The sequence below is a fragment of the Coloeus monedula genome (assembly GCF_965178545.1).
Source record: "Coloeus monedula genome assembly, chromosome: 22".
NCBI classification, from domain to species: Eukaryota; Metazoa; Chordata; class Aves; order Passeriformes; family Corvidae; genus Coloeus; species Coloeus monedula.
The window spans coordinates 3,352,027-3,464,594 of NC_138802.1; the positions used below are offsets into that span (position 1 = coordinate 3,352,027).

Sequence of the window (112,568 nt, forward strand, 5' to 3'; positions counted from 1 at the left end):
AAGCATCCAGGGATGTTCTGCTTGGTGTCCCATCTCCAGGCCTGCCTGCCAGCTGCTCCCATCCCAACGGGATGTGTAGGTGTTGCTCCTCCTGACCGTAACTCACCCAGCCACCGCTCACATCCAGGGGTTTGGCTGGAGCTCCCTTTTACTCCAGGAAGCTCAGCCATCTCCCACCCATCCTTCCACCACCTTTAGGAGCTGCTGAACCTTCCCTACCCATAATTAAAGTGTTGGCCTCTTCACCAGGCAAGCTCCCTGTGGAGACTGATCCCAGCTCCTCCTCTTCACCCCTTCAGCCTCAGCTTCTCCTCAGCTCCCCGAGCAGCCATCACACATCCGTCTCACTCCACTTTGGCCAGGATTCTTCTGCTTTGGGCCCAAAAACTTTCTGTCCTCCCTATCCTGGGGTTGTGTCCCTGCCTGCCCACCCACCCCTCGCTGGCCTGTCCCTCCGAGCCCCCAGGATGCTGTAGGAGCCGTCAGACCTCTCTGCTTCCCAAGACTTTGGTTTGGGTTTGCACAGTGAGTTCTACCTCAGGCATCTGACCATGGTATTTGGTTTCAGTGTTATCCCAGGAAAAACGGATGTCTCAGGTGTATTCTGAGATTAGTTTTGATCTGAAGTGCTGAAAGCGAGCACAGGCACGCTGCAGAAAGTGAACAAGTGCTAGTTTCTGGGACCTAAATGCCTAGCTTTGCCAGCTGTGCCTTTCCTGCTTTCTGCAGGACCAATACACTACTCCTGCCTTTCCTGGCTGGATTCAGTGGCTCCATTTCCCACTGTGCCTCCAAATTCCAAGAGAGCAGACACCAGCAGGAGCCTTTGCCCAACCAAAACTGGTGTTCCTGCATCAGATCCTGCCCTTCCCGGGAATTTTACCGACGGGAGCTCTCTCCTTGTCCTTGCAGATGTCGGCCATCGAGACGATGACGGAGAAACTGGAGAGCTTTGCAGCCATGAAGGCCGACTCTGGCTCGTCCCTGCAGCCCCTTCCCCACCACCCCTTCAACTTCCGATCGCCGCCGCCCACGCTCTCCGACCCCATCCTGCGCAAGGGCAAGGAGCGCTACACCTGCAGGTGAGCCGGGCATCCCACGGCATCCACAGCGGTGTGGAAACACCCCAGGATGTGGAAACACCCTGGGATGTGCCACCCCAGCTGGGCAGCTGTGCTGGGCACCAGCACGGAGCGGGGCAGCTCCACGCCGACGTCTCTGCCAGGAGGGAAAACAAGAGGCGGCAGAATGAGAGCAGAGCTGGGATGACTAATTCCCTCAGAAACAGTTTGTTTTGTCTGGTAGGAAATCAGCATCTTCTGTTTGCTTTGTAATTTTTAATAACCTTGGGAGCGGATCTGGAGATTCTCAAGCAAACCCAACTCCCCAGGCCAAGTCTCTGGTGTTCCCAATGGCAGTCCCGGCTGTATCCAACCTCAGCTATGGAAAAATGATTGAATTTTAAAAAACAGCATGCAGGAAACAACTTTTTCAAACCCAGTTCTATCCACAGAAGTCCTCACGTACCCATCACTGCTCCAAATTGGAGCAGATCACGGGTATTTAATAATAAACCTCTGTCTGCTGTCGCAATTTTACCTCGAGGTTCTCATGCTGGCTCCTGCTGAGGAGATTTTTTTGGGTGCAGAAAGTGGGTACAAACCTTGGTTGACGTGTCTTCTATGTTCAACTTTGCCACAAAAGCTGCAGGCTCAGATTTCAGTTGAGTATTTAGAAATTTGAGGTTTCTACTTACAACAGGGACTAAACTTAAATTTTAGATGCACACTCACAAGTTACCATTTGGATTTCCACTGCTGGGGAACACTCACATTAACTGTTCATCCTCAGGACAGCTGAAGGTCCCTGAAATTAAGGAAGTCTGTCATAGCTTCCTCCTACAATAGGTTTCATAGTCACAGAGCGCAGCCCCTCATCCCTGGTAATTTTTTTCCCAATTAGTGTTTTTATTTATACCTTTTTGATTTTACTGTGAACCAGATTTATTGTGGAACAGAGTTCCTTCCTTTATTAATTTCCTGTGGCTGTGTTTGCCTGCTCTAAGCAGCCTGCCAGCCTCCTAACCCCCACCACGGTGCTGCAGCCTTTATCCAGAGGAAAATTCTGTGAATTCCAAGGATGAAAGAGCAGATTCCGTATGATGACCACATCAACAGGGCTATAAAGGAGATGCAGAAACATCTCAAGTGCCCATCTGACCAGGCAGTGATTAAACCCTCTGTACCCTGATGCAGGAATGCTGTAGCTAAACCATGTCCTCAAGTGCCGTGTCCACACTTGCCTTGAACACTTCCAGGGATAGTGGCTGCACTGCCTCCCTGGGCATCCCATTCCAACATCTGACAAGCCTTTCTATGAAAAAAAATTCCAAATATCCAATCTAAACCTCCTCCAGTGCAACTTGAGGCCGTTTCCTCTTGTCCTGTCCCTCATTCCCTGGGAGCAGAGCCCGACCCCACCTGGCTGCACGCTCCTGTCAGGGAGTTGTAGGAGTGAGAAGGTCCTCTCTGAGTTTCCTTTTCCCCAGGCTGAGCCCTCCCAGCTCCCTCAGCTGCTCCTGGAGCTCTGATGCCAGCACAGTGACCCCTGTAACCCTGGGGTGGCAGATTCGTCCTCCCCGTTGTCCCCCTCGGCTGCGAGCGCACGAAGGGGTTTTGGGAGCAGTGTCAGGAGGTGCTGTGGCATCCCTGGGCTCTCCTGATGGTTTCCTCTGGCTTTCCCTGTCCAGGTACTGTGGCAAGATCTTCCCACGCTCAGCCAACCTGACGAGGCATCTGCGGACACACACTGGAGAGCAGCCTTACAGGTGATGTTGTCCCCCATAAAAAACCCTTTCCCAAACACTCCTCACTCACCACTCCGGTATTTTTCCTCCCCCCACCTCCATAAGCTGTGCCAGCAGAATTCCACAGGCCTGGAGCATTACACAGAGTGATTCATAGGGTTGTATATTATGTGTACCAGCCAAAAATAATCAGGCTTGGCAGCTCGAAGATAGACACTTAACTTATATTTAGATGTATGCTGGCAAATGAGGGCTCTGATTTGCAGTGTTGTTTCACACTCACGTTCACCATTCATCTCAAGGACAGCTGAAGGTGCTGAATGGCTCTGAAATTCGGGCTGGTTTGAAGGGCTTGCCAGGACCTTCACTGCTGGGGCTAGCTGGGTTTTTTTTCCTTTTCTTAATGAGCATCAGAGGTGCCTGGAGTAAGGGATCAAAACCACAAAGGCAAGAAAAACCCTGTCAATTTACCTGCCTTCAAACTGAATTTTGGTAGTTCCTGAGCTTAAATCAGGGAGTTTAAAAGGAGGTCTGGGAGTGGGGGGATTCACAGAGTCTCACACGTTTGTGAGTGTTTAAGGTAGGAGGCTGAGCTGTTTTCTGTCACTTGGGGACAAGGTGATGTGATTTTGATGCTTCAGTGTGCACAGGGACAATGTCCCAGCCCAGTGGGTTCTGTGGCTCCTGTCCAAGTCAGGGTTTAAACCTGAATAAAACTCACAACAAAATGCACATATTATCTGGGCCTAGGTGTATAAATAACTATTTCTCATGGAAATCCTTCCCCTTAGAATTTTCTCCCAGTGCTTTACAAACAGTTTAAAAAACTTGGGCAAAAAATGCCCTTTTTTTTTGTTAGAATGAGGTCCAGAAATGAGCAAACCTGAAGGAATGGTGAATCGAGAGCTCGCTGCAAGTCCAGCATTGTGTTTGCCATGACGTGAGCGAGTGTTTTGCAGGTTGTCAAACAATGGCAACAATTCCGTTTCTCTTTGGGTAGCTGACATTGCAGCGTTTCATCCACAGCCATAAGTTCACAACAAAGCAAATGGAGCAGTTATGAAATAAAGAGGAACACAAATTTATGAGCAGCAAAAGGCCGTGTGGTCAAATACATCGCATTTTTATGCTCAGTTTAACCTAAGAATTGACTCTCCCACATTGTAATCCCTGCTACACTGAGAATCACGGTTATTTTCCTACCAGAATTTTAAGTGTAGACATTAGGTAAATTCAAAATACACCACCCCACCACCCCTCAAAAAAAGCAGACATATATTTTGGATCCATTCCCTGCTGTGATGTTTGGGGTTGAGTTATTTGAGATGCCTGAACGGGCCCTGCGTGTTCCCTGTCCACGGAAACGCTCGCTCCCGATTATTCTGAGATTGTTCCTTCGGTTTTTCTTCCAAAAAAGGAGACTTGCAACTTAACAAAGGTTAGGAAAATAAAGATTTATTTGATCTGGTCTTCTCCCAGCAAATAGCCTGTGTGGGTTTTTTAGAGGTCTGACTCCTGGACAATGTTGCATTCTAACAGCACCCCGGAGAGCCGGGGCTGCGTTTACAGACGAGCTTTAATTATCATTGATTTGCTTTTCCTCTCAGAGAACTGAGATTTGCAGCTTTGGCAGCCAGGCTTGTTTTGAAAGCTTGGTTTTTAAGTGCTGACTTTAAGAGTCAGACTTTACCTGACTACTTGCAGGTAAAAGGAGGTTGATGACTTCTCCGTGTTTTATTGTTGTCTCCTTTGCATCTTTGCTTTTGATTGTTCAATTTTTTTTTTTTTTTACCCTGTCACTATATAAAAATATTTCTATATATAATAATTCAAATATTAATCCAAATATTAATTTAAATGTTCTTAAAGACAACAGGCCAGAAAATAAGGTGTTTTGGGTTTGATTCCTGATTGCCTTTGATCAAGTGACGGGTTTTTTGGAGTTTTTTGGGGGCAGTTAGGAAGTCACTCAAACTTCTTACATGTCTAATTACGTATAAAGTAGGAATTAATAGCACATGAGCAATAAAGGAGGCAGATTCTTTTTATAAAGGGAAATTGCAACGTGTTTTCTGAGGAGTGAGCAATACCGGTAATGCACTTCCTAAAAATCAAGTGAAACACTCCGAGACCCTGTGCCCTACAGCGAAATTCAACAAGTTTCTTCTCCCTCTTTTATTTTTTCTGCACCAAACCTGAAATTCAGCGCTATGTATTTCAGAACTCAGTGATAAAAAGGCCCTTGGAGGCCTCGTGTCCTGTTGCCTGCATTAAGCTGGAACTCACAACCACACCTGACATCTCCTAAGATTGCACACAGTTCGATAAATATTGAAGATATTTCTCATTTTCTGGTTTTCAAAACGCAGCCTGAGCCCCTCCCTGCTATAAATGCACTCGAGGCTGAGGAGTCGCTCGGAGGGGGAGTTGCTCTCCACGTGCTCTGTGGGTTTTTTCCTGCAATTCTTCCTCTCCAGCTCACACTGATCGGTGCAAAACTTTGGGAGAGGGACTCAGGAACTCCTCCCCACACTCCCGGGGTCTGCTCCCTGCTTTCTCCCGTGTTGTCCCAGGTACCGGAGCTCCTCCAGCTCCCAGGATTTCCTGTCATTCCCCAGCGCTCCCCAGCTGCAGCCCTGACTCCTTCCTTGCTGTCACTCCCTCCCACGTTGGATGTTTGCAGCCCTTTAAGCTGATAAGGGAGAAGCTTTGTGGGGCTGTTTGCAAAGCAAACACCGCTGCCTTTGAGTTTTATTCTTCTCCTCCCTCCGCGTTCACCCCTCTCCCTGAATTTAAGCTGGTTCCGCTGCCATTTATTTAGATTAAAACCAGCAGAGCTCCCAGCACCGACCCCTCTGGGACCACAAATAACGCCGGACATCTCCCTCATCCCTTTGCTCCCAGGCATTCGCTGCTCCTTCCCAGTGCCCCTCTGGTTCCTATTTTTTTAACAAGCTCTTGATCCCTCCCCATTCCCGACCCTGCATCCACATAGCTCATGGTTAAGGCGAGGACTTGTCACGGGGAGCTTTTCAAAGGATTCCTGAACATCTAAATAAATGGACACGGAGGAGGCCGGCTCGCTCCTGCCTTGGGCTGCCTTTAAATGGCTGGAGCTGCTCCTGGGGGTGATGGCAGGGACAGCCAGGCTGGGGAGCTGGGTTAGCCCGGTGCCCACTGTGCCAGGTATCCCCTGTGCCAGGTATCCCCTGTGCCAGGCACTGGGACACATGAAAAAAGCATTATTTTAGGAGCTGGTGAGGACAGGCAGGGAGAGAAAAGCCCTGGCATCAGCAGGGATGAGGAGGGGGCTCCTCATTTAAACTGGACAAAACCCCTCATGAAAATCCCATGGAATAGCAGGAATTTGGGGATATTGGCAGGTTTGGACATTGCAGTTTGCTGGAGTGCTGAACAGGAATCTGAGAGAGGATTCCTTGGTGCTGGAAATCCGTGTTGAACTCTCCTTATAGAAACTGTGCTTGTCCTTGCTGATGTTCAAATAACATCTTGTTTTCTGGATTTATTTGGGGTTTTTTGAAAAAAAAAAAAAAAAAGAAAAGGAAAGACTTCAGAAGTCTGGAAAAGCTGTGGTTTGAAAAGAGGTTTTGCTTTGTCCCTTGCTTAATCCTAATAAAGGTGCATTATTTGAAATATCTTTATTCTTGTTGGAGATTAAGCAGTAGGAGATTTGGAGGTGGACATGGAATCCATAAACGTTCAGGGAGGGAGAGTGTTTCATAAATGTATCCCCGCTTTTTCCAAAAATAATATCCATTTATTTTTAGAGACCGAATAAAAATCACAGCTGGAGCACATCTGGAAATGGGGTCTGTGTGTTTCACAGGGGGGATCTTTCACACTGCAGTTGAACCTGTTGTGTCTGTAGGGAAGAATCCCCTGTCCTCTGTGTCCAGGGAAATCCAGTTCCATCCTTGAGTGAGGCAGGCACGGGGTGAGTCTGTGCACACCAGCAGCTGCCTCCAGGTACTCCCAAAACCTGCGTGGATGCCCCTCCATGTCTCGGAGTGCTGGAGAGGCCCTGGAAGTCTCCAAGGCCAGCCTGGACAGGGCTTGGAGCAGCCTGGGAGGGTGGAAGGTGTCCCTGCCCACGGCAGGGTGTGGCACTGGCCGGGCTTCAAGGTCCCAAAACCATTCTGGAATTCCAGGATTCCCATGGAGGAGCAGCTCAGCTCCGCGGGGCAGATGTCGCTGGGGGTTAGAGGAGCTCAGAGCAGCCCTGCTGGAGCGGATTTGTTCTGGAATTACAAGGGCTTGGGAAGAGTTTGTATCTTGTGAGTGCCCAGGGTTTGTGGAGCTCTGCAGCGGAGACAGATTCTGCTGCTCGTGGGTTTTGGAAGCGGAGCCGTGGGGGAGCAGCTTTGCTGAGGTACGAGTGACGTGCTTGAAGGGAGATGTAAGGAGGGATCCGGCGGGTTCGGGCAGGAATGAGGTTTTCAGGAGTTTTAGACCCAAACTCTCCACCGCAGCTCGGAGCTGCCACCTTCAGTCCACCGGCAGCTCCCGCTCTGCGCTGGGCTGAGCCCGCCCGGCACCACCCTCAGCAATCCCAATTTATTTGGGGGCAATCTAAACCCAAAATGGGGGTGATGGCTTTGAACAACCCCCCCCAGCCCATCTGCCGTGGGTCCTGAGGAGATTTAGCTGAGACAGGGAATATTTCTTCACTCAGCAGCTCCCCTGAACATCCTGGCTTGGCTCCTTGCGTTCCAGCTTTTCATCATAAACCAGATATTCGCTCCTAGGAGTAAATCCTATCCTGCTTGGAAAGGATGGTGGATTTCTTGGGAGCTGTTTTGCTACAAGAATAGCCATAATTACCTTTAAAGCCACGCTGCACTCCCTGCATCTCCAGTACCACAAGGAATTTCGCAAATAAAGCTGGAATTTTCTGTGTGTCCAGCTAACTGTCATGCAGGGATTTGCCAGTTAATAACTACTTTATACACTTCACCTCCCTTCTTTCTTCTTCTCCCTTCCCTGTCCTCCCTTCACAGCCATATTTCACCTGATTCCCCACAAAAAAAAAGTGGAAGGAATAAATCCACCTTTCTCATTCCTACATCCATGCGTGGAAAAGTAATTATTTCGTTTCAAACTCTTATTTGTTTGGACGACTCGCTTCCTAATTAATCTCAATCCTTTCTTTGTGCTCCTTGAGTAACAACAATATCAGATTTGTCTGGGATGATTAATGCTTTGTGCTTCCCTCAGCTGAGTCAAGATTTATAGACCAACATTTCCTGGGGTATCGATAGTTAAATTTTTCTCTCCTTTTTTGCAGTTTGGGTTGGTTTTTTTCCCCCTGACATTTTACTCTTTGGCATTTTCAGGTGTAAATACTGTGACAGGTCATTCAGCATTTCCTCCAACCTGCAGCGGCACGTCCGGAACATCCACAACAAGGAGAAGCCATTCAAGTGCCACCTGTGCAACAGGTGCTTCGGGCAGCAGACCAACCTCGACAGGCACCTGAAGAAGCACGAGCACGAGAACGTTCCAGGTGGGGAAAGGCTCTGTGGCTCTGCTGGGGATCACTGGAGAGAGGAGACTCCGTGGTCTGCGCTCTCTGGCCCTTGGGAAGCCTCGCTGTGATGCCATGAAGATTTTTTGCCTTTTCTTTTATACCCCTGTTATACCTTTTTACAACTTCTGTATTCCTAGTTGTTTTTCCCTACATTCTTGGACTTGTTTGTCAAGCTGAGAGACTCAGCATTTTAGAGGCTTCGTAGCCAGGGATCAGTGTGCCCCAGAGCCCAAGGTCCTCTCCAGAACACATCCTGTAAACCAAGATAGAACCATCCAGGGGAAGGCTCCTTGGGGAGGGGGGCTCACTCGAGCCTCTCACTGGGGAATCTTTGATAGATCTGCTAATTAGTAACACCTATAATGTTATACCCGATCTTTGGGGATACTCAGGCTGGGTGCATCTCGATGCATATGACCTGGACGTGTGCACCTAAGGATCCTTAAAATAAATACCAAGGTAAAATCCCTTTTCCCCTTCTAACCGTGTGTGCCTCTTGATTTTAAGACCAGGAAAAGGCATCAGCTGGAATGCACTGTCCCCTAAGGATGAGTTTGTAGGGTTGTTTGTAGGGTTTTTTTGGAAGTTCCAGAAGATAAATAAGTTTTGTTTTAACATAAAAAATGGAAGGAAGGAATTCCTGTGATGAAGCCAAGTAAGTGATTTTCCAGCATGGGGAAAAATTATTATGGAAAAGGTACAGGCAAACAGCCCTGCAATGGTTCTTAGGTTGCGTGTGTTGTCCATAAGTGCTGAACATCACCTGGATTTCAGTCTGGAGAACACAATCTTCCCTTGGGAGCTTTGCTCCACGACTTTCCTCTTGAGTATTCAGTCATTAATATAAAGTGAGAGGGCTGTTGAGAACCTTCTTCCTTTATGTCCCCTCTTAATCCTGGCCTTGCCAACACCTGATGGAGTCTCCTGTTCTCTGTCCTGTTGTCTCTCCGTGTTCCTGCCCTGCAGTGAGCCAGCACTCCGGAGTCATCACCAACCACCTCGGGACCAGTGCCTCCTCCCCCAACTCGGAATCAGACAACCATGCACTTTTAGACGAAAAAGAGGATTCCTATTTCTCGGAAATCAGAAATTTTATTGCAAATAGCGAGATGAATCAAGCGTCAGCTTTAGCAGATAAAAGGTAGGCAAGAAAATGAAATTATCTGCTGGTAAGACAGGCATGAACAGCAGAATAATAGGAGAGGGAATTCAGGCTGGCTGGTAGAAGCTTCTTCCTTCTGGCTGCTTGAAGGGAAATAGTTAGAGGACAGAGCCTGGAGAAGGAGGAAGGCTGCTTGTCCCACAGATGTTAAATTTAAAGAGAAGAAAAAGCAGCATTTAAATCCAGACTGCACAAATCCGTAGTTCAAAAAGCCTTGGGGCTGGTGTATTCTCAACAGGCTTATTGGCCCTTAGGAACAGTGATTTTTAAATGCTTGCAGCACGCTGGTTTTCTTCTTGTTAGATTTTAAATAACATATATGTGTACATAAATGTGTTTTGTGTTCATGTCTACGTAGGACATTACCAAAGTCTGGCATTCCAGTGGGAATACATCACTTAAACATTTGCCATCTTTTTTTCTTTCCTTTTCTTTCTTCTTCTTCTTCTCCTCCCTCCCCTTCAACCAAATATTTCAGGCCAGAAATCCAGGATATTGACGGCAATTCCCAGTGCCACGGACTGGCAAACGAGAAAACAGAAGATGTGGATGATGAGGACGAAGAACTGGAAGAGGAAGATGACGACAGCCTGACGGGGAAGTCCCAGGACGAGACGGCGTCGCCCACGGCAGAGCCCCGAGGAGCATTCGAGGATGAGGAGGATGAGGAGCCCACGTCTCTCACCATGAGCTTTGACCACACCCGAAGGTGAGGGGGCCGTTCCCCTCGGGGGGCTCAGCCCCCTGCCCGTGTCCGTGGTGCATCATGAGTGCTGTGGGTTTGTTCTCCAAGCCATGCCATGCGTTTGATTCAAACCTTCACTCCAGATTCCATTTCACCACGGTGGGGGACACGAGACAAGTGGACTGCAAGGAGAGTCTGGGGTGATGTCCAAGGCTTGAGGAGTCTGGATCAGGAGAAGAGACACAAAACTCAGAGTTTTCAGGGTACCACAGCTCAGCAGATGTTGTTTTTCTCTCCAAAACTCTGGTCAGGGCAAGGAAGAGGCGTCTGTGCAATGCCTTTGGTGCTGCTCTGGCCCTTGGAGTTGTTGCAAAATATTCTTGGCTTCAAGAATTCTCAGAGCTCTGGTAAAAAGGGGATTCTGCCCCTCGGTCCTGCCCAGGTGAGACCCCACCTGCAGAGCTGCCTCCAGCTCTGGGGTCCCAGCACAGGATGGACCTGGAGCTGCTGGAGAGAGTTCAGAGGAGGCAGCAGGATGATCAGAGGGATGGAGCAGCTCTGCTGGGAGGAAAGGCTGGGAGAGCTGGGATTGTTCAGCCTGGAGAGAGAAGGCTCCAGTGCCTGAAGGGAGCTATAGGAAATACGGAGAGAAAATCTTTCCAAGGGCCTGGAGTGACAGGGCAAGGGGGAGTGGATTTAAACTGAAAGAGGAGAGATTTAGGTTTGATCTTCAGGGGAAATCCTTCCCTGTGAGGGAGGTGAGGCCCTGGCACAGAGAAGCTGTGGCTGCCCCATCCCTGGAAGTGTCCAAGGCCAGGTTGGACAGGACAACCTGGGATAGTGGAAGGTGTCCCTGCCTGTGGCAGGAGGTGGAACAGGACCACTTTAAGGTCCCTTCCAACCCAAACCAGATTCCATGCTTCTATTAGAAGTGAAGGATTTTTCCCCCAAGGTCAAGCCATGTCCAAACACCTTTAAAATGAAAGATTGCTGCACAGAGCCCAGGCTCAGCTCTGGTTTTGCTGCAGTTTGCCCTGGTTTCTGGGAGTATTCACAGCACGAGTCACACAAAACTGAGCAATTCCTTACCCAGAACCTCAGAGAGGATCTCAGACACCTGCTGCTTGTTGCTCTCCACTTCCTTCTCGCTCCTCCCATCCCGTGTTGTCTCCGTGTCCGTCTGTCCGTCCCTTCACGCATGTGGCTCGTGAGCCCCCGTGGGTGGTGCATGCAGGCTCTGGGCCAGACGAGCTAACACAGGTCACCCCTTCCCCTGGTCATTGGTACAGGTGTATTGAGGAGGACGAAGCCGGCCTGTTAGATTTGGAGCAGATGCCGAATTTTGGGAAGGGGCTGGATCTCCGCAAAGCAGCCGAGGAAGCATTTGAAGTTAAAGATGTGTTTAATTCCACCTTAGACTCTGAGACAATAAAACAGACTCTGTACAGGCAGGCTAAAAACCAGGTGGGTATATCCAGAACGTTTTCCTAGCTTGCCGCCAGCGTGTACAGCAGGATCAGGGAGCAGCTGGCCTCCACTAGCCAAGGGTTATTTTCCTCTTCCAGCGGGTTCTTTTCCCCTTCCAGAGGGTTATTCCCCCTTTCCAGCAGGAATTCTAACACACACATGAACGTGTCTTGTTGCAACTAAACTGAAATAGAGGAGGAAGGGAGCGGGCATCACCTTTAGATGGATTTACCTCAGCCTGTGCAGTGAGAACAGGGTTATACAGGAAGAGAGAGGCATCTGTCTGTTTTTATCTGTCCGTATAAATGTTTTTATAACTCCTTATTTATTTATACTTTGGGGTGGCTCTTCTGTCGGTCACCACTGAGGTTTGGTTTGCAGAAACAGCCACAAAGTGCCCTTGGGTTTGGTTAAAACAGGTGTCAAAGATAATAATACTGCCGGGACTTGCAACCCAGCATGTCTGGAGGGCTTCCCTGTTTATCTCCTTGATTCCTAAAAGTAAACCAGAAAATGGAAAAAGAAATCTGTGAGCCAGACCAGTTTAGACCCACCAAAAAAAATCATCCAAATGGCATCTCAGAATTACTGGAGTTCTGAGCAAAATCTGGAGGTTTGGGGCAGGTCTGTGTGTGCTTTCTGCTTTTTCATTCACCAAAATACTCACTCTGGGTTTATGGAGTTGATCTCTTGATCCCCCCATGAGGATTCTCACAAAAGAACTGCTCCATGAAGGTGCCTCAGCAGGCTGGGCTGGAGACAGGACACTCAGCCCCTGGTGGGGATGAGCACAACTCTCACCTCAGAGTCCCCTTCTGACCCTCAAGCAACAGAATTTATCCCCAAATCTATTTCAAATGCCCAGCAGAGCAGTAGCATAGTGCAGCCACCATGCAGAACATGATTTTTGATTTAGCATCACCCAAAACTCAGGAAATTTTTTGTCCTCCTTCAGAGTGGGTGCCAGTAGTGAGGCTGGGGGGGTGCTGCTGGGAGAGAGAGCCCAGCGGGTTTTTGGGGTGACACCCATTTAAGCACAAGCCACTTGCCTGACTCTTCCCTGTGTCCTGTCACTAACACCCAAATGCACTCACTCTTTGGGAGCAGCTCTTTCCCAATGTCTACCACCCTGCTGGGAGGGTATTTTTGGGTTTTCACTCCGTTTTACACTTGAATCACAATAAGAAACTTAAATAATTTAACCTATCAATAGGAAACATTTGTGTGAACAGCACAGCACTCCTTTGGCTTAGTTTTAAGCAATTTTAGAAGCATGTGTGTCCACAAAATGACAAAACTGTACCTTTTCCCTGGGCCAGGGAGGGTGGGGACAGTGTCCTCCTCCTTTTCAGGCCATGGGTGACAATGACATTGGCTTTCACCTCTGCTCTATGAGGTTATCATCTGTCCAAGTCCTCACACCCCTCATGTGAAAGGACGCAGAGGTGTGTGAGACAAGTCCTGTGTCCTGGTGGAGGGAGAGCAGCCAGGTTCCAAGGAGCCAGCAGTTTGTTAGAGGACAAACAAGTCTCTCAGCAGACTCCTTTAAGGGTTTCACTGCAGCGATAAACCCACCCTGACCACAACGAAAATTCCATATTCCTAAACACCCACACTGGCATCACCAGTGGGCCCATGCCAGGCATCGAGTGAGGACGAGCAGCTTCCCACTGGGCATTGCTGCCCCATTCCCAAGGCACTGCTGCCCCAGCCCAGCCTCCCCGAGCCTCTGGCTTGTCTGGGGATGTGCTTTTTTTAAGAACAAGCCCCAGTAGCAGCTGCTTTGCCCTGGGAGCAGAGCCTGGAATCATGTGGGGGTTGGTGACCGAGCGCAGGGCAGTGCAGGATGGGTTCAGTCCTGTGACAGCCGGTGGCAATGATGCTGTCTCCTGCCTGTCCCTATAAACCATGACAAATCTGCTGTCTGGAGTGGCAGGTGCCATCCTGGGGCGTGGCTGTGGGCTTAGCCCAGCGCAGAGGGTGCTGCTGGCCCAGGTGTGCGGCGTTAGAGGGTGCTGTGTCTTACCCGGAGTGTTTCCATCCTGTTCTCACTCGTGTCCTCTGCGTCCCTCTCTCCCCCAGGCTTATGCAATGATGCTGTCCCTGTCTGAGAACGCTCCCCTCCACACGTCCTCCCAGAACTCTCTGGGGGCTTGGTTGGACATGGCAGGAGCAGCTTCAGAGTCGGGGACCTTTAACCCCATCAACCACCTCTGAGAGGTCCACAAGGCACTGGCCGGAGCCCAGGCGAGGCGGCAGTGGTGCTGCAGCCATCCCAGCAAAATCCCAGCGAGCAGAAGATGGATGAGAGGGCCTCAGGGAGTCGTCTGGACTTTGGGCTGAGAAGGAAACCTGTCGCATCCGACCTACACGTCCTGCATTTTTATCTCTCCAGAGTTTTCCTTTCTAATTTATCGGAATGAACCTCTCCCAAACTGGATAACGCTGAAGCAGCCCCAGGATTTCATGAGCAAGACACGAATTGCAACAGTGCAATCCAAGATTGGCCCCTCCAACCTTCCAAACCGGTGCCACTGAGCCAGCACAGCCTGAGCAGGAGCGACAGCTTGGAACCCCATGGCAGCATTTCCTTCCCATCCAGCTGAATGGTGAAGCACCACGGGAAGAGAGCCAGGTGTGGCCTGTCCCTGGTGCAATTCTGGCACAGCCACTGGAGTTATACCAGGGAAGGGCGAATTCAACCCATTTAACTGAACCCCCCCCAAAAAGAATTCAGAATTCTGCGCTCCCACAGAAACATCATCCTGTCTTTTATCCCCAGCCAAACATTGGCAAAGCTCCTCCAAGGTGAGGCCACGTTGCCTGAGGTCGTCACGAGCCACATGCAGCTCCCAGCTGAGACATCTCCAGCCTGGAACCCTGCTGAGGCTGGGGTGACACATGTGCCACGTGGATCGTCGGCTGTGCCCTGAGCAAGGCTGGGACAGCTCCCTGCCCCTCCTGGTACCTGTGAGCCCAGCATGGGCTGGGAGTGCTGGGACAGAGCCATGCTCAGCCAGGGTGGTGGAGCTCCTGGAAATGCTTGGATTTCCCCAAGCAGAGAGGCCACGGGGTAAAGCCTTCCCCAGCTTTAAGGAAACGTGTGCTGGGCGAGCCTCGCCTCACCCGGGGCAGCTGGGACACGTCTGCTCTGCCGGGGGTTTCGGGGTGCCCTCACCCCGTGCCGATGGTATCTGTGGCACAGGTCTCTGATTCACACTGTTGGTTTGGCCTGGTTTTCCCTCTGCGCCGCCCGCTGCTGCTTGGCCTGTAATTTAAGTAGAAAGAGGAACTTTTCCGTGCTCCAGCAGCCTGAGGGGTGCAGAGCTCTGCCTGAGCACAGAGATAAGAATCTGGTTGTGGCTCTGATTCTAAAATTGCTCACAGAGATTTTATGAATGATTTCGAATCACTGCATCTTCTCTGCTGATACACAGCAGCCTCCAGAAATCCTGTGGGCTTCATGCTGTTCTGCATTGCAACTCCCATCTGCTGCTGGAGCAGGGAATTTGGAGACAACATTCCTTTATGGAATGGTTAGGAAAGCCATGGAAAAGGGCAGATGGAGGGTTCTAAGCCAGTGCAGTGTGGGAAGCCTCATTCCAGCAGGCCAAAACAACGGAACCAGCTCCCTGAGCAAAGCAGAGTTGGAGTTGGGTGCGACACCTTTGCGAGTCAGCTTGGCACCCAAGAGCACAGGTGAGGCTGATTTTGGGGAGCCTCAGAGGGCCCCCACAGGAAAGTGTCCGGGGTGGCTTTGGTACAGAGGGAACAAAAGGTAAATTAGCAGCATCAGTGTGTTTCCCAGGAAAATTTACCCTCCCCTTTTTGGTTTTCCACAACATCCTGTGAAAGTGCCCAAGGCTCTGAGAGCACCAGGCAGTGTGACCGAACTGCTTCTCGTATTTGCACAAAGCTCCTGGGCAGGTAGAGCCTGAGAGCCGACCCTGCCGGAGGAATCCCGGCTCTGCAGAGGAGAGGGACAGCCCTGTCCCCTCCTGTCCCCTCCTGTCCCCTCCCATCCCATCCCACCCCATCCCATCCCATCCCATCCCATCCCATCCCATCCCATCCCATCCCATCCCATCCCATCCCATCCCATCCCATCCCATCCCATCCCATCCCCACTCCAGTGGCTGCAGCACAGCCCTGCCCAGGCGCTTGGCCTTTAAATTATTCCCACAGGGGCCAACTGAAAATAATAAAAGGATTGTTTCTTTTCCTGATGGAATTTATTTTAATCTGTATATAACTTGTAATTTTTGGGCTAATTCCTTTCTTATTTTATTTCTTCCTTAACAGTATTTTTTTTGCATTAGATACCATTCTTGTGAAGAAATCATGTTAATAGAAGTATGTAGTGAAGGACCAAAATCGTGTTGTCAGGGTTGGATGGTGGATAAGCAGGGAGCAGGAAGATTTTGTCCATGTGCCAAATGACCCCAGTCAGTGCTGCTGCCGATTCTCCAGACAATCATCCCTCGGCTTCCCTGTGCCTTGAACTTCCTGGGGCCCTGGAGGAAGGTTCCAGTGACTGGGAGCAGCACAGGAGGAGGAGGAGGCCAGTGGAGATGCTCTGCCTCGATGGCCCTGCTCCAGGAGAACATGGAAACGGCCTTAACCATGGGGATAGATCCATCCTGTCCCATTCCAGCTGCAGCTCCGTGACTCCTGGCAGCTGCTTGGAGCAAACCACGTGTCTGAGCATCTCTCTGGTAGGGCTGTGGCACTGCCTCCCGTGCTGGAACAGGATCTGCGGGCAGCAGGGAATGTTTGTGTGCCCTGAGCCATGGTTTGCTCATCCTTGAAGAAACCTTAGGGCAGGTCAGCACTGCACTCCTCAGCACAGGGAGGTGACAGAGCAGCCAAGGGAGCGGCACTGAGCTGGACACCAAAATGTGGGCCAGTATTAAGGAATGCAAGTGTTACTGTGGGGATTTTTTGGGGGTATTTATGGTCTCCCCACCCCTCTCTCAGCCCTGCTGCCAGTTGTGTCATTTCTCCAGAAGCAGATGGTCAGGTCCTTGCTCTGACTGAGCTCACGCTGTCGCTGTTCCCCTCCCCGGGTTCATCCTGGCTCCCCATGGATCTCCTGAGGGCCCCTGGCCAGGGATAGGGAGGTATTATCCAGCCAGGGATTGAGGACATTAAAAATATAGGGCTTAAAATCATGAAATGATTTTTTTTTCCCTTTCCATATTTCCTATTTCGGTTTCCTCCCCATTTTCTCTAGGTTATGTTGTAGAATCTCCTGACTCCTCTAATTTAGCACTGATTACAAGTTTTGTAATTTGATTTTTCCAGTTAAGATAAAGAAACAGGAAGCCTCACTGAACCTCTGTTAATCTCTACCTTTCACTGGATTGCACTTGAAACGTGCTGCAGCTCAGAGCAGGTGTGGAGGTTTTGTTTTGCTGCTTTAGCAGAGAATCTCGTCTTTTCAAGGCTGTTTCCCGAGAGGTTTGTGTCCAGGACATTCTGCCATCCGAGCACTGCTGGCTTCCCAGTGCCGGGGAAGCTCTGGGAGCTTTGGTGAGACGTGGAGCTGTGGTGTCCAACCCCATGGACACGCTGTGCTCGGGATCCAGGGCAGGTGAGGGTGGCAGGGATGGGAAGTGGATGCGGTGTGTCCAGTAGCCAGGGCACCGCTCCAGGTGTGGTTTAAACCCAGAGCTTTGTGTATGATCTATTTATTTAAAGTATTTTCACAGCCACAACAGCACAGAGGAGAGAAAGGAGAAGCCCTGGGGATTTTTGGAGTGGTCAGGTGGGGCTGAGAGCTGCGCAGGGCTGAAGTGTCGGTGCTCTGTGAAGGGCCCTCGCTTTGGCCAGAGCTGGATCTTCCTGCCTGAGTCAGTCAGGGAGGAGGACGTGGGTCTGGTGTCTGTGCATTCCCTGCTTCCCAGCAGCTCAGAGCTCGTGGCTGGTCCTGGTGTGATCGCTGTGGCTGGAGCAGGCAGCTGGGAGCTCTCCAGTGGGATACGCTGAGGTTCTCCCGCAGGATGTGCTGAGGTGCCAGGTCCTACAGCACACGTTGAGGTACCCAGTTCTCCTGCTGGGGTGCTGGGTTCTTCCCTGGGACGTGCCCTTTGGTACTCAGGCTGCTCTGGGTAGGTGCCTTTCCAAGGTGCCCCACACCGCCAGGTCCTGCCTGGCCGGGCGCCACGGGGACGTCGATGGGGACCCCAAACCCAAACGGGGCCCAACAGCGAACAGCAGCCGGGTGTGCTCAGCTGTCCAGGGACAAACACCCTGCTGGGGTCCTGTCCTCCTTCAGACAGTGCAGAGGAAGCTTTGCCCCCTCCCCAATCAGCACTTAGCCGCTCGTGGGAGCAGCCCCTCGCCGCCGTGGCGCGGACGGAGCCTTTCGAAAGCACTTGCACAAAGAGGTGAACGAGTTCGACTCTAAGCATCAAAGCACTGGATCGTGAGCCCCCCGTGCCCCCACCCAGGTCAATCTGCTGACTCTACACTCGGTTTTTACGTGCTGTACTCTGTTTGTGTGTGTGTGTGTGGCGGGGGCCGGGGGGCAGCGCTGTGGACCCTGCCCGTGGTCAGTGCTGAGGACCCTGCCCGTGGTCAGTGCTGGGGACCCTGCCCGTGGTGACAGGGCCACCCCCGAGGGCAGGAGTGGCGTGGCTCGGGTCAGTGCTGGAAACACGAGGGCAAAACCCTCTGCTCCTCGCCGGTGGTCAGTAGTGTTCTCACAAAGCCATGAAACTTCTCCGTAGTGTTGAGTGAAACTGTGACTAAAACATTCTTGAATGATTCCGAGGTTCCTTTTTTTCTCTTTCTTCTGTCGTTAATTCTTATTACCACTTTGGAAGAAGAAATTTAAAGAAAAGGAAAAAAAAAAAAAAAAAAAAAAAAAAAAGAACGAAGAAAAAAAAAAAAGGCAGCTTTGATTTTCCAAATGTGCAATTCACATGTGAACAAAGTAATTCTGAAAGTAATTCTCAGTGTATTTTACATTCTCGTTGCTCTCTTCAAAGCAAGAGATGTTTTGCCCTGATGTCATTTCCAGCCTGCAGAAGATGTAATTTAAAACATATATATATTGTGCTTGCAAGAATCATAAATCTGTGCATCCTATGTCATTCCTTTTCCCATTGTTACAATACAGATATGATTTAGGTTGGATTTTTTTTTTCCTTTAGACCTGTATAGTGTTTTTTTAAATCAATTGTAAATGTCTGGTTTTCATATAATGTTTAAAAAACATTGAGAAAGAGGATGGTGCTTGTTCCATATCATTCTTGATTGTATATTGCTTCTGTTATGTTTATAAGTAAACTGTGCATGACTTGTGTTTAGCAGTCATTATTGTGTCCGTTTGTGAAATTTTTATTAAGAAGAAAAAAATTCCGTAGATGCACTTATTGTATATGTGATTAGATTTTGCGTCCGAGGCTCGAAGCCTCGAACTGCCAAGGAAGAAAGAAAAAAGTGTTGGCAGTTATTAATTAATATGGAATCGCTTTGTTGGGAGCATAATGAAATAAGAGATATGAAGTGTAGAAAATAATTAAAAAAAAAACAAAAAGGCAATTTTACAAATTTCATTTTGATGCTTGTGATAAAAGACAAATGTACTTGTGTAGAGAAATTCCTTTAAAATAATGAATAGAAAAAGCTGATTTTGAGGTTAATGCTGTAGAATAGGAATGTATACCAAATGTAATCTTTCCAATGCTACAATGAATTTATACATGAGATTGATATGCAATAAACCTGTGTGCTTTTATAAGCAGTGGTCCCGTGAGCTTCTTTTCATGGAATAACCATGGAGAACACCCCCGGGAATGGGACACTGGCTGTGTCACTGTCTGGCTTTGCTGCTCTGCGGGACCTCTGGGGTCTGCTCTTGTGTGTGCACGGTTTGTAATATTCAAAAGAGCTCCAAAAAGTTAAATTATGGCCTCCCCACTTGCTGCTGAGGTCAGAATCATAGAAACCCAGAATGATTAAGGCTGGAAAAGCCCTCCCAGACCATCCAGTCCAAGCTGTGACCCATCCCCACCTTGTCACCCAGAACAGAGCACTGAGTGCCACCTCCAGCCCTTCCTTGGACACCTCCAGGGATGGGCACTCCAAATCTCCCTGGGCAGCCCCTGCCAAGGCCTGAGCACCCTTTCCATTAAAAAATTCTTCCTCATGTCCAACCTGAACCTCCCCTGGCACAGCTTGAGGCCGTTTCTTCTCATCCTGTTTCTTGTTGTCCTCCTGTCAGGGAGTTGTGCAGAGCCACAAGGTCCCCCCTGAGCCTCCTTTTCTCCAGACTGAGCCCCCCCAGCTCCCTCAGCAGCTCCTCACGGGACTTCTCCAGCTCCTTCCCCAGCTCTGTGCCCTTCTCTGGAAATGTTTCAGCCCCTCAGCGTCTCTTTTGTTGTGAGGAGCCCAGAGCTGGAAGCAGCACTCGAGGCCTCCCCAGTGCAAAGCAGGTGCAGGCAGTGCTGCTGTGCCACATCCCACTGAAAGGGGTGGGATGCTTGCACAGGGAAGAGTGAGAGTATTCCAGGGTGGGAGAATGTGTTGGGATGGAGTTCATCAGTGAGCTGATGGAAAATGTCGAGCATATTTCCTTTCAGAAGCAGAGCACAAAGTGAGTGAACTACCCAGTGATAGCGGTCAGATGGTTCAGCCCCAGGGGACCCTGGGAGCAGAAATTACTTGAAAGCCGGGTCTTTGAGCTAAAAACCCCATTACACAACTGATGAATGGCCTCGCTTCAAAAAGTCATTCATGGTGATCAAATGATGGTGTCCCACGTACGGGATAATGGCCCTTCCCCGGAGATCGGGAGGGTTTCAGTCAGAGCTGAACCCTTGAGTAGGAGCCCTCCTCTCGCTGGAGCCTTTCTCCTTATTAGCCCCGGAGGGAAAGCATAAAAAAATCTATGGGATAAGAAAGCTGTGATAATGGGGCGATTGTCAGGCAGGCCCCGGAGTGGAGAGAACAGAGGCATTTAAAAGAATATTGCTGACAAGTGGACTTTGTCATGCACAAAGTGCTTGAGATTCACCACAAACAAGTGAGAAAATGGCCCCATTTGGGGGATGAGGAGGAGCAGAACAGGGGGGCAAAATAGAAGGTCAAGGAAAAGTCTGTTCCCAGTAAAGACACAGAGCACTGTTGAGCCTTACTGGGCAGCTGGGTTACGGGGCAGCTGTCAGCAGCCTGACCCCCCAGATCCTCTTTCCCAGTAGCTGCAGCACCCAAAAGCAGGCGAAACTGATGTTTTGTGCATCCAGAGGGACCGCCTGAGGTTACCTTTGAGTACTGAAGAGCCCCTGGAGTAAGGGGCAGTCCCTGGGCTGCTGAAATACCGCGTGTGCGCCGGCCAGACCCCGAGGACAGCCGGGGCACACCCGTTTGTCACCCGTTAACGTGACAGCAGAACGACACCGAATAATCCCCTCGCCTTCAGTGACCTCGGAGAGGCGGCTCGAGGGGACGGGGAATGCCGAGAGCCCAGCGGCCGGCAGCGCCGCTCCGCGCAAACACCTGCTTAAGACTCATCGAGAAGCAGCAAAACACTGTTCCTAGTGACGATTAATTAATTTTTCACTCCTGGGAAGCCGGGGCGCGGCAGGGAGCAGAGCGCTTCTCGGACCCGGGACCGGCGGGACACCGCCGCGGCTCCGGGCTCCGAGCTCCGAGCGGCACCTCCACCCCGGCACGGCCTCCGAGGCCTGCCCGGCACCTCCCCCGGTGCCGCCCCGGTCCCTCCCAGCCCATGCCGGTCCCTCCCAGCCCATGCCGGTCCCTCCCATCCCGTCCCCGGCCCGCCCCGCCGCCGCCGCCGCTCTGGCTCCGAGGGGCGCGGGTAGGTGCGGGCGCGGCGGGGTCGGGGCTGGGGCGCTGCGGAGGGACCGGGGACCCCGGGGAGGGACCGGCACCGGCACCGGCACCGGGGCTCCCGGGCAGCCGTGCGGGCGGCGGCCCCGAGCGAGAGGCTGCCGAGCGCCTTCCGGGGAGGGCACGGCGGGGACCGGCTGTCCCGTCCCTCCCGACCCGCAGCCGGGGCTCGTCCTCCCGCGGCTCTGTCCCCGCTGTCCCCGAAGGTCTCGGTAGCCAGCGATGCGGAGAGGGGTTGGGTCCATCCTGGGGGGGGTTGGGTATCCTACCGTGCCCGTTTAGAGCCCAGCCCTGGGCACGCAGGGATGGAAGCACCGAGTTACGGTGCCTGTGCCCGTGTGCCACCGTGGGCAGTGATACGGGGGGTCGATGGCCTGTGCTGCCACCGAGCCTCCCTCCAGCCCGGCACCGATGCTGCAGCCCCCAGAGCCTCTGCATTGAGGCCTGTTGATTGCTACAAGGGCTTAGGATAAGCTTCATCCTCAGCCAGGATGGGGTTAAGAGCAGAATGTGGCGCTTTCCTCGTCCGCAGGACACTTGGCAGCCCTCTGGACACAGAGCATGTGTCCCGCATCCAAGGGCAGTGGAATGAGCAGCATCTCTGTCAAATGGGCTGTTGTTGATGGGTCTGTGTTGTGCCCCTGCCAGTCATTCATGCAGGGAAAAGCACGGTCCAGCCTTGGTTTGCTTCCTGGTCTTTGAAAAGGAACAGCTTGGAGATGGCACTGGTGCACAATGGAATCTTAGTTGAGGACAGCTAAACCATAATTTCTCCCAAAGTTATGTAATAAGCAGAGGGCGTAAAACGCTCTGTGTGTTCTGTGGGGGCAGAGTTCCGTAGGTGCACGGTACTGTGGGTGGCACAGGAGGGGATGAGTGACCTTAACCCCGGCTGAGGAGCCCCAGGGACTGGGGCAGGTGTTTTTGTGGGCAGTGTGGAGCCGCCCCTCGGCCTGATTTGGGGCAGGTACGAGCTTGGAGGAGCACAGGCTTCACAGCCAGGCGCCGCCGCCGGGGATTCCACAGCCCGGGGGAGGTGGCATTCAGGAGGGTGCAGACTGGCTGTGGTGGCTGGCAGCACCCCAAAGGGGAATAAGAGGACACGGAGGTGTGGCAGGAGCGGGGCTCGGTGAGGCTCCAGGCCTGCCCGGCTCAGGCCTGAGCCTGTCCAGTGCCTGCGGCACGGCCTGGCCGCTCCCGGTGCCCGGCCGCTCCCGGTGCCCTCCCGGTGCCCGGCCGCTTCCTGTGCCCTGCTGCTCCCTGTGCCCGGCCGCTCCCTGTGCCCTGCTGCTTCCTGTGCCCGGCCGCTCCCGGTGCCCAGCTGCTCCCTGTGCCCTGCTGCTCCCGGTGCCCGGCCGCTCCCTGTGCCCTGCTGCTTCCTGTGCCCGGCCGCTCCCGGTGCCCGGCCGCTCCCGGTGCCTGGCCGCTCCCTGTGCCCTGCTGCTCCCTGTGCCCTGCTGCTCCCTGTGCTCTGCTGCTCCCTGTGCCCAGCCGTTCCCGGTGCCCGGCTGCTCCCGGTGCCTGGCCGCTCCCTGTGCCCGGCCTCTCCCTGTGCTCTGCTGCTCCCTGTGCCCTGCTGCTCCCGGTGCCTGGCCGCTCCCGGTGCCCGGCCGTTCCCGGTGCCCGGCCGCTCCCTGTGCCCTGCTGCTTCCTGTGCCCTGCTGCTCCCTGTGCCCGGCCGCTCCCTGTGCCCTGCTGCTCCCTGTGCCCGGCCGCTCCCGGTGCCCGGCCGCTCCCGGTGCCCAGCTGCTCCCGGCGCCTGGCCGCTCCCTGTGCCCTGCTGCTCCCGGTGCCCGGCTGCTCCCGGTGCCCGGCCACGTCCTGGAGCCCCCAGGCTGGCCCTGGCACACGGGTGGCCCCGCGAGGCGCGCGGGCGGTGACAGCATCCCGAGTGTGTCCATACAGGCCCTGCCTGTGGAGCACCTTGGGAAGGTGGAGGCCGAGTTCTGCACTGTCCCAAGGTTCCCGTGGCTCCATGTAAATTCCTGGAGCCTCACTGGGACGTGTCTGTCTGTCTGTCTGTCTGTCCTCCTCAGCTTGCTGCTTCTCTGAGCCTCCACCATGTCTCGGAGCCCCTCTGGTACCTCTGTGGATGACAAGACCTTGCTCCTGGAATACCGATGCCATCCGGTGCGGCCAGAGCCCCCCAGCCCGACCTGTCCCCCTGAGAAGCGCAGCTCCACCACGGCTCCCGGTGCCACCCCAGTGTCACCCCTGGCCTCCCCCACCTTGGCCGAGCCCCGGCGCATCGTCCTCAGCACGGACAGCCCGGCCGCGCTGAAGGTGGGCACCCAGCAGCTCATCCCCAAGAACTTGGCCGTCTCCTCCAAGCCCAAGAACAGCCCCTCCCGGCACCAGAGCTTCGGGGCGAGCCGGGAACCCCTGAGCCCCGACCCGAAGAGGGCGTCCGTCCCCATCCTGGCGCTGGAGGCGGAGGATGAGGATGATGGCGGAGGGACCCTCAAGCGCAACCTGAGGAACATGTCCTACCGCGCGGCCATGAAGGGCCTGGGCGCCGAGCTGGAGCCACCAAAGGCCACTCCCTCACTGAAGCCCGTGTCCGAGGATGGCAGCGTCCTGCCCGACCGCAGCCCCGGCAGGAGCAAGGTGGGTTTAGCACCCGCTGTCACCCCTGTCAGGCAGGGATGGGGTCCTGCTTTCCTGGTGGTGACAGAGGAGCTGCAGGGCCCACAGCTCTGGCCAGTTTTGGAGCTGGTTTGCTGAGCCTGGTGTCGTGACTGGTGCCTGGGAAGCTCCGTGTCACCAGCAGATGCTGCAGGTCCCTGGAGAGCCTGGGAATAGCTGACATGGTTTTTGTGGGGAGTGGAGCTGACTGCTCCAGGGCCGCTTGGCAGGCGGCTGCGGGATGTTTGCAGGGTGGGGCTGGCCGGGAGAGCGGCTCCAGGCGTACACAAACATGGGTGAAGCACGTCTGGGGAAAGGGAGACTCCAGAGCAGGCAAAGTCCAGGTGCAAGGGAGATTTGACAGCAGCAGTGTAGGTACGGAATGGTTGGGATCGTGACCCTGATTGTGGGAGGTGAAGGCTGAGTCACCTGGGTAAGGCAAACAGAGCTCAGACAAGAGCCAGGCTGAAAGAACAGGGCGGTGTGGGCTGACTGGCACAGGTAACTCCCGCTTTTCCTGAAGGAGTTTTCCCAGGGCCTCAGAAGTGTGGTAAGCACAGCAGGCTCTCCTCTTGCCCTCACAGAGAGCCCTCGGGCGGAAGCGGGTGCAGAAGCGCGGCGGCTCGTTCAAGGACCGTGAGTGCTCCCGTCCCTGTCCCTTCTGCCTCAGCCAAGCAAATCCCTACAAGGCTTCCCTTCCCACCGTGCTGCTCCCTGTCCACGGCCTGGGGCCATGGCTTTTGTGTCTGTTTCCCCGAAGCAAGAGGAGCAATGCTGCCCTGCTTTCCCATTCCTGGGGCAGATAACTCTCCAATTGCTGCCTTGCTGGCATCTGGATGGCTCCCAGGGAAAATGGGAGAGCTGTGGGAGGCTGTTGGGAGCAGGAGCCACGGGGTAATCACTGCAGTGCAAAGTCCAACCTCATCAGGGAGTTTCTGGCCCGGGCTCACTGGCGCTGGTGGCTCGTGGCCAACAGGGCAAGGCAGCCGTGGTGGGAAGGGAAGCCGTGGGCCTGGGCTGGGAGGGGCTGTGCTGACCTTGTGTCTTATCCTCCACAGAGCCCCGGCTGTATCAGGAGATCTGTGAGAGAGGTCTGAACTCTGTCAGCCATGAGTCAGACGAGGACTTGCTGGAGGAACCCGTGCCAGAGGAGCCGTCCCCTCTGGGCGCCGCTATCGTAGTGCAGAGCTACCGCCCGGCGCAGGTGACCTGGAGCCAGCTCCCAGAGGTAGGGGCAGTCCAGAGAGTCTGAGAGCTCTGAGAGGATCATTCCACAGCGTTAGTCCTTGCACTGGGATGTTCTGGGCTGTCCAGCCCTGGCTGTGACACACAGGGTCTGCCCAGGGCCGTTGGTGCAGGTGGTGCTGCTGTGGTTGGGCTTCACCCACAGCTGAGGGGAAGGCGGATGCTCCTTCCTGGGCTTTCCCTGCGGACTGTGGAGATGGTCATCTTCATCCAGGGAGTGGCAGCAGCCAGCTACGGGGGGCTGGGGGGCCGCGTGATGCCACGGTGGGTGATGCAGGAGTGAGTGATGATGGGCAGCGGTGGTGGTGGGTGGTGATGGGTGATGGTGGGTGGTGGTGTGGGATGGTGTGGGATGGGCGATGGGGCAGCTGACACAGCCCCAGGCCGCACTAGAGGGCGTGCAAGGACCATCGTTCCTGCTCATCCCGGCCTCTCTCCACAGGTTCTGGAGTCAGGCATCCTGCAGAGGATCTCCCCCGAGGAGCGCAAGCGGCAGGAGGTGAGAGCAGCCTGGGACATGCCCGGGAGCGCAGCAGAGGCACCAAAGGCTGTGGGACACACGTGGCTCTGTCAGGGTCGGCTCCAGGTGGAGCTGGGCTCAGCTCAGTTCGTGGTGCTGCTGCTTCCAGCTGCTCCATGACTGGGCAGTGCTGGGAGCGCTCACCTGCATGAATTGATGGGGAAACAGGCAGCTCCATTGGATGCTGTTGGGAAGGGAAAACATCTTCATGCTGTGGCATTTTAGCAACTGGGTGTCCTAAAACACACTGGGGTTATTGGTGTTGGCCAGGGCATGCATGAGGTGACAGAGGGAACCAACATGGAGCCAAGTCATTTCCAGTGGCTTCATGCCAAAAGAGTATAAACAAGATTTAGCAATTAATTCCTGGCTTTGTGCAGTCGGTTTGTGCTGTTGCATCTTCCCTGCCCTACTTTCCCCAGGCAATGTTTGAGATCATCACTTCCGAGTACTCCTACATGCACAGCCTGAGCATCCTGGTGGACCACTTCATGAGGTCAGAGGAGCTGAAGGAGACCATGACTCAGACAGAGCACCACCACCTCTTCTCCAACATCGGTGACATCCTGACAGTCAGCACGAGGCGAGTGGGGCTGGGGGCTGGCACCAGGCAGGCCTGGGAGGGGACTCTGGGTTTGTAGTGCAAAACCAACCATCCCTTGGATTGTTGAAGGTACTGCCTGGGAGGTGGGGAGCAAACGCCTTGAGAGATGGTGCTGGGCAAGCTGTGTCCGTGTGGGAAAGCAGCAGGAGGAGGATGCAGCAGCCCTGGGAATGGCTGCGGGGGCGTTCAGGGCTTGTGGCTTCCCCATGGGACAGAAACTCAACCTCATGGAGGGCTGAGGTGGAGGAGGGATCCCGTGCAGGAATGGTGGAAGCCTGTGCCTCTGGGGAAGGTGTGGGTGTCCCTGCTGCTGGAGCTGCCCTGCCAGAAGGGATCCAGGCCCCATCTCCTCTGGGAAAACTGGGGAGAAGCTGCAGTGGGAACATTCAGTTTGTCCAACTCTGGTGAGTCATGTGGTGAGGTCATTTAAATTCTCTCCTCAGCTTCTTTGAAGAGCTGGAGAAGCGACACCAGGAGCACCTCCTGATCCCTGACATCAGTGACATCGTGGAAGAACACGCCTCAAAACACTTCAACCCCTACATCAGCTACTGCTCCAATGAAGTCTATCAGCAGAGAACACTGGATAAGCTGCTGTGAGTACAGGGCTTGGGCTGGCCAGGAATTGCCTCTGAGGGGCTCTGGGCTCCAGGGTTTGCAGGGATCAATAACACGTAGGGACACGGATGGGCCCTGTTCATCTCCAGGCCAAGTTTGAGTCTGTTGTTGGTACATCTGTGGCTTTACCCACCTTTTGGTGGGCTCACCATCTGTCTCTGGGTGCTTTTCCACCACCTGCTGTGGGATCAGTCCCATTTCTGCCCAGCTGGGGACTCTGAGCCCGGCAGAGTGACAATGAGCACCCGAGGCAGTGCTATCACTGCCCTGCATTTCCCGTGTGTGGAGAGCTGCTGGAAAATCCTGACAACTGAAGAGCAGAGTTAATGGAGATTTCTTGTCCTGTTCCAGAACCACAAACCCCTTATTTAAAGAGACCCTGAAACAAATTGAAAGGAAACCAGAGTGTGGAGGCCTGCCAATGATCTCATTTCTCATTCTGCCCATGCAGAGGGTAACACGGCTTCCCCTGCTCTTAGATGTAAGTAGTCACACGGTGGCATTGCTTGGCACCTCTGGAGAGGTGACTCTGCTATTCCCTTTGGTTTGCTGAGCCCGGGACAGCCTCTGCTTGGACTTCCAGCCCTCTGGGAGCTGGGGCCTGAATGCTGAGCACTTATTTAGGAGAAGCATTTGGATAACTTTCAGGCACGTGGTGGGATTCTTGGGGTGTCCTGTGCAGGGCCAGCAGCTGGACTTGATGATCCTAATGGGTCCCTTCCAACTCAGCATATTTTGTGGTTCTGTGATTTGTATCCAGAGCAGTCTGCTTCTCTGCAGGGTGTCAGGTGTGCAGCTTAAAGCTCTGTGAAGAACACTTCATGCCTTGGTGACACCCATTTGGGAGACCTGAGGTTCTTCTGTGCCATATCTGGGTCCCCTGGTGGGGTGGCACAGGTGTCCTGAGTGATGAGTGGTCAGGCAGCCCAGCAATGGAAAGCAGGTCTTGCATTCTTCGTGGAAATCTGCTCTACATGGCAAAGCTGCTGGATGTGGGATTTCCAGTAACTGCTCCCAGTCCATGGTGGTTTGCAGGGGTGAGGGCCAGGGGGTGGCCAGGCACGTATCAGACATGAAGCACCCAGATTCACAGCTGCCAGCACTGTTAAACCTTCCTTTGACCCCCGGGAAGGGCTCAATCAACGTGTGGCATCCTGAAATCCCCGGGAAGCAGCTGCTGCTCCCTCCCCTGTGGTACAGGATCACTAAAGCTTCTTATCTTGGAATTCCAGACTGTCCAGCAAAAAACAAACGCACACTCTGCAGCGTACGGAGCTGCTACCCGCGCTGTGAAGGCCATCAGCAAGGTGAGGCCCAGCTGCCAGCCCTCCACCTCTCCTCCTGCCAGCTCAGCCTTCTGCAGTGCTGATCCAACACTGCCATTCCGGCCTCTCATTTCCCTCCCAGCGTCGGCTCACTTGAGGCTCCTCTGCTCCAAACAGCTGCTGGATGAACACTTCTTTTCCCTTCTCACCTTTGTCACCTGATCTTGGTTTGTTCCTTTTTCTTGTCCTCTTTTCTTCTTTCCTCTTTGGCCCATCTTTGTCCTTCCTGGGACAACTCTCGCCGTGTTTTTTGGGGATTTGGGCAAAGGGCAGTGAATGAAGCAGAGAGGGAAGTGTGGAGCGCAGGAGTTGTGAGCTGTGCATTGTCCATGCTCCTGGCTGTCCTCTCGCTGTGTTTTCCCATCCACTGGTCAGTCACAGGGGCCAAAGTGCCACAGAGACTGCGGCCACCACCGTGCCAGTGATGACTCTTCCTTTCATCCCCCTGCAGAGCTGCTCTTGGCAGCACATTCCTGGTGCTCCCAGTCAGTCCCACTCTCACATCCAAGCAGAGTCCTCCCCTCTGTGTGATTGTCCATCCTCCTGCCTGGAGCTCTTCTCAGATGATTAATTCTTCCTCTTCCTGCTGCTCCTTGGTTTTGGTGCAGGTTCACTTGAGTGTCCAGGCAGAGCCCATGTGCCATCTCTCTCCAGGAGAGCATCCCACTGCCTTTTCCCAAACCTGGCCTGAAGCCTGTGCCAGGATTTGCCTCTCTCCTGCTCAGGGAAGCAGGACAGTCCCTAATGCTGGGGGTGGTGTGGGAGGTGGATGGGGCTCAGTGTCCAACCCTTCTCCATTTCCCTTGGGACCTTTTTCTCTTCCCAGCTGGTCAAGAGCTGCAATGAGGGAGCTCGGGCTATGGAGAGGACGGAGCAGATGTACACCTTGCAGAAACAGCTGGAATTTGGGAAGAAAAAGGTGAGCTCTTGTGGAAGTGGTGGTGGGAAGTCTTCTGGGGCCTGTCCAGACAGGGAATCCTTCTGGGAAGCCTGGACTGGGCTGTTGGTTGCACACGGTTTCTAAAGGGTGTGGTAAAGCCCCATGACATTGTCACCCACTATTGGGGTCCAGGGGCTGTTGGGGTCCAGGGGCTGCATCTCTGGGTGTGCAGGAGTGGGGTGCACGGCTGCTCCGCCCTCCGCCTGCCTCCTGGAAAATCCTTTGGAATAGACACTTAAACCCATGTGGTATGTCCATCCCAGCTGACCCCAGGGCCGCTGCAGGTTCAGTTCTTGCCTTGGTTCAGTGCTGCTGGTGAGGAGGGCAGTAACTCAGCCTGTTCCTGGCGCTGTTCCAGCCTTTCCCGCTGATCTCCGTGTCCCGGTGGCTGCTGAAGCGGGGGGAGCTGCACCTGCTGCTCTCGGAGGAGGCCGGGATCTTCCGCCGCGGCGCCGGCCGCCTCTGCCACCTCTTCCTGTTCAACGACGTCCTCATCATCACCAAGAAGAAGAGGTGAGGCTGTGGGGAGGGCCCTGCCTTTCCCTGGAGAACAGCCAGGGGGTTAAACCCAATTTCCCAAGCGGCACATACCTGAGAAATCCGTGAGATTTCCCTGGTTTGACCTTCTTGAGGTGTTCCTTGTCAGCCGGAAGAGAAGCGCCCAGTCCCACCAGTGCCTTTGCCTTGGTGTGTGGATGGGTGGCCAGCAAGTCCCCAGAGCCATGTCCCACCCTGACAATCAGCTCCAGGCTGCTCTGGCAGTGCCTGCTGAGCCTCCTGTGCCGGGCTGGGAGCCGGGAAGTGGCCCAGACCCCAGAGCTGAGGCGCTGATCCCGTCTGTGCCGCAGCGAGGAGAGTTACACAGTCATGAACTACGCCACGCTGGACCAGGTCACTGTGGAGAAGGTGGAGAGCATGGACCCACCCTCCCCTCCTCCTGGCAAGGCCGGCGGGCACCTGCTGCGGGTGGTGCTGGAGAAGGACAGCGAGGGCCGGCGGGAAGAGGTGGTGCTGTCGGCAGAGACGCTGTGAGTGGCACGCTGGGATTTTGCTCTGGCTCCTGGCATGAATTGGTGTCCTGGGAATCCTCTGAGGCTTCTGCAAAGCTCCCTTTACCCCCATGCTCCTCCTCCCAGAAACGGGGATGTGCACAGGCTTCTCCCAGGCTCTGTTCCTTCCTGTCTCTTAGATTTCCCATATAATTCCCGTATCAGCTTCTCCTGGCCAAATGAAGCAGAGCAGCTGGGCTGTGTGTGCCACTTGGGAAAAGCGTCCTTACACTGAATACTCTGATCAAATGACTCCCCTGGAAAGCATTCATCCTGCTGGGAATGTCCAGCTACTGCTGGCCACAGGGATGCTGTCCCTAAGGCTTTCTTTGTGTTTCCCTCTGGTAGGAGTGACCGGGCCCGGTGGATCGCGGCGCTGATGCACAGGGAAAAGGAGAAGCCTGACACCACTCCCAAAGGAGGTACCGTGTGCCAGAGGGCAGCCTGGCTCCGCTGGCATTCCCTGTTACACCGGAGCCTTTGCAGGCCCACGTTTCTACCTGGTTCTCCTCCACTCTTGCCAATGGAGAGGAAAGCCCCACGCCTTGCTCCTTAGGAGTTGCCTCCTGTTATCAGTCACAATTAACCTTAAATACATTTCCTGGGAGGCACAGTGGAATTCCAGGAATGCCTTCAGCTGTTGTTAGAGGAGGTTTGGCAAGCTTGGAGGGATAAGGGGCAGGGACAGGAGGGAATGGAGCACGCTGTGCTGTGGAGTGGTGGGTGGGCAGCCAGGGGTCATGGCTGAGCAGGGGGCTGTGTCTGCTCACTGTCCCTGCTGTCCCCTGTCCTGCAGACCTGAGCCAGGTGGAGATCATCCGCGCCTACCTGGCCAAGGAGGCTGACGAGCTGTCCCTGCAGCAGGCAGACGTTGTCCTGGTGCTGGGGGGAGAGGACGGTGAGTGCCAGCGAGGGCAGGGGCAGGCTCTGACCTTAGCAGAGCCAGGGTGGGAGAATCTTCAGTGATCACCAGGAAGTACGATTTCAGCAATTGCAGAAGCTTCCAGGAAGCCCTGGCTGCTGGTGCTGTGTCCCCTCAGAGACTGAGGGAGGTGGCACTGCCATGGGCAGCTGTTGTGTTCCTTAGGGGTGACTCCTGTGTGCAGGCTGTGGCTGGCACCAGCAGTAGAGGCCTCAGGAGGGGGAGAAACGCACCCCAGAACAGGCAGTAAATCAGAAACCTCCTCCCCTGCCATCCCTGGACGCCTCTAGCCAGCACCTCCAAGGGCGGGGAATGGTGCATCCCCAGGATCCATGGCCCTTCCTGGCCCTGTCACCCGCTCTGTTCTCTCCTAGGCTGGTGCTGGGGGGAGCGGCTGCGGGACGGGGAGCGGGGCTGGTTCCCCCAGGCCTGTGCCCGGCCCATCACAAGCCGTGTGGCCGCGGAGGGCAACGTGCGGCGCATGGAGCGGCTGCGCATCGAGACCGACGTGTAGGGACAGCCCAGAGGCACCCCTCGGCCTCAGGGACCTGCCTCAGGGACCTCCAGACCTCTGCAGACTGAGCCCACGGGGAGGAGGCAGCAGCAGAGCCGTTCTTGAACTGTGCTTGCTGCAGATCTCACCGGCCAGGACGGGTCTGTGTGACAGCTGTGACGCAGCAGCTCCTGCACGTGGGAGCTGGCACCGGGCACTCCTGGCAGTGCTGGCACTGGTGACCTGGAACAGGCTCCAGGAGCAGCTCAGGCCTTGGCTCAGTTGGAAAGGCCGAGGCTGTTCCGGGCTCTGAGGTGCCCACGCCGCCGTCTCCGTCCCCGCTGGCACCAGGGCCAGCATCTACTGCACGCCTGGTGTGGGGAGAGCACCCCCCAATCAGGGATTGTTAGGAACTGAAATCCATGTGCTTGGCTTAGGCCTCGACCCAGTTTTACCATTTGTTTCTCTTTTTTCTGTCTCTTCCCCCCACAATAATCCTTGGGCCCTTTGTCCCAGGACCTGCCCAGGTGAGGTGATGCCAGACACATTTCTGTCACTGGATGAAATACTTGATGTCAGAGTTGTTCCCATGGAGTCAGCTCTGGGGCCGGGCATGGATGCTCCAGGCAGAGGGGGAAGCAGGGGCAAGATGAGGAGCAGCGTTGCAGCTCCCACCTGCCTTTCCCTCCTCCCAAGGTGGGGAGGGGGCTCTGCCTGGGGCTCAGCCCATCACACCCCGTGCAGGGGACATGGCAGCTACAATTTTGGGGTGAGCCAACCCCACACACTGCCAGCTTCACATTCACAGGGGCAGCGTTGGTGGAAGGTCTGTTCTGATCAAACTGTTAAACTGTAAATTAAAGTAGCAATAAATTCTTGGATACCAATGAACCACGTGTTCTCTCTTAGCCGTGACAGTGTCCCTGAGTATGACAGCTCCAAGGAGCCAGGTTGGCCCAGCTATGAGCCTTAAAAAGAAGTTCCATCCTGCTGGTGGTATTGCTGTGGCCTCTGTGTGTTCTCACACAAAATGTGTATCTCGTGAAACACCCTGAGTGCCAGCCTGCTGTCACCTGGAGCAGCTGTCAGCTGTATTTGACTGAGAGAGACAAGGTAAGTAGAAACTCAGCCAGGCTTTCTGTTTCTTTCTCTTTAACTGTGGAGAAAGTAACATTTTTCATCAGTGCTAAATTAAAGAAGATCCAAAAAGAGATCAAGAAAAGAGGAAGCAAACAAACTGTATTAAGAAATATGAACAGGAAAAGAACATTATATAAAAATACAGGTACAGGGTTGCTGCAGTCCCATGCTCAGACACGTGGTTTGCTCCAAGCAGCTGCCAGGAGTCACGGAGCTGCAGCTGGAATGGGACAGGATGGATCTATCCCCATGGTTAAGGCCGTTTCCATGTTCTCCTGGAGCAGGGCCATCGAGGCAGAGCATCTCCACTGGCCTCCTCCTCCTCCTGTGCTGCTCCCAGTCACTGGAACCTTCCTCCAGGGCCCCAGGAAGTTCAAGGCACAGGGAAGCCGAGGGATGATTGTCTGGAGAATCGGCAGCAGCACTGACTGGGGTCATTTGGCACATGGACAAAATCTTCCTGCTCCCTGCTTATCCACCATCCAACCCTGACAACACGATTTTGGTCCTTCACTACATACTTCTATTAACATGATTTCTTCACAAGAATGGTATCTAATGCAAAAAAAATACTGTTAAGGAAGAAATAAAATAAGAAAGGAATTAGCCCAAAAATTACAAGTTATATACAGATTAAAATAAATTCCATCAGGAAAAGAAACAATCCTTTTATTATTTTCAGTTGGCCCCTGTGGGAATAATTTAAAGGCCAAGCACCTGGGCAGGGCTGTGCTGCAGCCACTGGAGTGGGGATGGGATGGGATGAGGTGGGATGGGATGGGATGGGATGGGACGGGATGGGACGGGACGGGATGGGACGGGACGGGACGGGATGGGATGGAATGGGATGGGATGGGATGGGATGGGATGGGATGGGATGGGATGGGATGGGATGGGATGGGATGGGACGGGATGGGACGGGATGGGACGGGATGAGGTGGGATGGGATGGGATGGGATGGGATGGGATGGGATGGGATGGGATGGGATGGGATGGGATGGGATGGGAGGGGACAGGGCTGTCCCTCTCCTCTGCAGAGCTGGGATTCCTCTGGCGGTGTCGGCTCTCAGGCTTCACCTGCCCAAGAGCTTTGTGCAAACAAAGGGGGCCCTGGGCCCTGGCCAGGCCGATGTGGTGACATTGGAGTGGTGACATTCCCCGCTGCTGCAGGTGGCCAGCTCCTGGCTATGACTGGAATGGCAAACTCAGGGCTCAGGGCTGGGCGAGGACATTCCAACTGGGATTTGCATTGACCAGATGGGCGAGAGCTTTGTCCACATCCACGCAGTGTCTCTGATTGCCACACTTGATTTAGGCTTCCTTTTTCTTGGAATGAGTGGCATGGGCAATGCCATGGGCTGACAAACTCCTGGTCCATGGGCTCACAAACTCCCGGCATGAAGAACAGACTCCAGGCCACCATCAAGCTCATCCAGCACAGCGTGTGCTGTCAGCAAGGAGGCACCAGCTCTGCAGCTGAGTGCTGGAGCCCAGCATGTTTTCCCCTGGCAAACAGTCATTTACAGTAAAACACCACGGAAAATTCAAATTTAAAAAAATAATTCAAGTGATGTGGCGCATCCACAGGAGGCCCAGTCTCAGGAGAGCCGGGCACTGTTGGCCATCAGTCCTGACAGCACCGTGGTGCAGCTTCCCATAAATATTTATGCATGAATACCTGATTTGGACCACGATTGCAGCGCCCTCCCCAAGCCCAGCACCCAAAAGATGAAGGCCAGCAATGTGTCACGAGCTGTCAAAGTCCACTGTCCCCTGGCCAGAACTGATCCCTTCTGAGCTGGTCCTCTGGTCTCTGGCCAAAGGCACGCACCGGTGTAGGCACACGTGTCCTCACGGCCAGCCCGCGCTGGCACAGTGAACTGGTTATACTGGGCGCTTCGGCCTCCATCAGACCACCCCAAAAGCAGCAGCTGGGGTTGCCAGGAGACAGGAGCTGATCATGTGGCTCATAAATGAGTTCATTACAGGTCATTGGCTTCTTCAGGTGGCTGCTTGGTTAAATCCAGGGAGTGCTCCCCGGAGCAGGACCTACTTCTCTGCTGGCCGGAGCCCCTCCAGGGGTGGTGGTGGCCTGGTGGGTGGCAGGGACTGAGCGGCTGGAAGGGAAGACAGGACAGGTCAGTCCTTGCTGCGGACAGCCCTGCTGCAGGACTGACCCTTCACACCCTGCCCTGCTGGGGGGGCACAGCCTCCTCCCCATTCCCCTCCCCACTGGGAGCACTGGTTGCTCTGGGTTTAGGTCAGACCCTCCTGCCCCCCACCCCCCTGTCCAGCACCCACGGGGGTCACTCTGAGCCAACAGGTTCAGTCATGGTTTGGGCAGAAATGAGGAGTGTGGGGGTTCCGCTGCAGTTCCATGGGATCATTGTTCCAGCGTGCTCCTAAGAGGGTGGGATTTGTGCCCTGGCTTTACCAGGGGCACATTTGTGGCCAGGCTGCTAAACAGCTTTATTTCTGAGGCTTCATAAACCTCCCTCATGGCTGCAGCGACAGCAAATGGGTCAGACCAACCGAAGGGCTTGGCAAGAGGCAGGTGCTACCCTAAGTGACTGGACTGAGTTGATTTACTGCTCCCAAACCCAACCCCCGGAGCAGCACCCACAGCCCGAGCAGGGTACAGCATTCCTGCGGGTTCTGCTGTGGCATTCCCCAGCCGCTGCAGCCGGTGGCATTGGCTGCACTTGCCCCTGCCCTGCCCTCACCTTCCCGGCATGTGGGTCCCGTGTGGCCGTTCAGGCAGAGGCACTGGCCGTTCCTGGCATTGCAGTAGGAGCTGCTGGGGGCACACTGGCAGGGCAGGCGGCAGTCGGGGCCGAACTGGGTGGGCCGGCAGTCTGCAGAGGGTACAGAGCTGCTCAGGCTGTTGCCCGTGGCAGCAGCCAAGCAGGAATGCTCAGAGCTTTCCCGGGATGCTGCAGAGCTTGCGGTGGAGGCTGGGTGTGGGATAGGGCAGAGAGAGCTTTTTGCCGTGGTGACACGGGACGTCAGAACATCCCCAGGATGTTCCTTCAGCCTTTGATCCTCAACCTTTTGGCCGTGTCAAATCTGAACACGCGGGCTCTGGCGGCTGGGGGAGAATTTGCATTCAGATCTCACTGCAAACAGGGGCCAGAGAGGAGAGTGCCACTGCCCCTCTCGCTCTATGAGGTGACACACACCAGAAAAAAAAGCCCTTTCCAGCTTCCTGGCAGCAAAATTCCCCTCACACAGCCCCCTTCCTCCGCTGGCCAGCTGTGGCTCAGCTCACCTGCAGCACACGTGGGGCCGGTTTTGCCCGGGGGGCACAGGCAGCGCCCCGTGGCCGGGTCGCAGGGGACATCGCTGGGGCAGTCACAGAGCCGCTGGCAGCCCTCGCCGTAGGTGCCTTCCTCGCAGCCTGTGTGAGACATGGAACACATCACCCGCACTCGTGCCCGCCCCTCGGGATCCGCCGGGAAGGGGACGAGGCTGGGCGGTACCTGTGTGACAGCGCTCGCCCCGCAGCCCAGGGGGACACCGGCAGCGCCCGGTGGCGGGGTCACAGCCGGCGCCGTGCTCGCAGTCGCAGCGCTCCCGGCAGCCCGCTCCGTGGAAACCCGGGGGACAGCCTGGGACGGGAACAGCTTGTTAGAGCGTGCGTGGGTGCAAGTCCGCAGCAGCGCCTCGGTCAGCCCAGCAGGGAGAAGCAGCGAGCCTTTCTGCCCGAGAAGTGCCCAGGCAAGCGCCGTCGCGGTGGCAGAGCCCCGCGTTCAGCTGCCGAGCACCATGCGCGGCTGCACGGCATTTGCTCGGTAGCCAGCACCTCCGGGCAGTGTGTGCCTTGGCAGGGCACCGCGGTGGCCGTGGGGTCACGCAGAGATCAGGAATCACCTCTCTGCCGCTGCTGCCTGGGAAGGGCTCGCTGTGAACCACTGGGAAAGGGAGAGCCCCGCGGTGTGTGGCACTGGTGTCACACCCGTGTCCTGCGGTCCTGCTCTCCGGACGAGCTTTAGAAACCGCGCCCCGCCCCAAGCCGAGGGTGTCCCCGCCGCCAGCACTCACTGTGCTCGCACAGGGGCCCGTAGTGGCCGGCGGGACAGCGGCAGGTCCCCGTGGCCGGGTCGCAGCTGGCGTTGTGCAGGCAGGAGCAGCGCAGCTGGCAGGCGGCACCGAACCTTCCCGGAGGGCATTCTGCGGGCGAGAGGGAGCGGCAGAGCTGCTCAGCAGCCCCACACCTGCGCTTCAGAGGGCTGCGGTGAGGCACGGGTGGCACAACAGAAACTGGACCCAGTATGTGAGCTCCACAGTTACTGGGTCGGTGCAGGACAATCCATCCGGACCAGGGTTACCTAATTCGCAGGATTTCCCCGTCCAGCCCGGCGCACACGAGCAGGAGCCATCGGCGGCGTCACAGAGCCCCCCGTTGTGGCAGGAGCAGGGCTGCTGGCAGCCCACCCCGTACCGGTGCTTCTCACAACCTGCGGGGGCAGAGGCAGCGGTGGTGGGCACAGGGACCGCGAGCAGAGATCTCAGGGCAGGGAAATGAGTTCCTGCTCAGGACCTTTCCCAACCCACTGCCTGACAGTCCTGATGCACAACCCCACGGTCCGTACTTGCCTTGCTCACATGTGCGGCCAGCTCTGCCTGGAGGGCACACACAGTCTCCGGTGACGGGGTCACAGGGAACACCGGCCCCGCAGGAGCACAGCCCTGCACAGTCCTGGCCGTAGCGGCCAGCGGGGCATCCTGGTGGGAGGAAAACCTCGGTCACGCCAAAGCAGGGCTGGGGAGGTGGGAGGTGGGAGAGGGAAAGCTTTGCAGAGCACTGGAGCTGAGCGATGGGAGGCAGAAGGAACCTCCAGCCCTGCACTGCTGTTTGGAATGGTTTGGATTAGAACAGACCTTAAAGATCATCTGTTTCCAACTCCCTGCCATGGGCAGGGACACCTTCCACTAAGCCAGGTTGCTCCAAGCCCTGCCCAGCCATGCCCATGTACAGCGAGGGCACGGTGTGTCAGGAGAAATCACTTAATCATAAAGTAAACGGAGCAGGGAAATGTTTCCGTGGCTAAGGCAGAGAGCAAAACCCATCAGCTGCGGGCTCATTCCCTGGGACACAGCAGGAGGGCCCTGCAGCCAGCACAGGTGCTGAAGGGACGCAAGGAGCTTTTCTCAGGAGTCAGTCCCTGGTCCGCTGCTCATCCCCCACAAGGTCAGCAGCCCTTCTGTGGGCAGGATCTGCATCTCCCACCCCTCACCTCCCCCTGAGGAGGCTCCCCTGCTTTCCCACCCCCTCTGGCTGAGCCAGGGCTCACCGATGCCGCAGTCAGCGCCGATGAAGCCTGCCGGGCAGTGGCACATCCCCGTGGCAGTGTCACACTGGCCCCCGTTCTTGCACTGGCACGGCCTCTTGCAGTCACGGCCGTACCACCCCGGGGAGCACTCTGAGGGGACAACAGACAGCAGCCTCAGTGCCCAAAAATATGAGCACAAGGTCCAGACACCCCGGGAAAATCCACCAGGTGGGTTTGCGTGGGTGTTTCACCAGGGAGGAGGCAGAGAGCTCTGCTGGGAGCGGGTCTGTGCCAGGCTGGTACCATCCGAGGGGTTCTGATCCACTCTGTCACACAGAGCAGCCCCAAAGCATCCAGAACTCAACCCACACACCTCCCTCACAGCACCGGGATTTCAGCATGCCACAGCCTGCAAAGGGGATGCAGCGGGCCCAGAGCGGGACTCACCCAGCTGGCAGGTGGGACCGTGGAAGCCGGGGGGGCAGACACAGGCCCCGGTGACAGGGTGACACTCCTGGGTGGCTCCAGCACACTGGCAGATCTGAGCACAGCCCTCCCCGAAGGTCCCTGGCAGGCAGGCTGTGAGGAGACACGGCACCAAGGTGGCTCAGGAGCCATCCCACCCCTCTTTGCAAGGCTTTTTTTTTCCCCTTTTTATTTTTAGCCAGGATTTAGAGAGCCTTTTAAGGCAGTAAAAGTTCTCCGTCACCCAAAAAGCAAAGCGACCCACATGCAAAAGGTTCCTTCACTCCAGGAAATACTTGGATTGAAAGGAAAAGCAAGTACTTAAAGGCATTAGGTGCCTTTTGCTATGCCAGCCCCACCTGCCCTCACATTTCTGCAAGAGATGGCAAATCCAGCACTGTCCTCTGCATGAGGAATGTGCTCACGCACCTCTGTCTCTTCCAGGCTTGCTCATACCCACAGGAGCTCATTTTAATAGTGATTTATTGCTAATCCTCTGGATAAATACCCAGCTCTGATTTCCCACTTGGCTCCCTCTGCCCCGCTAACATTCCGCAGGCATGTGCCCAGCTGCCAGACTGGGAGTCACTCCTTGGCACAGCTCTGCTCTTGGGCTGGTTTCCCTTGTTTATCTTTCCCCCCCCCCCCCCGCCTCCTATTTTCTGTAGGAATTGCTTGACCCCTCACATTCCCAGAGCCTGGCAGCAGAGCTGTAAGAGGTTCATTCCCATCTCCGTACATTTTTCACATCCAGAGCCGGTCAGTCCCGGCGGGCAGCCACACTGGCCGCTGACATGGTGGCAGGGCACTCCCAGGGGACAGGCGCAGCGGCTGGCACAGTTCTTCCCAAAGAAGCCTGGCAGGCAGGCTGTGGGAAAACAAACAACGGGATGTGAGTCTCCTGCCTGGATTTTAAGTTAATGTTAATGCCTGGAAGGCATCAGAACCCGAGGGCCCCCTGCCCCGGTACCAAGCCAGCCCAACAGCCTCAAAATATATTGCCACAACTTGTAATTCTCATTAAAAATGAAGCTCCCCTCCTTCCCAGGCTCTGGAGCATCTGCTGTTTCCCTGGATTTCCCTTACCCAGGGGTGTTCCTCACCCTTCTCGCAGCGCCGGCCCCTCCAGCCACGGGGGCAATCGCAAGTGCCAGTGACGTGGTGGCACGAGACGTTGTCCCCACAGCCACAGAGCTCCTCACAGCGTGCCCCAAACAGCCCCTCCGGACAAGCTTCAGGGATGAAAACACAGGAGAGAGGACAAGTTGCACAAAAAAAGTGACTTTTTGGGGCTTTTTCCAAGTAGTTCCACAGCTGACTGGGCCTGTCCCTTGTGCACACACAGGCAGCCTGAAATACAGCTCTGGGGAGCTGATAGGACCCTAGCTTGTTCTTTTTAAAAAAAAAACCAACATAATTTCTACCTTTTGGGTGGGTTTCTTCATTAATTTGTATTGAAAGAATTTATAGAAGTGCTTAGCACTGCCTGGTGCTGCTGAGGCTGCGTGTGGGGCTCTGGGAGCCTGTGATGATGCTGGGAGGGGACACTGTGCCTCGCGATGCAGCAGGACCCAGCGAGGTGATTCGTGTGGCCAAGCCTCAGCTGCCAGCTGATTTACAGCCTCCTGAAGGGAAGAACATTCCCAGCAGGAAACCTGACAGCGACTGGTGGCAGCTGAGGCTCCAGTGGCAGCTCCCTTGTGCCAGACTTCAGCTGGCAAGTGCTGCCACTGGACTTTATGCCCTGATTTAAGGATGTGCCAGGCTGGGGTGTCATGACCCCAGAAGGGAAGAAGCTTGTGGATCTCTGCCTGGTGTGCTGATGCATGAGGAAGTCCCTGTCACTGCTCTGAAGGCCAAGAGCCTTTCCAACCTTTCCTCGTGGGAAGGAGATTGCCAGGGTGTGTCACAGCTAAGGGCACAGCAGACACAGAGCCACCAGGGGACAGATGGCGTGGTTTGCTGGGGCTTGGGAGCAAAGCCAGGCCCTGAGGGTCAGTGTGATACAAGGACACACAGGAGGAAGAATGGGAAGGGGATGATTCTTCTGTTACCCACTGTGGCAGAGGAAGATCCTCCTCTGGCACTTTGGTTTCACCCTGCAGGGTTGCTGTCCTGCCTCCATCCCTGCCTGGGGCCTGTGGCTCTGCACTGATGCCTGGGGATCTGTGCCTTTGGGAATCCATCCCCCTCCCACCAGCACTGCCACAGGCTGCTCTGGGTGTGCACCAGCACTTTCAGGACAGCCCTCAGAGGACAGGAACCAGATGGGGTTGGAACTGGATGATCCTTAAGGTCCCTTCCCACCCAAATCCCTCTTGGGATTCAATGGAAGGAGAAAGCGCAGCAATGGGCAAAACCGGGGCACAGCCAAACCCACGGACCTGCCAGCTCCCTGCTGGGCCAAAATCTGAATTTTATATCTTTGCTTAAAACCCCAGAGCCTCCCTGTGCAGCACCAGGTGCTGCCAGAGCTATCGATGCCCAGCCCAGACCGCCCGCGCCCCACTTACGTCTCTCGCACTTGTCGCCGGTCCAGCCGGGCTGGCAGAAGCAGTGCCCCGTCCGGCGGTCACAGAGCCCCCCGTGCTGGCACTCGCAGCGCTGCTGGCAGTCCAGGCCATGCTGCCCCTGGGCACAGGCTGGCAGGGGCACAGGGTGAGACACTGCCCCAGCTCCCACCGCCCCACCCGCACAGGAAGGACCGTGCACCCCAACCCCTCGCACGTCACCTCCAACCTTCAGAGGGACACCACTCCAAACCCGGACCTGTTTGCCCCAGAGCCATTTCCCCAGCTGTTTCCTCACCCAGCTCGCAAGCCAGCCCGGTCCAGCCCGCAGGGCAAGCACAGGCCCCCGTGGCCGGGTCACAGGTGCCGCCGTGCTGGCAGAGGCAGCGCTGCTGGCAGTTCTTCCCGTAAAAACCCGCCGGGCAGGCTGAGGGAGAAGCAGGACAAACATCCCAGTCAGGACACAGCTCTGGAGGCTTGTGCCACGCTGCCAGAGCCGTGGGTGGATGGTCTGGTACAGAGCAACACTGATTTTGATGCAAGAGAAGCCAGTGACCCCCCCAAGGCTGCTCAGCTGCCCACAAAATGACTTTTGGTATTTCACCCGCTTGGGTAAGAGGCAGCAGCATTCCGCCCACCCCGAGGAATGCATTCCTTCCCGAGCTGCCAGGGGAGGTAGGCTGGGCTGGGAAGGGTTACCTTGCTGGCAGGTGGGTCCCGTCCACCCCTCTGAGCAGAGGCAGCGGCCGCTGATGTGGCTGCAAGAGGCGTTGTTGAAGCAGTGGCAGGTCTGGCTGCAGTCCTGGCCGTACCTGTTCTCCTGGCACGCTGCAGGGGAGCAGAGCAGGCAAGAATGGTGGGCGGGGGGTGGGAATTAGAGCAGCCAGGCTCCTACCAACCATCCCAGGGGTTGGGAGAGGACCTGATGCTGGTGCTTGGCTGCTGTGTGAGGTGGTTTTGTGGTGTTACAGGGAAGTAATGTGTCCTACAGGCCAGACATCTGAACACAGACACTGCCATCACTACCTATTTGGAAGGAGTTTTTTCCTCATTGCATCCAACCACAACATGCTCAGGCAGAGCCCCCCACTCTGAATTCAAATTAAATTCCACACAGGGAAAATCACAAGTGGGGAACAGCCAACTCAAACCTCCTTATGCTATGACCTGGCAGCAGAGACAGCCCTGGCTCCAGAGTGCCCGTGGAGGGCAGGGTGGGCACCTGGGCACAGACACCTACCCTGGGCACAGCGGGGGCCGGTCCAGCCAGGGGGACACTGGCACTGTCCCGTCACAGGGTCACAGTGGGCACCATTCAGGCAGTCACAGGCCTGCCGACACTCCAGTCCATAAAATCCATCAGGGCAGGCTGTGGAAAGCAAAGGAGAAATCCACACAAAATGCAGAGCTGGAGCTCTCCCAGTGGGAAAAGGTGTCCCTTGGTAGCCTTTGTGGCCGACGTGAGGCTGCACTGGTGTGACAGCCACTGCTAAGGGCAGCACATATTAGATGTGAGTCCACTGTGGACATTTCAGGTACAGGAGAGGGCAGTGGTGGATCAGGAGAGTGATGGCATGAGGTTCCTGACCATGGAGAGGCTGCTGGGGGAGCCAGATCCCTGCATCCAGGGACCCCTCCAAGGGGCTGCTCCAAGACCCTGTGTGCAACATGTACACCCTCGGGTGACCACACCAGCTGTACAACCACTGGGTCACCTATTATTTACATTTCCATAGTCTTTTTTTGTTTCCCTAGGCCTTTTCCCTCCGTAAATAAAACCAGAGACAGCAGCTTGTAGACTTGTTCTCCCCATGACCATCCTGAGGGATTCTCTTTGCTGTAACGGGAGAGCAAAGTCAGACAGGGAGCACAAACCATCTGGGATGGAGCCCTGGTCCCCAGGCTGAGGTACTCACCGTGCTCACAGAAGGTTCCCCGCCAGCCTGGGCCGCAGGTACAGGCCCCGCTGACGTGGTCACAGGTTGCTCCGTTGTCACACTGACACTGGTGCTGACAGCTCAGCCCAAACCACCCTTCCGGGCACTCTGAAAGAAATGAGACTGAGGAGCCTGACCTTTCCCAGGTCCCAGGGAAGATATCAAGGCAGGGGCTCGGACTCTGAATGGAATAAAAACACCTGGCAGCTGCTTTTTTGATAACAGCCAGCGGGTTCCAATCTGCCCCTAACAGGTGTGTACCCACATCACCCAGCCACCCTGGGGACAGGACCAGCACCCCAGCCAGGGAAGGGGACTGGGCTGGCCCAGTGCCTGGAACACCTGCAGCCCCTGCTGGGTGTAAGGGCGGGCAGGGCAGGGGCAGCACTCACTCTGCTCGCAGTGGCTGCCCGTGTACCCGGCCTCGCACAGGCACTGCCCGCTCTCGGCGCTGCAGCTGCCGTCGCTGTTGCTGCAGTTGCAGGTGTGGGCACAGTCGGGGCCCCAGTGGCCCAGGTCACAGGCTGGAAAAACACAGCAGGAGCCCGTCACTGGTGTGTACCCGAGAGCACGGCGTGGGCACAGTCTTTGCCAGCAGTCACAACGTCCCTCGGGCACAGGGACAAGCACGGCTGCAGAAAGACCAGCGGCACTGCCAGCACCGGGCAGACAGCAGAGAAACCAAAAGGATTTCAGAGAGATTCCCTGGCAGAGGCACGGCATGCAGATGAGAATGGAGCGATAGCAGCATAGCTTGGCACGGGTCAGAGCGGCCCAGGAGGGAAGGTGACAGAGCACAGGTGCCGTACCTCGCTGGCAGTGGTGCCCCGTCCAGCCGGGCGGGCAGCTGCACGTCCCGGTCACTGGATGGCAATGTCCCTCGTTCCCACAGCTGCAGCTCAGCTGGCAGCTGGGGCCGAACCAGCCGGGTGGACACACTGCCAAGGGAAACAGGGAGGGACTGCAGGTGGCTGCTGGAACCTCGGCCCTCGGCGGAGCCGCTGGATCCCGCGGTGCTTCGGCTGAACCACGAGCACTGCCACAGCTCTGACACCCCGAGTGCAGGTGCTGAGCAGGACGAGGGGCTCAGCATTTTGCCTCCCTTTCTGCTGCTGCAGAAGTTACCACTGTGGAGAGGGGACTAGAGGGACTTTGAAGTCCCCACCCTGCACCCCAATGAATGAGGGAACAGAGATGTGCACAGTGCTCAGCCTGCCCTGCTGAGCGTGGCAGTGCCTGTCGGTCACTGGATGCTCCAGGTCAGCAGAAATGCCCCCCATTCCAGCTGGAAATGGACATTCCAGCTGAGGGACCCACCCCAGCCCACACTCACCATCCTGGCAGCGCTGGCCGGTGTAGCCGGGTGGGCACAGACAGGCTCCGGTGGCAGGGTCACAGCTGGCGTTGTTGGCACAGTCGGGGCAGATCTCCTGGCAGCCCGGTCCCCAGAGACCCTCAGGGCAAGCTGGAGCGTGAGCAGACAGAGAACACACAGCACCGGGATCAGAGCCCAGGTTGCAGAGGGAAATGTCTGCCCTTTTGGGCTCCCTCTCGCCGTCATTGCTGTGCTCATGCAAGACGTGGACTTTTGTTCGCAGCACGTGGCCACCAGCGAGCACAGCACGGCCGTGCCTGTTCCACAAGCAGCGTGCGAGCCCTCTGTCAGCGCTATTCTGAGCTCGCTCCAGGGGTTTCATGCCAATTTTGGATTTGCATCCACTTGCAGGGAGCTCCAAGGGCTCCTCAGTGGGAAATGGTGCTGCTGGCACAGGGACTCCGCAGCTGCTGTCACACCACGGACAGCACATCAGTCACTGCTCCAGGACCCACTGTGAGTCGCAAAGGAGGAGCAAAAGGCTAAGAACTGCTAAAACTAGGGCAAGAATCCTTCTCCAACTGGTCCAACTGCTCCAGGGCCTGGAAAAAAGGCAGCTTGAAATGTACGGTAAGCACTGTGCACACGTAGTTTCGTTGCTCAGCCAAACTCTTAGGAGAGGGACATCTCTATGTGACTAACACCTTCCAGCTGCTGCAATTCTGCAGAATCATGCAAAAGCTTTTCATTTCGGACTCTCTAGTTTTCCAGCAGGTAAAGAGTAATCTGGTGAAGGCAATTAAAAACATGCATGGATAAAGAAAGTTTCCTCTCCTACGTTAAGGACTGCAACAACCGAAAACATCTCTTCATCTTTTCCATCGTGTGTGTTTGCTTGTGCTTCCCTCAGCCTCAACAGCAGAGCAGGGCTGTTGTTTAGGACTCACCATCAAAAGCTGCAATTTTTTCTAATTTTCCACTAAGATGATTCCCATTGCACTGGGTATTTTTAAACTGAATTTCAGCAAAAGAAAAGTTAACGGCTCTACACCTGACTCCCTCCCTCTGTACCTAAATCCCTCTCTCAATGCGTTTGCTCTGCTGCCCGTGCTCACCTTGGGCGCAGTCGTGTCCCATCCGGCCGGGTGGGCAGTGGCACTGCCCCGTGCTCCGGTCACAGGATGCTCCTCCACAGGCACAGGGATGCCGACAGCCTGCCCCAAATGTCCCCTCAGGGCACTCTGTGGGAGAACAGCAGAGTCAGAACTTCCCCCTCAAGGTGCCCATGGGCATTTTACCAGCCCAGCCCTGCAGCCCGAAGGAGCCTCTGGGTCTGTGGGGAGCAGTCAGCTGTGAGAGGTTCCCACCTGTGCTCCTGGCTTAGTGGGCATGGTGGTGTTTGCTCAACGGTTGGGCTTGATGGTCTTGAAGGTCTTTTCCAACCTTAATGGTTCTGTGAGCCTGGGCGTGACCACTCCGTGGGCCACGCTGGTCACCTCCAGCATTGCCACCACCACTGTGGTCAGTCTGTCCGTCACTTCTCTCTTGTTGTGAGTCCTTCCAACAAGAATTTCTTCATGCAAGAGTGACCACTCACATCCCCAAAAGCTGAGGCCAAACTGGTCTCCAGTGTTTGGATAAAGATTGTCCCCAAGCCACCCTGCTCTCTGTGGGCTGGGGTGCAGAGCCCTGGGGTCACAGCCCCACACTAAACCACCCTTGGCTTTCCCAAGATGCTGTGAAGGTTTTTATCTCCCTGGCTGAATGCCTCCAGGATCTGAGCACCAGGATTTTAAGAATCAGCCAGGTTTGCAAAGATGGACACAGATGGAAAGCAGGAAAGAAAGAGCATCTTCATCCAGAGGAGGAATGATTGCTTTTCCTTCCCTCTGCTCTGGATGCCAGCGTGGTTCTGCCCATAGCAGCTCGGTTTGATCTTTGTACCCCATGCCACAATTTAGCTGGTGCCATGCAGACTGAGGCCCCCAGACCCAAAGATCCTTAAATCCTCTCTGAGTCCCCCACAAGAGCTCCACACTCACCAGAGCCAAAGCTCTGTGAAGCTTCAGCAGAGGCGAACACGCCGGCACTGACAAACCACGGGGGAAACGCAGCGCCTCCATTTCCAGTGACACAGTGGAGTTTTTGTTATTCCTCCTCTTTGCTAATTGATGGCAGATGTTTGTCTTCACCCTTTAATAATTTCCAGACCCGAACAACAGCCAAGAGCCTACTATTTCTATACAAATATTTGTGTTATTTCCTGTGACTCCCCCCTACAGCCTTCAGCTCCTTTCTTACCCTTTTTAAAAATATCCCGAGCGGGAGCACCCAGCCTGATGAGGCTCCAGGGGCTCCAGGGGCCACAGCATCCCACCACGGGGGGCTCGGGGCTGTCAGACCCTGCCAGGGGGCACAGCCCTGCAGGAGCTGCTCCCATCTCTCCTGCCAGCACTATGGTAGCACTTGCATTGGGATTTTTTGCTGCTGTCTGCAGCTCCTGTTGCGACCAAGTCCTGTCAGAGATGGGGCTCTGCACCACGACCCTGTGCTGGCAGATTAATGAGGCTGATGGTTCTAACTTCTGGGCTGGGGTGAAGCAGTGCATGGCTGAACATCAGTTAGTGCAGAAACTCCCGGGATGATCCAATCCAAATCCAGACATGGCCACTTCCAACCTCTCCATGCAGTGTCTTCTACTGCTGCAGTCTGTCTTCCAGTGTGGACTCAAGTGTCCAGCTTTTTGCATTTTCTGTAGGATCCAACCAGCTGAAGGCGGTTCAGGAGGCTCCAGCCTCACAAGAGCAGGAGTAGGTTGATTTTCAGTCTCCACTCAGCTCTGCAGTTGGCAGAACTTATTCTTTTCCAAGCGCTGTGTTCATATTTTGTAATCCTCACCTGGTGCCAGTGACTCACTGCCTTTAGGTTCTCTCAAAGCACCTTTGTCTGACCAAAGTGAAGCTCTCTGACACACCAACTGCCCCCAGGATCTTGAAAACTGCACTCTCAGAGCCTGAGAGTTGGACACAGTTAGACATACACAGAGCTGGGCAGTTCAGTCACCGCCCCACCAACTCCCAATGTCATGGGAAGAGCACAGAACTGCTCTAGGAGGTTCACACAGAGGCAGAAGTTTGAATTCTAATGTAAATTAAATGTAAAATACTCTTTTGCCCTTGCAGATGAAGTAGAATTTCAATATGGAATAGAGAATGGAGCAGAAAATGCCATATTGTTGAGCTGGGCAGGGATTGCCTGGAAGGGAAAAGACATCAAGGCCAGGGAAAGATAATTAGATCCCAATCACCTCCATCTAGCAACACAGACATGTCCAGTGGCAGGGTGAAGTGAGACCTTGTTCTCCTCTTCTGAATCAGGCTCATTTTATATGAGCAATTCACTCTCCCACTTTAAGGAGGCAGCAGCGTCTCACAGAGACCTGTGGGTGGCAGCTCCTGTGTCCCCCAAAGCCTCTACTGGCCACCCATCAGATCACCTGCAGTGGCCTGGGGCTCTCAGGGGATTCGGGAAGTGCTTTTGTGTCGCTTTGTGAAGCAGAAGTGTGAGGATTGCTGAGTTTCCAGCGCACACAGAGCTGCCCTGCACGGCCCTGCGTTACCTTGGTCGCAGTGCTCCCCGTGGTAGCCTGGGGGACACTCCTTGTGACACTCCCCGGTGACAGGGTCACAGGGCACTCCTGGCGAGCAGCTACACTTCTTCTTGCAGCCATCCCCGTGGTATCCAGGGTCACAGCCTGTGAACAACCATAATTAGAGAGAAAGAAGCTCTGAAATTACTCCTCGCCCCTCGCAGAGCCCGGCCCCAGGTGCTGAGCACCCTCCTGAGCTCCACCACCCACCACACAGCTCCTGCTGAGCACTGAACGTGGCTGAGGGTGAGCAGGGCGTGCGCCTGAGTGAACAAGAGGTGAGGCAACCTGGGAGGGTGGAAAGCGAGCAGAGCTTTCCCCCCCTCCCCCAGAAAATTAATGTGGGGAAAAGAGGCCACGGGACAAGAAAGGGGGATGCTCCGGGGGTGCTTCGTGGGAACAGAATGACACCAGATGACACCAAGGTGGGAGCGAGTGCGGATCTGCTGGAGGGTGGGAGGGCTCTGCAGAGGGACCTGGACAGGCTGTATGGATGGGACAAATCCAGGGATTTGAGGTTTAACAAGACCAAATGCTGGGTCCTGCATTTTGGCCACAACAACCCCTGCAGCACTACAGGCTGGGGGCAGAGCGGCTGGACAGCGGCCAGGCAGAAAGGGACCTGGGGGCACTGATGGACAGCAGCTGGACATGAGCTGGCTGTGCCCACATGGCCAAGAAGGCCAATGGCACATGTATCAGGAATAGTGTGGCCAGCAGGACCAGGGAAGTCATTCTCCCCCTGTAATGGGCACTGCTGAGGCCGCACCTCGAGTGCTGTGTCCAGTTCTGCACCCCCAGTTCATGGCAGATGTTGAGGGGCTGGAGTGTGTCCAGAGAAGGGCAACAAGGCTGGTGAGGGGTCTGGAACACAAGTGCTGTGAGGAGCAGCTGAGGGAGCTGGGGCTGTTGAGCCTGGAAGAAGGGAGGCTCAGGGGAGCCCTCATCACTCTGTACAACTCCCTGACAGGAGGGGACAGCCAGCTGGGGGTCGGGCTCTGCTCCCAGGACACAGCGACAGGACAAGACACAGCCTTAAGCTGTACCAGGGGAGGTTTAGGTTGGACATTAGGAAGAAATTCTTCACAAAGGGTGACTGGGCATTGGAATGGGCTGCCCAGGGAGGTGGTGGAGTCCCTGTCCCTGGAGGTGTTTAAGGAGAGCCTGGATGTGACTCTCAGTGCCATGGTCCGGTTGACAAGGTGGTGTTGGGTCACAGGCTGGGCTCGATGGCCTCAAAGGTCCTTTCCAACCCAGCTGACTGTGTGGCTGTGTGACTCGGTGCCTCACTCACTGTGCTCGCAGCGCTGGCCGCGGTAGCCGGGTTTGCAGCGGCAGGAGCCGTCCCTGGCGTCGCAGCCCCGCGAGTTGCGCTGCACGCACTGGCACTCCTCCGAGCAGCCGGCCCCGAACGCCCACTTGGGGCACGCTGCAGGCAGAGGGGAAAAGCTGGTCAGCGACCCCGGGTGAGGGGCAGAAACCTCCTTCCCAGAAAGGCTGGGATCCAAGGGGAACAGCAGGCATGAGGACCAGCTCACCCAGGTGGCAGAACCGGCCGTACAAGCCGGGGTCGCACAGGCAGGCACCGTAAATCCGATGGCAGTGACCCCGGTTGGCACAGTTGCACTTTTTCCTGCAGTGCTTCCCGAAAAATCCCTTAGGGCACCCTAGTGACAGAGAGAGGTTTCCTGGGAAGATGAGCCAGTTTCAGCAGGTCATTTTAACAGCAGCAGAGAAGCACAGCGGAACCAGAGCTGTGTGAGGCCGGGGATGCACCGAGGGAAGGGATGCAGCCAGGGTGACAGCGATCAGATTCCCTGCACCAGCTCCAAATCAGCTGTGCAGTGTCACAAGGAATGTCACTTGCTGCCACTCGCCGTGGTGCTCCAGGACACCCATCAGCTCTGCACTCACTGTGACCAGCAGCTGCACTGGTTGGGACAGAAATAACCCACCCACAGGGCTCTCAAGGCTGTCCTCTGTGAGAAAGCAACCCACAAGGCTGCTCCTGTTGAAAAGCCACAGGGGTATTTGCACTATTAAGTGAATAAAATTATTGCTTTTTCTCTATTATGCTAAAGATCATCATGGAAGCACATGGCAGACAGGCTGTGCCAGCAGAGTGCTCTGGCCAGCAGCTGCCCAGCAGCACAGGCCTTGTCCCTACGACCAGAGGAGCAGAGGAAATGCCACCCTGGGACAACAGAGCAATTCTGCATTGTTTATTTTAATTTTACCTTCCTGTTTTCTCTCTGTCCCCCTCAATCACCTCCTTCCTACAGAAAGAAGAGGTCGGGGTATCTCATGTTCATTTGCATTTTGCTTCGCTCTCCTCCTTCAGTAATAGCTCCCATATGCTCCCAACATGTGACTGAAGTCCTTTTGTCTGAATCTCTGATTGTCTCCCTCTTTCTGGTTTTCAGATTATGTCCCCCAAATTTTAACCCTTTGGGAGCAAGAAGTGAGCACCACCAGCAGTGAACACCTCCTTTGGGTACTTTAGGTAACTACTGCTGTCACAGCTTTCCAATGCTTTGGGTGAAAATACCTCCATGGTTTCCATGGAAATTTACCATGGAAATTGTGGGTTTGACATTCTTTCCTGTGTCTGTCACTGAATGTCTCATGAAATAGAGATCTCTGCCACCAGTCATGGCTGAGCACTGGACAGGGACTGCAAAGGTCTCTGAGTGCAAAGACAAGGCAGAACCCCTGGAGCATTGTTTTGTGGGGGAAGAGTCCTTTTTACCACACCTTTTTCTTTTTAAAATGGCTTTTTTCCGCACAAGACTCAGTGGTCAGAGGAATCAGATGGTGGATGGTTCAACAAGAGGCTTTAAAGATGCTGTCAGTGAAGAGCTACAAAGGGATGAGTTTAGGGAATCCCACGGGAAACACTTCCAGGCTTCAGAGAAGCACATGTGGGACATCTGAGAGCGGCGTTGGCGATGGCCAGAGCAGCCACTTACCCCGTGATGGCAAACCTCTGCTAAGACATTGACACCAGGAAGGGGGAGGATGGGGATGGCCCCCAGCACCACGGAGCAGGTGAGGGGACACTGGACTCACCGTCCTGGCAGAGCTCTCCGGCCACGCCGGGCGGGCAGCGGCAGGCGCCGCTGGCAGGGTCACAGGTGCCACCGTTCTGGCACCGGCAGCTCTGGCTGCAGTTGCTGCCGAAGGTGCCGGCCGGGCAAGCTGGGGAGGGAGAGGGAGATGAGGCTCAGCCCAGCCACGGCCTCGCAGGGCTGCATCCCCTGTGCACCCCAGAGCAGGGGACAGAGCTGCCACTCACTCTGGTTGCAGAGCACGCCAGTCCAGCCGGCCGGGCAGTGGCAGCCGCTGCCCTCAGCGTTGCAGGTGGCTCCGTTCTGGCAGTCGTCACAGGTCAGGCTGCAGTCGGGGCCAAACGTGTGCTCCAGGCAGACTGCAATGAGAGGCACTGTGGGTGAGAACCTCACTGAGACTGCTGCAGCATCCTGGGCACTTTGGGCAGAGAAACGCCCCTGCTGAGGCTGCAGCAGAGCTAGACACAGGAAAGAGCTCGACAGGTCCTGTGCGTTCACCAAACAAATGAACCCAGCAGGAATCATTATTCCTGAAGGGTTCCAAGCAAAGTATGGCACTGAGCGCTGCTGCAAAATGCCCACCGAATTTCTCCGACAGCGTGTGCTCCCCTCGTGCTTCCATCTCTTCCTCCTCTTCCTCGTAGTCTTCGTTGAAGAGCTGGGTGAATTCATCTCGCAGGATGGCGACGTGAGGGATGGGGCGGATGACGGGGCGCCGACCATCCAGAGCCTCCACCGTGTCCTCTATGGCTGGGGGGAGGGACAGAAAGGGAAAGGAGACAAGGTCTCTGAGAGGTGAACAGGGGGGCAGGACCTCTGCAACAGCAAAGGGAAACCAGCACTCTCTGTGGGTCTCAAGTTTGCCCACCTTCATTTTTTATTTTGTTGTTCCCAGTGTTGATAACAAAATAAATAAAGATACAGAAATCTCTTTGATTCTGCAGAGAGAGGTTGGTCACTCTGTGGCTGGAAATCCTCCAGACCCCTTTGTGTTCTGTTCTCTCACTGATCTCACCCTGTTTTGTCACCTCTAAAGCTTTTCCAAGTTGTTCATTCAGGGATTTTTTGGCTAGAGTGGGCCCAGGTCAGCTACATGACCTCCAGATCTCTGTACTGCTGCAAATGACTAATTTGTTATTTCTTACAAGGAAAAGCTGTAGAGGCTGGCGACTGTGGCAGGGGCTCTGGATCTTTAACGTGGAGCCCTCACTGCTGGCTGTGTAGCTGCTGGAGGTGCAGCTGTGCCAGAACTCCCTGCACTTCTTTGGACAGTGCTGTGAATGAGGCTGAAACAGGGCTGGTCCTGTCTGGGAAAGCTTTCCAGGGCTGGGGTGAGGCACTGCCACGGCTCAGGTGCTGTGAAGGAGCTGCAAAATGAGAGGTGCAGGGCTAAGGAGCTCCAGTCTGTGTGGTCCTGGCTCGGACAGGAGGCAGAGGATGGACCCACTGCCCAGCCTGAGGCAGCTCGGACGAGGCACTTACAGATGCAGCTCCTTCTGTCTTCGTCCAGCTTGTGCCCAATGTCACAGCCACACTGGAACGACCCTGGCTGGTTCTGGCACGTGTGTTCACATCCCCCGTTGTTTGCAGAGCACTCATCCACATCTACAAAACATGGGACACTCCAGTGGGACAGGAGCAGGGACAGGGGCCCAGCCGTGCCTGGCCATGCAGCAGTAATGGGCTGGTGGCATCCTCTCTGCTAAATATGTGGAGCCATCATCTCTAAAAATGGAGTTAAACCACCTTAGGGATTAGGGATGCCTGGGTTTCAACATGAAATGTGCTGGGCTTCAGTTCCCATCCATCATCAATTGTGTAAGAACAGGTGGGTGTGTTTGGCTCCTTCCCCTGGGAAATGCTGTTGAGAGCTATGGAAGTGAGAACAATTATTAGGGGGATTTTTCCCCACATTCTTTCTGTTGGGAAGGTGACTCATCAGAAGGCTGGCAGGAAAACTGGTAGGAGCTGGGAGAAAATGGAAGAAATGCTTGGCTGTTCGCAACCAGGTAGGACAATTTCTTGTTCTCCTAATTAAAAGCTTCACTAAGTCACCATCTTGGCTGTTTTCTACAGACACTGTTATTTGTCTTTATCCCTTGGGTGAAAGTGATGGGCAGTGTTGGCCTCTGGGGTTGAACATCAAATGGTTTTTGTGAATTAATGGGGTCAGGCCTGGGCCAGCTCACTCTGAGTCATCCTGATCTGAACTTGATGTGTTCAAAACTCCCATTGTCCCTCTCCAGTTGTGCTGGGCTTGGTGTAGGGGTTAGAACTGAGCTGCCCCACACTGAACAAACTGAGGAGAGTGAACACAGGCAGATTAGAAGCAGAGGGACCCTGTGTGTCCCTGGCTCTGCCTGCAGCCCAGCGTGATGGTGTTTGCACTGACCGTCACAGCCGCAGCCGTCCGTGCCGAGCCTGTAGCCGGCATGGCAGGAGCACTCGTAGCCCCCAGGGTAATTGTAACAGTCTTGCTGACAACAGTGAGAACCAGCGTCACACTCGTTGATATCTAAATGAGAAACAAAGGGTGTTAATGCACTGCAGAGTGGTGACAGGAACTGTTGAACTGCTCCCTGACTAGCTCTGGTGAGCTTCTACTGATCTGCTGCCAAATGCTGAGCCAGGATTCTTGAGTTCCTCCTGAAGTCAGGGAGCTTTGTGTTAGCAGATCATCCTCCCCATGGAGGGAGGAATCCTGAGTCCTTGAGGGAAGCTCATTGTGATTCCCGGTTGGAGGCTGTGGTTACCGGTTTCGTGTCCTTACAAGCAGGGTGATTCCAGCTGACTGACTCCTGCTTAGGGCAGTTTCAGCAGGGAAAAGCTAATTAGTTTGGAAGTAATAATTGCTGTTCGAGTCATAATTGCTGTCCAAATATATCTTGAGGGGAGGTTTGGGGATGTCTTTGAGCAGAACAATACTTCATCTGCTCTCACTTTCCATTGGCCTCTATCCTCCTTAGCCTGTTTGTAGTGCACATACACAGCAGCCAAGAGGGATCCTGACCTAAGATCCCAAGAGGGATCCTCACCAATACCTGGGACGTGCTTGGAAATCAAGGTCTGGCCTTTTCCTGTTCCTTACCAGTGCACGACTTCTGATCCTCTTCCAGCCGAAAGCCAAAGTTACAGGTGCAGACTGGGCCAGAGCTGGTGTGGTGGCACATGTGGGAGCAGCCCCCGTTGTTGGCTTCACAGCTGTTCACAATCTCCATCTCTATCCCTGGAAAAGGCAGCCTGGTTAGGATCCCGTGGGACACATCTGCACACACCGCTGGCCCCTGCCTGCCCTTGGTGCCGCGTCCCTGCCAGCTCCTGGCACTGCATCCCTGCTGAGGAGGGGGATCTGCAGTGGGAAAGGATGGAAATAGCTCAGCACAGAGGCTGCTGCTGGGTGGGGAAGCGGGGTATAAAAAGAAACCTCTGGATCTCACACAACCTCTTAGGGATGGAGTCGTGGAGCAGGCTCTGGACAATCTCTGGGATGAACAGGCTGCGGATGAAACCGCTCCCACTCCTGCCAAGCAGCAGCGTGTGCTGCCAACCAAAAGTTGGCTCAGCCTCAGAGCAGAGCTGTTCTGGTGCCAGGGAGAAATGGGAGCAGCAGAACACAGCTAAGTAGGGAAACATCCAGATGCCTACAGCGAGAATCGTTAGTTCCTGACATGTCAAAAGTGGTCGGCGCAAACATCAATTGCAGCCATAGATCATCCGAGCTTGGCAAGGTTTCTGTAAACTTGTCTAGTTAATTAAGCTTTCTTAAACTAAAAAGAACTTGTTTCATGGAGCTTTGACTCAGTTCTGAACCTCAGAAAAACAATTTCTGCCTTCAAGAACACTGAGTTTTTCATGCATTCAGACCCAAGGAGGATGAAAGAAAGGGAGCTTGATGCTTCCCAGTGGATCTGTGCTTGTCAAAAACAAAAGCTGTGCCGCAGTGGAAGACTTTATTCCACATTTCACAACATGATTGTCATCCCTCTCTTCCCTTTTCTTATAAAAGCAGCACAAACAGGGTTTTGCTTAAAAGAAACATGCTAGGAAGGGCAGGGAGAAACACCTTTCATGTGGAAAGGCTGCTCTGGTGACGCCAGGGCAACGTCAATGGTTACGGTGTGAGATTGGCTGTGTCCCTAAGAAGGAAGTTGTGTACATGCTTTGGCTCTTAAACCTCACATCATCAGCCTGATGCCCTGCATTGCTCTGTTTGATGCCTTTCAAGACCCATTTATGGCCTGTAAAGCTTTGCCCTCATACCCTTGGCAAGCTCCAGCAGCTGCACGGGGGGACCCTCGCAGCTCCCAGCAACACCAGCTGCCACCACTGGGATTGCCACGGTGGCTGGCATCTGTGAGGGGCTGGTGGCTCTGATTCAGCCTGGCCCTGCTGGGGGGCACCAGCTGCACAAAGCTGGGAGCACAGTCCGGCTCACTCTTGCATCACAGAGTTTATTTCTTTCCTTGACGGGAGCAGATGTGATCCCTTCACTGGCTCAATTCCTCCTTCAGTGACACATCTGCAGCTGACTGAGCTTGTCCAAGCGAGTCCCCAAGAGCAGAACTTGGCTTGTTTGGGGCCAAATGGCTCCAAATTAATTGCCTAAACCAGCTAAAGTAGCTTCGTGGTGACTTTAAAGACCAGACCAAGATTTTTATCTTGGTGGGGGACTAAACAGCCCCAAAACTGCTTGTGAAATCCTTCAGCAGAGATTGCCGTGGCTTGGCCCTGGCAATTCCCAAAGGACAGTGACAAACACGTGCCTGCAGCAGCCCAGGTGTGCCCTGTCCTGCTGGGCAGGGCTGAGACCTCAGTACTCACGGTAGCAGCGCTTGCCATCCGCCCCCAGCTCGTAGCCTGGGTTACAGGTGCACTTGAAGGAGCCCCTGGTGTTGAGGCACTGGTGGGCACACATGGCCAGCCCCGTCAGGCACTCGTTCACATCTGGGAGAGGGAGAAAGCTGTAAGATAAGCAGGCTGAGCCTTAAACATCCTTCCAAAGGGACTGTTGTTATGATATTTGAGTTTTGCACTGGTTTCTTGGACCCTGAACTCTTCATTCAGGTCCAGACCAACAAAGACACAGAGTTAGAAGTTTGGCATTGCTGTAAATCTTCCCAGGAGATTGGATCACATGAAAGTGGGGTGTTCACAGGATCACAGAATCGATTAGGCTGGAAAAGACCTTTGAGATCATCAAGTCCAATCTATGACCTAAAACTACCTTGTCACCAGACCATGGCACTGAGTGCTACCTCCAGGCACAGGGACTCCACCACCTCCCTGGGCAGCCCATTCCAATGCCTGACCACCCTTTCTGGAAGAACTTCTCCCCAGTGTGCAGCCTAAACCTCCCCCAGAGCAGCTGTCTGTTGTTACAGACTGCTCGAGCAGGGCTCTTGCACAGACACCAGCTGAGCCATCCATGGGAAGGCGTGTGCACCCCTCCGTCCTGCTCACACTGAGCACTCCCTCATCCATGAGACACAGGGATTTCCCTCCAGGGGAGCTCTGCAGGGCACTCACCTTCGCAGGCCTTGCCATCAGAGGCCAGCTGGTAGCCGGGGTGGCAGTCGCAGCGGGCGCGGCCGCGGTGGCTGTGGCAGCGGTGCATGCAGCCCCCGTTCCTGTCAGCGCACGGGTTCCTCACTGCAGGCAGAGCAGAGAGCCCGGGTCATCCCACACAGATCCTGCCTCCTGTGGCACTGTGGGAGACAGAGCACGGAGCAGCAGGAAAGCCTGCAGTCTGTGAGAGCCTGCTCTGCACCAGGCAGAAAATCCCCGCTGCTGCTCCGTTCACTGCTCCGTCCGTTCAGGAGGATTTGCACGGTGTCAGATCCTGCAAAGGGCCAGAACTAAGCTGGGTAAAACCCCTCCAGCAGAAGTTTGGCACGGGCACATCCCTCTGCAGAGGAATTACTGAGCAAGTGCTGGCAATTTTCCCCGAGTGCTCCTACCCAGAGCTTTGCCAGTCTCTGGCCTGCTCCAGGACCGGGACAGACGCTCCAAACCCCACTGACTGCTGCATTTGTAATATCCCAGTTGTTCCTTTTGCCTTAGCAACTTCACAGCTCAGGACTTTCCTCCTTCCTGCCTCTTGAATGCCAACTGCTATGAATGAGAAAACCCTTGTGTTCTGTCCCCTTCAGCTTCTCCCCCTCCTGAGCCAGGAGCAGTTCAGCCAGAGAGGGAGAGGATCCCACCCCACTGCCACACTCTGCTGTCCCTCCACTCTCACAGCAGCCTGTGCCTTCATACCATTTCATTTTTGTTGGCTACGCTCCTCCAGCTCTTCCCATCCCTTGGAATAAGCCACAGGATATGTCCATGACAACAAAACACACAGAGTTTTTACTGGAAATCCCCCAGTCTGATCTGTCGGATGTCTGAGCATCCCCATCCCGCAGCTCCCAGCTGGAAGCTGTGGCTCCCCAGCCCCCCGGGACTCACGGACACAGCGTTTGCCATCCTCGTGCAGCTGGTGGTTGTGCCGGCACTGGCAGCGGTGCTGGGCCAGCGTCACCTGCACGCAGTCGTGCTCACAGCCACCGTTGTTCAGGGCACACGAGTTCAGAGCTGCGAGGCAAAGGGACACGAGATTTGTCACAAAAGGATGGCACCTGGATGAGCTTCTTGCGCAGGACCAGGGCAGAGTGCACACACTTAAAGCTCGTGAGAATTTAAGACTGGAGCACATCCAGTGACAAGTTCATGGCCAACTTCATGAGCAAGGAGGGTGTTCAGTGGAAGATATTACCGCAAAAGCCTGTGGGCAGTGCAGGAGAGGCCACCCACCACTGTGCCAGGTGGGCACCCTGCTCTTTCAAGGCAGGATCAGCTCAAGAGTATTGAGTAGGAACTTAAAACTCTTCCTTTCCACCATAAGAGGTTCCAGCACTCTCCCTGAAGGTGATTCCAGGACATGGGGAGCTGGGTTCGGTCCTGTCCAGCACTACATGGGAGGGAAGCATGTTTCCTGCCAGGCATCCACCCTCTCCGAAGGGCGCCGTGTCAGCAGCCAGCCTTCTGTGCTGCTGCCGAAATTCCCATCCTTTTGTTCCAGGACAGTCCCTGCAGGTGCAGTGCCACAGCTGGTTCAAGGCATTCCCACTCAGAGAGTTGTGCTCAGGCACACTCAGGTTTTCCTGTAACAAAGTGATGTGGAAAACTGAATTCCTGGCTCTGTGATGTGCCAAAGTCACTGATCACATAGGGTGAGGCCCAGCAGGTACTGCCAGCTCTGGGAACACTCAGAGAAAAACGGTCTAAGATGCATCCTGTGTGTCCATACCTGGACCAGGTGTAACAACCCCCAGCTCAGGGCTCTGAGCAGATTTCTGTGTGGAACCTGAGCACGTGGGGTGCCTGATGCCGTGACCAGCAGTGTCACCCAGACAGAGCACACGAAGATACAGCAGCAGGAGCTCTGATTTCATCCTCAGCACAGGCACAACTGGGAATGGAGCTTCCAAACTGGAGTTGCTGGCCGTGCCGCAGAGTTTCTGTGTGGCCTTGCGCAAGGAGCCCAGCGGATTCCAAAGAGGCAGAAAACAGAAGGTTTTGCCTGGGCTACGGCACAAAACAGACCCTGTGGCCCAGCACATGGACTCCTCACAAGCCTGCTATCATTAATCAGCCTGGCAACAGCCTCCTCCTCCTCCTCCTGTAATCTGGGATGTCTCTGCAGGACCAGCAGAGGGGCGGGATGTTTAACTGGGATGCGAGCACCTTGTGAGCAGCCAGGGGAATGCGTCTGACGCCGTGTTTTTACTGCAGCTCTCCAGGACCGTTGACCTTGGATCCAGGAGGAACATGAGCTAGGAAACAAAGCATGGAAGGACTTTGTGGAGCTGGATTCATGGTCTCCACCAGAGAAGCCGTTGTGGGATAGTGACATGCCTCCAAAGTGATCAAAGTCCCCTCCTGGAGCACTGGATGTCTCCTGAGTTAACCCACCCACTCCTTATGCACCGAGCTTCTCCAAAGAGAGGTGTCCCATATGAGAAGTGGGCAAATGGCCTTTAAACCCTGTTCTGGCTCTTAGGAGCCACCAAAGTGTCACAACCCACTGGGTTGGTGGAACGTGGCTCAAGCCAGCCCCAGTCCAGGATGGAACCCCAGCCCTGGCTCCCATAAGCGGAGCAGAATGATGAGCTGTGGTCTCACACGTTTCTGGCCTATTTTTCAAACTCTGGAATAAACTAACGTGCTGGCTCTGAGGAATCTTATAGGAAAGCTAAAAATATCTCTAATGAAAACCATCTCTCCCCAGGCTGATCCCTCAGGTGGTCACAGTGCCCTCCACAACCTCCGGGGCTTTGGAAGCAGGAGAGCCTGGAAAGCAGCTGCCAGTAGAAGTCTCTGCTTGTAACACTCCTCTGAATCCCAAGTTGGGTCCTTGCTCTTGTACATTGGTGAAAACAAATGTTTGGCTCAGGATGAAAATAAAGGGAAAATATATATATTTTTTAATTTTTTCTGCACACCATTCCCCTGCAAAAAAATGTGCTTTAACTCAGAGCTGTGGATCATCCTCATTCCAAATGTTAAAATAACTCAACTTCTCGTTTTATGCCTCTAATTAACTAAACAACATTTGGGGGAATAAAAGCAGCTTGACAGGGTCGAGATTTTGCCATACAAAACATAGGGCTGGAGCAAGAACTCAAGGTTTATGTTAGTTGTGCTGGCATTGTTTCCTTTAATCCATTTGGAAGGAAACAACAGAAATACTCAACGTTCCTGAAAAGCTCTGGGTCAGAGTTCCCCTACTCAAGCTCTAGCAGAGATGGGTGGTCATTTGAAAATATTCCAATATATTAAAATGTTTTTGAACATAAATTCAAAAATAGCCATTAATAACATGCTTGCTGGAGAGCTTTTTTTTAAAAAAAAAAAAAAGAAAAAATGAAAAAAAGTAAAACAATGCCAATGCCTGCCAAAACATTCCTTCATCTGGGAAAAGCACTGGGCCAACATGGAACAGGCCAATGCATCTTATGTCTAAAATAACCTCCCAGGATGCAGCTATTCAGATGAATTCAAAGTCTAAACAATGGCCTCCTTGCAAACTCCTACAAGACAACTGAAAAAACCGAAAGTCTGGGTTCTTCCACGCAAGATTTCAGGAGAGAGGACCCGTGTGAGGCTGGGTCTCCTTAGCTGCCTCCTCGCAGAGTCACAGCCAGCAGACCTCGCTGCTGGCCTTAATTACTGCTCGGGGTTCTATTCTGTTTACAGAACCACTCTAAAAATATTTCCATTCCCAGATGCTCTGCCGAGCTCAACATTTCTGTGACAAGGCTGCCAAGCCCAGTGTCATCCTGTACATCACACAGATTTTTGTAATTACAGCTCAGACAGATTTTCCACAGATGATATTTCAGTGTCTGTGAGAGGGACGTTCCTTCCAGCCCTGCAGTCTGAGGGGAGTGCAGTGCTGCTGCAAGATGCTGGTCGCAGATTCTGACCCTCTCAGGCCTGGGAAAAGGATAGGGAGGGACGGAAAGGAGGTTTTTGCTGCTGACTGCACACAGGAAGTGGATCTGTGCAGCAGCAGCCTAACACAGGAGTTGATTTAGTACCTGATCTCTGCACCCTGCAGCTGTCCTTCCAACTTCTCCTCTCTCCTCTCTCTCACCTTTCCTCCAGATCCAAGAGATTTGCCACCAGAAGCAGCGAGTTGACACCCCCAGAGTGACTGTGAGCAGCTGTAACCAGAACTGAGCAGGATGTTCCTTCTGCAGCATCACGCAAACCCCATCGATTCTAAGAAAAGGCTGAAAAATGTGTGACTGGGCAAAGAAAAGGTCAAATTCCCTAAAACGTGCGAGTTGTCTGCAAAACGAAAAGCCCCAGCAAGCACACGTGGTCGCTGACTCCCTGCACACACAGTTCAAGCCCACACAAACCTCCTGGCACGGCCCTTCCGTTCATTATATCACCCCTATAGCTGAGATTTCTTCATTCAAAGTTCTCCTAGTATAAACAGGGATCCATCATGTAATCCCAAACTGATTTATCCTAACCTCAGACAACTTCCAGAAACATGTTGTGTGTTAATCCAGACCATCTCTCTGCTCCGCGGGCCAACAAAAGCAATTGGCTCCCATTAAACCCCTTCGCCTCGGCCTGGCCTGCATCCCTCGGTTGAAACAGTGGAGAAGGACCTGGAGATGTCAACTTCCTGCCTCCTGCCCATGTGGTTCTGATAAAGGAAGAGGTGATTTCAGGACGCCCAAGGTCTCTCTTTGTTCTGTTTCACTTGCAATGGAAGCAGCTGCTCCTTCTCTCCCTCTCTTCAGCAGCGATTTGAACAAAGACACAACAAAAGGATCCTGCACAACGGAGCTGCAGAGCACCAGCAGGGCTGGGAGCTGGACACAGGAAGGTGGTTCCAGGCTGGTTTTGTGCTCTCCTGAGTCACACCCCAGGTACCAGCTCACTCTGGAAAAGCTGCCTCAGCCACACCGGTGCATTGCAGGGGAATTCTGCAGCTCCAGCTCAGCGCTGCCGGTCCATCATCGGAGCCTTTGTGGGTTTTGTGGGGAGCAGAAAGCATTTAAAGAATTAGATCCGTGATTTGACAGCCCTTAACTAGAGACTTCACTGCAAAGGGCTCTTTCTGTCTCCAGAATACTCTTGCTGGGGCTGCCAGGAGCTTCCTACAGCTCAAATTTGTGCTTGTCCCAGTGTGGAGCAGAGACCTCCCTGAGCAGAAGGACAAGGATGGATGCATGCAGGGATGGATGGCTGCTCTCTGTCTCCAGTTCCCTTCATTCCTGGCCTATTCCCTAAATTTAGTGGCAATGCTTTGTGTGTTAACAGCACAGAATCTCTCCAGAAAATGAGAGGACATCCCAACTTGAAGAGAGAAACAGCTTTGATTGATTGCCCCTAATCCCTGGGAATGGACCACAAGGCAGCCTGGTGTCCGTGGGTTACAACAGGGCAGCCACAAACACCAGCAGAGGAATCACCTCTGAGCCTGTGCTCTGTTCTGAGCTTTTACAAGGAAAAGATGTTCCACCCCTCCACAAATTTAAAGGATTAGTACAGAGCTCTGTGAAGGTGTGACATATACTCATGGACAGGCACAAATGTGTAAAGAGCAAAAGCCACCAGTCCTGAAGTGAGAAAGCCCCATTTTAGGTCCTGAACTGTTGATATTTTAGAAATATTATTAGATAATTATGCAGTGAGAGGTTTTTATTTGCCCTGATTTGCTTTGCTTTGCTTTCCTGGGGGCTCTGGGTCCCTCTGGAACTCACTGCCGATCCTGCAGGCTCCTCTCCCCAGAGCTTCAGAAACTGCCCCACTCACTCCTGTGGATCAGATTTCATGAACAGAGCCCCCTCACTTTTGGCAGATGAATTCCAGCACTGCACATTACAGCAAATACTTGCTCACAGGTTTAATGCAAAGCAGGTTTGCAGCGCTGGGCAGCCCTGCCTGCCTGGATCCTGCAGGAATGCTCAGCTACACCAGCAGGGAAGCCTGGAGAGCGAAAGAAAACTATGGAAATTCCCCTTAAAGAAGAGATTCCTCCCTGTAGCAATCCATTTTATGCTTTCCCTGAAAACTGTTCCACCTTCTGGGGCTGGCGCTGCCGACAGCTCCTGCTCTCCGTCTGTCCCGTGTTCTATTCCGGAGGCGGCAGCAGGATCGCTGCACGCCACAAGAAAGGAGCAACATATTCCAGAGACAATTAGGAGATGACAGACCACAGCACACTTACATGTGAGCAGCAGCAGCACGTCACCCCGACACGAGTGCTGGAGTTCAGAGCTGGAGCAGCGGGCTCTGAGGGTTGGCTTTGTCCCTTATTTGCCATCCTTCTCCTTCTGGATTTTTCCAGCGAAATATGGGGATCCTGCACCTCACTGCTCTTGTTTGGGTGTCATTATGTACTGGAGGCAGCTGTGGCCAGATGTGCGTCAGTGCAGAGCTGGGCACGGTGGGCACAGCTTCCCTGGATGGATTTTTCCTGCTCCCATCACCATTCCCAACTGGAACACGCAGGCTCGCACCGCAGACTCTAGAGCATGACTGTGTTCCGAGAAAACCCAGCGAATGCTCTCTGCAAACACCATGGCCCAGGAATTCTTTCCACTTGCATGAAAATATCTCTCAAATAATGGAAAAATGTGTCAAACGAAGCTGTGAGGGAGAAGTGGTTTAATTAAAACAGCCACAGATGCTGGAGGCAAACTCCGAGTTCCACTCCGAGCCTCCAGTTTGGGGCAGGCAGACAACAACATTTCAAGGAATTGGTCCCAAAATCAGCTGCAAGGCAAAGCTGGTGCCTGGATGGTGATGTCTGGACCAGCACCATCCAAGAGGATGCATGACCAGCATCCCAGAGAAGTTTTTGGGGTTATCATGGCCACAGTTCCACACACAGCCACATTTATTGTCACTTGTCTGTCACACCTGCTGCCCACAGCATGGGCTGGGGAAATACTGAGCTCAAAATGAAGCCTGACTTGAAATTTCTCTTCCTTTTATTGATGTTGAAATTTCTCATCATTTTATTTATGTTGAAATTTCTCGTCATTTTATTTGTGTATCTGTTCTGAGACTGCCCTATCTGATACATCCTGAATCAAAAGCAGAGGCACCAAAGCACTTGGGAGTTACTTCTCCTGAACCAGAATAAACTCAGGGACAGCAAAGCAGCCCCAGTCGTACGTGACCACGTGGAAGAACAGCAAATGTTTTGAACCCAGGGACAAAAACCATGAGGGGAGACACAGGGACACAAAGGAACACACAACCCATCAGCACCATTTCATGCTCCAGCCACACAGGATGGGTGGGAGTGAGGAAGTCCAGGTTTTCTGTACGCTGCCATGGATTTTCTGGTAGGAAAAGGGCTGTGAAGAAGGAGAGATTCCCAAGGAATTTCCAAGGGAGCCTTACCGAGGCAGGTCCTGCCGTCCGTGTGCAGGCGGAAGCCGGGCCGGCACTCGCAGTAGTAGGAGCCCAGGGTGTTCACACAGCGGTGCTGGCAGCCCCCGTTGTGGACCTGGCACTCGTCAACATCTGCAAGAAAACAAGGGAAGAGTGGAATAAACCTCAGGGGAGTGGGCAGGAGGGTGTCTGAGCTCAGGAATATTTATCCTCTGATGCCCGAGTCCGGATGTGAGGAATGAATGCAAAGGGAGCAAGATTGGCCATTTTGGTATGTTTGGTCAGCCAAGCTATTTATGAAATGCCAGGGGGACACCTGCAATCAGTGAACAAGAACTGAAAGGAAAAAAAGGCATCTTATTGTCACTCAGTGCAACCCATCCATCTGGTCACCTCGCCAGGGTCACTTTTCCCATTGACCCCAAGATAATGGAGTCATTCATATTTTACACTTTCTTGCTCGTCAGAGGAAATCCCAAGTTTCTGGGGCAGATTTTTTCCTGTGCCATAATCAGAAATATGGGTAGAGTTGCACATTTCCTTAATTCCTGCCGTCTGTGGGTGTGCATAGGTGTGCCCAGGTGTGCACCTACACAACCTTTCAGACTGGAAAGGATCAGAGCACCCACACAAAGAGCAAAGCGCCCAACCAGCCATTCCCTTCCCCACGGAGAGAAAAACTTCAGCAGCTTTGGGTCCCTTCGTGTTTCTCTTTGCACTTTCTGCACCTCCAGCTCACCCAAGCCCCTCCCAGCCAGGACGGCCCTGAGCCGAGCTGAGTTCCCATCTCGGTCCCATCCACGAGTGTTACTGAGAAGATAAAGAAACATTTCCTGAGTGAATCACGGCAGGGCGGGGACCCGGCCGTGTCCTCGCACGCCAGAGGTGCAGGAACCTGCCCAGCCCCAACCGAGCTCTGCTTCACCCACCGGGCGCGCAAAGGGCACAAAAAAGGAGCAACACCACCCTGGCTGAGCCAAATTTTACGTTAATTGGATTAATTGCCAAGAAAATCAGCCAGCAGCAGGGAACGGTCCGGGTCAGGCATGGAACGGGAAGCGAAGCGGGAAAGGTGACGCCTGTCTGAGTCGGTGTTTCTGAGCTGCACAGTGATAACAACACAAAGTTACTGTGTTCTCAAAGCACTTTCCTTAGCAAGGCTTAAAGCATTAAAACCTAAAGCTTAGAGATCACAAAACCCCTTCCTGTCCCAGTGATTCCCAGGGAAGCCCCAACCTTGTTTTGGGGGGGTCCTGCTGCACTGGCCATGCTGGGCTCCTCCTGCAGAGCTCCCCACTGGAGCTGTGGTTTCCATCAAGCCAGAAAAATGCTCATTTCTGTAATGCCAGCCCTTTGCTTTATTCAGTGGGCTGAGCCTTTTAGGAGGTTTTTGTATTTTCTCCCTGTTTTTTCCAAGACACTTAATACTGAAAGAAAGGAAAATGAGTAGATTTTTGAGGTGAAACATAAGCTTTGAATGATGCTCTCTGAAGGGTGAGCCAAAGCCAAAGTGGCTTTTCGAGGGGAAAAATGCCACGGCATGAGTCTGAGATGCTGGTCAAAGCAACCTAATTCTGATTAAATCATTTTCCTCTGCACACACTTGGGATGCTGCAGAGCCCTGGAGCCCCTGAGGCACTCCCTACTCATCTCTGTGGGCAGGATTAGCTATTAATACACAGAACTGGCTCTATTCAGCTCAAGAACAGGAAAACTGGGGTTTGGGAAGGTTTTATGTAGCATAATAAAGTTTTTCGGTCTGAATTTAAATGACTATTCCACTGCTTCCCTTCAACTCTAATCTGAAACCATAGAGAATTTACTGTCCAAGAAAGTTAGTGATGTGTTGAGTAAACTTCTTACTTTCACCCCATTACTCATACTCAGTAATTTTACATCTCCTCTCTCCGTGTCTCCTCTTCCCCCTTTGTACTTTTCACCCTCTAAATCTCCGTGCTTCCAGAGGGCTGTCCCCATCCCAACTCCCTCCCGGCCTGGGACAGCAGCCAGTCCTTCCTCGCGCCGTGGCCGCAGAATCACCCATCACCTTCCCTGCCACCACTCCCACGTAACCACCACATCCCAGTGTCCCTCCTGGAGCTTCACTGATCTCCTCTGCAGTACCAGGGAGATTTTGGGACATACCCTGCACGATGGTGTGACCAAAACAAAACCTTCCCCAGGGGCAGCGAGGGGGCAGATCCACCAGCCAAGCCCGGCGGCCGCGGCATCTCCAGGCGTGCCCAAGGCTCACGAGCGAGCGAGTCAGCCAGGAATACGGACTGGGAAGCAGCTGGAGCTGCTCCCAGGGCCAGGAGGAGCAGCTCTGTGAAGGGTCACATTGCCCCTGGTGCAGGTCCTGGCAGCAGGAGCCGGAGCCCTACGTGACACCGCGCGAGCTGCGGTTCGTGGCACGGCGGGGTTATTTTCCTCCTGGAGAGCTGACAAAATCTGGTTGAAATTAATATACCAAAGGAGAGAAAATGAGAAGCATGAAGGCTTCTCTTCAGCTGACTCTGAGCAAGCCAGAGCCGTGCCAGGACAGAGTTTGCCAAGCCCACGGGCTGCCTGCTCCATGGGCAGTGGGTACCAGGCAAAGCCCACTGAGGCAGGAGCCCAACTCAGCAAGGGCTGGGGAGTGGGGCTTGGATCACTGCAGAGGGAAACAGCCCTGCTGTGGAGGGAAACTGGAGTTCATGCCTTCTGCAAGGAGGGCCCACCCCAGCCTCTTCCCCGAGCAGGAACAATCCCTGGAACCTCAGACACCTACTTGGACTAACACAGGTAATGCTGCAATCAAACACAGGGAAGGTGAACACAAAACCAAAAAACTGGGGATGCAGTGAGGAGATGGCTCTGGCTCTGAACACACACAGGTCCCTCCAGAGGGAATACTGATTTATCTCCAACAAGAGCTACATGTAAGTCACAACAGCAGCTCTGCAAAGTATTAAATATTTGGTACGGAGGCAGTTTATCTCCTTGCAGGGCTGAGGAGGAGGCGATGGATCCCAGCTGGAAGCACAGGCAGGAGGAACACTGCGGAGGTTCGCTCTGTCTGGCCGAGCAGCAGTGCCAGGCTTTCATCCCTGCAGCAATTAGCCTGGATTACAGAGCAGGGCTGCAGGGAAAAGGTTAATTAAAATCCATCAAGATGAGCATGGGTGGGATTTAGTGACTTTATCTTTCCAGTACCAGTTTGCTGAAGATAATTCAGCAATTTCAAGTAGCGACTGGACAGAGAGGACCCAACAGCTGCTGGGCAGGGCAGCACAGCCATCCCACACTATGGACATAGATTAGAACAAAAAAAAGTCTGCATTACTTCATTCCTTGCATGTGTCACACAGTCCCAACATGGATAACCTGGGGAATTCGGATGCCCTGCTATTCCACACTCCCTGTGTGCAGGCAAAACAGCCATGGCAAGGTCCAACAGTGCAAGGAGGCCATGGGAGAGGAGAGGACGATGCTTCCTCTCCGCTACCCTGGAAGTTTTTTCCTCCTCGAGGCTGAGGAAGGACGGTTGGGAATGTGAGTGATTCACTGGAGGGAAGTAAAAGGCCATTTGAGGCGGTCAGAGCACCTCCACACCCTCGGCTTTCATCTCGTCCTAAACCAGGCATTGGAGAAAGCCCTAAAAGCACTTAATGAGCTGCAGGGAGTTATTGGGACCAGCATTCCTTGGGGCCATTCTCCAGGTGGGAGATGCCCATAGCTTTCCCACGCCACCTGTGCCATTCTCAGCAGCAGATCCCAAAGGCACCTCAGGAATGGATGCATCGGCTTCACAACAACCTGAGGGAGTGAAAATCCATCAGGAGCTGCTTTGCCTTAGTCCCTGGCTTTGTCCTCAGCTCACCTTTTCCTGCCCCCGAGCACTGGGGCTGGGAGAGTCGCCCAGCTCCCACTTGTGCTCCCCTGTCTGCCTCGGGATGGGGCTGTAATTAGGAATTACTCAGCACCGAGCAGAGATGCACGCAGCAACAAGCACCTGGACTTGCTCTGGACTTGCTGCTGTTCTCACCGTCTCCAACCTTCTTTCATCACTGTTTCACCCTGTTCCCTGGGCAGGCTGTCACTCTGAGTGGAAGATATTCCTGTGCTGTGCTGTGGAGGCCAAGGGATTCCCAGACACGGACCTGGGAACAGAACCCCCAGATGGAAATGCGGGTCGCTGTTGAAGGAGCTAATGGAAAATGATCAAACAACAGCTCTGCTGCTTTCTGGCTGCTTTAGAGGTTCACAGGGAGGATATCACAGCACCAGGTCCACGTCACTGGCATGACGGATTGCGAGTCCCCAGCAGAGCACAAAGCTCCCCCTGTAAGGGCGGCTGTGTAAGGACACAACACCCAGCGCTGCCACGGGCCATTGCAGCAACACTGGGACCCAGCAGAGCCCTGGCTGTACTCACAAGGCACATCAAGGCACTCCAGGCCTCAGTGAAACCCCCACCATTACTGCACAAAGCACCTCCTCACTCTCCTGTCACGCACGAAGCTGCTGGTGACGCGCACACAGCAGAGCCTTGTGCTGTGGCGGCTGTGGGGACGTGTGTGCCAGCTGGGCAGACAGGAGCTGCATGGAAAACACCACACAGACCCTAAAAACCACTCCAAGAGAATATCTGGGACTCTAAAAGAACACCAAGAGGACTTCTCTTACCTGTCAAAGAGAAGCTCAAGCAGCGAAGGAAAAATTAACCAAATTAACCAAACCCACAGCGATACCTACTTAGGATGAGCTGCAAGATGGGTGAAACTGAGAAAACCCCTCGGCTGTGCAGCCTCAGAGATACCTCACGCCAAGGATGAAGCCATGCATGCACAGAGCTACCTGTCCATGGAGCTGCAAGAGGCAGAGTCGGGATCAGGATCTGATGAATTCCGTGTTAAGGGAGGGAAGGTTGGATCCAGCGCAAAGCTGGATCTCGGGAGCTTGCCTTGGAGAGTTGCTTTGAGCCAACACAGTTGGACGGAGACAGCAACCACGATCTGAGCTTGAGACAAACATCTGATCTATAAATAACAAAGTAGCGACTCGCCCCTTTTCTGAAGGTCTGGCACATCTCACAGCTATTCTGGTATCACTTTATAACCGACTGCTCGGGGCATTTATTTATTAGCATTATCTCATGATGAGATAATGCATTCCTTGATGCCTACATTACACCCAAGCTTCCCAACTCTTTAGTGACCTTCACATATTCTCTATTATTCCCTAAATCTCCACGAACTTTTCCTGCCGTGGAGGCAGCCGAGCACACAGAGAGGGAAGGGGTGGTGTGCACTGGCAGAACTCACACCTGGCTCCGTGTCCACATCTCCCACCCCACGTAAGCCACGTGCAATGGGAGCACGGAGGATTCCACCCCCTCCACCTGCTCCACGGCAAGTCTGGCCAAGCTTCCCACGCTGCGGCAGGCTGGGAATTGGCTTCCAAAAGACACTGAGGCTGAACGGCCCAGCGCAGGGAAGTGAGCCCTGACACGGCTCCTCTGCCTGCATCCCCCAGCCGTGCCCAGCTCCCGGCTCTGGCTGCTGCTGCCAGAGGATCCCCCTCGCCCAAAATCCAACCCCAAGTAACACCGAGCCCTGTCCTGTGTGAGAATGTGCTGAGCAACACCCACACAGCCCCGACAAACCCGGAGCCTCACAGAGAGAGAAAGGCACAACTTTTTCAGGACAAAACGGTATCAAATTTCACTTTTTGCCCTGGACTGGGGCGTGATCCCTTGGAGCTGAGGAAAAAACAAATCTACATACCCTGGCGAAACGCAAGCATTTGGCTTTTTAAGGAATGTGGCACAGGAGCTATCTTTAACCCAGCTGGACAGCAACATATGTGAAGAAACTCCTGCTTCTCTCTCTCCCCCATCTGCCAGAACTGACTTTTCAGAGTAAGAAATGCACATAATAATAATAATAATAATAATAATAATAATATAGTAAAAATAAATATAATCATACAAAGCACAGGCAGATATACAGCCAGGTCACCAGCCTGTCACTTGGGTGGCCACCAGCTTGGAATCTCCACCCGGCACCTGGGGGATCCGGGGACAAACCCCTCGAGGCAGAGCCCGGCAGGGAGCCCCAGCCCGGCTACACAGAATCCGACAAGAGTTCGGGTCTGAAGGGACCTTCCCACCTGGTCCCCCACGTACCTGGCCGCAGGTCGGGGTACCCCGCTCTCCCCAGGTAGCAGGGGTAGCAGCTCCTCCACAGGTAGCGGTAGTGCTCGCCGGAGGAGCCCGGGATGCCGCCCAGGCAGCCCAGGCACCACAGCAGCACCCAGGGCCGGCTCATGACCGCGGCACGGAGCAGGGACGGAGCGGGATGGAGCGGGGATGGAGCGGGGATGGAGCGGGGATGAAGCGGGGATGGAGCGGGGACGGAGCGGGGACGGAGCGGGGACGGAGCGGGGATGGAGCGGGGATGGAGCGGGGATGGAGCGGGGACGGAGCGAGGATGGAACGGGGATGGAGCGGGGATGGAGTAGGACGGAGCGGGGACGGAGCGGGGATGGAGCGGGGACGGAGCGGGGACGGAGCGGGGACGGAGCGGGGACGGAGCGGGGATGGAGCGGGGATGGAGCAGGACGGAGCGAGGATGGAGCGGGGATGGAGCGGGGATGGAGCGGGGATGGAGCGGGGATGGAGCGGGGACGGAGCGGGGATGGAGCGGGGATGGAGCGGGGACGGAGCGGAACAGGGCAGGGATGGAGTGGGGACAGAACGGGACGGGGCAGGGATGGAGAGGGACGGAGCGGGACCCGGCAGGGACGGGGCGCCGACACAAGGCGGGCGCAGCGGGACGGAGCGGAGGGATGCGCGGGGCGGTGCGGAGCGGCTCAGCCGTGGGGGCGGTCCCGCTCCGCCCCCCGCAGGTATCGCCGGGCCCGGGAGCGCCCCGGACCCCCCCGGCACGGGCAGGAGCTCTCCCGGCGCCGTGCTCGGGCGCTGCCGGGATGCTGGCGGGGCTGGCAGACGGACAGACAGACAGACAGACAGACAGCCCCGGAGCCCAACGCGACCCTCCCGAGGCGAGGCACCCACGGTGGCATCCGGCCCCCGGGGCTCGGGCTGGTTCTCCACAGCGAAATAAACCCTGATTTGCCCCAAACCAGGCTGAGGAGGGATGAAGGCGCGCAGGGGTGATCAGGCTCTCCCTCTTGGAGCGCCAGGTTGGTGTGGGGACCCCGGGGTTACACCAAACCGGGGGGTTTTCACTCGGGAAGTGCCTCATTACCATCACGCCTCCCCAAAACAAGCCCAGCTGCTGAAACAGCGCCCAACACCAAACCTGGGCTGGACTGTTCTTAAAATAACGACAAAAAGTAAACCTGAATCACCGAATTTAAGCTGAAATGAGGAACAGCCACCGCGACTGCTCCAAAGAAAACCATAATGCTCATTCCCGTTTCCTGCAAGACGGAGCCTAGAATTTTATTTTACCTTTTTCATTAAACAAGAAGTAGGAATAGCTTATTGGATTTTCCAGAGGCAAGCTCAAAGGCCTCATTTAACTTTCTGGAATGTTTTGTAACAATGTGCTCACAGGGCTGAGCTGGGGGGAGCAGGCCCTGCTACTTTGAGACGTTTTCACAGTATTATTTGGCCATAGTAAAATTCCAAATTAAAACTTGTGGTTTAGGCTGCAATGAATAGCATTCCACAAAAAAAATTTTGAAACAAGCTGAATCCAGGAAGAAAATAGGGATTTCATGCTATTGCTGCAGCCATTTCCAAAGGAAGGTGGACTCCAGTCACGAGTCCCCTTTGCTGCTTGTTCCAAGAGCAGCTTCCTAACATTTCAGGGACCACTTCAGCTCATCTTAATATTTACACAAGGCAACAGCCCACATGCTTCTCGTTAATATTTTGACCTTAACAAAAATAACAGACAAATTTCGGGTCAGTTACTTTGTGGAACAAAAAAAAAAAAAATGACCTCTCTGAAGGATGCTGTGAACGTTTGGAAGTGGTCTGGAAAAGTCCAGCCCGATGTGCTGCATCCTGCACACACACCTTCCTCAAGCTGCCTGGTCCCCAGGGAGTCCCCAGGGAGATGCTCAGCACTGAGGGAGGGACAGGAGGAGGGGAAGTGTCAGAGCAGTCACTGAGAGCCACCAGAAATTCTGCCTGCGCTCCCCATGTCCCACAGTGAAGCCCCTGCCCTGTTGTGCTGCCTTCCAACAGCCCTCGCTGTGCACAGACACGCTGCCACCCTGCCAGGAGCCACTTTAAATCTATCAAATACCTCACCCATTCCAAAACACCCCGCGGCAAGACATGGATTGTCCTTGCTGGCCCAGACCAGATCCTGGGAACGCTGCCTCGGACCCGAGGCACTGCCATGGGGAGCACTGACACCGCTCCTGCAAACGTCTCTGGAGGTGCTGACAAGCAGAAATAAACGTTGCCACAGAGCTGTGAAAAACGAGTTAGGCCGAATTCCTCCGTTCCAAAATGTTACCAGGACTTTTCTATCTTAAATTGTCCTTGCCTGGAGTGCAGATGGGCCACAGTGAGCAGCTCCTCAAGGGACCCCCTGACTCCTCAGGCACCCACCAAAGGGAGCTTTCCGCTGGCTTCACGATCTGGGGATTCCTCCTGCCTGGGCACATGCAGCTCCCAAAAAAGAGCTCCTCAGCCCACAAAACAAGTGTGACTTCTGTGACAAACCTGCTCAATCCCCTGGTTTCTTAGACTGTGACAGAAACCTCACCACGGTGAGAGGCTCGGGCTCCTCCAGACAGCTCAGAGGTACAGCACAGGCATCAAAAGCACATCGGGCTCGAACACAAACTGAGCCCTGCTTATGTAATAAGTTATGCTTGGCCAGGTCAGAGCCAGCTCCAGCTTCCTCATCACCTAATTTACTTCAGCTGATTAAGTACCAGGAGTTGTTTGGAGTATGGCAACACATCAGGATCGGCAGCAGGTCATTCCTGGTGCCTGGGGAACGAGCCAGGAGAGCACCAACATCCTTTAACAGGGACCCGAGATGGGCTGAACCCCTGACTCTCATGGAATTTCATTCAGATTCAGTCTTAAAATCCTTGTAAGGACCCAGACAAATCACAGCTGGTGATGTGGTGCTCCACAGAGTTAATTCAAATCCCAGAGTTAATTCATCCCTGCACAGACACAGTCAGCCTGCTCAGGTAAACGGGAATGCTGGAATGTTCATCCTAAACCAACCCAAACCCTGAGCCACGTTTCTTCTGACATTTGGAAAAAAGGACTCCAGATAAAAGGAAATGGCCAAATAGAGACTGGGAAAGCAGAAATATGCAGCAGGTGGAACGTGGAAGAGGTGAGGAAAGGAACAAGCTGAAGGATGAGGTCCGTGATTTGGGGGCTGCATGTCCTGGACTGCATGCTCGAATATATTCCAGACAGGAACTTCTCTATGTGTAACATTAGCTGGGAATTAAACTGAGACCCCCATGTGCTGAATCAGGTTTCTTACACACAATCCAGCTAAAATGTGAATTTTCATTTACTTTTGGAGCTAATGCCCTCGTCCTACGAAGGCCGTGAAAAGTACAAATATACTTCTCTATGTCAAGTGGTGCTTAGAGGGATAAAATAAACAAAAGCTTGTGAGAATTGTGGTTTAGGGGTTGGTTTATGATATTTTCTGAGAGCTCTCCACTGCATCACTCCAACACGCCTGCTGCTGGGGCAGAGCCCAGGGCACATCAACACCTGAGCTCCCCTAGAACCTGCCATGCCTCAAAAACCATTGTAACAAAGCAAACCTGTTTGTTTCCTGTAAAAACCCCAACACGTGGTGTCCCCAAAGCACTCTGCAGACAGCTCTTCCACTGGAGATCAGATTAGAAATACAGACCATGTCCACAGCCGTGGCTCCTGCTGGCACTGAATCCAGGGGCAACTGGGCATACCTTTGGATGCAGCCATGAGGGACCCCGAGCCCCAGCCCAGCTCTGTCCTCCCCCGACTGCTTTACTTCCCTCATTGCTGCTCACCTGGAAAACAGCAGCAGAAAAAAAGGTGTGAAGTGCTTTGTTTGGGGCACAGACCAAATATGGAGGAGTTTCTCCCAAACTTGTTATATTTGTTATTCTTCTGAGAGCGTTTCCTTCCTCCCTGCGGAGTGAACCAGCACCTCATCAGCTGTGCACTATTGACACGAGTAAAAGAGAATCATTTTGGCATTTCTCTGCCACTCAGGATCACTAATTCCAAGCTTGTAAAAAAAGATGGGATCTGGTGCCACGGGGGGACTTGGTGCCAGCACTCAGGGAGGCTCTCAGACCGATCCCCAACGGGCACGGCACTGACTGGCTCCTCTCCTGGTGGCTCGAGCAAAGCAGCCCAGCACTGGATAAATAAATCCCTGCTAACTGTAGTCCCTCTGGCTCAGAGGGGAAAACACTGGAGAGCCAAAGGCTGCTGCTGCCAGGCTGTTCCAGGGCAGGAATCACTCCACGAGGTGCCAGGCGAGGGCTGACCAGCAGTGCACACCCACATGGACATGGACCCCAACCCTGTGCCGTGGGGACCAGCTGAGGGGTCCTGTGGCTCACAGGGTGTCACATGTGGCCACCTCAGCACTCCTGACAAGCCTGCTGAGCTCCCACAGCCAAACACAGCCAGAGTTTCTTGCCTTTCTTTGCAGGGCTCACATTCACGCTCCATTTGAGGTCCCAGACTTCAGCCAACCAAGCACAACCCCGGCGTGAAAGGAACTCCTGGGTCTGCCCTGTGCTGCTGCAATGGTTCCCCACCCACCGCCCGTGTTCCTGCTGAGAGTGAATCAACACAATTTTGGCAATTCTGGGCAGGAAAAGCAGCACACGGAGCTACAACATCCTTCTCCTTCCAACCAGAGGTCAGGTTGGGAAGCCCTTGAGTGGCTGAGATGAAGTTTGTTCCTTCAAAACGTCCCCTACCTTAGCAGCACATGCTGGTCCCCAGTATTTTCCTGCCTCTCCACACAAAGCTGATGCTGTTGCAGAGTAGTTTGTTTAGCAGACACATCAGAGGGAACTCTGAAAGCCCAGCTTGATGTCACTCCGAGCCAGGAACGAAATCCCAAGGATGAAGCCTTTTAACTGCCGATCTCTGAACCCACAGCTCCTTTTCTTGGGCCACCCTCGGGAGAGGCGCGAGCTCCAAACCCTCCCAGCCAACGCAGGGCTCCAGATATCTGACCCTGTGGTTTGGAGCTCAGGCAGCTTTATTCAGGACTTTATTCAGCTCCATCAGGACTCTGACCAAGACAAGCTGAATATTTTTGCAAACTGTAAACATTAATCAGTGCCTTTTGTCTTCCCAAATTCTCCCCGTCTGCACAAACACGGATCCAACCCCGTCCACTCCTGAAAACATGTGAGAGCATGTGGGGAGTTTGGAAAGAGCTTCTTATCTGATGTAAAAAGCCAAATTAATGTAAAAAGTGGTGAGGACAGCAGGATCCCCCATGACACAGTAGTGGGGTTGTTGGAGAAGTGCAGCCACGGGGGAATAACTCAACACCCGCTTTGCTGGGGTGAAAAGATTTACACTTGAGCAAAGCAGGAGTGAGGCAGCCCAGTGCAAACTCTTCTCTCACTTAATTTAGGGCTTAATCTTCCCTGAGTGTTCTTTTTTGGCATGATGAGACCTGCAGACAGAGCAAATCCACACAGGATGGATGAGGGGCTCCAGGAGGACGATGGCACTCAAAGCACACACTGCCCCCCTGACACGGAGTCAGAGGCAACGAGGGAGAGACGGAGCAAAGAGCTATGAATTATTCCAAGAATATGTGCAAGGTGATTCACACTGTGCCCCCTAAAAGTAGAAGAAATATAGAAGAAAAAATGGAAAAGAAAAAATAATTAAAAAAAAGGATTGCTTGTTTCCACCAAAATCCTGAACCTCTTAATCACCAGAGAAGCTAATCCTCATCAGGGGAATTCTGGGGAAACTGGAAATATTTTCGCTTGGCTAAGATAAGGGCAGAGCTGTTTATTTCACACATCTCTGCAGTGGTACAGAGCCAGGAAATAGTTTTCAGTTATTTTCAACAAAACAAGACAAATGTACCAAATTGGCAAGAAAGTGACATTTTTCTGTGGAATTCTTTAATGTCCGAACCGATATCCACAGAAACAGCTCTTTCCCCATTCGTCAGCAATCTTTGTTAATTATTTGAATACTTTTGGCCTTCTGCTAAGCAAACCAGTGCCGAAAATATGCAAGAACTCTGCCACAAAGCCATGACCATCCAAAGCAGCCCCCAGCGTGCCCTGGGCAGGTGTTTCAATGTCACTCCAGGGAATCTGGGGGTTCAGGGTTCTGCTCTGCAGGAGCCTGGTGAAGGTGCTTTCCCTGACCTGTCAGCGAATCCTGGAGCTGTGATTTGATCCAAAAACTATAATCTTGTTCTTGGCTCTGACGAGCAAAGAGCTTTTTGCATTTCTCCGACTCGGAGCTGAAGCAGCAGCGCTCGCACAGATGGAAGCGCCGGGAAGATCCCACCCGGAGCATGGCAGGGCAGATTCCAGCTGGGGGAGCCCAAAAGGCCACCTGGAGCACAGCTGGCACTGGGCACTGCACTCACACAACCCCACTGAGGATTCCCACTCACAGACAAACGCTGCGGCTTCTCTTCCACTCCATTTTGGGAGCAGATTTAAGGCGGAAGAGGGAACAGCGACGCAGACTGGGAAGGACAAAGCTCATCCCTTTTGGAGCAATCAAATACCAGGCACGGCCGTGATTCCCACCTGGATCACCATGGCCACTGGCCCTGCCTGTGCTGAAGATGCTGCACAAAACCAAACCCCACTGCTTTTGCTGCAGCTCTTTTTCCCATTCTGAATTTCCAGTGCCAATAGGAAAAAGCAACACTAACAGGCACAAAATGCTCCCCCTTCTCCCTTGCCCAAACACTCAACGTGTCACTGCCCAGAAGATGCCCGTCCTGGAGGGACTCACGTGGTTAACAACACACCTGTTACCCCAGCTCTCTGGCTCACCCTCTAACAACCCTCTTGTTCATGAAAATGAGAAGACAAAGCTTCTCTGCATTATAAACCTGTTCTTTTAGAAGTTTCACATTCTCATCTTAGAACTATCAATCCTTTCCACTAAAACTCCGTCAAATAAACACACACGAGTACCCTGGATAGCATCAATCCACAGAAAACTCAACTAAAAGGTGGGAAAATACAAAATAGCCACCTCGTACACATTTTCTGCTGATTTTTGTAACTCAAGTCGAGAATGAGACACCCCACCCAAACCAGAGATCTCCCTTCCCATCAGCACGATGTGGGCCAGACCTTGAAGGCACAGAGAGCACTTTTCTCAAATTACCTTTTATTAGCGTGAGGGACTAATCAGCAGGTGAGAAGGGAGGAATCACCACCCCCTTGTTACCGGATCCCTCCCTCCCTCCCTCCTCAGCGGCTTCCCCGGACTCCACTGGGGAGCTGAAGGAGCTCAAACCCGGGCTGCTCCCCTGAAGCATCCTCCATCCTCCCCAAAATCCCCCCTGGAGTCCGTGCCCCAGCACTGGAGATGCTCTCCACCCCTGCATCACTGTTAGACCACTTCATTATTTTCGGATGCAGATCAAAATCACCTCAAGATTAGGAAATTCCAAGTTTCAGCTGGACGTGTGGAATATAAGGGGCGGTTTCAAAAAGATTTATCAGTTGCTGGCAAATTTTTGACATTTGGCACCAAGCAAAGCACTTCAAAAATGTTTCTGTGCTTAAGAGTTGCTTTTTTTTGCTCCGTAAAGCAGCATTTCCTTCTTACAAGAGAGTAGAAAAATGGAGACAAATAGGGATTGAAGGCATTTGGGCTGGATGGAAGAAGAATGGGCTGCAGCTGTGCCAGGAACGCGCTTCAGCCACGCCGTGCTCTGGGTTTCCTTCTGCTACTGCAGATAAATCTTGGTTTTCCCTTGCTCACCCAGAGCCAGCCCCATTCCCATCGCTCCCAGATCTCTGCTGCCTCCCGGGCCAGCTGCAGAGGGAATCCTTTGACAATCCGTGGGGATGGGAACGTGGCAGGGACACGGGAAGGTCCTTGCAGAGCCATCCCCGGCAGTGACGCTTTTATCCAGCATAAACCAGCCCCCAGATCAGCCCTGCGATAACAGCAGTAAAGGGTGTCTGCGGGCAGCACACAAACCTGTCAAGTCATGAAGAATTAAATGTATTTCCAGCCAAGAACAGAGCTGGAGAAGGACAGCCATCAAAACAAGGCTGATGTGATCAAAGAACCCCAGCATTTAATTCCCTCAGCCTCTTCTAATGCGCTCCTGTCTGGGCTCGGAGCGCCCTGGCTGCTCGAAAACACCAGACCGTGCAAGTTTTGTTTTACTTTTCAGAAATCCTAAGACCTGCTAGAGCTTAATGAAATCCCCAAGGGTTTATATTTGCTTAATCCCCTCTCTGCAGCAACCTGCCAGCATTTGGAGACGGCTCCAGGCAGGGCAGGGTCCAGGCAGGGCAGGGTCCAGGAAGGGAGCTGGAAGAGGTGCCCAGCACTCTGGGTAGTTTACACTCTGCAGGTCTTAAAAATAGGGATTCTGTAAATGCATAAATTCTAATTACATTTTCAGGCGGCACAAGTGCCTAAATGCAAGATCTGTTTGAGGGGAGGTGTGTGGATGCAGAAGAAGCCCAGCATACCTGAAGTGTTATTATTATTACTAGTAGTATTATTATTGTTTTTATTATGATGATGAGGTTTAACTGCAGCTTTCATATAAAATTCCCTTTAATCTTTCAAACAGACCCAGTCCCAGCAGGTTCCCCGTAAGCCCTGAGTTTCTCCGGCAGATACAGCCAGAGCCAGAATGATCCTTGCCTCCACATTTTGTCAAAATAAGCTTTGTGGTTGGACTCTGCAAACACTCCTGCAGCTCCCTAGAGCTTGTATTTATCAAAGCATTATGGAACTTCCTTCCTCCGTGACCGAAACACGCGATCCATAAATAAAACGAGGAGTGCTCCTCATCCCCCAGCTCACCACAGGCTCGGCATCACCGCTGGCTGGGGGTGAGGATTTTCCTCTCATGATTTTAGGGCTGTTTGGCCATCCTGAGTTCTGGGAGCTTTGGACAAACTCTGCAGTTCAAATCCGACCTGAGGGATTGATGCTGGCTTGGACTGGACACGGCACAGATGACTCAGGTGCAGCTGCTGTGTCCAGATCACTCCTATCACCCAGAAATGTAACTTTTCAGGTGATTTCTCAAAACAAAACAAGCCAGAATTCAGGAATGCTACCGAGCCACCTCGATCCTCAGCAGTGAGGGGCTGGTTTTTCTTGTGTTCATGTGTTTGTCGTGGTGAGACACCGAAGGACTCATGCAGCAACTGGAGCAGGCACAGAGCACTGTCCACTCCTCCTGGAGATGCCCCACAGACCCTTGAAACCAAGTATGGGTCGCCTCAAATCACCCCACAGGCTCCACCAATACTTGATTTCCAAGGCCACACGCAGTGGACGTCGAGGAGCTCCTGGAAAGCGTCTTAGTTTTATTCAAAATGCCGTGTAAACATAAATAAATCCAATATGAATCTTCCTCCATGATTTCTGTCAAAACTCTGTTTCAAATAATCTGCTTGTGAAACACCTACGTTTGCTTTTTGTTTTCAAGGAAGAGCTAGGGACGGGAAAGAGAACATCACGCTGAACTTTCACCCATATAGCACTTTTTTTTCCCAGATAATCCGTGCTCATTTAACCCCATCCCACTCCTCCAGCCTCGCACCTGTGCAAGATTTGTTTCAAATATATTCTGAGTCCAAATCCCTCTCAAGGAAGAGAGACTCAGCACCATTCCCTCCCCGGGGCACGGTGCTGGTCTGTGCACCAACATCCTGTTCCTGTGAGCCGACAGGCTCCGTTTTGGAGGATTTACAGGTAAACCTGGCTTAATCTGGAGGTTCAGAGCCTCAGGACCCCGCCTGAAGGCGGTACCCATCCTGCAGCGACCCGGCTGCTGTGCCCCGGCATTCACCAGCTCCCCCCGCATGACTTCTGCAAGGAGAGGCTTGAAATGAAGTCCTGGTAGCCGTAGGTATTCCTGCTCTTTATGAGAATTCCCAAGTCGTTTGAAGGAAAGCAGAATCCAAGCACATCTGGTGTTTTATTTATGGAGGTTACACACTCCCGCATGAAAGCAGCCGTCCGCTTTTAACCTGGTAACAAACCCCCACTTCTCCCTCTCTGCCCTCGGGCTAAGAGCCATTAATATTCATGGCCATTGTCGGTGATTTTACAGCTCCAGTAAAAAAGGCCTGAAGGAAGCTGAAATGCCAGAGGCCCCAGTTTGGAAGCATCTGGCTTTCCCTTGAACAACTTCCCAGCTTTCCCAGAAAGTGACAGCCACCTCCCCAGCTCCAGAGCACACACCTCAGCCGGGGTCCGCGACTCAGGGCAGGGAACTCGACAGAAAAAGGAATGTCTGAGCATTATCCTGGTGACCCTGGAGGTGAGAGCTCTCCAGAGCACACAGAGCATCTCGACCATCTGCGTGCTCACAATTCCTGGGAAGGAGGACCAGGGTCCAAACTTCAGTGCCGATGTGCCAACCTCGGCCCCATCCCAGCAGGTTCCTCACCTTGGACACAGCAAGCAGATTGGATTCATTCCCGGTATCCAGGGAAAGCCACCTTGCTGCTGGGACTTTTCTTTTAGCAATCCTATGAAGGCAGATTTTTAATGAAATATTCTCTATAAATATAAGGAATATACCCCAAGATCATCTGGGAGACCAAAACCAAGTGTTAAACCCGAGATTACAAAAAAGTCATGGCTCCCGAGCTCACAGCACGCAGCTGGAGCCAGCGAAGTCTGGAGGCTGCCCTTCCAAATTCCAGATTAATTTATTTAAAAGGATGGTCCTGAAGTAAATAAAACATGGGGAAATCTGTTTTTCCAACAGAATATGCACTTAGATCCGCAGTGTTAACTACACACACGTATAGGTAACTCATATCTGCAATGGGATTTTTAAAAAACCCCTCAATAATCTTTTAAAAAGCTTTTTTTCCCTGGGTTTGTTGTTTGGCTTGTTTGGTTGGTTTTGGGGGTTTTTTTTGAGGGAAGTAACTTTTCATAAGACAAAAAACCAAACAAAAGTTTCTGCATTTTGTTTGACAAAAAAAAAAAATAAATAAATAAAAGATAACTACTAGAGCCCCTAAAAGTGGTTAAAACTGGGATAAAACGGTTTTTCTCTCATTCCAAAGGGATAACTCTGCTGCTCTTGGATGGCAGACAGGCACTGCAAAGAGAGCAGCTGCAGGGACGGATCGGAGCGCAGCAGAGCGCAGCAGAGATGCTCTACCCCCTCCCTCTGGCCGAGAGGACACCTCACAGACTCCGGCTGCTCCACGCTCTTGGAGAAGCTTTGGGTAATTATTCCCTAAAAATGAGGCTGCTGTGGGTGGTTTTCCTGAAACCAGCTGTATCGGGGAAAAGGCTGCGGTGTCCTGGGGATTTCAGCCCTTACAAACTCATCAGTATTCCCCCAGGAACAAGCCCTCCTGATAACCTTGGGGAAATCAGAGAATCCGCCTAATGCAGCACTAAAAGGCAAGGAGCGAAGCACAGGACTGGCAGGACGCTGCGGGTCCTGCGGGCACTTCTGCGTGGCTGAATTTGGGATGAAAGAGGAGCCTGTCCGTTGTTTCTCTGAAATTGTGCCAGGGGGATGAGCCGGAGCCGGGCTGCACAATCCCCCCAGTGTTGGGGCTCTGCTGAAGTCTGCCAGCACACAGGGATTACACACAAAATCCAGGCTCGGTGGGGCTTTGGTTTCTTTGTTGTTTTCCTTCTTCCTTTTTGTGTTGTTTCCCCTCTCTCCAGCTCAGCACACTCTGGGACTTGGCACCGGGGTATTTCAATCCCTGTCTCCCCATGGTACCTCCAGGAGATCTGCCAGCAGGGGTGGCAAAGCCAAGTTGCAAGACATGAAGGTGTAACCAGAGTTGTGAACAAGAGAAACTGTAAGGATATATTTTAGATTTTCCCATATCTCCAGATTTCCTCTCCAGATTCTCCTCCTTATTAATCTAATACTCTGTAAAGTCAACGTCTTTCTATGGATTTTACCAAATGCTGAGACAAGCCCAGCCTGGCTCCTCCTGACCTACTATAACAGAGACATAATAAAACAGCCGTGACAGACAGCACCTCCAGGAAATCTCTTTTTTTGGGAATAAAAGGAGCCTGTGCCTGCTGGGAGCTGCGGGGTCTGCAGGGGGAAGATTATCTGTCACAGCTCTGCAGCTTCCTGCGGTGCTCAGATAACGCTGACTCCGTGCCACGGGCACTGCTTCCCACAGGCTTTTTCCTTCGCCCCTTATTTCTTCCTAACTTCCCATCCAAACTGATGTCATCTGTCATCTTTGGGTAGTCTTTCAAACACTGCTGATGTGTCTGGTGCTTTCTAGTTATTTGTTTATCACGGTCTTGACGCTGGCAGGAGGGTGCAGCCAGGTGGGGGTCAGGCTCTGCTCCCAGGGAACAGGGACAGGAGGAGAGGGAACGGCCTCAGGCTGTGCCAGGGGAGGGTCAGGTTGGACAGCAGCAGGAATTTCTCCATGGAAAGGGTGGTCAGGCCTTGGCAGGGGCTGCCCAGGGAAGTTTGAAGTCCCCATCCCTAGAGATGCCCAAGGAAGGGCTGGAGGTGGCACTCAGGGCTCTGGGCTGGGGACAAGGTGAAGATTGGGCACAGCTTGGACTGGATGATCCTGGGGGTCTTTTCCAACATTACTGATCCTGTGATTCTGTGATGTTTTCCTCATACATGACCAGGGCTGTACCTGCTGTGGCAGGAAGGGCAGCGTGAAGCACTTCTGGGATGATTTCTAAGACATGTGGATGTAGGAAAACACACCACCACACGTGGAGAGATCCCACATGCACAAGCACACTCACATACGTGCCCTGTCTGGATTCTGGGGAGTCCCAGGAGAGATGGAGAAGGGACCACAGGCTCACTTTATCACAGTGGCATCATTCCCACACATAGCAGCCGTGCATGTGCAATCTGACACCCCCTCTTCAGTGCGAGCCAGCCTCCCCAGAGCGATTGCATTATCAGTCTTGGCTCCTGCTAAACTCCTCATAAATATAAATATGTCAGATGGCCAAATAAGGTTTAATCAATACCACAGTCAGGGTTTTCAATCCTCATGAACTTAAAAGTTGCATAAGAAAGTTGCCTGTAAACTTTGCAGGTCTTTTGGAACTCGACTCCTTGACGTGGTGTGAAAAGTTGTGAAGGGTTTTATCTGCCCTTTAAGGTATTTATTTTTTAAAGAAGAGGAAAATTGAGCTCAAATATTCGAGTGGTTTGGTTCGGATAAACACATTTCTGCTCATCGCTTTCCCAGCTGCCTCCTCCAAGGCGAGGTAACCATCCTTCCAGGGGAAACTGCCACTGGGGAATCTTCCCAACCTAAAGGAGACTCAAAGTAACATCTGTGACCTCTTCCTCCGCATCCATCCCACTGGAATGTGCGTGCCAGGTCAGGGTGAGGTGCTGCTCCAGGCTGTGCAAATGTTCTGGGGGGAACATCCACAAGAGAGGCCAGTTTACACGGACCCGAGAGTATTCCCATACCTGTGCCAGGTGTCTTCCACACAGCTTCTGTTAAGGGCCAAGCCAAATATGTCCATCAAATGTCCCCTCTCCACTCAGATCGTACATTTTTCCCTATGGATGTCACATCTTTTGCTGTTTCCTCAGCTCCTTGCCCAATATGAGCCTCAGCCACTCACCAGAGACATCCTCCTCCTGCCCACTCCTACATCCCACCACTGGTTTCTACCTGCTGCCATGTCCATTTTGTTGAGACTTTGGGCAAATTCCTGCTTGGCCCTCCCAAAGTTCCTCAGGAGCTGAAGAAACGGGACAGGTAATGACATCCAGATGAGCTGCTCCTCTCCGCAGGTCACCCTCAGGCTCCCAGAGCTGCTCCCGTGGAGCCAGAGGCAGCAGCCTGGCTCGGCTTAGCGAGGGTAACCTGAGACACTCCACTCCTGCCATAAAACCCTGTGGACTATAAATATCTCCCCATAGTGCAGAGAATTCTTTTTTGACACATTATATAATGGATGCAATAAAAAATATACTGTGCCTGGCAGCCTTTCCAAGGCTTTCCAAGGCTTCCCTTCAGGAGCTCAGAGCGCCGGCTTGGTTTTGATGATTTTTTTCCACTGTATGGCCAAAATTGTATTTAATGGGAAGACGGGAAGATGACTCTCCTGGGAAAGAACCTGTATTCCTCTTCTAGAGAAGGTGAAGAGACTTCCTTCAAAGTTTCCAACCCTTTGAAGCGACTTCAGCTCTGTGAGATCACAGAGGCTTCGCCAAAGCTGAGCATAGGGAGGTTTGAGTGTCTCCAGCAGGTTTGTCCCATTTTTAGCTGCTCCTCACAGCAAAATCTGTGCCAGGGGGAAGCTCTGTGCTCACCAGGGAGCTGGTGACCTTCAGTGCTGCGTCCCCATGGCAGGTGGCTTCTGAATGGACATCAGTGACCAAGACTTGCTGCCAGCACAGCAGTGAGAAAAGCACGGAGCTTCCTTCTCACCACTTACGAAGCCAGAGAGATTCACACAGAATTAAGGGGGAAAATTTAGCAAGACCTAGTTGGAGGGTTCAGAAGAAACGCTGTAGCACCAGGCTAAGCTGCCAAGGGTTCAGACAGGGACTGGGGGAGCGGATGGCTCTGAGCACCACACAGCCCCAGGCAGCAGGTCTGGGCTCCAGGCACATCCCAGCCTGGCTGTGCTGCTTCCCACAGCCAAGGCCCATAACCTGCCATTCCCATTTCTCCAGCTAAACATCAAAAGTCTCTCCCACCTCAGGAGTCCCTCTAGCTGTGATTCCTAACACAAGGAGCCTGTCAGTGCCCATCTCTGCACCTCACTGGGGACACCAGGCTTGACACCATTTTCCAGGAGCAGCAATGACAAAGGATAAAGCTCTGCTACCAGAGTGCGAAATGAGAGCTACAGTCAGTGTGACATCCAGATGTTCCAGCTATCAGGTTTAACCTCACTCATCTCAATAGGAAGCTCCAAAAGACACACTCTTTATTCCAAAAGGAATCTTAAACCAGTACCTTTCAAAGTGCTGGAGCTTTGCTGCTCCTTCCAGCCAGCTCCCAGATTTTGGCCGGAACAGAGCCAGAAGCTGAAATGCCATAAAGAAGACGATGACCTCATGCAGAAGGGCTGTAAGGAGGGGTCAGCTCTGCCCCTCTGCGTGTGCCCAGTCTTTCGAGGCACTTGGCAGCGTTTGGGGTGTCTGTGACACCCAGGCAATGCCCACCTCTCCCTTGAGGCCGCTCGCTCAGCTGCCAGCGCACAACGGACAGCCCGTGTCTTACACCAAAAAACTGCCACATCCCTGGGAAAAAAGAGTCTTCTCCAAGTCTCTTTGTCTCCATATAATTAAGCTCAATACAACAAAGCATCCAAGTGGGGGGGAGCATTTTGGAAGGTTCTCAAGAGGCCCGGTCGCATTTAGAGCACCAGGAAGGTCTGTGTAAAACTATTGATCACCAATCTTATTATTATATAACCCCACAAATATTGCCCCTCGTGTTCCCAGATGCATAGTGGGTGTCAAGAGTAAGAACCTTGGAAAATAAATGGAAAAAGTTACACTAGCAGATGGCTTGTTTATGCCATAATTGGTATTAGGCAATTAATGGTGGGATGAAACATCACAGTGCTGCTGAAAACAAAAAGCAATGCTGGGTAAAGAGCATTTAATGAGCACGTTTTATGTCGTCCTCAGCAAGTTTACTGCCAAGCCACAAAAGACATTTATACACACTCCCTTTTGTCTCTAATGAAAGGGTCAGGGCTATTCGCTTCTGGGGAGATTCATGAGTTTTAAAAAAAAAAAAAAAAAAGAAAAGCATAAATGTAATGTTTTAAACTGGAAATTCACCCCCTCGAAGGAGCAGTTGTTTAAGATGGGAGAGGTTTGCTGGGCAGGGTCAGTCCCAGCACAACCAGGTGCAGATCAAACACCTCCCCACAGAAGGATGGGGCTCAGTGACAGCCAGCCACAGGGACCTATTGTACAGCTCCAACAGCCAGAAACGCCAAATATCTGACATTCCAAAATCTCCACTATTAATGAGGTGAGATCCTGAGCAACTGGGGGAAAAGGAGACTGAAATAACGTCTTCTTTTGCCAGGAGTCACTATTCTGCTGTGCAATCCAGGGCAGGTTCCCAGCCTGTATGGAGGGGGATAATGCCTAAATCATTTTAAACCAGAAAAATTACCTGGTCTGCTGCGTCCCAAAACTCATTTTCTACATCTGTTTCTCCCACGCATTTCAAGCACCATCACTCCCTGCTGAGTATTGGGAATGGTCAAAGCCAATCCTGCACTTCCAACCACAGAATGTGCCAGGATGGTGGCATGGAAGGGACAGGTACCTCCAAACACTTTCCTTAGAAGAGATCCAGGTCCTTTTTCCTCTCTTCTCCTGCACCTCTGCCCCAGGAGCCCATGGAATACTCTCACCTTCCTCCTTCTCAGCCAGACACAGCCCCGAGGCAGGGCCAGCACGGAGCCAGGTGGGAAGAGCCACAGGAAGTGCTCAGGAAAGGGAATTGCTGTCCTTGTTTTCCTTATAATGAACCTTTCTTCTAGGTTTGAAAAAAAAAACCAAAACCAAAAAAGACCTTTCGAGCCATTTCAAGGAGGGAGCTTGCTGAAGTGCTCTGTCTGGGAGATACAGGCAGGAAGGAATGAGCTTCCAAGGGCCTGGAAAACAGCGCATTCACAGAACTCAACAAGTGCCCTACAGCGAGGTACCAAACACATGGAACGTCACAGAAACCTCAGATTCCTGCTGATGAAAAGCCTGGGTAAAGTGTGAACATTTTCCTAATCAATTTAGCCCTAACTGTACCATGAGCGCTCTGTATTCCTATTTTTTAACCATTTCTTCAGTTTAAAAACACACATTTTTTAGGAGCATATCCTGTTGCACCAGAAACCACAAAGTGAAAAGCCACGTCTTCTTCTCACATAAGTACAAAACCATCTCCAGCATTCTTCCAGTTAAATCCTTGGAGTTTTCTGGGGATTCGTTTTGCAAGTTACATGCAAAATGTAATTTTCTGGGCAAATCCTAATGGAGCTCCTGAAAAAATACAAATCAACACCCAATGCCTGACTTTGCCACACGTGACTGGTTTGGGCTGCACAGCTCCGTGACTTACCAGCTAAAGAGCAGCCTGAGACGGCAGGAAATAGTGGGAATTCAAGCTTCTCCTGCTGAAAACAGCAGAGGAAGCGGTGGACAATTTGCAGCTGGTAAGGAGAGGTATCCTCTAATGACACACATCTGGCAGCCATCGCCTCCGCATCGGCGGGGCTCAAATCCAACACCCCTCACCCAACACAGTGGCACGCCAAGGAAAGACACAATATCCCCGGATCCTCTCTAAGTGCTCGGAACCCTCCTGCCCCTTTCTCCACTCAACCCAGCGAGGGCAGCCCAGCCCCCGCCGGCCGCTGCCTTTCTCTCACCAGGCTCGGTTAGTTTGGCCCTTTGATCTCTGACAGTCAGGTCAGGACCATGAATCACAGAACGGACTCCCATTATCCGTGATTCGAAACAGCTCCTGGTGAGCAGAGCTGGGTTGGACCTCTGGGAATGGTCTAGCCAGTCTTTAAGCAAGCCACATCAAACTCTAAAGGAAAAGAATCCCTATTTTAACCAGCAAACACAGGTTATTCTACTTGTTGTTGCATTAGCAGAGCCCATCTGCAGCAGGGTCCCAACTCAAACCAAGGCTGTGGCTCTGCCACCAACAAGACCTCGTGGAGGTGCCATGATTAAAGGCAGACGTCCTCAGTGGGGCAAAAACCACCAAAAACTTCTTCCACCACCAACCTACTGGTGGCCACTCACGGGGCTGGACCAGCCCCGCACAGCCCCGTGCAAGACAAAACCCAACGGCGATGGCAGTGCCGGGAAAGCCGCAGCGTGCCTGGCTTTCCAGCCAACATTCCAGGAAAAATGGAAAGTCAACCACAAAGGAATGATTTCGGAGAGCAGCTCAGGGCCAGCAGCCCCAGCACCCAGCCCATGAGCCTGCCTGATGCCTGCCACGGAGAAGGAACTTGCTTGTCCTCTTGGCATCCCGTGCCGGGCCTGCTGCTCCAGCGTGGAGTGGAGGGTTTCCAGATCCATGGGTTTATTGGCTTGGAGAGGCGGGAAGACAGGCAATCAACATCCATTAACATACCACAAACTAGAAACACCTGTTGGCCTCCAAAACTGGGTTTTGGCTGGTTTACAGAGAGCGAGGGTCTAACAGGTGCCCCTGTGGCCAGCGGGAATGTGGAGGGGCTGCAAAGGCCCCACAAACGCTGAATTGTGCAAGGGAAAAGCGGCTGCACCGTCACACACAGCACATGTGTCACTGTCTGCGAGCCGAGCCACGGGAAACGACAGCCCCATAAAATTAAGTGTGTCTGGGAGGAAACCAGCCACGCTGGGACTGGGGAATCTCAGCCCAGAATGGTGAGGGTCCCCTGGACTCTCCTTGCAGGCTCCAGATTCCTCTGCTGAGGAATGTGCAGGGAGAACCAGTCCCAGGGCCACGACAACACAGCCCCGGCGTGGCTTTGATGGTTCGTGTGGGTCCCTTCCAACCCAGGGTACTCTGTAGTTCTATAATTCCATGATGAAGAAGCTGCAGAGGAACAAATTCCCTGAGCTGGTGCTTTGATCCTGGTGCCACTGGTGCAGGAGGATTCCCATTTTCCAGGGTAATATTTTCCATTTGAACTTTGTAAAACGGGAAAAAGTGACCATAAAAAGCTCCTTCACTGGCTGGTGCCACCTGGATTTCTCTGTGGGGGTTGTTAGTGGGAGATTTCCTCCTCCACTATGAAACAACTCAGTTTGGGTCCAGGCTGCTCAGAACATCAAGCTCCAGCCCAAGAGAAAAACTCCATTGCACAACAGGAACTCGCACGCACTGAAAGTTGGATCAAGGATATATGAAAAGTGTCCTCCCTTCCTCATATAACTCACATGGATTAAACCTCTGGGGAGGGAATTCTCTGAGCATCTTCCCAAAAAAAAAGGTATTTGTAATGACTGGAACCTCAACATGTGATTGTTTCTGAATTATTAAACCAATTACACTGTTGCACTGAGCCCATGCAGCATGGGAGAGGAAACAGAAACACAACAAACACGGAAAAAACGAGAGGAAAACCAGTTGCTCAGGTGGGGATAGGGCACTTCAGAGGCTGCTTGCAGATGTTATCACCTGCCAGAGAACACGACTTTAAAACGATGCCTCGGAGAAGGCAGCACTTAATGAATTTAAAAAAATGTTTTCTCCAACCTTTCCAAACCGAGAAAAGGAAAGCATAACATACCAACGATTTATTGCAGAGTGGGCTGTGTGTTTGAGCGTAAATTAATTCTACAAATTCCAGGCAGCTTTGCAGCAATGCTTCTCATTCCTGCTCTGGCCCTCACTCCTCATCTCACTCACCAACCCTCCTGTTTTGGTTGGAACCTGGCCCTTGTGCCCATGGCTAGCGTGGCTCCCACACCGCTGATTTGCAGCAGATCCTTTGAAAACAAGGGAAGATTCAGTGAATGAATGGACTTGATGATCTTAAAGGTATTTTCCAACCTAAAGGATTTGATGGTTCTGTCACAGTCAGGGAGTTAAGCTGTGCCCTGTCATTTCTCTTTTGTGAATTCACTGAAGACCTGAGGATTTCGGTGTCTCACTCACAATCATGTTCTCTCTCATTGCAAGAAACCAGTAACGGGTGAGGAATTGTGAGCTTGGAATGGTCCTTGGCTACCTGACCAGGGGGATGGGCTCAATCCTCTCCAGAAATGATCCAAGAACTCAGCTTTAATCCCGTCTACTTGGCATTCATGTAACAAATCCTTCTTATTACCAATTACACAATGGGATCCCAGTGGTCCAGTTACACTGGAGCATTTCACATCGCCTGGAAAATAATCCATTCTCCTCCATAAATGTCCCTTGACTCACCTCTGAGCTCACAAGCCTGGCTTCCCACGGGTGGTTTACGGGAAGAAAACACCTCGGGCAGACCTCGCCGCTCTCAGAACCATAAACCCTGAGCAGCCCTCGCTCTGCTCTGCGAGTGGCTGAGGCTTTGCAGCCACGGCCCCTGTTTAATTGGTCACAGCTGGCTGGGAAGCCCCAAGGAAATCCTTGCAGGGAGATTAGAGCGGGGGCTGTGGCTCCGCCACGGGACCGGCGCTGCCGTGGCAGAGGAGGGATCACGGGAGGTGCCGGGGAGCTTCAGCTCTCACGGAAGGGGACGCAGCGCTCTGCAGATGCCATCCAGCACTTCACATGACTTGGCCCAAGGTACCCATCATTTGAAACAAAGCAGGGGTTTTGTCTTCTTCAGGTGGCACAAGGAGTCATTTCCTTCCCAGTTTTCTTACCCCTGACAGACCCTAACACAAGGAGCAGTAAAGACCAGTGTGAACATTTCAAATCAGTGAAAAGATTCCGCTCTGATTTATCTGCCAAAACCTAAGCACAGGGCTACAACTCATCCAAAGGACTTGAGCCGTATCTTTTCTTCCACCCAATATGATAATCTCTTTTAAATGATCATGAAATCCTTATTTCTTGAGCTCAGCCCAAGGAAAGCTTGAAAAGACCAAAGCCAGCCGTATTTCAAATCCACTGAAGCCCATCAGATTTCAGTTCTGTTTCACCCACTATCGCGTTCCTTTAAACGAATGGCCGGCAATTCTTTTGCCTCTGCATGTGCTCCATCACTCACCGATGGAGCTGGCCAGAGCTGGACAGCTTCATACACATCCAAAGGGCTCCTTGGCGTACTCCAGTTCACCTCTGAAAACTCCAATCGTATGAACTACTCAGTTATTCACAGAGTTACTGCCCTGTGTTACGTGGAGGCCGGAGGCGGTGCTGGGTGCCATGAATGGCGCTGTGTTTGACCAACACGTGGGTGATGGACACTGGACCTGGGGTCACCCCACGGGTACAAGTCCCAGGACATTTCTTTTGCAGGTACAACAACAGACGTTCCCCCAGCTCCAACACATTTTCTCTTTTCTTCCAAACGCCCTTTACAAAAGATGGTTTTTAGCTGAATACGCCCCTGCATCGCCTTGGCTTGTTTCCTCTCACAGATTTCTTCAAAGAGCTCAGCTCTACCTGTTTGCCAGCTCTTAAATACCGCGCTTGGCTGATGGACAAGCCGATAGCACAGGACGCGGCCGAGCTCTGCACAAGCCGCCCTTGTTCCACTGCCTTCCTGAGCCAAAATACAAGAAAATCCCAGCAGGAATCTCCTCTGGCCTCAGGCTGCTCTCCCCTCCCGGCAGAAGGCTAACCTTGTGAATCAGGAGGCTGCTTATAAATAAAAGTATTTGGACTTCTTGGCTGCTGGAGAAGTGCTCTGCTTAATTTAGCCCTGGTATTATTAACTGTGGATTCTCTCCAATGAACTGACAGCTGAAGAACAATTGCAGCCATTTAATTCCACAAAACAGATTTTAAATTGGCCTCATGAACTGCAAGCCCAGGAAGCATCGATCATAGTATCTTGCTACCGTCATTCTGAAGTCTGCACCGGGCTCTCCTTGGACTGGGAAGTCACCTGAGCCTGAACCGGCGCTGTCACGCGAGTCTCTCCGTCTTGGAAAGAGCATCTGGCTCCTGAATCCAAGAAAATACTGCCTGTGCTTTCCTTTGCTTCCAAAGACTAAACCCTTCCTGTTTTGACTTCGAGTGCTTCACAGTCCCATGTTTCTCTGGTCTCCAGCAAACCCCTCTCTCCCAGCCCTAACACACCCAAAGGCTTCCAACTGAACAGCTCGGAGCGATTAGCAGGAGAAATCAGGTCCTTCGTCAATCAAACACCACCGAGGACACGTCAAAGGCTGGGTAAATGAGGGCAGTGCTATAAAAGAAAGAGACAATAATGGTCTCCTGAAGCGGCGGGGCACAAAGCCATCCGCGCTGGCCTCCAGGCACCGACACTAATCACGGCCCTGCTCGCCACAGCTGACCTCTCCTTTGTGCTGAGCCAAAGAAGGCTTGGGCTGGCCCATGCTTCAAAACACAGCCGGGCTAATTAGGAACGGTCCCGGCCCCCCCGGCGAGGCGCAGTTCCCACATCAGAGCCCCGAGAGCCTGAGTGTTGCTGAGACGATCCACTCTGCTGGGAGGTTCCAGTAAGCGAAGGGTGAAGCCGAGCAGCTGATTTACAGCAGGAGATGCAATTACACCCACCTCCACAGCCCCAGGCACAGCCACCTCCCACACACACAGGTCCCGCTCTGCTGCACTCACTGGGGTCCGATGGGTTCACCAGCAGCAGACCCCAGAGCGCTGGGTGGTCCAAGGATTCCTAGGAAGGCTGGGCAGGCTTGGAGCAAAGCCCAGGCTCTCCAACATCCCCTCCCTCCAGCAACGAGCCTGCACTGAAAGGTCATTTACATCAAGCCCCCAAAAGGGAGCTCTAAATGGAGCTTCACCCCAAACTCTGAATATTCCATTTACAACGCTTTCATCTACCAAGGGTGGAAGATACCAAAAAGGAGTTCAGGACAACCCGGCTGCTTCCTCAGCTCAAAAGCAATCAGTGGTCACTGTGATTATGTCCAGCTCAACCTCTGCCGCAGTTTGCTGCAAAGCAAAGCCCACCTGATGGCAGGAAAAAAAAACAATTTCTACACTGACAGCGTGTGACAGGATCAAAAACCACCAAGAGGCAACAGAAAAGGCGTTGAAACCCAGACGGGCCCACGCGATGCTCTGCAGAGCTTCCTGCAAGAGCTCACACAGCCCCACCGAGGGCTCTGCCTTCACCACGAGGGGATCTAACCCAGAGAGCGACCGAATGTCCTCGCTGTCGGCACTCAGGAGAGCAGGAAGGACAGCACCTCACCCTGGAAGGCGAGCACTGGGGAGCCACTGGCTGCCCCGCCAGGGTAAACACCCGTCTGCTGCTGCTTGGGGCTGGCCAGCAAAAATATCCCGTGCTGAAAGCTCTGATAGGAGTCTGGCCAGGACAGGGAGCGTCCTGCCTCTAAAGCAAACACATCTGTATTTCTTTCCAAGCAAGAAAAAATGGTTCCATTCGGATCAGACCCGGATTTCTTGAAGACAAGTGACACATGGAATATCACAGCTTCGCTCACACTGGTTATTTTCATGTCCTTTTCACCAAACAGCCTCATCCTGCCCACTTCCAGAGCCACTCCAGCCCAGTGCTCCACAGCTCCATCCTTTCTCAAGGAGGTACCATCACCTCAAACACCAGGATGGTTCCTCTGACAGGTGACAGATGAGGAAAGAATGAGTCACTGACGAGGCGTCCTTCCCCAAAGCAGCCTCTCATCCTATTAGGAAAATCCAGCACAAATGTTGACTGATGAGCAAAGCCAACCCCCCAGAGCACTTCTAACAGTGAAAGAGAAGATGAGAATCCAAACAATTAGGTTTCCACAAGAAATTTGTCCAGAAAAAGTATTTGCCAAAAAGAACCATTGACAGGAGTCAGTAAGAAATGAAGGGAAGGATGATCTTGTGACTGGGGCCTTCCTGTATCCTCCATCAGCACATTCTCTGTGGCAAGGACTGCGGGTTTTGAAAAATGCTACAAATAACAAAAGGCATCAAGCAACAGACAAAAGAAAAAATTTTTTGCAAGCTAGGGCTAATACAGCTGTTTCACTGGTCTTGTGGAATTTTTCAGGGGCAACGTCTCTTTAAAAGCAGGATGGAAACAAAAGTTAAAATGAAACTGGAAAGTCAGAAAAGTTTCCTGAAGGTGCTTGCAAAATGACCACTGTCCCCAGTCCCCTGGGTCTGTATCTGTCCTTCACCTGCAGGTAATGAAAATGCTCAGACCTTTACAAATGATGGGCTTGGGAAACAGCAAAATGTTGTCTGGCAGAAGGGGATGGCAGGGAATGGGATGATGGGGAATCATCTCTGCCCTGGGTGTGAAATGTAATTCACCTGAGAATGAAAAGAATTTGAGGTTGCAAATGCAGAGGAATGCTCCTGGTTCAGCTGGGCTTTGCTCTGCCAGGTGGCAATAGGACAATTAATGCTTTACAAACTGAGGACAAGCAGCACAAGGAATGATTTATCCCCTCCACTTCACATTCTTCCCTGTTTCTTGTAATTAGTTCACTCTGAAATACCAGAGTTTGGACTGGTTTCTTCCTTTAACTTCAGGTAGCCATAATTTGTGGCCTTGTGTATCCTCAGCAATCCCTTTTTCACAGCCCATTTCCTCCCCTCTGCCAAAATGTGGACAGTGGGACCTGACAACAGATATTCAGGATCTCAGACATTTATTTAAAACCTGGCAGGCGTGTTGGACCCAAAGCCCCAGCTTCAGGTCCCTTGTGCAAGGCAGGTAATGTCAGTGCCACTCCAGTATTTTCCTCTCCTCCAAATCAAGCCAATCATTTCCCTTTTAATAAAATATTGGGGGGGTCTCCAAAATGTGTGGTTTATTTTCAAAGCTGCAGCCAATTATAACTGTGGGAATTGCTAAACATTTCCAAATGTGAAAATGCTTTTCACCTCTCGGGTTCTGCACAGGGGAACACCCAACACTGACTCCACCAGCTTGGACAAGAGAGGTCGTGTGTGCTGCCTGCACCGATTGATTCACACCTCACCTTTCTGCCCTTGGTTCTGATTACTCAGGGTTAGGGGAGTCCCAGGTTTTGATAAAATGCTCCTCTCCAGCCCTTCCAGGTCAGCGCCCCCACCTCCACACATCTCTGGTTCCAAAAGACGACAGAACCGTGGGTCTCAGAAGGAACAGACTCAAGGAACTCATGGATGGTAAAGAAAAGAAGTCTCACTCTTTAATTTGCTGCTATAAATCAGCATCATCTGAAGATGATGTGAGCAGTCAGCACTGCCCTGGACCTTGCAGACCCAGCAGTGAGAGGGAGGAGAGAGACAACCATGTGTCCCTGCAGCCCAAGGAACTTGTTCTCAGCCCAGGGAACATCCCAGCTTTTGGGGGTTTTTTGCTGTGGACTACCACGTCCCCAAACCAGAACATCTGTGAGCCACCAAACATAGGAAACTCAATAACCTTCAAGAGGGAGTTTGAATATCACACAAAGGTTAATTAAATAAAGCTTAGCAGCCCCAAAATGCAGCCTGGCCAAAGATACGAGGACGTTCCTTTCCAAGGTGGCACTTGTTGCCACGCTGCCCCGGGCCCAGCTCACCCCACAGGCCATGACCCCAGGGTTCCTTTGTTTGACCCAAATTTAATCAGCTTCCTTCTCTGATTCCAGCAAATCCCGCTGTGGATGGCAGCCAGGAATAAAGGCTATTGTACAGCATGGAGCTGTGCTTCACAGCAAGTCACGATAAGTGTTTCCTTTCCAAACATCCAAGTTCCCCAAACACCACGAAAGCCGAGAGGAGATTGTTGGAGCTTTGCAGATAAAACAACAGCGACGATAAAACATAAATAAATCAGGGCATCCCTAACTCCAAAGCCTCTCCTCTTCCAGCTTGGAGTTATAGGAGGAATTTGGCAGGGCTGCTTACCATGCTGGCAGTGAGGGCCCTGGAAGCCAGAGGAGCAGTGACAGAGCTGTGAGGATCCCTCTCGGCAACTCCCACCGTTGAGACAAATGCCGTAACCACAGGCAAGGGGGAAGAAGAGGATGATTCCCACACTCACCATCGGAAGGGCAAACACCCCACCACTGGTGACATGCCCACAGCCCCAGAGAACACTTGAGTAGTGATAAAAAACCACCATCAAATCGTTTGGGAAAGTTGATTTTTTTTCTGCTTGACCGTGCGGTGCTCAATGCACAAAGTCTCAACATTTAGGACAGGAAGGAAATTACCTCGGGGGATGTCTAAGGGCTTTCCTTGGGAACTCACAGGAGACATCAGGGCTGTGGTGAGATGATGCTTTTCCAGCCAACAAGTAGGTAAAACAGTCAGAAAACGACTCATGCAAGATCTCGAGGCAACAAATACAAGTTACTTGTGTTGAAATTGGAGGGATCTTTCTGGAACAATCCGCTGGGAGCTGCTCCCACCTCTGCACCGGGCTTTGCCGGGAGCTGGCTACCCCAACGTGCGTCACCTTCGGGCGGCCCAGAGGATGAAATGGAGCTAAACTGTAAGTAAGCCTCAGCAGCCACGTTTCTCTGTTCTCACCCAGCCGAGTGTAAAATGGACACAGAGACACAGAATGCTCAATTAGGCTTCTGAAATCCACCTTTCCAAATTGTCCCCATAAACCCACAAACAAGGTTATGGTTTTTCCAGGGAAGTGTGTACTTCTCATAACTCATGAAATGCAGTTCATGGTTTATATTTGCCCCTGGGAAACGCTGATCTCAAAAGCAGAAACGCTGTGAGCAGGGGCACTGTCACGTGTGCGGTGCTTTGTCGGGGGGTAAGGACGCAGAACAAGCATCCATCTTCCTCTCTGAATCTGTTTAAAGATTTGGACAATGAAATTTTCTCTCTGTTCACTGATCTGGACAGAGCTGCGGTGACAGCCAGCTCCTCTCCTCCTCATTCTTTTTCTCTCACCTCCTCTTTTCCTTCCACTTTTCGTTGAACAAACTGCTACAAACTCCAAGAGCAGTGGGAATACATCTCACAAAAACCTGGCAAACCTGGAGCAAAGAGCATCAACTGATGACACAGAGCAAGATACCCAGTGGTGGCACCTGGTCCAACAGCTTCCACTCTCCCACCCCAACCCTCTGCTGAGCCCAGGCTGGACTGTGGAGAGCCCTGGGCTAAGAGAAGCCGTGGGGACCAATCTATTCCAGCTGATGCATCCCAGGAAGGAACACACTGCAGCCACCAATGGTGTCACAGGGCCTTCAGGTCAGTTACCAACTAAACATACAAAGCTGTGATTAAATTACAACCCCTCGTACAATCTGGGACCACCTGGCAACAATTACAGCAGCACTCGCTGAACTGAGGGTCCCCATCGCACATGGACTGTGCTGGCTGCAGCTTCTCCCTCCTATTTGCAAGTTGGGAGCCCCCCTGGCTTCTCTTCCCATTCCAGCTAAAGCTGTAACTAATTAGTGACAGAAAAAGCAGGTCTGTGATTAACACATTTCATTTTGTGTCATTATAACTGGCACCCCGCGCAGGCTTCCAAAATGGCTCCAAAATTCTTGGCACAAAACACCCCACGCTGGCTCCAAAACACTAATTGTGCACTCAGAGAAAAAGGGATCACAGATGGAAACAGTGCAAGGCAAGGGTTGCACTTTTGGGGCAGGACAGCTTGTGCACACCAGGAGATAAATCTGCAAAGTTATCAATTGTCAAAGACAACTCAAAAGTCTGAGGCAGCCACACGAAATCCAAGCTGGGAAAGGGCAGGGATTACCTTTCCAAAAGGAACCCAAAGCTGGTGGGTGTCAACTTGTCACGCCTGAAAAATCAGTTCTAACCTACAGTAGATGGAAATCTAATAACCACGCTACTGAGTTCCCACTATTGAATCCCCCAGACATCAAATATTGGCTCTGTTTTTTCTTACAGGAACACAATTGACTTCCTGATTTCTCCTCTGTGCTAAATCCTGCTCCTGGCTCACGCAACACCTTCTGCCAAAGCTGGTGCTGACTGGGGAGGTTTTGTGATTAGGGAGGTTTAGGTGAATGTGCCGTTCTCCAAATATTCACATTTGCCACCAAAACACACCCTCTTGCCAGACAGAGCTATGTACCTGCTTAAAGGACCTTTCTTCTATCAATTCTTTTACCACACAGGGACATCCTGGGTTAGGCCAAACTCCACCAACTTTGCACCTTCCATGCACCGGAGCCGAAATCCTCGAGCCTCAGCGTTGTCTCTTTTAAGGACCTGATGATTTTTCAAACCCCCTCCCTGCAGAAGAGAGGATTGTTTATAACACAAAGGTAGCATTGAAGCCCTAACACTCGTCTCCCTGAACTAATGAGCCCGTGATGAAATGCTGCTTCACAAAGCCAGTTATCTTCTCATCTAACGCTTTAGTCGCTTTCCATGGCCACGTATCCCTGGGGACTGCAGTGATCCCACGTCAATCCCGTGCTGGCAGAGCACTGGAACTTGGGAAGCTCTTTGCCAAGCACCCTGCTCAGCTGAGCCCTGATGTCTGTGCATTGCAAATACTTCCCTGCACAGCGAGGCAGGAACAACTTCCCATCTCCAGGTGTGTGCCAAGGTGTTCCAGGGCTGCAGCCTCCAGGTTTTCCCAGCTCTGGTCATGCAAGAGGGGCTGTCTTTTCTTTTAGTCCTTTCCTGCAGGCCTCAGCACTGTAAGACAGAATGGGCTGCCCGGCCAAATTACAAAGTGGCTTGGTTTTTCCTGAATCTTTCACCTTAAACACCTAGAAACCCCATTTTCATGAGGGTCCCAGAAGAGCCAAGCCTGGCTCCAGGATGCCCAACTCGCCGGCAGCACTCGGCTCTCCAAGCAGCTCAGCGAGACCCAAAGCACAACAATGGAAAATATTAGAAGCAATTTCAGCGACACAAATCAGGGGTTAGAAGACAGGGGTGTTATTCTTGGCAGTGCCCCAGATTTCCTGAATGAGCTGGACAATTCCCTGCTCTGTGCTGCAGGCTGGCACATACCGAGTGGAAATCATAATAACCTACTTCCCAGCCCAGGGGAGGGTGGGGGCTGCGGGGCTCCCCCTCCGTGCCCTCCAGGCCTCCTGCCAACGAGCTCCTAATTCAGAGCGACAGAGTTTAATGCGATGAAATTTGGGAAAAGGGTAATGACACTGTTCGGGGAAACGGGAGAGAAAGAATAAATTATGGGAAGCATCACCACCTTGTGCTCAGGCAGTGTCTTTTGTGAGGGTTCAGCGAGGCAGGATCCTCGGGAAGTCGGAGACATGAGACTGATTTAAGACAACGAGCAATGAAGAAAAGAAACGTTTGGGCTCCCTGAGGTACAGCCCAGCCACCCCCTGCCTGGGCAGAGATGGGCTCCCAGGGGAGCCCATGATGGACCTTTAGCCAGCAGGCAAGAGGTTCAGGAGTTCAGTCACAGCCTTTCAGCTGACTAAACAATGAGCCTCCAGCAGCCAGGAGGCGATGGACAAAGCAAAGCCGCCTCTCAGGGAAGTTAAACTGTCAGCCGGGCGCATTTCCTGCCGAGCCTTCCAACCTGTGCCACAAACCTGAGCTGCCTGCCCCACGATGGTGCACGTGGTCGGGCTCTGGGGCTGTGCTGGGCTCCAAGGTTATGCCAGGCTCCAGGACTGTGCCAGCCTCTGGGGCTGTGCCAGGCTCCAGGGTTGTTATAGGCTGCAGGGTTGTGCCAGGCTCCAGGTCTATGCTGAGCTCCAGGGGTGTGCCAGGTTTCCAGGGCCATGCCAGGCTCCCGGGCTGTGCCAGGCTCCAGGGTTCTGCTGGCCTCCAGGGCTGTGCCAGCTCTGGGGTTGTGACATGCTCTATGGCCGTGCCAGGCTCCAGGGCTGTGCCAGGCCCCAGGACCATGCTGGGTTCCAGGGCTGTGTCAGGCTCCATGGCTATGCCAGGCTCCAGGACTGTGCCAGGCCCCAGGACCATGCTGGGTTCCAGGGCTGTGTCAGGCTCCATGGCTATGCCAGGCTCCAGGACTGTGCCAGGCCCCAGGACCATGCTGGGTTCCAGGGCTGTGTCAGGCTCCATGGCTATGCCAGGCTCCATGGCTATGCCAGGCCCCAGGACCATGCTGGGTTCCAGGGCTGTGTCAGGCTCCATGGCTATGCCAGGCTCCAGGACTGTGCCAGGCCCCAGGACCATGCTGGGTTCCAGGGCTGTGTCAGGCTCCATGGCTATGCCAGGCCCCAGGACCATGCTGGGTTCCAGGGCTATGCCAGGCTCCATGGCTATGCCAGGCTCCAGGGCTGTGCCAACAGAGCAAGCACAGCAGGTCCCCCTCTGCGTTCCTTCCCTTCTCACCAGGTGGAAACTCGGCAGAGTTGGCAGAAAGAAACCCAGTTCGGTGTGGGGTAACTCCCCCTGGAGCCTTTCACAGGCCGTTTGTGACTAACAGAAGTTTTTCTTTTAATGAGGCAATTACAATTCAGCTGCTTTCTGCTCAGCACTGGGGATGCTCCCATGGGTTTTCATCATGTCTCAGACCCCGATGCTTCCTCAAAGGAGCATTAATCTCCTTCTTACCTAGGGCCAGGCTTTACCTCCACCTGAGCTGAAAATCAGAAGACAGCAGGATCTCACCTGGATAAAAACTTGAGTTAAAGACAGCTTAGACCAGCTTCAGACCAACAGCTCAGGCTGAGCTTCTCCAGGCCACATTGCAACAGTGACAGTGTCACCTGCACTAAATCTAGTAAAGGTCTCCTCTTCAGCCTCTTCACAGCTCTCCTTGGTGCCTTTCTGCCTCACCATGTCCCTTCTGAAGGTGCCAGCAGCTGGTCCAAGAGCACAGACAGGCTGTGGGTGGCTGAGCCGCAGCTCCTCCACGCACATCAAGAGTTCCAGACTCAGTGGGACTCAGCTTTTCAACATCTCCAGCTGAAAGTGGAGATCACAGAGATTACCTGACATGCCCCTCACCCTAATCACCGAGGGCTTTACCTGTGTTATTGAACCCAGGTGGAATTTAAGTAGAATCTCAGAGGCCACTTGATACCAGGCAGCTCAGTCTGAGAGTTAAATTATCAGTGATCAGGCAGGCAAAGAAGCTGATGCCATCCTAAAAATGCAAAGGGTGCCTTGACGTCTGACCTTTCTCCTTCCCAAAGAGATGAAGGGTCCAGGACAGAGGGCTATGGAAGGCAACAAATCCTCACCCTCTGGTGTCAGCAGAAGGGACAAAAGATAGAATCCTGCCAGGGACAGGGCTCTGTGCCTTCACCCCTGACAGCCCCAGGGGTGGCAGGAGCAAGGCCAGCCGTCACCATTTCAGAGGGCACACGAGGAGAGGAACAAAAACATTCTTTGAGATCGGTGAGATCTCTGTATCTGTGAAATTTTCCATCTCCTTCCGAGCTATTTGCTCTCAGCAGAGCGACACCCTCCCAGTACTGTCCCCAGAGCTCTGCAGTGTCCATTTCCCCACCTGTAGGAGCTCAGAGACACAAAGCTGCACGTGAGGAAGGGGAGGACACCCCAGTTCTCTTACAAACAGCCTCCAACAGCTAACAGTGAGTAGTACATCCAGTGCAGTAGCTGCAACAAGGTAAATTCCTCTTCCAGGCACCAGGCCAGCTCTGAGAGCCCAAAGAACTCTCCTGAGCTGGGAGAGGGTGCTGGGACCTCCCATCTCATAACGGTGTTTAGGATCACCATCAGGGTTAGACAGTATTGTCATGTTCAAACAAGAAGGTGGCAGCAGGCTGTGGCTGGTTACACACGAGCCTGCAATGCTGAAAATTTCCCCTCACGTAGACTAGGTATTTTTATTTTTAAGGAGAAGTGATGACCAGCAAAGAGCAAACAGAGCCCTGCAGTGAGGAGATGCCAGTCCCCAAGAGAGAGCAAGACATCCTCACTGGAGAGTTTCTACTGCACTACAGCCCTAATTAAACTGTCAGCAGCCATGCCCTTCCCCTCCCCAGTGCTCCTGGAACACGATCAATGATCTCTGGAGGCAGATAGGAAGGGCCACAAATCCCGCTGACATGTTCTGGCACAGCTCTGGGGCATTCAGCAGAGCCACAGCAGCAAGCACAGCCTGACCCCAGACTGCTACACACCAACCAGAGAAAGCTCCAACATCCATAAACAACGCCCTGGCTGTGTGCCCCTGCCCCAGCACCCCACTGATGGTTACTGACAGCTCCCTGCCAGACCTTCCTACCCCTCCTCTGCTCCAGAAGGACACACTGGTGTCAAGGCCAAAGCCACCAGCAGGAAAAGCCATCACACCCCTGCAAATCAACACCCCGGAGCTCCTCGGGATGAGGGTTTGGTTCCACAGAGCCCAGACACGCTCCCCAGGACAGCCCAGAGATGGGGACAGACACCCTGGCTTGGGGCACCTGCAGGGGCCAGGCAGAGCTGTCCCATTTGCCCGTGGGATGCTCCTCCAGCTGCTGCCTGTGGGGGTCTGGAAACAGGGAGCACAATTCCCACTGCTCCACCTCAGCCCTAACCTGGTGGCTGCTCTCCTGCTGCCCCCAGGGGCTCAGATGATCCACAGAGCAACGTGATTTTATTTTCTGCCCCTGGAAGTGCCCCTGCCTGTGCTGAGAGCCAGCAGAGATGAGCTCCCTGTTGTGCCTGTTGCACTTGGGGTACAACTGGGTATCCAACTGGGTTTGAAGGGCTGAACACGGACAGAGCTCACCAGCTTCAGGTCATGATCCACCTCAACCTCCCCAGCAGCCCAGCAGCAATTCCTGCAGGAGTTTTTGGGCTGCTGTCACTCTGCTTTTGGGACTGGCTGTCCCTCTCTTCTTCACTCCAGCCCAGCCCTGCAGTGAGCAGCGTGTGAGGACCATTCCCAGCCCCAGCAGTGAGAAGGATGAGTTCAGAGCATGGCCTGAGCAGCTCTATTTCCTTTTCTCTGCTTCCTTCCTGTGTGGAATTACTCATTTCCTTGGCAGGAAAAATCATCACAGAAGGTGCTTTTCTGAGTTCAGCTGAGGTTATTATCTGCTCACTGACAGGGGGTTACAAGGCACCCGTGGAGCTTCCTCTCCCCAGTGGGTTGCTCTCCTGTGCCACAGCTTGGAATAGGAAGAATAAAGACTGGTTGTTTGACACACCTTTTTATCCCGTTGGGGGTTTCTCTTAAACACCTTTTTATCCCTTTTTTTTTAAAAAAAACCCCTTTGCTTCAAGCAACAAAGCCCAGGGCAGGCACAGACGGCCTCTTCACAGAACAAAAGGCAAGCAGCTGTGGGAGACATCTTCCTGTCTTGGAGGTCAGTCCCAATCCCAATCCCAATCCACAATGGAGTTGACCATGGCTGGCTCTGATTCCGCTGATGGCAGGGCAGCTCAGATCCCAAATGCTCTGCTGGTTCTCCTGCCTACTGCTTAAATCCAAGCTGCTTTTCTGTGGGGGAGGTGGAGAGCACCTCCAAGGCTCAAATCAGAAAAGAATCAGGCACCGAGGCAGGGCATTGACCCTGCAGCACTGGGAGCATGCAGGGCTCTGCACGAGGTGACATTTGGTTCTACACATAAGTTTGGCTCGATTCAAGAGGTTTTTCTTTGCTCTCAACACCTCAGAAGCAGTTTCCAGTTAAATGTTTCCCCAGCTGGACGTGGCCGCAGGGTTTAGGGGAAGGAGCAGGGAGTGACACAGCAGCTGCCTCCTGTGTCAGGCAGAGAATCTGGAGGGAAATGGGGAATGTGGGGCCCACAGGGATAAAGCTGCATCTGTCTTCTGCAACAACAGCATAAAATCATCTTACAGGCTGATATTTGCACATCCCCATCATGTGCAAACCTGAATACGTCTCACAGCTTCCCCCACAGCTGAGGAGGCCACGCTTCCCTGCCTGTCTGGCAGGGAATTGCACTGGGAGAGAGCAGGAATCCAGCCACAGAACCCCAAAGCCTCAAGTTCTGGGTCTCCACCCCAGACCTGACCAGTGCTACCCCTTCCTCTGGGGCTGTGTGTCCCCTCCTCCAGGCTGACACTGCAAAATCAGCACCCTGAGCCCAGCTCACCCTCTGGATACAGGAGGGAGCAGGCAAGGGGAGGGATGCAGGATCCCAAACCTCTCACAGGGCAGTTCAAACTCAGCCCCCAGCCCCTGACACACCTTCTCAAAGGAGCTTCCAGAGCTTCTGCCAGTGGCGCCATTGGAAACACTAAATTGGGCTTGATTTGAAACATTTAGTAGCATTTGGCAAGTGGATGAACAGCTGGAACCCTGAAACCCTTTCATGCAGCAATGTGGGAATTCTCAAAAAATGGAAAGCAACAGGCAGCACTTCCCAAGAAGCCAGAAGGAAATAATAATAATAATAATAATAATAATAATAATAATAATAATAATAATAATACCACCAGAAAAAAAAAAGAAACTAAAAAAACCCCATGACAGTTATTTTTCAGCACATTTTTAAAGACATTTAAAGACATTTTTAGAGCATTTTCTGCAGGCACAGGACTTGAAATGAGCCAAAAGCAAAGAAGTTGAGCCGAGGAGAGCAACACTCACGGTGCAGGCAGCCGGCATCCCCTGCGAGCTGAGACCACCCTGGGCAGCACCTGTACGTGGTCTGGGACCTCAGCTGGTACACCTGCCTGTAGCCCGTGTAATACACAACCCTGAAACACAAAAACCCCGCCAAGGTAAGCTCCTGCAGGACAAGGAAACCGGGAAGAGCAGAATTTGTAACTGCAGGTGCAAACAAAGCGAGGAACTGGGTTTGCAAACGTGCTGCCATTGTTTTCCACGTGGGCTGGCAGTGATCACTGATGCTAAGAAAACACTCCTAATTCGCTCTAATTAGGAACATAAGAGACAACACCCAGGTTTTCATAGCACCCCAGATTATTTTTTCTCCTTTTCTAGATTGTTTCTCAGCTCTGAGCTCCTCTCTTGCACTACTTGCTCACAAAGGAAATGTAAATTTTAACAACAGGTGTTCCTGCTTTAGTGAGCAGGAGCAGGTGTCTCTAAGGGGCTGGCGAGCTAAAAAATTGACACAATCCTGATGGCAACACCAAGCTACTCCAAGAGCTGTGTTGGACACAGCAAGGCTCCACAGCTTGGCAGGGAACACTGAGGGTCCCTTTAACTACTCCCAATAGCTCCCTCCAGGGTGGGAGCTGGGGGAGTAAAGCAGGGACTGATCTGAAGCGTAAATAAATAAAAGCGACACATTTTTTTCCCCGGAAATTTGGTGTTGTGTGTTTGTGAGAATTGAAACACAGATAATACTTCTGAAGCCGATTTTTAAAAAGCTCCGTTGGCAGAACATGAAACTGCTCCACCAAAGCGAATCAGGCAAACAACAACAAATATTTGGCACAGCAGATGTGTTGTGCATGTCCACTGAAAATATTTATCCTAACTTAGTCGAGTTGTTTGATTTTGTCTGAATGTTCCTACAGAAAAAACCCCAAATAACAGGGAACTGTTAATTCCCGGGAAGGAAACCTTCAGCGACTCCTGCATGCCAATGTGGAAGCACAGCAGAGGAAAATAAAAGCAGATACCAATTTTTTTTTTTTAGTTTTGTATGAGCTGTTAACAAATTATGAAGGAAACTGTTGTGCTCCAGAAGCAGCTGAGAAAGCAATTCACAGGCACCAGGTTCCAGCCCACCAGGATCCTCTTGGTACCAGGAGCTCTCTCCAGCCCAGCCCAGCGGGAAGGAGAAGGGGAGATGATGGATGCAGGGTGGTGTGAACATGACAAGGAGGCTCAGGAATGGGGAGGAAAAGGTAGAAATAGTGATGTAGGACAGCTCAGAGCTCCCTGTGCCCCAGCAGTGCCCTGAGCAGCCTCAGTCCCACCCTCCTGGGTGGCTCTGTCGGACACTCCAGACCCTTCAGCTGGTCCAGGCAGCTCTCAAGGACAGGCAAATATTGTGACAGCCTCGGTGCCTCTGGGTATCTGGGTGCTGCAGATGGGAAAGAGCCACACAGGAGATACTTTATCTTCAGTGTTTCTCTTTTCCTTTGTTTTAAGGAATCCCTGGCGCAGAAAACAGGGAATGAGCCAGAACTAATGGAACCCAGGAAATCCTGCTGTGTCCTGCTGCTGGAAAATCCCCTTCCAGCCCCTCTGGGATAGCACTGTGATTCCTTCAAGCTTGGCTATGGAGGGCTGAGCAAAGCTACCTGCTGTCATTACTCACTGGGAAGCTGCACAGCCGGGAGCAAACCCATCCCTCTGCCAGGAACACGGAGCAACGCAGCCCGAGGATGCTCCAACTGAGCAGATGCTGCTTTTCCCAGTCACCTCCAGGAACTCAAGGACACCGAGGCCAATTTCAGGCCAGATCCTGGAGCTGTGAATACACTTCCTGAGCCCCACGCTGCCAGAGCTGGTCCAACTGGAGCAGCTCCAGCATCCCTGTGAGCGCCGACACCGCGCGCTCCACTGCCTCAGCTGCCTGGCACAAGGGAACTTGGCAGGACAGCTCCCAGCTCTTGGAAAAGCTTGCTGCAATGGGAACTCCCAGAAGTTTGGAGAGAGGGGATCTGGGACAAAACCTTTCCCAAGGAATGCTCTGCTGATAGTGCTTTCCCTGTCTGGATGTCACAACTCCTGGGGTGAAATCCCTCAGTGGCTTCCCCTCTGTGCTTGCAACAGGAACAGTTTTAGCACTGGGCTGTTCTGATACTTGTAATGAAGCAGAACAGAAAGTTATTTCATTTCAATCCCTTGATTTGTGATGTCAAACCCATCCTTTAAGGAGCTGAAGGGGCTGCTGGGGCTGAAGAGCTCCCAGCCTTTGAAGTCGAAGCAGACAGGGCACCCATCCTTTCAAAGCCTTCCCTGAAAACACAACCAAGAGTCAGACTCTGTTTGCTCCTTTGTTACCAGGACACAGATCTCATCACCAGGGTAATTACTGGCAATTACAGGTTAGGAGGAATTCCTAAAGTCAGGACTTAAAAGCTGTCTTGAGTCCAAGATGTTTTTTTGAAAGACAACTATCATTTGTACTCTGTAAAGGCTTGTAACTGCCTAATGAGGCCGGAAAAGCAGGTGGAGGACGGAAGCAGCTTGGGCACGTTGTGGTTTGACTGCTGGCTAGGTAAGAAAAGTTCATTATTTGTCCTGGAACACGTGTCCAGAGCCCTCCTTCCGCAGGGCCTCCTGCCTGAGCTCCCAGCTCTGGCCAGCTGGGAACTCAAGGGATGCTATGATAGGTGGACAAGAACTCAGGGTATGTTCCAACTCCGTGCTCACCTGTGCAAGCCTAACTCTGCTCTTCTGACGTGGGTCTGAGCATGGTCCAGCTCATGGAGTGAAAGGAAGGTGGTGACCCTGCAGCAAATCCTGCTGAGCACCACCCCAGCAGTCCCTGCCCTCACAGGTGGTCCTGCACCACCCCATCCCCTGCACCACGGCCACATCTGCTGTTGTTTTAGCCAATAACCCTCACTTGGCCCCAGCTCCTGCCATCAGCTCTGTGAGACAAGAGGCACTGAGGGGCTTTGAGGAGGAGACATCTAAAAGTACAGGAATAGTGCACGTGATGTGAATAAGCCATTCCATTAACGTGCCTGGGTCATAGGAAACAGATGCCATACATTGTCTGAAGACGGGAAACAGCCACGAGGACAAAGCCCCTTCAGAATAAAAACAATGGATAGACCTTCTCTTCAGAAATTCCTTCTTAGCTTAATAACTCTGAGCATCACAGAAGTGCCAGGCTGAACCAGAAGCCCCTCCAGCAAAATGTCCAAAGGGTTTACCAAGCTCTCGTGGTCTCCTGCTTTGAGCCAAGAAGCAGTGAAGTCGCTCGACCCCTTACTGGTGGTTTGTGAGGTCAGGGCCACATCTCTGCTCATGGGACTGTTCATATCAAAGTGTAAAGGAACTGCTCTGTCCCCTGCTCATAGAATCACAGAACAGTTTGTGTTGGAAGGGACCTCAAAGATCATCTAGTTTCAACCTCCTGCCATGGGCAAGGACACCTTCCACTAGCCTGGTAAGTGCCAGGTACCACGGGCTTCTTCCAAGGCGTTTCCTCCTCTTTCCCTTGAGAGTTGTGGAACATCCAGGTGAGCCCCAGCCACATTGGCTCATCACTGAGACCCCTTGGAGGGCACCAAGGCATTCCCGAGGCTGTTTGCCATCCCAGAACACAGCCAGGGCAGCAGGATGGGCGCACAGGTGGCTGTCCCCATCCCTCAAGAGCTGTGCAGCCGCTGCCGGTGAGCACCGACCTCCCTTCCCTGCTGCTGCTGAGGAGTGGCAATCACTTTTCCTCCCACAGGGAGCAGCCCAGGGTGGAGGGAAGTGCACCTACCTGCGCTCGTAGCCCGTGCACCAGCGGCGGCTCCCGCAGTCCTGCTTCCACACCCTGACCGCGCGGGTCAGGGCCTGCACACACGGCTGCCGCAGCCCCACGACCCCCAGCTCCTGCTCCGCGCAGACGTTCGGCCTGGGACAGAGAAATGCAGGGATGTGAGGGAGGCAGGGCATCCAGAGGGTCACAGCTGCGAGGGCTGCAGTGCTCCCACTGCCTAAATTTCCTGCTGACAGGGCAGGAAGGGCTTGGGCAGCCCCCAGCACCCACCTCCTCAATGAGTTCAATCACTGCAGGGAAAAGAAACAGTGCCAGGTGGACCAGGCACAGGGGTGGTTTCTTGCTCATTCAGAGCTAAGAGCTGCAAGGGTAATTCCAATAAATCAAAGAAATGCACTTTGTTTCTTCTCTAATCCTAACTCCTTCTCCAAGCACAAGCCAGGAGGTTTAACTAAGGATGAAGAGGGAGACATTTGTCCCTGACTCTGTGAGACACTTGGTATTTGGGGCTGCTTGTGTTGCTTCCAACTCTTCCAAAGGGACCCAGAGTTTTCACAGAGATACTTTCTATAAAAGAAGTGAAAATTACTGATTTGGACGTGGTGAAGCTTAGAGGTTGCAGCTGGCATCTGACTGCTCCGGGCTGCTCGATTCCAACCCCAGTGTGCTGGCACAGGGCTCTGCTCCAGTGCCTCATCCAAGAAGTCCTGAAAGTAACTGTCAGGGCAGGAGCACAAAACCCTGACGTGGGGAGAAAAAGCTGCTTCTTCCAAAACCTTTATCTGCTAAAGGACACCCCTTTTTTGAAGAATTAAACTCCTTGAGGAGGGCGGCTTGGAGTCTGCACCCCACACCACACTGGCTCCACAGACAAAGGGAATTACAGTGATCCCCTGGCTCCGAGAGACCATCTTCTGGCAGGAGGCCAAATTTGCAAGGAAGTTTTCCAGAGCAGCCAAATGATTAACACCAAACGGTAACTGTAAAATGTAATTAAAAAGAGCAGCCTACGTGCTGCTGCAGTAACAGCAGCGGGCAGGGAGGAACGTGGAGTAAGAAAGATTTGTGAAGAGAAATAAAAGCAGCAGGTCTGGGAAGAAAGGGCAAAGTATTCACACAAGCATCATCTCTCGCACTCACACAACAGTAGCACTTCAGCTAAACCGAGGAGTTCCCCCCTACAGGCAAAGACTATCCAGGTTTTAAATTTTCTATTCCCCTTTTTGCGCATCTGGTAGCAAATAAAGAAACCCACAACAGCTTCCTCCCCCCTGCCCCTTCACTCTCTGCTCCTCGCTTCACCCCTGGTTTGAAAACACTGCATTTGGCTCCTGCTTTGCCATTGCATGCCCGACAAAACCCCTCCGGAACTCTTTCTTCCTACTCACATGTGGGGCTGCAGTTTGCTCCCAGCAGCCAGCGGAGACATTCGCAGCGCCAGGATGAGTGACAGTGCCACTGCAGGAAACTCCATCGCAGCCGCTCCTCTCCCTCCAGGTGCTTCCAGCGGTGGTCCCGGGAATCCCACCGCCTCCTCCAGCACGGCTGGCCGGTTCCTCCTCCTCCCAGGCTCCTGCTGCCTCCTGCTCCCAACTTGCCGGTGCCTCTCCTCGCAAAGGACAAAGCTATCGGAGCACGGGGGAGTCCTCGCAGGGGGAGAGCGGATTTACCATTCCTGGATGCTTCCTCCCTCTCGGGTTCCGCTCAGCGGGTTTCTTCACTTCGTTGCAAATTACAGTGCAGGTTGCAGCTGGGTTTTCCCCCAAACCAAACCTGGCTTCTCATGCTCGTTTGCTCGCAGTGAAATGCGCTGAAGTGACTTTTCCTTCTGGGATTTGCTTCCTGACAAATCTCGAGGACCTGGGGACTCACGAGACCTGGGTTGTGCCCCGCAGCACAGCCCCACGTGGGCTGAGCTGCTCCAGAGCTGCGACCCCCTTCCCAAGGCACTGTGAAATCCTGCCCTTGGCAAGGGGAAGGAAAAAGGAGGAGTGCTCTTCTGGCAGGAGAATCTCACCTCCCAGGGGCTTTTCCCGAAGCAGGCAGGGTGATCCTTCACTCCATCGCCAGAGGTGTAGGCATCCTCCTGCCGGCAGCTCCACACCTTCCTCCGGGGCCGGGAGCGAGGAACTCCGGCACACACACCCCAGAGCAGCCTCCCTGCGGTTCACGGGAGTAACAAAACTTCTCCCTGCCTTTCCCAGGTCTAGCTCCTTTCCCTCACATGCTCTCTTGCCTCTTTCCTCCCTGTCAGTCAGAAATCCCTCCCACGAGCTGTGCCCAGCCCCGAGCAGGGGAGGGGGAGGCCCTGCTCGCAGGGATGGAGCAGCGGTGCTTCGGGGCTGTTTCTCCACAGGCAGCTCTTCTGGACTACCCAAGGCCAGCTGCGGACACACCACCCCAAATCCCTTTCTCAGAAGCTCGAAGAACATCCCACAGAGATTCAGTCTCCCCCATGCACTCCAACAGGTAACAAAATTGATCGCTTCCCAAGGAAATTCTGCTGGCAGGGACACCTCCAACTGCACACAGCAGCCGGCACAGCGGGATGGGGAGGAGGAGAGCAGGGATGCTGCACTAAACATCTCAAGCACCTGCCAGCAAACCCTCCCCAAGGGCCAGGAGGAACCAGAGCAGCAGCCAGGCACCTGTGAGCTGCCCCGGGGCACTCCAGAGCTCACCTGGCCTGTAGCAGGTGCTGATTTCCATCAGAGAAGCAGGATAAGAAGGTTTGGAAGAAGGCTAGGATAGTTTCATGGACATATTTTGCAGCTGAAGGACAACCATTAATCAAGACTAAAGTCCCCAGGGGCCATGCCCAAAAGCTGCTGGCTCTTGGAAAAAACTGAAGCAGCTGCTCCTTATACCAGAAACCTCCCAAGGTCACAGCAGTGCCATAAATCCTCAAGTCAGAGAAAAGAGCAGGTGAGGGGGTTAATGCTTCCACTTAGCAGTAAAATACCAGCCAAGCCTAACGGATGGGAAGAAAACATCCTTCATTCTTCCTCAAGAAGAAAGGCAGCTACATAAAGATGTTTTATAACAACAGAGAGAGCTCCAGGATACAATAAATCCAGGCCTCTGTTTTCCTGTTTGGAATTAAAAACTTAGGACTTTTCTTACAGTAGGGAGCAGGCTGCTCCCAGTTAGAGTTCCAGGGATTTCTCCCAATGGGGAGGGACCGTGCAGAGCCGGGAGTCGGGCTCCCTCTCCAGGACACGGCTCGAGGCCAAGGAAGGGGACTGATGGGTCCAGGCGCAGCTGCCACGCTGCCTCAGGTGACAATCCCGGCTGTGACACAGGCGGGACACAACTCACTGCACGGTCCTGGCTGGCCTGGCCACCTTCCCAGCCACAGCCACCCCGGCCAGGCTGCCTGCAGGGAGAAGGGGAAGCTCCGATGGGAAAAGCTGCGCTGTGAGGAGTGACTGAGCACAGAGTTCTTTTAAAGCCCCTTTAAAATTCTCTGCAGTTCTTTTAAAGTCCCTTTAAAGCCAGCAGTGAGGTTTCCCACCTAAAGAGGCCCGTGTGAGCAAGGGCTGCGGAGAGCACAGCAGGGAATTTGTGGCACACATGTGAAAGACAGATATCTGAAACCCAACCCTGCCTGTGAAGTCAATTTAGTATGTTTTCAATTTTATATAATTTCCCAGCACAGCCGCCCACCGAGGATGTCATCCTCTGGCTCTGAGTAAAACAGCCCTGAAAGTGGTCCAAGATATGATATGGCTCCATAAATACTGATGATAATATCTGCAGTCATGCCAGAGACCACAGAAACCGAAACATTAACGTGCCATTCATTCCCCAGCATTATTTAATCTTCACTATCAAGCGTGCTGGATGTGATATGGGCGCCAGGGCTCTCCATGCACAATCCTGTCCCTATCCCACACTGCTCTGGTACCTTCCCAAGCTCTGTCCTGATGATATTTAAGGATCTTGCACATCTGACCCAGATCTGCTTCACAGCAGCTCTGCCTGGCCTCTGTAGACCCACAAATCTTGTTCCTGTGTGGGTATATCGGAGTCTTGCCCAGACCACCTGGGAGAGCAGAGCATCATTTTGGCTAAGCCCAGGGCTTCCCACTGTACACTATGTGATGTGTAGGGGTTCTTGTCTGAGCCCTGAAAATCCACAGCAGAGCTGAGACAGGCCTCATACACCTCTGGCTGTGCAACGGTGGTGGCACCTCATACCTTGTACAGCCCCAGGTGCGTGACAGTGACGACACCTTGTACCTGAGACAGCTCTGGGCAGGGGACAGTGACAGCACCCACCACCTGGCACAGCCTTGCTGTGTGATGGTGACAGCACCTGGTGCAGAACCAGTGTGTGACAGTGATGGCACCTGGTACCTAACACAGCTCTGGGCAGGCAACAGTGACAGCACGCACCACTTTGTACAGCCTTGCTGTGTGATGATGACAGTACCCAGTACCGTGTACAACCCAGGTGCCTAT

At 53.2% G+C, this 112,568-nt stretch overlaps 3 protein-coding genes across 4 annotated transcripts in view; 2 read left to right on the forward strand and 1 right to left on the reverse strand.

Moving 5' to 3' along the window:
- Positions 1-14,462, forward strand: part of PRDM16 (PR/SET domain 16) — a 287,456-nt gene extending 272,994 nt beyond the window's left edge. The window contains exons 11-17 of one of the 2 annotated variants that reach the window (XM_082295866.1): positions 913-1,082; positions 2,750-2,827; positions 8,161-8,330; positions 9,321-9,495; positions 9,995-10,225; positions 11,491-11,665; positions 13,751-14,462. In XM_082295866.1, coding sequence (XP_082151992.1) covers positions 913-1,082; positions 2,750-2,827; positions 8,161-8,330; positions 9,321-9,495; positions 9,995-10,225; positions 11,491-11,665; positions 13,751-13,885 — 1,134 coding nt within the window. In that variant the 3' untranslated portion in view covers positions 13,886-14,462. The remainder of the gene's footprint in view (positions 1-912; positions 1,083-2,749; positions 2,828-8,160; positions 8,331-9,320; positions 9,496-9,994; positions 10,226-11,490; positions 11,666-13,750) is intronic. The other variant, XM_082295867.1, reaches the window with a different exon arrangement.
- A 9,125-nt stretch (positions 14,463-23,587) lies between these two features.
- ARHGEF16 (Rho guanine nucleotide exchange factor 16) lies at positions 23,588-31,888 on the forward strand (the record flags this gene model as incomplete). The annotated part of the gene is made up of 14 exons (XM_082295607.1): positions 23,588-24,133; positions 24,736-24,787; positions 25,210-25,379; positions 25,839-25,895; positions 26,339-26,499; positions 26,964-27,116; positions 27,490-27,619; positions 28,371-28,445; positions 29,290-29,382; positions 29,762-29,916; positions 30,252-30,431; positions 30,801-30,874; positions 31,249-31,350; positions 31,749-31,888. The coding sequence occupies 14 exons, from the start codon at positions 23,588-23,590 to the stop codon at positions 31,886-31,888; spliced, it is 2,088 nt and encodes a 695-aa protein (XP_082151733.1).
- Positions 31,889-35,056: 3,168 nt separating this feature from the next.
- Positions 35,057-109,578, reverse strand: MEGF6 (multiple EGF like domains 6; the record flags this gene model as incomplete). The annotated part of the gene is made up of 36 exons (XM_082295577.1): positions 35,057-35,124; positions 35,731-35,862; positions 36,276-36,404; positions 36,487-36,615; positions 37,049-37,177; positions 37,336-37,464; positions 37,604-37,732; positions 38,302-38,430; positions 38,728-38,859; positions 39,485-39,613; positions 39,849-39,977; positions 41,259-41,387; positions 41,554-41,682; positions 41,955-42,083; positions 42,496-42,624; positions 43,172-43,300; positions 43,585-43,716; positions 44,002-44,130; positions 44,526-44,657; positions 45,623-45,748; positions 48,127-48,261; positions 49,451-49,585; positions 49,695-49,823; positions 51,226-51,354; positions 51,452-51,583; positions 51,807-51,974; positions 52,707-52,829; positions 53,617-53,739; positions 54,313-54,450; positions 56,046-56,168; positions 56,751-56,873; positions 57,675-57,800; positions 64,146-64,268; positions 104,330-104,439; positions 108,105-108,239; positions 109,493-109,578. The coding sequence occupies 36 exons, from the start codon at positions 109,576-109,578 to the stop codon at positions 35,057-35,059; spliced, it is 4,566 nt and encodes a 1,521-aa protein (XP_082151703.1).
- Positions 109,579-112,568: the final 2,990 nt, after the last annotated feature.